At 37.6% G+C, this 140,478-nt stretch overlaps 17 protein-coding genes, 1 long non-coding RNA gene and 3 pseudogenes across 22 annotated transcripts; 12 read left to right on the forward strand and 9 right to left on the reverse strand.

Moving 5' to 3' along the window:
* The first annotated feature begins 7,367 nt into the window (after window positions 1-7,367).
* Window positions 7,368-7,467, forward strand: LOC120008319 (annotated as a pseudogene).
* Window positions 7,468-14,676: 7,209 nt separating this feature from the next.
* LOC120008320 lies at window positions 14,677-14,776 on the forward strand (annotated as a pseudogene).
* A 19,263-nt stretch (window positions 14,777-34,039) lies between these two features.
* Window positions 34,040-36,863, forward strand: LOC120007050 (vesicle-associated protein 4-1-like). The gene is made up of 7 exons (XM_038857215.1): window positions 34,040-34,568; window positions 35,219-35,289; window positions 35,616-35,697; window positions 35,781-35,899; window positions 35,997-36,074; window positions 36,197-36,316; window positions 36,430-36,863. Exons 1-7 carry the CDS (start codon window positions 34,298-34,300, stop codon window positions 36,493-36,495), a joined length of 807 nt encoding a protein of 268 aa, XP_038713143.1. The 5' UTR covers window positions 34,040-34,297; the 3' UTR covers window positions 36,496-36,863.
* A 5,060-nt stretch (window positions 36,864-41,923) lies between these two features.
* Window positions 41,924-43,297, forward strand: LOC120007241. The gene has a single exon (XM_038857447.1). It carries the CDS (start codon window positions 41,924-41,926, stop codon window positions 43,295-43,297), a length of 1,374 nt encoding a protein of 457 aa, XP_038713375.1.
* A 335-nt stretch (window positions 43,298-43,632) lies between these two features.
* Window positions 43,633-49,714, reverse strand: LOC120007692 (external alternative NAD(P)H-ubiquinone oxidoreductase B4, mitochondrial-like). The gene is made up of 10 exons (XM_038858085.1): window positions 49,471-49,714; window positions 47,708-47,981; window positions 46,890-47,093; window positions 46,510-46,760; window positions 45,712-45,931; window positions 45,506-45,610; window positions 45,009-45,278; window positions 44,785-44,906; window positions 44,151-44,267; window positions 43,633-44,040 (listed from the first exon to the last, which is right to left on the reverse strand). The coding sequence occupies exons 1-10, from the start codon at window positions 49,557-49,559 to the stop codon at window positions 43,953-43,955; spliced, it is 1,740 nt and encodes a 579-aa protein (XP_038714013.1). The 5' UTR covers window positions 49,560-49,714; the 3' UTR covers window positions 43,633-43,952.
* A 332-nt stretch (window positions 49,715-50,046) lies between these two features.
* On the reverse strand, window positions 50,047-53,065 carry LOC120007043 (putative pentatricopeptide repeat-containing protein At1g03510). The gene has a single exon (XM_038857208.1). It carries the CDS (start codon window positions 53,010-53,012, stop codon window positions 51,732-51,734), a length of 1,281 nt encoding a protein of 426 aa, XP_038713136.1. The 5' UTR covers window positions 53,013-53,065; the 3' UTR covers window positions 50,047-51,731.
* Window positions 53,066-54,173: 1,108 nt separating this feature from the next.
* On the reverse strand, window positions 54,174-55,482 carry LOC120006956 (60S acidic ribosomal protein P3-2-like). The gene is made up of 2 exons (XM_038857081.1): window positions 55,222-55,482; window positions 54,174-54,567 (listed from the first exon to the last, which is right to left on the reverse strand). Exons 1-2 carry the CDS (start codon window positions 55,417-55,419, stop codon window positions 54,409-54,411), a joined length of 357 nt encoding a protein of 118 aa, XP_038713009.1. The 5' UTR covers window positions 55,420-55,482; the 3' UTR covers window positions 54,174-54,408.
* A 161-nt stretch (window positions 55,483-55,643) lies between these two features.
* Window positions 55,644-57,011, forward strand: LOC120007770 (dihydroneopterin aldolase 1-like). Its single transcript, XM_038858201.1, has 3 exons — window positions 55,644-55,770; window positions 56,115-56,319; window positions 56,700-57,011. The coding sequence occupies exons 2-3, from the start codon at window positions 56,123-56,125 to the stop codon at window positions 56,902-56,904; spliced, it is 402 nt and encodes a 133-aa protein (XP_038714129.1). The 5' UTR covers window positions 55,644-55,770; window positions 56,115-56,122; the 3' UTR covers window positions 56,905-57,011.
* Window positions 57,012-61,883: 4,872 nt separating this feature from the next.
* On the forward strand, window positions 61,884-66,859 carry LOC120008123 (probable galacturonosyltransferase 10). 2 transcript variants are annotated; one of them, XM_038858647.1, is made up of 3 exons: window positions 61,884-62,255; window positions 65,106-65,625; window positions 65,764-66,859. In XM_038858647.1, exons 1-3 carry the CDS (start codon window positions 62,106-62,108, stop codon window positions 66,555-66,557), a joined length of 1,464 nt encoding a protein of 487 aa, XP_038714575.1. In that variant the 5' UTR covers window positions 61,884-62,105; the 3' UTR covers window positions 66,558-66,859. The 2 variants fall into 2 exon arrangements, with proteins under 2 accessions (XP_038714575.1, XP_038714574.1); XM_038858646.1 differs by having other exon boundaries at window positions 65,106-66,859.
* Window positions 66,860-73,138: 6,279 nt separating this feature from the next.
* On the forward strand, window positions 73,139-76,462 carry LOC120006828. The gene is made up of 4 exons (XM_038856926.1): window positions 73,139-73,324; window positions 73,716-73,786; window positions 75,007-75,093; window positions 76,164-76,462. Exons 1-4 carry the CDS (start codon window positions 73,204-73,206, stop codon window positions 76,185-76,187), a joined length of 303 nt encoding a protein of 100 aa, XP_038712854.1. The 5' UTR covers window positions 73,139-73,203; the 3' UTR covers window positions 76,188-76,462.
* Window positions 76,234-79,252, reverse strand: LOC120006827. The gene is made up of 2 exons (XM_038856925.1): window positions 78,776-79,252; window positions 76,234-78,416 (listed from the first exon to the last, which is right to left on the reverse strand). Exons 1-2 carry the CDS (start codon window positions 78,965-78,967, stop codon window positions 76,767-76,769), a joined length of 1,842 nt encoding a protein of 613 aa, XP_038712853.1. The 5' UTR covers window positions 78,968-79,252; the 3' UTR covers window positions 76,234-76,766.
* An 864-nt stretch (window positions 79,253-80,116) lies between these two features.
* On the forward strand, window positions 80,117-80,881 carry LOC120007048 (protein LTO1 homolog). Its single transcript, XM_038857213.1, has one exon. The coding sequence runs from the start codon at window positions 80,201-80,203 to the stop codon at window positions 80,645-80,647; it is 447 nt and encodes a 148-aa protein (XP_038713141.1). The 5' UTR covers window positions 80,117-80,200; the 3' UTR covers window positions 80,648-80,881.
* Window positions 80,882-81,021: 140 nt separating this feature from the next.
* Window positions 81,022-83,441, forward strand: LOC120007047 (annotated as a pseudogene).
* Window positions 83,442-84,213: 772 nt separating this feature from the next.
* On the forward strand, window positions 84,214-86,771 carry LOC120007046 (glutamate formimidoyltransferase-like). Of its 2 annotated transcripts, XM_038857211.1 has the most exons (4): window positions 84,214-84,232; window positions 84,577-84,696; window positions 85,438-85,849; window positions 86,121-86,771. In XM_038857211.1, exons 2-4 carry the CDS (start codon window positions 84,673-84,675, stop codon window positions 86,636-86,638), a joined length of 954 nt encoding a protein of 317 aa, XP_038713139.1. In that variant the 5' UTR covers window positions 84,214-84,232; window positions 84,577-84,672; the 3' UTR covers window positions 86,639-86,771. The 2 variants fall into 2 exon arrangements, with proteins under 2 accessions (XP_038713139.1, XP_038713138.1); XM_038857210.1 differs by lacking the exon at window positions 84,214-84,232 and having other exon boundaries at window positions 84,480-84,696.
* Window positions 86,772-87,018: 247 nt separating this feature from the next.
* LOC120007045 (beta-glucuronosyltransferase GlcAT14B-like) lies at window positions 87,019-91,301 on the reverse strand. Its single transcript, XM_038857209.1, has 4 exons — window positions 89,992-91,301; window positions 88,673-88,748; window positions 88,454-88,569; window positions 87,019-87,699 (listed from the first exon to the last, which is right to left on the reverse strand). The coding sequence occupies exons 1-4, from the start codon at window positions 90,626-90,628 to the stop codon at window positions 87,191-87,193; spliced, it is 1,338 nt and encodes a 445-aa protein (XP_038713137.1). The 5' UTR covers window positions 90,629-91,301; the 3' UTR covers window positions 87,019-87,190.
* Window positions 91,302-92,431: 1,130 nt separating this feature from the next.
* Window positions 92,432-94,514, forward strand: LOC120007938. Of its 2 annotated transcripts, none has more exons than XR_005470268.1 (6): window positions 92,432-92,595; window positions 92,761-92,980; window positions 93,071-93,107; window positions 93,189-93,332; window positions 93,791-93,859; window positions 94,185-94,514. It is a non-coding gene; the product is annotated as an uncharacterized LOC120007938 (long non-coding RNA). The 2 variants fall into 2 exon arrangements; XR_005470267.1 differs by having other exon boundaries at window positions 92,761-92,838; window positions 93,023-93,107.
* Window positions 94,515-99,181: 4,667 nt separating this feature from the next.
* On the forward strand, window positions 99,182-103,132 carry LOC120007867 (protein ULTRAPETALA 1-like). The gene is made up of 3 exons (XM_038858337.1): window positions 99,182-99,874; window positions 101,307-101,631; window positions 102,701-103,132. Exons 1-3 carry the CDS (start codon window positions 99,664-99,666, stop codon window positions 102,873-102,875), a joined length of 711 nt encoding a protein of 236 aa, XP_038714265.1. The 5' UTR covers window positions 99,182-99,663; the 3' UTR covers window positions 102,876-103,132.
* Window positions 103,133-103,856: 724 nt separating this feature from the next.
* On the reverse strand, window positions 103,857-107,494 carry LOC120007855 (H/ACA ribonucleoprotein complex non-core subunit NAF1-like). Its single transcript, XM_038858321.1, has 3 exons — window positions 106,447-107,494; window positions 105,551-105,628; window positions 103,857-105,437 (listed from the first exon to the last, which is right to left on the reverse strand). The coding sequence occupies exons 1-3, from the start codon at window positions 107,305-107,307 to the stop codon at window positions 104,085-104,087; spliced, it is 2,292 nt and encodes a 763-aa protein (XP_038714249.1). The 5' UTR covers window positions 107,308-107,494; the 3' UTR covers window positions 103,857-104,084.
* Window positions 107,495-110,195: 2,701 nt separating this feature from the next.
* Window positions 110,196-111,495, reverse strand: LOC120006792. Its single transcript, XM_038856880.1, has one exon. It carries the CDS (start codon window positions 111,316-111,318, stop codon window positions 111,112-111,114), a length of 207 nt encoding a protein of 68 aa, XP_038712808.1. The 5' UTR covers window positions 111,319-111,495; the 3' UTR covers window positions 110,196-111,111.
* Window positions 111,496-124,553: 13,058 nt separating this feature from the next.
* LOC120007923 (secretory carrier-associated membrane protein 1-like) lies at window positions 124,554-130,330 on the reverse strand. 2 transcript variants are annotated; one of them, XM_038858410.1, is made up of 13 exons: window positions 130,016-130,330; window positions 129,194-129,259; window positions 128,116-128,217; window positions 127,951-128,013; window positions 126,719-126,752; window positions 126,506-126,628; window positions 126,162-126,224; window positions 125,979-126,072; window positions 125,793-125,838; window positions 125,645-125,712; window positions 125,365-125,413; window positions 125,143-125,208; window positions 124,554-125,056 (listed from the first exon to the last, which is right to left on the reverse strand). In XM_038858410.1, the coding sequence occupies exons 1-13, from the start codon at window positions 130,067-130,069 to the stop codon at window positions 124,970-124,972; spliced, it is 915 nt and encodes a 304-aa protein (XP_038714338.1). In that variant the 5' UTR covers window positions 130,070-130,330; the 3' UTR covers window positions 124,554-124,969. The 2 variants fall into 2 exon arrangements, with proteins under 2 accessions (XP_038714338.1, XP_038714340.1); XM_038858412.1 differs by lacking the exon at window positions 129,194-129,259.
* A 714-nt stretch (window positions 130,331-131,044) lies between these two features.
* On the reverse strand, window positions 131,045-137,461 carry LOC120007747 (protein STRUBBELIG-RECEPTOR FAMILY 3-like). Its single transcript, XM_038858160.1, has 17 exons — window positions 137,179-137,461; window positions 136,865-137,058; window positions 136,519-136,648; window positions 136,352-136,423; window positions 136,029-136,094; window positions 135,873-135,944; window positions 135,702-135,773; window positions 135,539-135,610; window positions 135,301-135,366; window positions 135,091-135,156; window positions 134,361-134,770; window positions 133,859-134,280; window positions 133,218-133,489; window positions 132,794-132,932; window positions 132,140-132,276; window positions 131,899-132,055; window positions 131,045-131,536 (listed from the first exon to the last, which is right to left on the reverse strand). Exons 2-17 carry the CDS (start codon window positions 137,004-137,006, stop codon window positions 131,441-131,443), a joined length of 2,391 nt encoding a protein of 796 aa, XP_038714088.1. The 5' UTR covers window positions 137,007-137,058; window positions 137,179-137,461; the 3' UTR covers window positions 131,045-131,440.
* Between the last annotated feature and the right edge of the window lie 3,017 nt (window positions 137,462-140,478).

Genomic DNA, 140,478 nt, shown 5'->3' on the forward strand with positions numbered 1-140,478 from the left:
TGTAGTATAAAATTAATGAAACAAATACATATTGAACAGAAATTAATCAATTAATAATGCGGCCTTTTGTTTTTAAGCTATTTTTAGTATATTTTAAAGTTTGGATAATTCTATTTTCTTTTTTGAGCACAATATATTTTCTGCTATGACATCTGATGTGTACCGCTTGTCACTATTTGGACACATTATTGATATCATAAGATCGGTAACCGTTACTATGACAATAGTGTGGTTTTAGTGTGGTTTAACATCCTGCTAGGCATTCAAAGAAATTCAATATCTTTTGCGTTTGATTGGAGGCTATTGATAGTCTTTCATGTGTTGCATCCTTAAATATGGAGGAAATTATTTCTCCTCATTTAATTTAATGAAATACTTTGCTTATAAAAAAAGAATGTTATTTTTTCTTTATTTCACCAATAATTTTTATTTCAAATATAAACATAAACAGATGAAAATAAGCATGTAAAGTTAAACCCATGTGATGATGAAGTCCTGGTGCATCAATTCTCAATAATTAGTAAACAAAAAAGTATATTTATTTGCATTCTAATATATATATAACACCTACGTAACGAACAGCTCGATTTTTAGTTAGATATTGGTTCACCCGAGATGGTTGCCTTCCAATCTAATGAGAAAACTTGTACGAAGAGTCATTTTTGTTTAAACACAAAAACACCTGGACAAACAAACAATTGTTCTCTGGGTACATTTTTTTGTACTTAGAACGATTGGTCGGTAAGGTAGTTAGGTTCCTCTATCAATATGAAGAAATTGTGTTCACTGTTTTATTTTTATTTTTCTCTCATAACTTTGAAATTGTTTGTCCATCAAAAATAGCCATGTACGTATTAGCTCTCATAAGCAGTTAGCAATTTTGAAATATTTCGAATAAAAAATTAAATTAATTAAAAATGCGTACCCAAGGGGTTTTGAACCGTTGGATGCAAAGTATGTAACATACCATGTCTTTTTTTAAAAGATTTAATAATTGAATATAATATTCAATGGTTAAAATCTTACATATTTTCTATTTTTATTTTTTGAAAATTTTTTAAAAATATTTTATACTTAAAAATGAAGAAGCCTAGGCGCTGCTATTATTTTACAATAATAGCCTAACCCAATCGGATTTGGGACTCCGTAATTCAGTTAAGATTGTAGAGTATACAATTTGAATCCAATCGTTTGAAAGGAGTGCCACATCACACTACATTTTTTATTTTCTTTTTTTATTTTTAAAATTTTTTTGATTTTTTCTTCACCGTTGAATATGAATTATTGAATTGTACTCTAGGAAGTTGCCGAGTCTCAAATCCAAATCCAACCCAATCCAGAGTGGTTTGTCTCTAACCTCACACGTGGTTACTCGCAGACGCTGTCTTTCCAAAGCTGGATTGGTTTTTAACTCAAACCATTAGATAACCACCGCGTATCAAAATGCCAGGTTGACCGACACCTAAGTGTGTGTGTGTACTTACCCCAAGTGTAGGGTATCGTCAAGTAATAAACCGGTGAGTCCGGTATCGATCCACGAGGAAGCAATGCAAATTTGAAGTGAATGATATGCAAATGACTAGCTAACACTAATAAACACAATGAATATCAAATAAAAGCAAGTAAAAGAAATGGGCCGAATGACTCGGTAGCATAAGCGATTTTGTAATCAAAGTGAGCACAAAGTGGATTTAAAACAATTAATTAAAAAAACCTAGTCTCTAGTCCGTCCCGGTGGCTACTCGGTTCTCATACTCAAGGTATCATTGCAAACACACACAACCATACACAATGCATTGTGTGATACTATCAATCATGCATATGCAAAGAGAATTGGGATATAAGACTTCAATTCATGCATGTAGGCCATCGGGTCTCTTAATCTACGATGAACGCAAAGGGATAAGCACCTAATATTATGGATTAATGTTCCCCCTTGGGGCTCGGCTTGGCTAACACCCTAGTTTCACACTCAAAGATCAATTAACCATAACTCTCCCATGCACATTCCTAAATTAACCCAAAACCCCATCATCAATACACATAATTAATAGCTATGCAATGAAAAACTCAATTAATTAAGGAAATCATGCAATGGGTTTAACAATTCTCAATCGAACACATTAGATGCAATCCCTAGACTATACAATCCAAGAATACAATCAAATATGTCATTCCCATAGATCCAATCACACAACTATCACGAAATTAAAAGAGAGAAATCGAAGCTACGATTCTTTGAGCATACCTTGAGTAATCGAAACCTTGCACCCACCGTTCGGGACTAGAAACTAGAAAGAGAACTTAGCCACTCATTATAATGAGAATAAACATCAATTTTATAGATGAAAACCAATGTTTACAAACAAGATCACAAGAACTAAGTAAAATCCTAGAGAGAGAAAGAGAGAGAAAAACAATGGAGGCAAGAAGTTGGAGGAGATCAATTGTGTGAAGGAAGACCCAATTTTAGGGTTTTCTTCTCTTTTTACAATAGAAAATACCTAACTACCCTTATAAAATCGTTTCCCATTGGTTACATACATGATTTACCCTAAGTGCCCTTAAAATTTCGGTGCAGAAAATTGCAGATTCGCCGTAGGTGTCCGGACGGGTGTCCGGACACTTCATGCGTCCATCAACTTTGAAGCCTCTGCCTCAATTTGTGAAGAAAGCGTCCGGACGGGTGTCCGGACAGGTGTCCGGACAGGTGTCCGGACACCTTGGGAAGTGTCCCGACACCTCACAGCAAAAAGTGCCCAAAAAGTGCTCCAACTTGCCCGAACAAGGTCCGATTCCTACAAAACCAAGGGGAAACATTTGTAAGTGTAAAATTAAGCTAAAATGCAATCAAATACATTAACTAAGTGCTAAAACATCCTAATTAAAGGACATTAGAACCTCAAAATAGAGGTCCAATCACACCCCCCAACTTAGACGTTGCTAGTCCCTAGCAATGAAACCACTACCTAAAACTAAAATCTACTAAATAAAATCCTAACTCACTGACGTAGGCATCACGGTTGCATTTAGCGCATGCAACAAGCCTTTAAACCCCTAGGTCACCCCAGTGGACGAGTTGTAGTCTCGTGAGGGCTTATCAGAGCGATACCCACAAACACTTGCCAAGGGATCCACTATTACTTTGAAAGTACCATAAATGATTCTTAAATTCTCACATGCAAGAAATAGAGCTAATCCCCTAATTCCCCCGCTAGTCGAAAACATGCAAAATCTTTGGACAATCAATCTCAATCTCCTCAAAGATGACTAAGAACATTTTATATTATGTAAAATATATGTGCAATCACGCAAGGCAACTCAACACATTTGCACAAGTAAAACCTTGTTATGGAACCTTTTGGTGTTCATAAATCCCCAATCCCGAATGTACACAAAAACATAAAAGCATTGTGCTAAGTGAATGACTTACACAATTGAATTAAATGTATGTGCTTATAAAAGATAATTTGGATGGGCATAGCTTTGAGAAAGAAATCACCTACAAGAGCAATTAATGCATTCACCAACTCACTTGCTTACCTTGGATCAAATTCATCAAAAGGTTAAATGGGTTGTAATGTGGTCATGGGACAAGGTAGGAAGAATTTGGATCTAGGTAACAAGTTGTAAGGTTAAGTACAAACATGTGAGCTAAATTCTCATTTTTGTCACCCCTTCCATTGTACCACAATTTCAAACACTTCTCATCCTTTACACACAAAGGATTAACTTTATTGCATACACCTTCTTTTTCTTTTTTCTTTTTTTTTCTTTTTTTTTTTTTGATATTTTTCTTCTCTTTTCTATGCATTTTTTTTCCTTTTGTTTTGTTTTTTGTTTTTTGTTTTTTTTTTTTTTTGAATATAACATCATTTATACAACAACCCTCATAATTTTTTCTCATAATAAGGAGGGGTAATATCACTACCGATTTATTTTTCAAGCTCCTACTCAACCTTGCAACCAAAGGTGGGAAATATTTGGGAAAATAGCTCACACAAGGCTTGTAAGTGAAATCAAGAAGCTTAAAGAGATTTTGGCTTATAATCACTCACAAATGAATAGGTTAGGCTCAAATCTCTCAACCTAATGAATCCTTCAATCCTAAGTTCACAAGCAAGTGGCAAAATACAAAAATCACACTTCTCAGTAATCAAATGTAATGGATGCAAAGCTATTGAAGAACACGCGCATAAGATGTCAAATGAATATCAATGAAATACATCACCCGAAACCCAATGTGTATCAATGAAGAATGGCTCAAAAGAATGAGAAGGGTAAAAAGGTAATTTTTCAGACAAAAGGATCCAAAAACACAGTCATACAAATGCTTTAATGCCAAGATGTCTGCTCAACTACACAATTTTGATATCAAGCTTGGTCCCAATCATCCCAAGAAAGATTGATCATAGTCATCCCACTCAATCACATGCATCGATTTAGCAAAAGAAACCAAGGAACCTACTCTACACTTGCACGTGTGAACAAGAATAAGAAATTAACAGTCAAATTGGTAGTGAATCCCCAAAAGCACCTACCCGTCCCCTCCTAAAGTCCATCTAGCATGTATGAACAACAAAGCACAACACAATAGGATAGAGGGTAGGAAGTCATACCATACTCTTCAAAAGTGGTCAGAATCATGAGAAACGAAGCATGTCCTGAAAAAGTTAATACCAACCACACTATCCAAGCATGACACAACAAGACTTTTTTTTCTTCCAAATTTTCAAATTTTTGATATTCAGAAAAGCACACCAAAATAAAGCAAGTTTCACAATGGATTCACAATTCCCTCACCCCCCAACTTAAATGAGACATTGTCCCCAATGTCAAGAATGGAAAACAAGGCAAGAACAAATTGTGAAATGCATTGTGAACATACAAAAACACACCAAAATTAAGGGTAAGAAAATCACAACATAACACACAACCATTGCACAATTCTCACCCCCCAACTTCAATGAGTGCACAAGGTGCGGAAATTGTGAAATAGATTGTGAGCATACAAAACACACACAAAAATTGAAATTAAACCAAAACTAATCACAACCATACTATGATACAAGGGTGGAGTCTCCCACAACTAGGTGGGGGTGGGATCCTTTAGATCCCGGGGAACAACCAAAGCATCAAAGTTCTCCATGAATGGTAGCAAACATTGGTCATTCACCTTAAACACTTTTCCTCCACTAGTGTCCTCAAAATCACTACTTCCATGTTGAGGAACATGACGAACATCTAAAGGTCCATTCTCATTGGTCCTCAAATCTTCGGGAAAAAATTGTACCCGAGATTTGGGCCGCCACACCCTCCTAACTTTTTCAAGGACTTTTGGAACAAAGTGGCGTTTTGGAGACTTTTTCACTCCACTTACTAAAGGTTTTCTTTCCGGTCTTGGTGGATACACTTGGGATGATTCAACTCTAAGTGTATGAGGCTCTAATTCCTCAATGTCATCTTTCTCACACAAAGGTTGACTAAGTTTCGCACCCAATGCTAGCACACCTTCAACCGAATCCTTTGCAAGGGTTAACTCCAAATTATCCTCAACATGGGCATGGATAAAATCGACATCCCTTATATCCTCACACTCACCCATAACCTTTGTCACACTAAAGATATTCATTTCCATGGTCATATTCCCAAAAGAAAGTTGTAGCACCCCACTCCTACAATTGATTAAGGCATTGGAAGTTGCTAGGAATGGGCGACCTAAAATGACCGGAATGGAAGTGCTAAAGCTAGTGGGAGGTTGAGTATCTAACACAATGAAATCCACGGGATAGTAAAAATTGTCCACTTGTACTAACACATCTTCAACAATACCTCTAGGAACCCTAACGGATCTATCGGCTAATTGTAGGGTAATCCTAGTGGGTTTCAATTCTCCTAACCCCAATTTTTGATAGATTGTGTACGGAAGGAGATTCACACTTGCCCCCAAGTCTAACAATGCTTGCTCTACCCTATGGTTCCCTATGACACATGAGATAGTAGGGCAACCGGGGTCTTTGTACTTAGGGAGGGTGTTGGTTTGAATAATAGAGCTTGCTTGCTCTGCTAGAAAAGCTTTCTCCTTAACATTTAATTTCCTCTTCACCGTACACAAATCCTTAAGAAACTTGGCATAAGAGGGTATTTGCTTAATGGCATCTAAGAGAGGTATATTGATCTTAACTTGTTTAAATAGCTCAAACATCTCCTTATGCAATGCCTCATTGGTGGTATTTCTTAGCCTTTGGGGAAAGGGTATCTTGGGGATGTACTCACTCTCCTTGGTAGGCTCTACTTTATCCTCGCGGTCTCTTTGTTGCTTAACTCTTTTTTCACCAAACAAAATTTTCTCAGTTTCACTTTTCTCTTCCTCTTTCTCTTTCACACCATCACCAAAGTCTTGCACCACATCATTTTTGTCACTATTCTCAAAGGGTATAGGTCTATCCACAACTCGTCCACCCCTTAAAGTAAGAATGGATTGCACTTGCTCATGTCCACTAACCTCCCTACTCCCACTAGGTGAATTTATCAAATTGGCTTGCTTTGAAGGATTGGGGTAAGGTTGAGCCGGAAATTTTCCCTTTTCATAGGTTGTGAGAGCTTGCGTAACCTTAGTGATTTGACTCTTAATATCCTCAATGGCCCTATTGGTTTGTTCTTGAAATTTGTTGGCCTTTTGATTCTCCCCTATTTGGGCTTGCATGAAAATGTTAAGAGTGTCTTCAAGAGACCTCTTAGGAGGTGGAATATAAGGTTGTTGAGTTGGTTGTGCAACACTTGGAGGAGGCAATTGTTGTTGGGGTGGAGTGGGGAGTGATTGAGATTGAGCATTCCCATTATTCCTCCACCCAAAGTTTGGATGATTCCTCCAAGGGTAATTCTCATTGTAAGAATTGTTGCCTTGGTTATTAGTAGGGTAGGGCTTTCTAAAGTTTTGAGAATTGTTCCCATTGTAACCTTGCCCAAATAGGACTTCCTTACAAGCCGGTAGAGCATTACACTCATCCGTCCTATGATCCCTACTTTCACACAAAGTACAAGCAACTTGTTCATCAACACCAACCACATTTATAGGGGCCTTTTGTGACTCTAAGGACTCCAATTTCTTGGACAACAAAGCAAGTTTAGCATGCACATCCTCATTTTCATTCAAAACAAACTTGCCACTAGAGTTTGGCACAACATCATGTCGGGTTAGTGGAGGAGCTTCCCAAGATCGAGATTCCTCCGCCAACCCATCAAAGAAAGTGAATGCTTCATTGGCATCCCTATTCAAAAAATCACCTTGAGTCATGGTGGAGACCAATTTCTTCAAAGATGGAGTCAATGATTTGTGGAAAAAATTCACAATTTGAAATTTTTGAAATCCATGGTGAGGGCACATAAACAACAAATCTTTAAACCTCTCCCAAGCTTGGAAGAAGGTTTCATGTTCTTTGCAATGAAAGTTCATGATTTGTGTTTGGTAAGAGATGGTACGGTGGGAAGGAAAATATTTGTTGAGAAATTCTTCTTGCATTGCCACCCAAGTCGCAATGGATTGGGGGCGTAAGTTCTCAAACCATTGTTTTGCATGATCCTTCAAAGAGAATGGAAAAAGTTTGAGTCTCAAAATTTCTTGTGAGCATGTGACATCACCAAAAGTAGTACACACCGATTCAAAATCACGCACATGTGAATATGGTCGTTCCGATTCCATTCCATGGAATTTGGGAATCATTTGGAACATGGATGGTTTAAGGCTCACATTTTGTTGGTTCGGTGGCATGATGATGCAAGAAGGTTGGGTTTGCCTTGCAGGATGTGTAAGCTCCCTCAAAGTGCGATGCTCTTGGGCTTGGGCATGAAGGTACTCCATAGGAGGAGGTGCATGAAAGTTTTGCCCAAAAGGAGCATATTGTGGCACTTGTGGCATTTGAGGCATATTGTAATACATGGGATGCACATAGTTATATGGGGGAGGCATATGGTATGCGGGAGGCATATTGGGAGGTTGGTAGACATTTTGTGGGGCAAATTGCACCGCATTGTCGTGTTGAAGTGGTTGAGGTGCATTTTGCAAAGCATGCTCAACTGGAACATTTGGCAAATTTTGGGCATCTTGCCCTTGCACAGGATTCATTAATTCATCAATGTTCACATGTTGCAAAAGACGACGCAATGCATCAAGATTCATATCACCCCCACGTACACTCCCCGCATCACTCACATTTATATCACCACCTATCCCATCTCTATTAGACCCATGCCCACTAACATTATCCCTAGGTTGAGACATGATGGCAAGGAACAATAGCAAGTAGCACACAAAAGTAGCAATCAACCACGTCAAGTAACACAAGATTTTCAATCAAGGAACTACCAAGAACGAGAGCAAAAAATAGGAATAGAACAACGATCAACCTTAGGAACAATAACACACCAAGATGTAGCAAGTAGTGATAGAAAGTAAAATGCGCAAAGCTCTCTCAAACAACGTATCACTACCAATCAGCAAACAAGGTGGCATCCATCGCCCACAGGAATCTAAGTTAGCCCCATCCGCCAAGTTCTCCTCACAAAGGTTTTTCCGCTCTTTTCAACAACTACACTAAATCAACTACACTAGAAAGCAAGTAAAAAGGGAGGAACGAAGTTACCCTTGAAGCGTGACCGTGCTCCTTCCTTATTTGATGGTGTTTAATAGCATAAAGCTAGCGTCTACAAGCCACCCAGCTCCTTCTTTGACACTCGCTTCCCCGGCAACGGCGCCAAAAACTTGACCGACACCTAAGTGTGTGTGTGTACTTACCCCAAGTGTAGGGTATCGTCAAGTAATAAACCGGTGAGTCCGGTATCGATCCACGAGGAAGCAATGCAAATTTGAAGTGAATGATATGCAAATGACTAGCTAACACTAATAAACACAATGAATATCAAATAAAAGCAAGTAAAAGAAATGGGCCGAATGACTCGGTAGCATAAGCGATTTTGTAATCAAAGTGAGCACAAAGTGGATTTAAAACAATTAATTAAAAAAACCTAGTCTCTAGTCCGTCCCGGTGGCTACTCGGTTCTCATACTCAAGGTATCATTGCAAACACACACAACCATACACAATGCATTGTGTGATACTATCAATCATGCATATGCAAAGAGAATTGGGATATAAGACTTCAATTCATGCATGTAGGCCATCGGGTCTCTTAATCTACGATGAACGCAAAGGGATAAGCACCTAATATTATGGATTAATGTTCCCCCTTGGGGCTCGGCTTGGCTAACACCCTAGTTTCACACTCAAAGATCAATTAACCATAACTCTCCCATGCACATTCCTAAATTAACCCAAAACCCCATCATCAATACACATAATTAATAGCTATGCAATGAAAAACTCAATTAATTAAGGAAATCATGCAATGGGTTTAACAATTCTCAATCGAACACATTAGATGCAATCCCTAGACTATACAATCCAAGAATACAATCAAATATGTCATTCCCATAGATCCAATCACACAACTATCACGAAATTAAAAGAGAGAAATCGAAGCTACGATTCTTTGAGCATACCTTGAGTAATCGAAACCTTGCACCCACCGTTCGGGACTAGAAACTAGAAAGAGAACTTAGCCACTCATTATAATGAGAATAAACATCAATTTTATAGATGAAAACCAATGTTTACAAACAAGATCACAAGAACTAAGTAAAATCCTAGAGAGAGAAAGAGAGAGAAAAACAATGGAGACAAGAAGTTGGAGGAGATCAATTGTGTGAAGGAAGACCCAATTTTAGGGTTTTCTTCTCTTTTTACAATAGAAAATACCTAACTACCCTTATAAAATCGTTTCCCATTGGTTACATACATGATTTACCCTAAGTGCCCTTAAAATTTCGGTGCAGAAAATTGCAGATTCGCCGTAGGTGTCCGGACGGGTGTCCGGACACTTCATGCGTCCATCAACTTTGAAGCCTCTGCCTCAATTTGTGAAGAAAGCGTCCGGACGGGTGTCCGGACAGGTGTCCGGACAGGTGTCCGGACACCTTGGGAAGTGTCCCGACACCTCACAGCAAAAAGTGCCCAAAAAGTGCTCCAACTTGCCCGAACAAGGTCCGATTCCTACAAAACCAAGGGGAAACATTTGTAAGTGTAAAATTAAGCTAAAATGCAATCAAATACATTAACTAAGTGCTAAAACATCCTAATTAAAGGACATTAGAACCTCAAAATAGAGGTCCAATCACACCCCCCAACTTAGACGTTGCTAGTCCCTAGCAATGAAACCACTACCTAAAACTAAAATCTACTAAATAAAATCCTAACTCACTGACGTAGGCATCACGGTTGCATTTAGCGCATGCAACAAGCCTTTAAACCCCTAGGTCACCCCAGTGGACGAGTTGTAGTCTCGTGAGGGCTTATCAGAGCGATACCCACAAACACTTGCCAAGGGATCCACTATTACTTTGAAAGTACCATAAATGATTCTTAAATTCTCACATGCAAGAAATAGAGCTAATCCCCTAATTCCCCCGCTAGTCGAAAACATGCAAAATCTTTGGACAACCAATCTCAATCTCCTCAAAGATGACTAAGAACATTTTATATTATGTAAAATATATGTGCAATCACGCAAGGCAACTCAACACATTTGCACAAGTAAAACCTTGTTATGGAACCTTTTGGTGTTCATAAATCCCCAATCCCGAATGTACACAAAAACATAAAAGCATTGTGCTAAGTGAATGACTTACACAATTGAATTAAATGTATGTGCTTATAAAAGATAATTTGGATGGGCATAGCTTTGAGAAAGAAATCACCTACAAGAGCAATTAATGCATTCACCAACTCACTTGCTTACCTTGGATCAAATTCATCAAAAGGTTAAATGGGTTGTAATGTGGTCATGGGACAAGGTAGGAAGAATTTGGATCTAGGTAACAAGTTGTAAGGTTAAGTACAAACATGTGAGCTAAATTCTCATTTTTGTCACCCCTTCCATTGTACCACAATTTCAAACACTTCTCATCCTTTACACACAAAGGATTAACTTTATTGCATACACCTTCTTTTTCTTTTTTCTTTTTTTTTCTTTTTTTTTTTTTGATATTTTTCTTCTCTTTTCTATGCATTTTTTTTCCTTTTGTTTTGTTTTTTGTTTTTTGTTTTTTTTTTTTTTGAATATAACATCATTTATACAACAACCCTCATAATTTTTTCTCATAATAAGGAGGGGTAATATCACTACCGATTTATTTTTCAAGCTCCTACTCAACCTTGCAACCAAAGGTGGGAAATATTTGGGAAAATAGCTCACACAAGGCTTGTAAGTGAAATCAAGAAGCTTAAAGAGATTTTGGCTTATAATCACTCACAAATGAATAGGTTAGGCTCAAATCTCTCAACCTAATGAATCCTTCAATCCTAAGTTCACAAGCAAGTGGCAAAATACAAAAATCACACTTCTCAGTAATCAAATGTAATGGATGCAAAGCTATTGAAGAACACGCGCATAAGATGTCAAATGAATATCAATGAAATACATCACCCGAAACCCAATGTGTATCAATGAAGAATGGCTCAAAAGAATGAGAAGGGTAAAAAGGTAATTTTTCAGACAAAAGGATCCAAAAACACAGTCATACAAATGCTTTAATGCCAAGATGTCTGCTCAACTACACAATTTTGATATCAAGCTTGGTCCCAATCATCCCAAGAAAGATTGATCATAGTCATCCCACTCAATCACATGCATCGATTTAGCAAAAGAAACCAAGGAACCTACTCTACACTTGCACGTGTGAACAAGAATAAGAAATTAACAGTCAAATTGGTAGTGAATCCCCAAAAGCACCTACCCGTCCCCTCCTAAAGTCCATCTAGCATGTATGAACAACAAAGCACAACACAATAGGATAGAGGGTAGGAAGTCATACCATACTCTTCAAAAGTGGTCAGAATCATGAGAAACGAAGCATGTCCTGAAAAAGTTAATACCAACCACACTATCCAAGCATGACACAACAAGACTTTTTTTTCTTCCAAATTTTCAAATTTTTGATATTCAGAAAAGCACACCAAAATAAAGCAAGTTTCACAATGGATTCACAATTCCCTCACCCCCCAACTTAAATGAGACATTGTCCCCAATGTCAAGAATGGAAAACAAGGCAAGAACAAATTGTGAAATGCATTGTGAACATACAAAAACACACCAAAATTAAGGGTAAGAAAATCACAACATAACACACAACCATTGCACAATTCTCACCCCCCAACTTCAATGAGTGCACAAGGTGCGGAAATTGTGAAATAGATTGTGAGCATACAAAACACACACAAAAATTGAAATTAAACCAAAACTAATCACAACCATACTATGATACAAGGGTGGAGTCTCCCACAACTAGGTGGGGGTGGGATCCTTTAGATCCCGGGGAACAACCAAAGCATCAAAGTTCTCCATGAATGGTAGCAAACATTGGTCATTCACCTTAAACACTTTTCCTCCACTAGTGTCCTCAAAATCACTACTTCCATGTTGAGGAACATGACGAACATCTAAAGGTCCATTCTCATTGGTCCTCAAATCTTCGGGAAAAAATTGTACCCGAGATTTGGGCCGCCACACCCTCCTAACTTTTTCAAGGACTTTTGGAACAAAGTGGCGTTTTGGAGACTTTTTCACTCCACTTACTAAAGGTTTTCTTTCCGGTCTTGGTGGATACACTTGGGATGATTCAACTCTAAGTGTATGAGGCTCTAATTCCTCAATGTCATCTTTCTCACACAAAGGTTGACTAAGTTTCGCACCCAATGCTAGCACACCTTCAACCGAATCCTTTGCAAGGGTTAACTCCAAATTATCCTCAACATGGGCATGGATAAAATCGACATCCCTTATATCCTCACACTCACCCATAACCTTTGTCACACTAAAGATATTCATTTCCATGGTCATATTCCCAAAAGAAAGTTGTAGCACCCCACTCCTACAATTGATTAAGGCATTGGAAGTTGCTAGGAATGGGCGACCTAAAATGACCGGAATGGAAGTGCTAAAGCTAGTGGGAGGTTGAGTATCTAACACAATGAAATCCACGGGATAGTAAAAATTGTCCACTTGTACTAACACATCTTCAACAATACCTCTAGGAACCCTAACGGATCTATCGGCTAATTGTAGGGTAATCCTAGTGGGTTTCAATTCTCCTAACCCCAATTTTTGATAGATTGTGTACGGAAGGAGATTCACACTTGCCCCCAAGTCTAACAATGCTTGCTCTACCCTATGGTTCCCTATGACACATGAGATAGTAGGGCAACCGGGGTCTTTGTACTTAGGGAGGGTGTTGGTTTGAATAATAGAGCTTGCTTGCTCTGCTAGAAAAGCTTTCTCCTTAACATTTAATTTCCTCTTCACCGTACACAAATCCTTAAGAAACTTGGCATAAGAGGGTATTTGCTTAATGGCATCTAAGAGAGGTATATTGATCTTAACTTGTTTAAATAGCTCAAACATCTCCTTATGCAATGCCTCATTGGTGGTATTTCTTAGCCTTTGGGGAAAGGGTATCTTGGGGATGTACTCACTCTCCTTGGTAGGCTCTACTTTATCCTCGCGGTCTCTTTGTTGCTTAACTCTTTTTTCACCAAACAAAATTTTCTCAGTTTCACTTTTCTCTTCCTCTTTCTCTTTCACACCATCACCAAAGTCTTGCACCACATCATTTTTGTCACTATTCTCAAAGGGTATAGGTCTATCCACAACTCGTCCACCCCTTAAAGTAAGAATGGATTGCACTTGCTCATGTCCACTAACCTCCCTACTCCCACTAGGTGAATTTATCAAATTGGCTTGCTTTGAAGGATTGGGGTAAGGTTGAGCCGGAAATTTTCCCTTTTCATAGGTTGTGAGAGCTTGCGTAACCTTAGTGATTTGACTCTTAATATCCTCAATGGCCCTATTGGTTTGTTCTTGAAATTTGTTGGCCTTTTGATTCTCCCCTATTTGGGCTTGCATGAAAATGTTAAGAGTGTCTTCAAGAGACCTCTTAGGAGGTGGAATATAAGGTTGTTGAGTTGGTTGTGCAACACTTGGAGGAGGCAATTGTTGTTGGGGTGGAGTGGGGAGTGATTGAGATTGAGCATTCCCATTATTCCTCCACCCAAAGTTTGGATGATTCCTCCAAGGGTAATTCTCATTGTAAGAATTGTTGCCTTGGTTATTAGTAGGGTAGGGCTTTCTAAAGTTTTGAGAATTGTTCCCATTGTAACCTTGCCCAAATAGGACTTCCTTACAAGCCGGTAGAGCATTACACTCATCCGTCCTATGATCCCTACTTTCACACAAAGTACAAGCAACTTGTTCATCAACACCAACCACATTTATAGGGGCCTTTTGTGACTCTAAGGACTCCAATTTCTTGGACAACAAAGCAAGTTTAGCATGCACATCCTCATTTTCATTCAAAACAAACTTGCCACTAGAGTTTGGCACAACATCATGTCGGGTTAGTGGAGGAGCTTCCCAAGATCGAGATTCCTCCGCCAACCCATCAAAGAAAGTGAATGCTTCATTGGCATCCCTATTCAAAAAATCACCTTGAGTCATGGTGGAGACCAATTTCTTCAAAGATGGAGTCAATGATTTGTGGAAAAAATTCACAATTTGAAATTTTTGAAATCCATGGTGAGGGCACATAAACAACAAATCTTTAAACCTCTCCCAAGCTTGGAAGAAGGTTTCATGTTCTTTGCAATGAAAGTTCATGATTTGTGTTTGGTAAGAGATGGTACGGTGGGAAGGAAAATATTTGTTGAGAAATTCTTCTTGCATTGCCACCCAAGTCGCAATGGATTGGGGGCGTAAGTTCTCAAACCATTGTTTTGCATGATCCTTCAAAGAGAATGGAAAAAGTTTGAGTCTCAAAATTTCTTGTGAGCATGTGACATCACCAAAAGTAGTACACACCGATTCAAAATCACGCACATGTGAATATGGTCGTTCCGATTCCATTCCATGGAATTTGGGAATCATTTGGAACATGGATGGTTTAAGGCTCACATTTTGTTGGTTCGGTGGCATGATGATGCAAGAAGGTTGGGTTTGCCTTGCAGGATGTGTAAGCTCCCTCAAAGTGCGATGCTCTTGGGCTTGGGCATGAAGGTACTCCATAGGAGGAGGTGCATGAAAGTTTTGCCCAAAAGGAGCATATTGTGGCACTTGTGGCATTTGAGGCATATTGTAATACATGGGATGCACATAGTTATATGGGGGAGGCATATGGTATGCGGGAGGCATATTGGGAGGTTGGTAGACATTTTGTGGGGCAAATTGCACCGCATTGTCGTGTTGAAGTGGTTGAGGTGCATTTTGCAAAGCATGCTCAACTGGAACATTTGGCAAATTTTGGGCATCTTGCCCTTGCACAGGATTCATTAATTCATCAATGTTCACATGTTGCAAAAGACGACGCAATGCATCAAGATTCATATCACCCCCACGTACACTCCCCGCATCACTCACATTTATATCACCACCTATCCCATCTCTATTAGACCCATGCCCACTAACATTATCCCTAGGTTGAGACATGATGGCAAGGAACAATAGCAAGTAGCACACAAAAGTAGCAATCAATCACGTCAAGTAACACAAGATTTTCAATCAAGGAACTACCAAGAACGAGAGCAAAAAATAGGAATAGAACAACGATCAACCTTAGGAACAATAACACACCAAGATGTAGCAAGTAGTGATAGAAAGTAAAATGCGCAAAGCTCTCTCAAACAACGTATCACTACCAATCAGCAAACAAGGTGGCATCCATCGCCCACAGGAATCTAAGTTAGCCCCATCCGCCAAGTTCTCCTCACAAAGGTTTTTCCGCTCTTTTCAACAACTACACTAAATCAACTACACTAGAAAGCAAGTAAAAAGGGAGGAACGAAGTTACCCTTGAAGCGTGACCGTGCTCCTTCCTTATTTGATGGTGTTTAATAGCATAAAGCTAGCGTCTACAAGCCACCCAGCTCCTTCTTTGACACTCGCTTCCCCGGCAACGGCGCCAAAAACTTGACCGACACCTAAGTGTGTGTGTGTACTTACCCCAAGTGTAGGGTATCGTCAAGTAATAAACCGGTGAGTCCGGTATCGATCCACGAGGAAGCAATGCAAATTTGAAGTGAATGATATGCAAATGACTAGCTAACACTAATAAACACAATGAATATCAAATAAAAGCAAGTAAAAGAAATGGGCCGAATGACTCGGTAGCATAAGCGATTTTGTAATCAAAGTGAGCACAAAGTGGATTTAAAACAATTAATTAAAAAAACCTAGTCTCTAGTCCGTCCCGGTGGCTACTCGGTTCTCATACTCAAGGTATCATTGCAAACACACACAACCATACACAATGCATTGTGTGATACTATCAATCATGCATATGCAAAGAGAATTGGGATATAAGACTTCAATTCATGCATGTAGGCCATCGGGTCTCTTAATCTACGATGAACGCAAAGGGATAAGCACCTAATATTATGGATTAATGTTCCCCCTTGGGGCTCGGCTTGGCTAACACCCTAGTTTCACACTCAAAGATCAATTAACCATAACTCTCCCATGCACATTCCTAAATTAACCCAAAACCCCATCATCAATACACATAATTAATAGCTATGCAATGAAAAACTCAATTAATTAAGGAAATCATGCAATGGGTTTAACAATTCTCAATCGAACACATTAGATGCAATCCCTAGACTATACAATCCAAGAATACAATCAAATATGTCATTCCCATAGATCCAATCACACAACTATCACGAAATTAAAAGAGAGAAATCGAAGCTACGATTCTTTGAGCATACCTTGAGTAATCGAAACCTTGCACCCACCGTTCGGGACTAGAAACTAGAAAGAGAACTTAGCCACTCATTATAATGAGAATAAACATCAATTTTATAGATGAAAACCAATGTTTACAAACAAGATCACAAGAACTAAGTAAAATCCTAGAGAGAGAAAGAGAGAGAAAAACAATGGAGGCAAGAAGTTGGAGGAGATCAATTGTGTGAAGGAAGACCCAATTTTAGGGTTTTCTTCTCTTTTTACAATAGAAAATACCTAACTACCCTTATAAAATCGTTTCCCATTGGTTACATACATGATTTACCCTAAGTGCCCTTAAAATTTCGGTGCAGAAAATTGCAGATTCGCCGTAGGTGTCCGGACGGGTGTCCGGACACTTCATGCGTCCATCAACTTTGAAGCCTCTGCCTCAATTTGTGAAGAAAGCGTCCGGACGGGTGTCCGGACAGGTGTCCGGACAGGTGTCCGGACACCTTGGGAAGTGTCCCGACACCTCACAGCAAAAAGTGCCCAAAAAGTGCTCCAACTTGCCCGAACAAGGTCCGATTCCTACAAAACCAAGGGGAAACATTTGTAAGTGTAAAATTAAGCTAAAATGCAATCAAATACATTAACTAAGTGCTAAAACATCCTAATTAAAGGACATTAGAACCTCAAAATAGAGGTCCAATCACAGGTGTACCGTCTTCTTTCCAAAATTTGAAGTCAACTGTCCCATCTCAACCTTACTTGCAGTCTCTTCCTTTGACAATTGTCCTAACCCAAGTTGCTTCATCTGCACTAGATTGTTTAGCTTGCACTTGATCAGTATAATGTGAGAAATCAAAGTTTCAAAAAGTCATTGACAATCAGGTGTTAGATCCATCAACCTTCCATCTAACAGCAGAGGGTTTGGTCAAATATTATTTTATTATGGTCAATATATTGTTGCCTTGCTTGCTTGTCTGTCTTACAATTTCACATTCTTTTACTTAAAAACTCTAGAAGAATATGTACGTTAATCTGTTCTAATCCACATTCGATTCGATCGTATTATTTGATGTTAAAAAATGTTTTACTTAAAAACGTAACAATGCATGATCTTACTGCGTGTTCCCCTGTTTGGTGTCTAGATGACATTTCATCAAGAGATTACGATAATGGTTTGCGAGATTATGCCATGACGACACTTGCCTTAGTTTGATCAAAATAAAATATGATTTGAATGTGATGATCACACGTTATGTTGTTTACGTGTAGCTGCGAGACCATTGTTTTCAAAAGTATATGTAATAGTTCGTCACCTTTTGTTTTTTTAAAGGTTTGGTTATATATAGTTATATAATCTTTTAAAGATTTGGTTAATTAATTTTTTGATTTTAATAGATTTGCTTCCATAACTATACTGGTTGAGGTAATTACTTGTCGCAACTCTAGGGTTTGCTTGTGCATCGCATAGCCTATATAGTCATATATATATATATATGTCTTCAAAGTTGACTTCGATAGGGTTATATATATACACATATATACATACATGCATATATATATATATATATATAAAGAATTAATTTAGAAATGTTGTTACGTTTTTGTTGGAAGGTGTTCAAAATTTCCAACAAACTTTGAATATTCGTGGGTTTTATTTTTTTTATTTTTTTGTGTTCTTGTATTTTCCATAAGTTATTTATGAGTTCACATATATTATATGTACGGGATCTAAGTTTATGTGGATGGTGAGTAACGATTCTAATTAAGAATTTTATGTACTTCATGCACTTTTTTTTAAAATTCTACGTAAACAAATTCTTGAATCTAGAAATATGATCTCCAAATTCTATGGGGTAGAACATGTGTTGATTATTATATGAGATGTGAATTGTGATCAACACCCTCGACCCTGTTAGTTGTTAGTTTGCAATATACAATTGTTCATACAAACATGATCAACGATGACCAGGACACGTGGGGGAGCTGCTTGTTGCAATAATTATAATATACACTATGTATATACTACGCGAATGGAGGAACTCTGTAATTTGACTAGAGTTTGAAATTCGTATCTAACGGAGTAGGAATAATATGACAGAATGATGTGGTGTAAAAAAAATACGGTTGGCAGGTTGAGTGATGTGATAAACCTCTAAGTTGTTGGATGTGAATTTCAAATTTTGAACAATTGCAAAGCCCCGGATCCCTGCATAGCAATGTTAGGCGTACAGAATGTTGTTAAATTGTTTTGTTGAGTTATTTTAAATCATTGCGGATGATGGACGTTGGATTATATTCTAAACCAAACCTTTAAAAAAGGATTTGGGGTTCTGCAATTCATTTAAGAAGCCCATCCTTTAGCCCACATTTTAAGGATGTCGGGTACCTGCTGTAATAAAATTACAATAGGTCTCGTTGTAATCCCTTTTTTAGGCATCAACAATTTTTTTTTTATTTTTAAAATCATAAATTTCTTTTTCATCGCGATCAAACACATAGAACTCAAATCCGACGATCTAAAATTGTCACGTCTTTTTCATATTGAATTTGATTTTTGTTTCACACAAAGATTATATCTTGGATACGTTAGAATAAATACTACATATTTATCTTTTTTAAAATAAAGTAAACATTTTTTATACCTAAAAATTGGCTTACAGCAAGTCCCATTGTAATCCATTTTTTAGGCATCAACAATTTTTATTTTCATTTTTAAAAATCATAAATTTCTTGTATTCGTCGTAACGAACCCAACAATACATTTTTTGTTCAAAACAAAAATCAAATTCATCTCGATCAAACACATAGAATATTTTGAATTTATATCTGATGGTCTAAAATTGTCACATCTTTATCATATTGAATTTTATTTTTGTTCCACACAAAGATTATATCGTTGGATTCGTTAGAATAAATACTACACATTTGTCTTTTTTAAAATAAAAATAAAAATTTTTGATACTTAAAAATTGGTTTACAGTGGGACATGTTGTAACTTTACTAAATTTTTTACGAAGCCAGAGCCCACCTTTTAAGAAGCCCATCCTTTAACCCTCTAAAAAAATCGATACTACTAAATGGCCTAATAAAATTGGTCTCAATTCAACCCAATCCCATGTGGCATGCCACACCATCAATCCACATCAGCATTTCACTCTTATTTAAACAATACCTATCACTTTCTCTTTCTTCTACCTTCCACATTCTCTCTCCTCTCTTTGTTCTCTCACTCTCACGGAGACAACCCACCACCACTAACCACCAATCAGAGCTGTCAATCCACCGAACAAAAGCGTCTGACCACAACGATCATTCTTCGACCCTCTATCCCACTCATTTCCGCTCGTATCGTTAGAAAAAATAACCCAAAGAACGGAGGTCACCGCGGCACAAATCGCGTTGACCCGGTCACCTCCAACGATGTCTTCGGCAACTGACCCCATATTTGGACTCCACACATCGACGCGCACCTTACCCACACATTTTTCGGCTGAAAAGCTATCGAAATCTGACAACCCAAGCAAAATACATTGTTTATGTAATTGTCGTGCATGAGCTTCCAACCACCTCCAACTTCATCTCCGGTCACCTCCACCTCCAGCAATGTCTCTAGCCACCTCCAACAACAACGTAATTTTTTTTCTTGCTTTTTTTTTTTGCATATTTTGGAAGATACACTGTATAGAAAACAATGTAGCACTATGTTTGACAACTATTTGAATGAATAGGCACAATGTATCTACCTTGTTATTCTTTGCTGGTTTATCACTACATTTTTTTCGATCTTATATTTGTCTATTCTGGAAATGACATTGTTTTGAAAATAATGTAAAAGCAAGTATGTGTGGAAAAAAACAATGTTATAACAATGTAAATTACTGATGTAGCCCACATGGCCCACGCATTCATGGAGAGATATGACAGGCACATGAATTAAGGACGGGATTATCTATTTCTTCAATTCAACATACTGCAAGGCTATTACTGCAATCACAGGATCAAGAATATTTACATCATGTCTCTTCCGTTAATTTAGCATTTTATTATTCCTTTATTGTTGGCCATTATTAGCTCATTATTATCTTGTTTCCAAAAAGGTTGTTTAAACCTCATATGCTCGAGTATTTATGCATGTAGCCTCCAGAAGGCAGAGTCAGTTTTTGAATGAAATATTAAGACTTGATATACAAGTTTTTCTTTCCAATTCTTGGGCATTCCTAGAATTCAACGAGAATTGAGGGCTTGATTTCGGCATCCATTGGATCAACGGAATTGAGTGGGTTTACCCTGGTATTCACTTGCGGATCAACGGGTTTACTAACACCATCACGCTGTAATTGCATCAGTTGGTATCAGAGGTTTAGGAGCGGTTCTTGCTGAAGGCACTTAGGAGACGTGCTGGAGCTGAGGTACCTGTGGTGGATATCTATCACCGTGATGACATTGCTCGGATGCAACAACAGATCGAGGAGTTGTCAAGGCAGCTGGCAGCCGCACTGGTTCTATAGAATGAGGGTCCTCGTCTGCTAGCACCACGTGGTGACGATGTACCATCATCCGATGACGAAGCGTTAGAGGAAGATGGTGGCTGGCACAATCCGCTTGTTCCACCCCGATCTCGAGACCATCGTCCTGTCAATCAGTATAAATCACAGAGGTGGGCGAATGGGTTGAAGATTGATATCCCTAAATTCGATCAATGCGGTGGAAGAAGTCCTGGACTTTAAGGAGGTCCCAGAATATAAGAAGGTGGCATTGATAGGAACTCGGTTCCGGGGCCGCGCCTCTGCTTGGTGGCAGCAGCTCAAATTGAGTAGGAAGAGGCAGGGCAAGGGCAAAATCGTATCGTGGGAGAAGCTTAAGAAATATATGCGTGGCACTTTCTTGCAGCACAATTATACCCGGACCCTTTATCAACAATTGCAAAATCTAACGATGGAGTCTCGCTCAGTGGATGACTATACCAAAGAATTCTATCAGTTGGTGGCTCGTAATGATCTTGCCGAGACGGAAGAACAATTGGTCTCTCGTTATATTGGTGGATTGCCTATTCAACTCCAGGATGTGGTTAATTTGTTTGATCTATATACAGTCTCCGAAGCTTTCCAATGAGCCAAACAATTAGAGAAGCAGCTGAGTCGTATAAAGGCACAAGAAATGCTTGGGGAGCAGGCAATAGTAGCGGACACGGCTTCACAACTACGCCAAACCCTTGTCCAGTGGGAAATGCGCCAGTTCTTATTGGTCCGCAACCTCAACCACTTGCGGGACGTACTGGTAGTATAAGGTGTTTCAAGTGTGGGGAAGTGGGTCATCGCATGGCGGACTGTCCGAAAAGAACTGGAAAAGGATTGCTTCTGGAGTTGGAGGAGTTTTTGGAATCTCAAGAACCACGGTATGATCCCGACTTAGAGGATTACAATGGTCCAGTTGAGGAGATGGTCAAAGGAGATCAGGGACCATTGCTGGTCATTAAACGGGCGTACTACACACCTCGTGCTTCGGAAGGAACTGAGTGGTTACGCAATAATGTTTTCCAATCCACATGCACCATTGGAGGCAATATTTGCAGCTTTATCGTTGACTCTGGCAGCTGCGAGAATGTCATCTCAGAGGTGGCAGTACAAAAGCTAAATTTACAAGTGGAGGAACACCCAAAGCCATACAAACTCACTTGGTTGAAGAAGGGGAGTGAAGTTACGGTTACGAAGCGCTGTCGCGTCTCATTTTCTGTTGGAACAAAATATCGAGACAGAGTGTGGTGTGATCTAATCATTATGGATGCGTGCCACTTACTCCTTGGTAGACCGTGACAGTTCGATCGCTGTGTTGTACATGATGGGAGGAGGAATACTTACTCTTTTATGTTTGAAGCTACAAAGATTGTGTTAATTCCCAGTAATGAAGATGCACTACAAACGACATCCACAACCATGGAAGGACCTAATTTACTATCTATGGCCCAGTTCGAAAGTGAGTTTCAAGAAAATAATGTGCTATATATGCTGATTACAAAAGAAATGGTTCACACTACACAAGATCCACCTGAACCAGTACAAAAATTATTAGCCGAGTTCCGTGATGTGTTTCCAAACACTCAACCTGATACTCTGCCTCCATTAGGGAGTGTTCAGCACCACATTGACCTTATTCCAGGGGCATCTTTACCGAATCGACCTCGCTATCGGATGAGTCCAACGAAGCATGAGGAGTTACGGGGCCAAGTGGAAGAGCTATTGGAGAAAGGACATATCAAAGAGAGTCTTAGTCCTTGTTCTGTACCAGCACTACTCACTCCAAAAAAAGATGGAACATGGAGAATGTGTGTAGACAGCAGGGTCATCAACAAAATCACGGTCAGGTATCGATTTCCTATTCCTCGACTTGATAACCTATTAGATCAATTGAGTGGCGCTGTTTTTTTTAGCAAACTTGATCTGCAGAGTGGATAACACCAAATCCGTATTCGCCCGGGGGATGAGTGGAAGACGGCCTTCAAAACCCGTGAGGGGCTGTATGAATGGTTAGTCATGCCTTTTGGGCTTTCCAATGCGCCCAGCACATTCATGCGCTTTATGAATCATATTCTACGGTCATACATCGGTAAATCAGTTGTGGTTTATTTTGATGACATCTTGGTTTATAGTGCTACACCTAACTTGCATGTTCAACACCTCCGTGAAATCCTAACTGTTATGCGCAAAGAAAAGTTATATACTGCAGCTAATAAGTGTGCTTTCATGGTTCCCCGAGTTTGTTCAAGGGCGTTCACTACCTTGTTATTCTTTGCTGGTTTATCACTACATTTTTTTCGATCTTATATTTGTCTATTCTGGAAATGACATTGTTTTGAAAACAATGTAAAAGCAAGTATGTGTGGAAAAAAACAATGTTATAACAATGTAAGTTACTGATGTAGCCCACATGGCCCACGCATTCATGGAGAGCTATGACAGGCACATGAATTAAGGAGGGGATTATCTATTTCTTCAATTCAACAGACTGCAAGGCTATTACTGCAATCACAGGATCAAGAATATTTACATCATGTCTCTTCCGTTAATTTAGCATTTTATTATTCCTTTATTGTTGGCCATTATTAGCTCATTATTATCTTGTTTCCAAAAAGGTTGTTTAAACCTCATATGCTCGAGTATTTATGCATGTAGCCTCTAGAAGGCAAAGTTAGTTTTTGAATGAAATATTAAGACTTGATATACAAGTTTTTCTTTCCAATTCTTGGGCATTCCTAGAATTCAACGAGAATTGAGGGCTTGATTTCGGCATCCATTGGATCAACGGAATTGAGTGGGTTTACCCTGGTATTCACTTACGGATCAACGGGTTTACTAACACCATCATTGCATCAATTACATTGTTTTGATAAATTTGGCAATTTACATTTGTTCTGAAAATTACATTGTTTTGATGAATTTGATAATTTACATTGTTTTGAAAATTTGATAAAAAAACAATGTAATCGCATGCCTGTGTGCAAAAAAGCAATGTAATCATATATTTGTATGGCAAAAAACCAATGTAATATCATTCATTCTTAGCAAAAAAAAAAACGATATAATATCATTCTTTTCAATGTAATTCGTGAATATGAATGATTTACTTGTCTATTTGTGATTAAATGAGATGTAATGAAATAATGGAAGTGTGAGAGAAAAGGAAAGTGAGAAATAAAAGAGGGAATGTTTTATTTTCAAATTTTAAACAAAAGAGAATAGAGAGAAGAAAGGGAAATTTGATTTTCAAAAAAGTTATCATGTTAGCACATATGTCATAACAACATTATTATGTGACAATGACACATAGACTTGGGACAATTTGGATTAAAGAAAAAATTGGGTCATTTAGCATTTTCGAAAAAAAAAATACGACAAAATAGTCGAAGAATAATGTGAAAAGAACCCAACTTATGTTTTTCAATCCTGCTGCTGCAAAGTCTCTCCCTATCTGGCTGTTCGGCAATTTCGATTCTGATTTCTATTCCTTTTCCAAACCTGCCGCTTCGTAAGGTTCTCTCCTTCTTCTCTTCAAATCAGTTTTATTTTCCTTACTAGATTTTTTGTTTATTCCATTTAATATATTAGTGTTGGATTTGATCAGAAAATTGTAAAGTTTGAGCTCTAAGACACGGACAGAATTGTTCTAAGTCCCCATGGTTGAAGAGAACACATGAGACCACGTGGGACCCACTTGAAGAGAAGAGTTGATAGAAGTTTTTTTTTTACAATGCTAGAGACCTCAAAAGTCCCCCAAATTGATGTGACATTAAAATGATCATTAATTAAAAACACACATGTAGGGCCCAATTCACATTCAATATTCCACATTAAATGGGCATATTTTGGGATCACTTTTGGGGATCTCAAGCATTATTTCTTTTTTTTTTTAAACAGGGGTTTGGAGAGGGGATAGTCTTCAAATCCACGTCCTAATGGATGGGTGATATCTTTACATGCAAGATGATTGTCATTTAACTAACGGCTTACTTGCGAGTTAATGAAAGTTACAACTTTCAGTATTGTATTTCAATACAAAGTGTAATGATTGGTTGAGTTTCTCTTACGTGGGATAGGTGGATTGGGAGTGTTTTTCTCTTTATATGCGAGATGAGAACCGTGTGTGAAGGAAGCACAGGTTTTGTTGTAGTATCGAGTGGGCAGAGGGGAGAGCCGTGTGGGCAGTGCAGCGGAGGCGAGCTATGCTGCCATGGGGGCTATGCGATTGTCAGGTATGACTTTGTGGTGGGGTTTGTGCATGAGTAGTGAAAGCTCATGGTAGAGAGAAATCAAAGGTTTGACAGAAGAGCAAAGAGTGATAACTTTGTGGTGTATCTCTCGAGTTTAACCTAGGTTTCTGTCGGTTAGAGATTCAAGAAATAGGGTGTTAGAGATATAGGCTAAATTGGGGCTTATGTAATCTCTTGGGCTCTTGGGTATTGTTGGGTTTCTTGGTGAGAGGAAATTATTGGTGTATGATTGTACAAATTTTCTATATAGTGAAGTTTTTTCTTGGTTGTCTTTCAACAATAGCCGTGGTTTTTCCTCCAAGCTTGGAGGTTTTTCACGCAAATCTTGTGTTGTGATTGTTGCTTTTCTTAGTTTCAATTTCTCTATTATCGTGTTGATTAATATGTCAAGGAGGAGAGTGAGTCTAATTTCCCAACAATTAGGAATATTGTGCTTGTTTTAGTTGTTTTTGTTCCCTTCCGTTGATCTTGCTATTGATGAATTCTTGTTCAGTCATCACGCTGGAGGAAATTTGCTTCTTCTTTTTTTTTGTTAGTTGAATTGTTCAGTGATTTGTGGGGCGTCCGTGTGAATTATTGTAGGAGCAATTTCCACAATCGTTTAAAAATCAGCTGTTGCCTTGTTGGTGACGTGGGGATTGTATGTAACCTTGATTCCTACAAATCTTCACGAGAGAAAGAGCCATGAAATGCTCTAAGACGAACTGGGGGTATCGATTGTAGGGCTCCGACGATCAAGTCAGTGATGTAGATGAAGAAAATGATTGTGGGTTGGAAATCAGCGAGTGGAGGTGTTTGGGCTGAATCTTCAGTCGGAGGTAGGCTAAGTGTTTCTCATCTGTAAAATAAGCATCCCCTTTCTCAGAGGTGGGAGAGGGTTATTTAGAGTATCTATCTTGAAAATTGAGTCAACAATTTGTGTTCTTTTGGACAATTGGTAGGGTAAAAGTCTTTATCGAAAAGAGTGTGTCAGAGGATGAAAAGTAAACGAAAATATGGGTAATATCAGGCTAGGTATGTAGTTAGAGCATCCACAGTGATGCTTGAAATATTAAGCACTTCAAAATTATTCTCTCTCTCCTCCTTTATCCTACGTGGCACAATTTAATTGGATGATTAAATCTCACAATATACACTATTCATCAACACTTCATACATTCCAACACTCCATACTCACTTTCTCTATTTTCTCTCTCTTCCTTTTTATCATCTCTTTCTTCCTTTTCATATCTCTCTCTTCCTTTTTCATCTTCTCTTTCTTCCTTTTTATCATCTCTCTCTTCCTTTTCATCACCTCTTTCTTCCTTTTTATCATCTCTCTCTTCACTATTCATCAACTATATACATACTCCAACTCTCAAGTATCATTTTTCCACAACTAAATTTTCAAGCGTCATTTTTCACCCATTGTGTGCATGTAGCGCTATACTTATCAAAAAAGTAACATTTCAAGTACTTAAAATACACTCCATTATATCCATTGTGAACATCTAGCACTTAACTTATCAAGAAAGTATCATATCAAGTACTTCAAAATCATCCCATTGTGGATGCTCTTAGATGGCGGGTTACATGGAGAGTGGAAGATAGGACTTTTATGGGGAATGAATATGCTTGCTTTATCTGACATTGTACAGTAAAGCAATCATACCTAACAACTTATTACCTTTCAAGTAAAGTAAATGACGTCACTAATTGTACCATTCAGATCTCGAGCCTACTTATAACTGGTTTATAAGAGCAATTGCAATGGTCTCATTTTGTTGAGCCATTAAAAATTAATATTGGGTCCTACCTGTATTACATAAAAAATCAAGCCAAACACGTCTCTCAATACAATCATATCAACAAAACACATTTCTCAATATAACCACATCAACAAAACACACAATTCCTATATATTTTTCCTTCCCACCCAACATGAAGGCCAACAAATTCTTATTCCCTCCATATTGTCCACAATAAAACTATAGCAAAACACATCTCTCAGTACAGCCACATCAACAAAACACATCTCCCAATACAACCACATTAACAATACACAAAACCCCATACATATTTGTTGACCCAGACAAAATAATGCCATTGTAAGTGCTCTAAGTGGAGACATACCGTGGGCAAGGGAGGTGCCCGACGGCTAGTATAGTATTGGTGGTTGTCAGGTGATAGTTGGACTATGTTAGACAATAGCATCCTATCGTCAATGCGCAGAAAGTGTGACATCTAATTGATGTCCCATTGTGGGCATCAAAGAATACATATTGGATGATGTCTATTACTGGAGCTTGTTGGACCACGGGCTTGGCGCCATATAGGCCATGGGCCAGATGCTTTGCAAACATGTAGATCATAAGAATAAAAGGGCTCGAGCCTATGCTTAAATGTTAGTGGGCCTATACCAATTTTGGCCACTAAAATGGAAGAATCTTCTATTTCCGCTGCAACTTACCAAATACCAAATATTGCTCAACTCTTAACACTTAAATAGAATACTTGATGATATTAACTATTTAGATTTGGGGCTCACAATTTCTTCCTATCTTTTGCATTTATGGTCGTCTAGTTATTGTAGAGGCTCTAAGCCATGTCCCCGGTAATATGTAGATGAATCTTCTATTGGAAGTCCCACTTATGCTTGAGAGAAGACTCGAACTATCAATCCATACTATGCTTAGTAAGATATTGTCTCCTTTAGGCAAGTACATACTTGGTTGCACGGTTTTGCTTCCCAAGTCCCATCTTTGAGCCCTGAAAATCGATCTCATACTTCTATAGCATCGAAACATGAAAAACATTTTGAACCTCCGATAATTGGAGGGCTTAGTGCCAAGCAATACGCCACATATCCACACGATTATGGATGGAGAAAAAGCTAATGTGGCATTACAAAAAATATATTTTAAATTAATTTCAGATAAAGATAAGTTAGTTTACATCAGCAAGAAACATTATTTTATTTTTATACCTCACGTAGGCAAGTTGACTGTCCGAGAGGTCGGAAATATGCTCGATTTATGATTTGGGAACAATTTTGAATTTTGGGTTACCAAATTGAAATGTTCGAATTTTGGATGACCGAGTTAGAATCTGACAAATCTTTCGATTACTAAAAATTACATTAACCCATATCAAAACTGTGGATGAGAAAATTAAGCCATCCCATGTCAGCATGCCAAATGTCACAAGAATGTACTGCAGCAGCTTTCAGAAAGGGAACGTCGTACTAAGAATAAAATCAGGGTGATGATAACTCTCAGGAAATAATATCTCAAGCTAACAAATGTTCAAATGCAAAAGAGATCAAGGATCAGGAAAGATATGATCATACCTACCATGATTCTCTATATCAAACACTCGCATCAATTGATCATCCCATATAAAGGAGACTTGAGATATGTCAAGGTACGCTACACGATTCTCAAATATGCTCTCACAACTGAGACATTATCACTTCCACTTTGATTCTCTGAATAAGATTATTGACTTGAGCGTCGGAGTGTCCCCGGGTCATGAAAGACCATCATCTCCCTTGTTCTTGCAAGATTCATAGAGGTTTGCTGCTGCGTCAGCTCTCTCAGTAGCTGACGTGTGAATCGTCCAAATTTTTGCATCCACAAAAAACCAAGCGGACAAAATGTCCGCAAGCTAGCTTGCCTACATATAGCATAGAATAGAAAGATAAAGAAAAAGAGAGATTTACTGATGAATAGAATTGCAAGAGGGCCACATGGTAGTATCAGTGAGTAGTCCTGTATTGTTAATTTTGTTTGGCACTTCGAAGAAACATGCCCAGCTAGCATAAGAGCCTATCATGGATTCATGCTGTCCTACTTGCTTTCTCAATAATGCTATAACCAAAAGTTAAAATTGATTCATCAAAGAAAACGAAAGGAATAAAAAGAATGACTAAAAGGTATCAAAAGTGATATCCAAGATTCACTTTCTGGTCTCTCCAAATTAGTCTTTCTTGATGGTCTTGTTACTTTCTACTTTGAAAATTTTTGGGCATAAAGGAATAACAATGTCATTCAGTTAGTTTAAAATTTGGATGCCATTTGCATATTTCTGCTTCTTCTTTTGAAAACACAGAATTAGTGCCCTTTTTTTACCCAATATATTTGTAGAGGTAATGTCTGCTTTAAACTTAAGGTCTACACGGTTATGTATTTAAAACACCCTCTACAATTGAAAGGAGTTGGGCTCAAACTTACAAACCACATGAATGACTCTCACATATATTTGTAGAGGTAATGTCTGCTTTAAACTGATGTGAGTCATTTTATATTTCTAAGACATAACACATAACTCACCTAAGAACTCAAAAGTATCTAAATAATAAATTTATATTTAATTGAAATAAAATTAACAGTAGGTGTCTATAAAAAAATAGTAATGTTATATCTCCCAAAATGTGACCCCTAAAAGATTCTCAAATCTATGTAATATTAAAATAATCATTACTATAAACACACATCTAAAGCCCAATTAACAGCCAACACTCTACATTAATTGGGGTTTTTGAGGTTCGAAAGTGCTAAGGATCCCTAATGAATACATCCATGAGGGTCAATAACTGATGTGACATGTTAAATATGTATGATGACATGGAAAACAAAGACCATTATGATAATTTGAAATAAGTGGGAACAATTTTCAAGTCTTTATTATTTTTTTCTTAAACGAAACTTTAAAACGTAAGAATGTGTTTCATTACAATTTCTAAAACAGTTTTATGTTTTTAAAAATTAAGATGTGGGTCAAAATTCATTTGGGTTGCCAATTTTTAAAAATTGTTTTGTAAAATTATGGTGTTCAAAAACCAAAAAATCAAAATAGAATAGGATGTTTTGTTAAATTCTGGAAATGGACCGGTGACAATTTTGTCAATAACATGAAATTCCTTCCCTGCAATTGCTTCCCTCTTTCCTCTCTCTCTCCCCCCTCCAGCCCTCTCCCCCACACCAGATCACAACTTCCGTTCTGAACAACAATAGCTTCCGATCTTCTCCCTACTTCGACTCCGACTCTTCCTTCTTCTTGAATCTCATCGTCTTAAACGACTGGGTTCTGATTCCATCCAACCGACTGGGTTTCGACTGGTGATGCAAACGAGGGCCAGATCGGAGCGAACGATGACGATGCAGAGAGACATTGAGGTTAAGAGGCGATGCCGGTTCTGATCAGTGGCAGGAACAGTAAGAGAGGAGGCGATGGAAACTATAAAAGAAAAATTCCATTCCAAATGATTTTTTAACACATTTATTCTTAAATCTGTTTTCAAATTCCTTGCTCAAAATCAATTTCTGGAAACCAAAAAAGAACAGAATTTCCAAACACACTCTTTTATCTTTCAAAATACGTGTTAGATTTCAAAACAAATTACATATTTGGATTTAATATGTAAAATTCTTTTCAACAAAACTCATGATTGATATGTTTTGTCTGACCGTTCTTAATTACATTATTTTTGAGATTGTGTATAAAAATATGCAACACTTAAAATAGTATTTTATTACATTGTGGCAATCCTTTGATTTTTACAATGTAATAACCTCATAATCACATTCTTCTTACTTCATATTGATAAGGATTGGAATACATTGTTTTAATTGGTTTTTAAAAACAATATAATTATTTATATAGTATGAGAAATCCTATTATTTATTTTTTAAATATTGAATTATTTGTATAATATGAGAAATTACATTATTTCATATTCTTATTACATTTTTTTTATCAACACAAATTTTTATTACATTGAAATTTGATAGTCAATAGAGAATTAACATTGTTTCCTGTAACAAAATTGAAATTAAATATCATGACTTTTTTTATTGAGAAAATCAATAGAATTAACTAATCTGCTCAAAAAATAGAATTACTTTATGAGATTACATCCAAATACAATGAAATTCTTGTCTGGTATACAAAAATTAATGAAATTACATCTAAAATTATGTTGATCTCAACCCCATCTTCAACCTACCTCAACTGTGTATCTTGATCTCCATCAACATATCACAAACGTCCACCTCGCATCACCACTGCAGCCCATTATCTCAAATCATGACATGCTACATCGTGTTAATTGAAAACAATATAATAAAAATATACATTAATCAAGTATAATGTAATAAGAGACTGTGTTGATCAAAAACAATGTTTGAACACATTTTTATATTCAAGTCACCTACTTTCAGAACACAATATGAAAAGGAAGTAACTGATTTCATATAAATAGGAACCCAAGACCAAATCCATTGAAAATGGTTAAAATGACTAGAAAACAAAGCCCAAAGTAAGTATTTACCTTTTCCTTTCCTTTAGGACGACCAAACACTACCTCCCTAGAAACAAACGAGAACCACAAAAGACACCCAAAAATTTATTGATTATAAAGTGAAACCAAACCTCATCTTCGAGGACCCTCCGCCACAATCTTGGAGTCCTAAAAATATGCTATAAACATCCCGCCATCATCTCTCTAGATCTACACGGTATCTCTCTCGATCTGCTCTCTCTCTTGATCTTAGTCTCCACCCCCGACAACCCAGATCTAGGGAGGGAACGAAGACAATAAACTAGATCGACAACCCAAATCTAGAGAGAGAACCGAGGAGGAGGGGGATGGATGGAGAGGATCAGGGGCCAAGCTACATGCAAGTGAGGGAGCCAGCTGACCCCTCTCAAAAAATTTTAGTTAGTGTTAAGTATATAGTAATTTTAAAAAAGATCTTCTTGAATTTTCAATTTAAACCCCTTTTTGTAAAAAATTATGCTCAAATGGTTGAAACAACAACACATGTGGCAATTATTACTTATTCTATTTTATAAACTTTGGATTTTTAGTGTTATTTTTCATATTTTTAATGATATAATTAATAGATAATCCCAAAAAAATTCCAAGTGCGTTGCTCCCGGACCCCCATTTAGTTTTACCGCCTCGACATAAAATTTAGTATCCACTCCAACGACCTCCTCCTAGTACGTCCTAGCTTCGCCCCTGGAGAGGATAGAGAGAATGATGGTGTCTATAATTTGAGAGAGAATGTTGGAGAAAGAGTAGGATTGATGAATGATGAAAGAGACGATTGAAAAAAAAAAATAAACAATTTCAAATTTGAAATAAGAAAGATGGGAGAGGTGTGGGAAATTATAATGTTAAAACTTAAATTTTTACAAAATTATGATGGTATGTCACGTTGGTTATGGACGTTTGTGAACGGAAAATATTAGAGAAATCAAACATTCTTGTTTGAGGTCACATTTTAAAGAAATTATTAAGATCCATCCTAATAAGAAGAGTGGCTCATCCATCATTTCTAAATAAATCTATAAAGATCATCATAATATTTTCATAAGTGAGCATTTAGAATGTATTTTTTAGATTTGACGATATTTGATGGTGGTGGATAGAAGAATGGAGTTAAATGTAGGGCTGTTATTGGTACGATTACTGTTACCAAACACGGAATACCGTTACCATACCAATTCTTTCGGTAACTCAAAAAATGTTACCGTTATCGTTATCGGAAGAGTCGGTATACCGATCGATCGGTAATGGTAAGTCGGTAATTGGTAAATTTATCAATTCTTAAAACCTATTTAAAAAAGAGAAGAAAAAAAATGCATCAAGTAGCATTGTGCTTAATAGTCAATTGCATGAGACTACAACACTTTCATCTTACCTACAAATATCAATAATAAAAATGATAGATTAATGAGAATGATCATTGTGCTACATGTGAATAAGAGAAAATACCTATCAATCGAAGAAAAAAAGAAAAGAGAATTCACATAACATTATTCCAACAATCTATAACGGAAAATCTTTCATTTCATTAATTTCTAATATTTTTAGTATCCGAAGTGTTTTAAACTCCATAGCAGGAAAGCTAGAAGAAACAAGATAAATAAAGATAAAAGACCATAATAGAAAGAGAGAAGAAAAGCATGTAATCAATACCAACAAAGCATTTTGTTATGTAACAAACGCTGCTTTAAAGTTAATGAAACTGCTACGAGTGATATATAAATGATAACCCTAAAAATAATCAATGGTCTAGATTAAATTAGATCAATCTAATGGTCATAATTAAATAAAACTAAAACTAAAAATAATATTAATATATATTTAATATCTATGTCGGTAATCGGAAAATTTACTGGTTTTGAACTTTGCTTACCGTTACCGTTACCGAAATCATCGGTAAATTTACCGTACCTAACAATTGGTAAGGTATACCAATCTTCTGCTATTTTTGGTAACCAATTCGTCAGTAACTAGTTAAATGAAGGTGAATCTAAGAATGTCACATCTTTTAGAGGTTTCTTAAATTAATAATTTCGGTACTGGATATAAACGGTTAACCCACCCGGGAAACATCAAAAGTCGGACCTCAAATACGCAAATCAATTTCACTAAGATAGCAAATTTTTAGATCCAAACTACTAAGCTTTACCCAAGATCCACTTTCAATATCCACTCAAGTAGGTAAATACCGCCATTGCCAACAATCTGTATTATAGGGCAACCGCACCTGCAGACAATGTGTGGATAACTTCAACAGTCGCTGCCTGTTTGAGAAAAAGATATCACAACAAACGGTAAACAAGAATATCGAACCCAAACCCATATCTCCATTTTTGGGTAAAACAGGCGACGTTGTCGTAGACACGATTTCTCCGGCCACAAATGGGTGTTGACGAGAATAAAGCAGAGACTGAATTGAAAATTTGGAGTCTATGTAGACGGCCGTTTTGGCTATCGAGAAGTGGTGGTACTTCTTCTACTACAATTTCTTCTGGTTCTGCGAGTCGGAATGTGTATCAACAAACCCAAAGTCAGCAGCTTGGAGAGACATCCAGTGTGAATTCTGTTAATACGGTGTCGCTGGTTGCGAAGTCTCTGCTGCCTACTAGAAGGAGACTCAAGCTTGATCCCCCTCAGAAGCTCTACTTTCCCTGTAAGGCCAATCTGTTAGTGGGTCATCCGTTTCTTGTCTTGTGGTGATTCGATTTATTCCTACTGACGTTGTTATCTGATTTTTCTGATTTATGTTCTGAGATGGTTCTGTGTATTATCTACATTACGAGATGCCTTGCTCAATTTTCAATTTTGAATCCAGATCCCTTCACCACTTTTTTTGAAAATTGATCGAGTTCTTACATTCAATGCTCATAATTAGAGGAGTTTGAATTTTCTTTTTTGACCAGTGTTGCATACTTGTTTTCATTTTGGTGATAGTTTGTTTGGATCTTCTTCGTACATCTCCGAAACGAGAAATAATTATTAATTATTCTTTTGGTTTCCATCTCTGGATTTGATTAATTATGATGGCTAAATGGTATCTTCGATGAACTGTGTCGTTGTAGGCTGGGTGTAGCTGTACATCTGTTAATAGCTTTTCTGGATTTCTTAATACCATAATCTTACTTGGAAAGTTGACATTTCATGAAGAAATCTCAAGGAAGAAACTTTCACCATGTTGACAAATGCGGTTAATTCTATATGGTTTTGCAATATTTACCATATAAGGATTTCTTAGCTGATTATTATTTGCAAGCTAGGTATGTGTTTTCCCGCAATCTGATCTGTATTCTTGTTGTTTTGAAGATGAACCTGGTAAACAGGCCAGGAGCGCAATTGGCATTAAAAACACTTCTAAGTCTCATGTAGCTTTCAAGGTGTGTAGCTTTCAATCTTGTAAACGGAAAATTTGCATATGTCTTGAATCTATAGTCAATTGAGATGACAATAATGAGCATTTATTTGTTGCTTTCTCAGCTTGAATCTTTTGAGAAACATTGTTGAAGATGTATTAATGTTACTCTATATGATTTCCATAGCAGAGGAAGTTCTTCTCAGTCAATATCAAATATATCGTGTTAAGAACTTTAGGGTTTTTTTTTATTATATTGCATGACTGAAAAAGGAAAGTTACTAGCTAATGTATCTTGCTTGTGTTAATAGCCAAAACTAATCTCTAACTGGTGACTTATCGTTGCTACAGTTTCAAACAACTGCACCAAAGAGTTGTTACATGCGTCCTCCAGGAGGTATACTTGCTCCTGGAGAAAGTATTGTTGCTACAGGTAATACATTCTGTCAGTTCGAAAAGTGCGTGATAGAAAATTTTATTTTAATTTCTTTTCTTAATCGATGGCTTGTTGAACAGTATTCAAGTTTGTGGAGCCTCCAGAGAGTGATGAGAAACCAGTAGAACAAAAGAGCAAGGTTAAATTCAAGATCATGAGCTTAAAAGTGAAAGGCGAAATGGAATATGTTCCAGAACTGGTATTTTGTTTGGAACCTATACTTGAGATTTGCGGTTGATTCTAATGTGCCATTCACATGCTAAAGAAAAATTCGTTTGTATGACTTTTTTGCACAGTTTGATGAGCAAAAAGATCAAGTTGCGGTGGAACAGATATTACGGGTTGTTTTTCTTGATCCAGAACGTCCTAGCCCCGTAAGTAGAGAAGAACTCTCATGTGTACTGGTTATGTATTTGTGTGGTTGACTAGTCATGCCATTTATGAAGTCATTCCTAATGTTCAAATGATCTTTGATATTGTTTATGTTTCTGTCTAGGCATTGGAGAAACTTAAACACCAGCTGGCAGAGGCTGAGGCTGCTCTTGGGTCGAAGAAGAAGCCTCCTGAAGACACAGGGCCACGGATTGTTGGGGAAGGCCTTGTTATTGATGAATGGGTAATGCATTTAAGATTTATGGATTCCAATATCTTGCTCCTAATGTGGCCAGCTCTTGTTGAATTCTCTATATATTTTCCAATCTCTTAATGTTCCCATAATTTCCTTTGCAGAAAGAACGGAGAGAAAGGTACCTGGCTCGGCAGCAGGTTGAAGGTCTCATTGTCGATTCTGTGTAAACCGATACCTTCTGCTGAAAAAATGCTCTTTAATTCGTTGTCTTCAGCCAAAAGCTTCCTCCATGTGAGGTCAAAGAGGAGGGTGTGTTTCCGAGAACAGCACTTGGAAAGGTAAAATGGAAGCATGTTGCTGTGATTTGAGTATATTTGGTTTTAAAAACTGGCATTTGATTCAAGACTCGAGCCTAATTGCTTGTAGATAGAGGGATTTGATTAGCCAGGAAATTCAGTTTTGGCATGCGAGTTGTTTCATTTGTGTTGATGTTGTATGCTGTAACTACCCATTTGTTATGCGGAAATCGCCTAATTTCAGAAATATATTCATGGTGGAATACTTATTTATGGAAAAGGAATGGATTTTATGATCAGTTTATGTTGGTGGTTAGAAGAAATCCTTTTTTTGGCTACTCTTTGGTTGTGCTGGAGCATGTGCTTGCTGGACCATTATACGTTTCCGGTCCATATTTAAATTTGGGGGCTAATCCGTTACATTATGTAGACTTTGTTTAGAAGAGGGCTTTATTTGCACTTCATTATTTTCTAATTACATCACAGTTTTGGTCAACACCGCTGTTGAGCATGTCATCCCTACCCTATCACAATGGTGAATTTTTAGGATATTTGTTTTTGAATTTATGGTTTGCATCAATTTAGGGACAGTCGGATTCTTGATTTACTAAATGTGAATTAGTTCAGGGTTTAAGTCTTTCTCAATTGCATTATGATAGATTGACGAATCGGTTCGAGCGAGCAGATGCAAAAAATGAGCATCATGAAGCTAAGGCAAACAGTGACACAACTGTAGAAAATTTTCAATTTCTATCGGTTGTAAATATACTTGGGAGTAGTTTGAAAATAGTGAGGTGCAAATAAAACCAACATGTTTGGAATCAACTAACACAAGCTAGAAAGGCCCTACTTCCATCAACTTGTAAGTGCTGAACCACCTTCCAAAACTTGCGCTGGCTATATTATGGATGAGCACGTGAGGCCCATAAGCAAGCCTTGGAATTAGTCAGCTTAGAGCCACTCACCCGGTCTCAATCCACTACACCAGGGGCCGATCCATGTGGTTTAACCGAATAACCGGGCACCTGGCGCTAGTAAAATTATGTAGTACCCATTATATGAATAGGGTAAAAGTATCAGGCCCCATTAAAAATATACCAAACCCCAATAAAAAAAAAATACAAACCTCCAATAAAAATAAAAAATTTAGGCTTAAGTTATACACACACATCGATAAGATGAAAATTCTGATAAGCCCAAAGAAACCCTTTGGATTACAAAAGAAAAATAACTCAGTCAACAAGGCCAATTGAATTGAATTAGTCGATGAGTTTGATGAAGAGGATCGAGAGGAAACAAAAGAAAGCAATCGATCTCTATGACTCGACGAATGACTCGCCAGAAATAGGAGGAAAATTAGCTGAAAGAAAGGACCTTAACAAGGGAAGATTGTAATTATTTTTATTGAGTACATCTATGGAAACTCGTAGAAAACTCATAATATGAAAATTAGTAGCGAAAAATTATGATAAATAAATATGTGATGTTTTATTATTTGAAATTATTAATTATCTTGGTATTACATAAATACTTAAAAAATTTTTTGGAGTATTTGTCTCCGGATCCTCAATATTTAGTGGACTACACATGTCCTATTCAAATATTCATGCAGGGGTCCGCGTACCCTAAGAGTGTGTTTGGATTGAGGGATTTGGGGGGAAGGGAAGAGAAGGGAGGGGAGGGGGAGAGAAGGGAAGGGAGGGGAAGGAGAACTATTTTTCCCTCTCCCATGTTTGGATAGATAAAAAAAAGAAGGAAAGAAAATTTGTTTAATTTACTAATTTATCCTTATTTTTATGTTAAAATATTATGTATAAGTGTAAAATAGATATTTAACTTATAAATAACTTAATTGATAATATCTTCCCTCCAAATGACTCCGTTTTGGAGAGAAAAAATTTTGACAAAAATTTAAAGAAATCTTCCTCTCAAATCCCCTCAAATCCCTCCCCTTAATTTTTAATAAACTATCCAAATAAGGGAATTGGAAGGAAACTCTATTTCCCTTCCTTTTCCTTTTCTTCCCTCCAAATCTTTTAATCCAAACACACTCTAAAGAGACGGAGCTGTACTGGAACGACAAAATTAAAATCACACATGAAGTCCCGTCAAGTTAGGCCCATAGCATTGTAATAAATAATGCAAAATGTGGGACATAACATAACCTCACAGAGAAATGTAATTGTAATGTTGTTGTTATTGGTGGCAATAAGATAGCGACGCAGGATCCTCTGGATAAGCTCGCCAATCTGTCCACTTAACCTGCTACACCCACTTGCACATAAGCCAAGTCAAAAAGTTGTCCAATCAAATCCAACCTATTTAGTCTTTCGCCACTCTTTTTCGATTAAATAATTGCTACTTGCTGTAGACAATGATGTCTTATTGAAAAAAAAAAAAATTATTTTTCGACTTTTTGTTTGGAGAACCACAGTGGAGTAATGATTGAGCCTGTTCTATTAATACACTTGAATAAATGTTAACTAGCTAGCTGCTATCCATAGCAGAAAAATTAGTAAAACAGATCGAAATAAGATGAGTCAGTTGAACCGTATGTGCATGGCTGCGACTGTGGCTGTTTTTCAGGACCGGAAAGATCACGGGGATAAATGGAAGTCCGGATTGAATTCTTTCCGGCTGAGCAAGAGGAGGTTCTTCTCAGGCAGCGACAACCCGGATCTCCGTCCACTGTATGGTGTGATTGGGTTGGATCTTACTGGGATTATGGAGATTCGTGGTGGATACGAGAGGCAGGGGCAGACCGAGGAGTCTCTCCAGCGAGTTATGTACTTGAATTGCTGGGGACAAGGCTGAGGTATGCCGTGGAAGTAGCCGGAGAGTCGAAATTCCTGGTGAGAACAAAAGTTGTGCATGCGACTTGGTGGTGATCATGTGCATCCCGATCCGGTATGCGAAGGTAGACTCGGGGTTGACCGAGTCACCGCGAATTGAGGTTACACATGCAGACTGTGATCACCATTGATGCGGGCTGGGCTGATGTCGAATTGTAAATTGTAGTATATTGATGCATGGTTATGCATTTAAAGATTTCATTGCAGTTTTCCTTCTTGCTTATTTGATGCAATTATGTGAATTTTCAGTTTGCCAATCTAATCTGAATCATGCAGTAAGATCGAGGAAGCCTTTTGGGTTTCTACTTGGGAGTTTGTTTTAGAACCAGGAGACTAGTTCTCACTTCTCAATAAGGTGTCAAACCGAATCAATCAATCGTCAAATCGACTATTTGATCGGTTATGTTAGTGAAGATTGGTTTGAAAAACCAATCAAATTGTCAATAATCGATCGAACAATCAATTAAATTTATGTCAAAAAATCAACAAAAACTGATCATGACCACCTCTACTTCTCAGTAATCTCCGTCATTATGTTTTGTTATGATCTGAATTGGATAGGTAGACCGAGTGAGCCTCACACTTTGATTTTACTTTTTCACTAGTTTGACATGGCGAAGACGAAACAAACTCAAATGCACTACCAGCTATAATTTCAAGACTCAACCCTCAGCTCATTTAATCCATCCTTAACCTTCCGAACTTTGAACTTGATTACGTCGACAGTTATTGGAAGGTGGCGGAGCGTAGAATCGCCGAAGTTCGTTGAGAAGTTTCTGACTTTGGGTTTTCCATGGTTTAACACAAGCCCGACCCACGCAAGATGCGCTGCTCATGGGCCCATCATTATCCTAATTCCTAAGAGCAATTGCAACAATATACTTTTGTTGGCCCATGGATCATAGATTTATTGGCCTATAGACAAACTTTACTCTCCAACAATACACTTATATTGGCTTAAATTTGATGGGCAAGCATGGGGGAAGGGTGTTTGGATTTCCCCCATGCTGACTTGCTTTTCCTGAAACCTGGCCCACACCAACGACTTCTCCTCCAGAGTAAAGTTAAAACGCGAAAGAGAGTTAATCGCGAAAGTGAAATCGCATTCGACGCCATTGCTATCCATGTATGATTGATATGGCATCACCGATCGAACGACCGTCGTCCACCATTCCGGTCACTTCATACACGGACTCGCCTAATAGGGTTTTTATATATTTTCTGGATCTTCAACCACAACACGCAGCGCTTCCATTTTGTCAGTTTTGTTGTCTTACTTCTTTCATCAGGTTTCTTCCTTGTCTTTTTCTCTCTGCGTGTTGTACATATGCTTGAATTTGGTCATCAGGCTTGATTCGTGCAATTTTGATTCACGATTTGTGATTTGAACATATTTTGGCAGTTTATTTATAATTTTCCCTCCACGAAATGACACAAGTGAAGCCATTAGACTCTAATCATTGTAGAGAAAACTTATTCATGTCTTGCCACATCACATATGCACATGTCCCAATGTGTTTTGTTGTCCCAAGCAATGGTAAACCATTGCAATTGTTCTATACACAATTCAACTTTAGAATTTTCATACTTCACTTGTCTAAGAAAAGAAAAGGAGAGTACATATTGACATAGGATGGCAAAACTCTATCCAATTCGAATTATTGAATTTATTCGATCCAGATTAAATTAAGTTTGGACGTTAAGTTACATGTTCGAAATATGGATAAAACACAAAATTCTTGTCCAGACCCTAGCTCATATTAGATTATTGTCCGGTTTACTTGTCTGAATTTAAACTAATTCAGAATTGGTCAATTAAATACGTCTAAAATCTTAGAGTCCGGACATGTAAATATTTTATAAACACGTGATGTTATATAACCCAGAACTGACCTGTAACCAATTTTTTTTCCACCCCAAGTACAGTTTGTGATAAAATCCTGAAATGCAGAAGCACATCACGAATGTATTCTTATCGAGTTCCAATATATAAATATAAATCTTGTATACATACATGACAATTCTATATTTTGATGTATGTAGCAAGAATATACGAAGTGGAGAAGTAACCTGGTCGAAGGATCAACGAGTAACCAAAACCAGAGTATATCGACGATGATTGAACGCTGCCGGAACGAAGAATTCCACAAAATGTTTATGGGATATCCTGTCTTTGACTTTTAGAGTTGAGCCCGGCCCACGGACCTAGGTCGGATGACCTCCTGACTCCTCATGGGAGCGTCTGTCGGGGAGCCGTTTCGCATCGGAGGGCCATGATTTGACCAAATTTGCACCGTCTACTTTTTCTCCAACGGTCCAAAACCTCACAAAACCTATACAGACTTCCCCGATGATCAAGATATTCCCTAAATTGTTTCCTTCTTGAGTTCTTTCTCAAAGAAAACCTTCCCACAAATAAAAAAACACGATTTTATAACACTTCCAAGAGTGTTGTATCCCCAGAACACCATCGATTCCTAAAATTTTCTTATACCCAGTGAACGAAAATGAGTATTCTTCAATACCCAGATGCAGTAAGTCCATCAAAGCTCCAGGTATGGAACAATGCTGCATTCGACGATGGAGATTCAGAAGACCTGACCGCAACTCAATCTTCTTGGTCGAATTTGAAATCTTCTTGTGTGAATCGGTCGCTCGAATCTGATTGCAGCAAGGAGAATCAGAGTCCTGTCTTGGTAAAATCTCATCTTCTTCTCAAATCTTCAACACCCGTAATGCCCCTTCACTCAAACAATGTTATAGGCAATTCGCTAGAGAAGATAGTCAAGGTTTCTCTCAAGCAGGGTTTTCTTGAACCCTTATCAGAATCGAGGAGTGGGATTATTGAAGAAGAGAAAAATCGCGAAGAACAGAAGATTGACATGGAGATCGAGGAAATTCAGAACGAAATCAATCGGTTGTCATCAAAACTTGAAGCGCTTCGACTTGAAAAGGCTGAGAGCAAATTGAACATGATTGAGAAACTGGGAAGGATAGTCCCGGTGAAATTCCAGCTTCAAGATTCAGCGAAAAAGATTGACGATTCTCTCGTATCAAGTACAAGAACAAAGCTTCACCGCAGAGGGGTTAGTTTGGGGCCAGCAGAGATAGCCGCTGGAGCAAGATCTCGGTTACTGGGTAAGCACGAAATCACCCCTGTTCAGCCAATACAGAGTAGGCGCAAATCTTGTTTCTGGAAGCCTCAAGAAATCAACGAAACAAAGGTTGCAAAAGAGAGAGGAAAGAGCTTGACTTTAAGTCCAAAATCACGAAAAACTGCATCCAAGATTCTGGCACAAAAACAAGCTGCTAATACAGTTGGGTCTAAGAAGGCTGTGAAGAAAGAGGATGGGATTCTCGCAACAATTCAGCCAAAGAATCTATTTCGAGATGGAGATAAAACAGCATCAACCAAGAAACCCTTGAAATACGGAAGGGTTGTGGCGAGCCGGTATAGTCAGATATCAAATCAGCTTAATGGGAGTGTAACTGTGAGTGATGAGAGAAAGAGGTCTTTGCCTGAGAATGACAAGGAAGATGTGCAAAGGTGTGACAGGAGACGTATTTCTCACGGGAATGCAGTGATGCAGAAAACTGATACCAGAGTGAAGAAGAGGTGGGAGATTCCAAATGAGTTGGTGGTGTACAAGAGTGTTGCAGAGGATGAGGAACCTCCACAATCATTTTCGGCTATGCGGCAGGAGCTGCCAAGCATCAGGATAGCCCGGTGTGTCAATGAGAGTCCAAGAGATTCAGGGCCAGCAAAAAGGGTTGCTGAATTGGCTGGGAAGAGATCGTACTTTGCACCTGATGAGGAGGTGGCAGACGATTCTGTTTGTCAGGCATTGAAATTTGAATACCCAGATGAAGAAGTCCCTTAAATTTGTGACAAAACTGAGTTCTGAATCTGCTGAGCTTTGTAGTTATAATCCATAATTCTTGTTATGGAGTAAGGATGGATTTGTAAGTTTCTGGTTAAGCAATTTGGGTTCTAATATGCAATAATGGGATAAGCTTGTATCTTTCTGTACGTTAATGAACCTGTTATTCTTCATAAACTTGTACATCCATCCCTTTTGCTTGTGGTTACAAGTTTCAATACCAACTATCCATCCATTTTGCTTTCATAAACTTGCGTCCTTCGCAAATGTCGATAGAGATTTGTCCCTTGGACATCCAATATGGATCTAAAATCTCGATATGGGTCGTTTGGACATCCCAAATACAATGACTTTATTATAAACTTGTCCACAACCAATCTCAAAAAGCCAATGACAGTACCAACTTCAGTTGCAGTCTCTACATGGCGGTTGAGAATTAGTGTAAGCTTAATGAGAAAAACTCAAGTTTACAAGCTTGTTATGAAGTAGTGACGTGCTTAATCACACATTAAAACCATTCAACAGTAAGATTGGAACAAAACCAAAACCATTCGAACAAAACCTCGATGCTGAGCTGAAAATTTTGACAAAAGCAATGGCTATTAATTTTCTCCTTTATTTCTTCTTATGTCACGTACTGTGCTGCCTTCCCATCTCAAATGCGACTGGAGTCCCTTCCAAAGATGAATCTTCTGATCCAATCAGAGACAACCAGCACCCTTGTGCGCCAGCTGATTAGCTTGCTGTGAATTGACACAAGCATTAGAAAATTACATTAAAAAATAAAGAAGTACTAGAGGATGAGAGTATGCTAACAAGAAGAAGAAGAAAACAGATTAGTGTAATAAGTTACCTTGCATAGACTGAATACCATAACCACTGAGAACTATAACCATAAAAAACCCAATCATATAGTTCAGCTGCGGTTTGTTCTCCTCCCAGGGGAGCAAACTGCCCCAAATGCCTATACCTTAAAAAATCATCAGAATTCAGGTGTCAGTCGCGCAGAAAAAGAAGTAAATTCTGAACTAGCATTTTTAATGCATGCAGTGAATTGTTAATAGTTGTTAAATGGATTTTCGATCATGCATGACGACTGTCGATTGACTACCCAGAAAACACAATGTATAAACTAAAAACACTAGTCTGGTATAGCAGCCAGCTTTCCTCGACATACTTCAAAAAGATAATCGTTTCTTGACATTGATCACAATATACTAGCAGGTAATTGTTCCAAAATAAATGATTTGTGCTGTCTGCTATCATATCAACGAAACATGAGCAAAAACAGTGGTACTAACTTGCCAGCCCTATTAGCTTTCTGGAAATGCACTTTCCAGATGACGTGGTATGACTATTGAGCAAACACAACTGCCCATCTCTACCCCTTTTCCCTTTCTATTCTATCATGTTGAAGAATTTTTATCTATGCTTTCTGGGTATGGGGGAATATAGAAAAAAGATAGCTTAAGGACATCATTTCATACCTAAAGGGATGAAACCGGTGGCGGCCTTCTCCTCTCATTCTAAGAGGACCTTCTGGAAACATCTCACACTGCTCCATACGGTTGAAACATTTTGCAAGGTATTCACCTTGTTGAGCAGCGACCTTTAACATTGGAGGAAAAAATAAAGGTCAACAGCCGAATGGAATAAAAACAGGTTGTAGGAAAATGTCACTTGTAGATAGGTGTTTAAGTTCACGGTTCACCTGAGCTGTTGCAGGAAGATTTTTCATCTGAGAATCCACTTCAGCAAGAGCCTTTTTGAACTTTTCAATGTCTATCTCAATGGATTGACTATTAGGATCTTGAGCCTTCTTCAGCAAATCAGCTATACTCTTCATCTTATTTTTCTTCAAATAAATATCCACTTGAGGGTACCTCTCGCAGATGTCACCCATAACTTCATGAAATTCTTTGAGATTTAATTTGCCAGTATCATTCTTGTCAGCTTTCCTGAATATTGCCGATATATCTGCCTGGTGATCGATTGATACCGTACAAAGATAAATACATATTAGCCAAGTGATTATGATAAAATTATCAATAAAATGAGCATGTTTATGTCTCCTACACCTGTTCTCAGAAAATTCAGATTATAGTTTTACAGAAAGTGAAGGACACTGAGCTTACATGCTATGGCAGAGAATAACAACAGCCTAAACTAGAAACAGATAAAGAAAGCTTGAATGTGCAAATAGCATACCATAACTTTGCGTTGATTTATTGTGGCACAATCACCAAGAGCATATACATTATCGCAATTTTCAACCCTTAGCCATTCATCAGTTGCTAAGACACGCCTGTTAGCCTAGCACAAGAGGAAAGATAACAACTAAATGGCTTAATGAAACTTGAACTAGTGAACTTAAACTGAGAATATAATAGGTTTTGAACTTCAGAGCTACAAACCTGGCCAATTTGCTTCATGAAATTCATAATTACAGGTCGAGTACCAATACCAGTTGACCACAAAACCATTCCATATGGAATAGTTGAAACTTCACCGGTTGTTCTTTCCTTGGTGGATATTCCTGTATCGGACAATTTAACGACCATTGAACCAGTTTTCACATTAATACCATCTCTTTGGAACTTTTCTTCAGCAAATGCTGTTATTCTCTTGTCAAACCTGCAAGTATTAGCCCATTTAAGGTGTAATAACACAAAAAGAAAGAGCAATAACTAGCACAAAGGTAATTCTAATATGAAACTACCATTGGCCATAACATACTCTGCATATTATTACTTTTCATTTGCTGATATGTGTAACAAAAGAAGCATTCCATTGTTACAAAAAATTAGCATAAAGCCCAGAATGGCAAGTATCTATAATCTGAAATTGAGGATTGCATTGAAGAAGCTGGCATTCCTTTTGGTTATTTCAATCACTTGCAAAGCAAAATCGTAGTTGAATGCATAATAAAATATATTTGGGTCTTTTCTTAACTGCTTGTTTCAACAAAATTGTTGGCTTTTAACATAAAAAGAAGCAATGTCTGGGGTACTTAACCCAACATCAACATGATTAGGCAAATACTAGATTCCTGGTAAATTGATAGGCATTCGTCATCTATCCTCTGCTACTTCAAGACCAGTGTCAGCACAGTAGGAAATATGACCAAATGAGACAGCATGATACTTAACGGACAAATTAGCACCACAACACCAAATAGAAAAAAAGAAAGGAAAAAAAAATCAATGACTTACATGTTCAAAATATGATCTCCTGCCTCAAGAAGTGTAATTTGTACGAAGTCCTTTACTGTAGGATATAATTTAGCTATATCCTCGGTTGCAAAGTCATGAATCTCAGCAGCAAACTCCACACCAGTTGGACCCCCACCAACAACTACAAAATGCAAAATCTTTTTCTTCTCCTCTTCACTTACACTAGGAAGGCTTGCTCTTTCGAAGCAATCAATTACTGACCTTCGAAGTTTCTGAGCATCCTCGACTTCCTGCAAAACGACATTGTAACTTAAAGAATGTCGCAGTGTGTTGCTGATGCATTGTTACATTAGGAAGCCAGCATTTTTCTTACAAGCAAATCAAACAAATAAAAATTGGGGCAAGGTAACAATACATACCTTCAAGAAGTGAGCATGTTCCTCCACACCAGGAGTGTTGAATGTATTTGGACGAGCTCCAATTGCCACCACCAAGATATCATAATCTAAAGTAAATTCTTCTTGTCCTGCCAAATTTGTGTCTTGGCTAGATCGACAATATACTTTCTTGGCTTTCTCATCAATCTTATAGCATTCGGCCTCCTCAAATTTAACATAAGGTTTCTGCAAGATAAAAGAATAGCATTCTTAAAGAATCTGGCGGTTGTTCAATAAAATGTAAAAACAACTGAAATAACATATGATTCTCAATAGAAGGTAAATCACTTAAGAATAAGGCTTCACTGAGAATAGGCCATGTCATAAGCATTCAGTAATTCATTTGCAAGTGATATCAACCAATACAGTATGTTTAATAATCAAAAGTAAAGGAGGTAAGAAGAAGTGTTTGTTTCAGCCATTCAATCTCATGCCTAACATGGCTCCTAAGGCTGAACCTTTGACGGAGAAACTAGTAGGTCAGAGCCCGACAATTGCAGATCAAGAACGAGCAAGACTGTGCATGCAAATTTCAGCCAACAAATCAACAAAATTCCACAAAGAGACATTGAATTATATTCTTGTAACATGCACTGTATAGAGAAAGGAAATTAGAAACACAAGGTCAAAACACATATGCTACACTAGTATGCAAAAAATTGAAAGATCTTATTCTACCTGAGAGTGAAATGATAGATAGACTAGGCTAGCAGAAATAAATTACAGGACTTCGGACTCTAAAACTGCAGAAATCAAAGAAACAAAATTCTGTATCATGACTTTCATTCATTTATATGTACCTTCCTCACAATCGTGCGTATTGGTTCAACAATGCTGCGTGCCTCCACTGTTCCATTTGTCACACTAGGTAACAAAGGAGTGAATGCAAAATAATTGCGAGGCGACACAACCTGAACATCATAGTTGGGATTATTCAAGTTCTTCAAGAAACTGGTGGTAGCCCACCCAGTTCCAAGTACCACCACTTTCTTTTTCTTGCAATCACCTTGACCAGCATCAGCATGTGCAATTTGGAACGGTTTGGAATCAGAAAAGGCTGCAAGACCCCCTCCACTGCAATAAGGATCATGTCAAACTGAAGATACATATAAGTTACAAAATAATGTCGACAGCATTTGTATTCTCTTGTCTATGTCTGAGTGACATTAAAAGATTTGGAAACATACAGCGTAGGTACAGGAATCCCACATTTTAAATATGCGAATTGGAGGATTAACAAAATATCCACCAAACAACAAGTTAATATGGATTCAATTTTCAAAGCTTCTATCAAGATCAAGAAAGGGAACAAGTGCAGAAACAATAACTAAGGGACATAAGTCAAATCGATTCATCTACCAAAAGATTATGAATCCACTGCTACGCCTTGTTAACAACTCTAGCTGGTAAAGTAAAAGTCTATATATCCACACACATGGAAGGGGAATTTTGTACTCAAAGACACAATTACAAAGAAATTTAGATAACATTAGCTAGAAGGGAAAACTGAGAATTTATTGCTATGGGAATTTGAGCACACAAGTTCATAATCTACAATCCTGAATTTCTATTCCCTGCTTTCCCTGTCAATGAGGAATACACACATACAGACATGGCACGTACGGAATGAGCAAAATGGAAGTAACTTTGTATCATTTTTTCAGTATAAACACACCCTAAATCAGTTAAGGTAAGAGCCAATCTCAATTTGTTTGCTTCAATTTATTACCATAACCTTCAGCAGTTCTAATCATGTAGAAATCTATGACACGATCTGAGACGACAATGAAATGCACTATAATTGTTGAATTCGTGATGTAAAGGTGGAAACTTTCCCAGTCTTTCTTTATGACACAAAATGCATCATACTTACTGGACATACACGATCAATAAGCATTTATTGTTCAAAAATAGCTGAGTTGAAGGGACATCCATCATTCAATTAAGACAGATAAGTTAGATCTCATGACGTAGGAGTTATATTTTCAATTGAAAACTGAAATATAGATACATACATACATACATACATATCTACGTATATATATATATATATATAGATATATATATATATATATAGATATATATATATAATGTTTAGATCTCACAATAGTTAATGCATTCATAGAACTTTTCAAAAATAATATCCTATATAACCACAATGATGAACCAGATAGTAAAAATGCAATTATGTTCTGTTCTCTCATTTTTTTCAGTGATACTTTTGATTCTACTAGCTAGACTGAATCGTTAAAATAAATGAAATTTTCCATATTCAAGAAACGAACCAAAGCAGCCAACTTCTTGCCTAGAAAATACATTATTGGAATAGAACCATGCAAGCGCAAAGCAGATGAATATAAAGGAGATCAAAACAAATCTTTCGATTAATAACAAAATCTAAAAAAATTATTTCTGACTCAAAGATGATTTGAATTTTTTTTATTTAAAAAAAGAGAGAGAAACTCTCAATAAAACCAGACACCAACAACTGAAAGAAAAAAAAAACACAGAGGGAAGAAACAGCATATATGTAGACGGCGGTGTAGGAGAAAGTGTATGAGACCTGACAGTGCAGACGACAAGAACCTTAGACAACGAAGGGTGGTCCCGAAAAGCCCTGGCGGCTCTTTCGTAAAACGAAAAAACCCGCATTGTGCTAACCCTAGTTTTTTTTTTCTTTCCCTTACTCTCCACAACTCGAATCAAAGAAAGAATATATAGGGAGACAAAATTAAGGAAATAAATGGAAGCATCAGTTTTATTAGCAAACGAGCGAGCGCGAGGTATACAAAAGGAAGGAAGGAAGGAAGCGAGGGCGGAGGAGTAACTGTCACGTAATCGGACACTGCGATTCTGTTGACTTTGTCAAACCAATTAAATAGGACACGTGTCCCCTTGAATAGACATAGATCTCCTTCTTACCTGGAGTTTCTAGCGCATCTTGCAATTGCTTGACCATTTTGTCTGGGACTGGTTCACAGCAGATCCGATCATCAATCTTGATGGATTATGGCGGTTAGTGGTCAATCCGCTATATACACGAGATTTGAAATATTTTACTTAAATTGATACACGTATCAGTTGCAGTTTAACGGGTTCCGTCCAAAAATTATGATAAGTAGGATCACGACCATTATACTAAAGGGTTGAACTATTGTATATTCATTCATTAACAAGAACAGGTTACAGACCTAGCTTATAAGAGATGTGAGACTGTCTAATGACAAGACAAGTCTGTGTTTACACTACAGGCTGTAGCATACAGAGATTGAAAGTTACGGATAGATAATATGGGATTGGATCAATGGGCTTTATCGTTTGTGTCAACTGCATGGGCCTTCCCTTCATTATCCGCGTCCATTAGTGACGCCAATCTTGGAACGTAGGAGAGAACCAAGTATTGAGAAGAGACTTGGTGAGCAAATCTGCTAATTGATCAACAATGGATATTTTGCGCACACGAATGATGTCTTGATGAACAAGAGACCTGATGAAGTGAAGATCAACGGTTATGTGTTTCTTCCGAAAATGCAGGACGGGATTGAGACTGAGGCTTGTGGCACCTTTATTGTCACAATAGATACGAGGAGTTGTACGAAGAGGCCATCAAAGATCACGAAGCATATAGGTCATGCAAACCACTTTGGAGGCAAGAGCCGCGATACTCAACTTCAATGGAAGACCTGGCAACCGCCCTTTGTTTTTGAGATCGCCAGGAAATAGGAGTGGAGCTAAGGAATACTAAATACGCAGAAGTGGATGATCTGTCGTCAAGATTTCCAGCCCAGTCGAAATCCGTGAATGCATGAAGATTGAGAGAGGGAGATTTGTGAATTGTGATTCCATGCGTGAGAGTACCTTTGAGATAACGAAGAACACGCTTGAGGAGGGTCCAATGAACATCACTCAAGTAGGGGTGGCCATGAATTGAGCCAACCGATACACAGCAAAACACAAGTCACAATGTGTAATATTGAGATATTGAAGGCTCCCAATAAGCTGACGATAGAGTGTAGGATTAGAGAGAGGAGTGTCATCACTAAGTTTGGTGGAGAAATGAGATGGCAGTGGAGTGTGAACTGCCTTGGCACCCGCAATGTCTACCTCCTCAAGTAAATCACGGATATATTTCTGTTGAGACAAGAACAAGCCATGTGGAGTGGACTGAACCTCGACACCAAAAAAATAGTACAAGTCCCAAGATCTCTGAGAGAGAATTTTCCAGCTATGGTTGAAAATGAGGTCCTCAATAGCTCACTTTGAGACGAGATTTTAACTGCATTCACCACCACTAGCACATCACCTTCAAAATTCACCAATGAACAAAAAGCTACATCGATCCAGGCATAATAACAAAGCCTTCCAACAAATAGATCAATTTTGGGAAATGAACAGACCTCCTCAAAAACAATCTCTCAGATTGAAGATCGGCCAATTGCAGCTGCAGATGAAATTTATCCAAAACTTGCAGTATCGAAGTTCACCTTGGTACAGTCTTGGATTAACAACCACTTTGGTACAGTGTTGAGAGGGGAGGAGGGCGGTTGCCAATCCGGAGCTGGAGCTCCAGAGCTCTCTCTGAGAGTTTCGCCTTTCGACATAAGAGATAAAACAAAAACCAAATCATCAACGACAACTTAACTTACGTTTAGCCAAAACAAGAAATTCTCCAAACCTACTCTCTCAGATTTTGAATCATTCACTTGTCCAGAACTAAATGGAGAAATCAGCTAGAATTCTCATTAATGTTGGCTATAACAAGAGTAATATGCCTCCATTTAGCCTTCTATTATGCATTTTTAGGCTAAATCCCTTCGTCAGCCACTATTCTTGATACATGACCCAGCTGCTGCCAGGGGCGGCCTTAACTCCTCTCTCCTTCATTTCCCTTCTCATTTTCTGAGCTTCCTCGTGTCTCCCTACATTAGCATAAATTCTAGCCAACAAAACAAAATTGGCAGGATTATCAGGCTCAATATCATATAAAGCTCTTGCGGCGATCTCTGCAAGCTCCACCTCTCCATATGTTCGACACCCCCCAAGAATAGCCCCCCAAGCTTTTGCAGTTGCTTTCATTGGCATTTGTCGTATGACCTCATATGCCTCATACAATCTTCCTGCTCTACTCAAAACATCCACTAAACAAGAATAATGATCAGTACTTGCTTGCACACCATAATCTTTATTCATCCTACCAAAGTAAACCAATGCCTCATCGGCCAATCCTGCATGACTACAAGCTTTGAGAACCCCAAGAAAAGTTATATCATCAGGCCGTACTTTCGCTAATTCCATCTGCCGAAAAATTTCTAGAGCAGTTCTTGCTTCACCATGAAGAGCGTATGCTGACATCAAACTGCTCCAAGCCACCACATCCTTTTCCTTCATACACTGAAACACAGTACTTGCATCGACAAGACACCCACTTCGACCATATGCCTCCACAAGGCCACTCCTCAACTGCGGATGTGGATCAATATGATTCCTAATTGAGTAACCATGAATTTCTTTTACCAAACACAAGGACCCAACGCCTAAACAAGCGGGTAACAGAGCAAGAAGTGTAATAAGATCAGGTTTCAATCCCAATTCTTGCATTCGCCTATAGAATCCAATTGCCTTATATGATCCATCCTCCAACCCTGACAAACCAGCTATTATGGAATTGAATGGTGACACACTAGGTGCAACATCCATTACTTCAAACAACTCCAATGCACCCTGCACATGATTAGAGTGAACATATAGTGATATCATTGCATTCCAAACAACCGAATTTCTTTGGGGACTTTCGTCGAACAATTTCCGGGCTGAGGTAATCGAGATGCATTTGCCATACATGTCGGCTAGTGCGCATGCTATGAACGGATTTGAGAGGAAACCTGATTTGGATGCGTGGGAGTGGATGGCCGTACCAAGTTGTGGGCGGTTGATGGCGGCACAGGTCTTGAGCACAAGAGAGAAGACAAAGGAGTCGAGAGGAAGGGAGGATTGCATTCGGTGGAACAGAGAAAGAGCTGTCTCATGGCGGCCTCGGTTCACGTGTGAGGTCAAAAGCTTGGTGTTAGAAAGCAACCGCGAGTAGTTTGATGCATAGGAGGCCATATGTCTGTCTGTTCATAACTTATGAATTTATGATGGAGTAGTTTGATCATATCATAACTTATGGATTCCTAATCTCGCCTCGCGTTTGTGCCACTGCCGACCGTAGCGACCTGGGTCTGGACCCGATTGCCTTTGCGGGGCCAACTTCACCTGTGTTTAAACCGGGCCCAGCCCAAGGTTCATTCGTTGATTCCCTTTCATTTTTGGAACCCTTTAGTTACATCCCGCATCCATTTTTAAAAGTAACCTTGAAAATTTAAGATTTTTATAAATACATCAAAAGTACATAAAAATTCAGGCATTTTAGAAATACATCCCAAGGCATAAATCAGAGCAACCCCATCATCCGATTTGATTTTCTGTCTCTCCTTGAATCCAAAGCTGATTTTAAAACATTTTTCTTCAATTCAAATGTTGAAATTGACGGAAAGGAAGATGATGAAGACAATCCAGAATCCGATTTGATTTCTCGAGGACTATCAAATACCTCGTTCGACGAAGCATCATCATCCTCGTTTACAGTACTGTTTTGAAGAAGTAATCACTTACCACACAAGTAATCACTTACTAGTCTGAACTCGAACACACAACAACTTTGATCAACGAGAAAATTCTCTTTCGGAGACGAACAGCCATCGGATTCTCCGAGTTCTTACTCTCCAAAGTGGAAGAATTGATTATCACTGTGTATCAATCCATTGGAGTTTTGCTTTTGCAGATTTCTCCAAGATTTCTCAATGGACTACCAAGATTATAATCATATAATTTGAACAAGGTTAAAACTTAAAAGTAGCAGCAGCGGGTACAATCAGTGGGTGTAAGAGGCCACAACTTCCATATAAGAACATGTTATGAGAACACAACATATATAGCAGGTACAATCCTATTAGCACAAAAGAGACTGTAACAACTCAACCAAAGTTTCACTTCTCGAAATCCTGTTCTCAGCAAATGTGCTGGATCATAAAGGGTTAAGAATATTGGATCATGCTAAAAACTGAACTCTAGCCAAAAAATATAAAAACCATTGGAATTTCAATTTCTCTTCTAGCCAGTATCAGTGGCGCAAAAGAACTAAACACAAAGATCCCACCCTCCATGGCGGAGGAGTGTGGCTCACACTTCTTGCACTTACAGAAACAAACATTAAAGAGGCATAAGTAAGCAAAACCCAACCAAAACAATTCCCCTTCAGCAGGAAAACATTGTGCACAACAGAGGAATGCAAAAGTGGTTGTCCATATACGTGACTAAAAAACATTAAACCAAACTGTAAACAAATCTTTCTGATTCAGAAAAAAAAAAAAACACTTCACATGATCTAATTTGACAGTTCTGTTAAAATTTCAACCAATAATAGCCAACTCACAAAGCAACAAAGATGGGCTCTAAGCCTCTAATCAAACAAAGAGAATCCCATATCTTCGTCCTCGCTCTCCTCCTTTTCAGGCTTCTTCTCCTCTTCCTTCTTCTCTTCAGCAGCAGGAGCTGAGCCACCTCCTGGAGCCGCTGCTGCAGCCACTGCACCACCAACAGCACCGCCGCCAACAACAACCTGTGAGAAACAAGGTGAACTTCAGATGGCATACCAAACAACTCAATACATGTAACTTTCATTATCATTGATAAGCAAGGAATAAGCAACAATGATGCTTCCTGCAGCATTGTGAAATATAAAATGATACAAAAACACACGCGCTTACACCAATTTTATTTCACTGGTCAATTATTGATGGGTAAGTCCCTAAAGCAAAGCCCCAGCATTTCCAAAGGAAAATTTATTGAATAAATTGATGTCAAATATAATTTAATAACGTAATAAATTAACAATTGTTTAGATTCCGAGATGTTACATAAATTGAAATACTATCTGATCTACCATGCCGCCCGCAACATCTTGCATTAAGACCTTAGCTCCCAACAGGTCAACGTGAATCAGAACCTCCAGAACCATAAGACCAGAAGTTGCAGCGTAAAAGAAAGCAAATTCAAAAACACAAGATCCTCATTATTCACTGATACAGCGGATACATCAAGTAAATCCCCAAATTAGATACGATCAGATAAAGAAACCAATTCAAGTCCAAAATCTTAACATGGCAAAAAATTATCGACGAAATATATAGATTATAGTATAAAAAGAAAATTGGAGATTATCGCAAACTACTAATAAGTGGAGAAAGTAAGTAATCAAGAAGAGATGACAGACCTGGAAGACGCCAGAGGAAGGAGTGATTATTGAGAAAGAGGTACTGACACCGCCGGAGGAGTCAACGGAAAGGGCAGTCTGGACGAGCTTCCTTTGTAGATCGTAGGTGGAGGGAGCCGAGGCCTCGAGGTCCCCAGAGAGCTGCTTCCCCGTCCACTCGTCCCCTGAACTTCTGCACACAAACGTGAACACTCCCATTCTCTCTTTTTGTTTCTCTGCTGAAAACCCTAAGCCCAACTTCGATATGACGAGAAAATAACAGAAATTTCGTCGTTCGAGTGTTCTTATACGGAGAGAATTCGACAGGGAAAACCCTAGTTGTCGATCAAAAAGACCGTATTCGCCACGTATGATATTTTAATTCCATCTGTACCCTGATAAATTGGGCCTTGGGCTTTTAATTTCAATTGATTCCCTATACATTTGGGCCTAGCCCTTTGTTCCTTCTTCTTCTTCCGCTCCACGATACATTCTCCTTCCTCACCTACCATTTCCAAGCCTGCAAAATCCTCTACTCTGGTTCTTCTCCATAGATTTACTTCGCAACAGGTAATCCAATCGTTCTACTTTTGAGCCAATTTCGGATGAAAGATATAGAAATTTGGATTTTTTTGGTTTTGTGATTTGGTTTCGGTATTTGATTTGATTTGTACGGCCAAATGGAGTTTCCTCTGCTAGGGTTACGACATGACGAGTTAAAGCATTTGAAATCTATGCATAAGGAGAAGAACCTTATTTAGGCCTTCTGTACTATAACTCTTCAGTTTCAGTCAAGTGAGACTATTTAGGTTTCCTAGGATTTGGGTTTTTTGTTTCACTTTTTGCAGTGCTCTTTGTATTTGGATGAATTGATAAATGTGTGCATAGATAATGTGAATTATGCTTTTCATCAGGAGTGTTAATGGAAGATGTGGAGACATTGAGGGGAGACAAACTCATATTGAGGGGATTGCAGTTCCATGGCTATCATGGAGTTAAGGTTGAGGAAAGAAAGCTGGGTCAGAAGTTCTTAATAGATATTGATGCTTGGATGGATCTTCGTGCTGCTGGAAAATCTGACAACTTGTCAGATACTATTAGTTACACTGATATATACCGGTGAGGTTATTTATCAGTGCAGTTTCATACTTGAAACTTGCTTGGCCATCTTTACTGGTTGGGATTATATTGATTGCCATGTTGTCTGGTGCTTGGCTGCAATGTTCCAATGGCTGTTTTGAGAAATCTTCATTGTGATTCCTCCTCTGAATGAACATTTTCGATATTTTTTTTGAATCTTTCAACTTGTTCTAGCTGTACCTTTTGGTGGGTGTGGGTGAAATATAAATTTGTTATATTTCAATAACAGCCATTCAGCCTTCTGTAGATAAATATAATCTTTATTTGACTCGATGTTTTTGTAATTGTTTGTTACCGGCTAGTATTCTTGGTTTGAAGAGTGATGTTGTTTTCTGCTGGTTTTTTGGGTGTGTGAGCAGCATCGCGAAAGATGTGGTCGAAGGACCGGCTCAGAATCTTCTCGAGTCAGTGGCTGAACTCATTGCATCTAACACTCTGGCGAAGCATTCCCAGATATCTGCTGTTCGTGTGAAAGTCGGGAAGCCTCATGTTGCCGTTCATGGTCCTGTGGACTACCTGGGAGTCGAAATACTCAGACACAGGAGTATAGATGCTCAAAACTGACCATTTACAGTTTTATTTGTCGGCCTTGGGCTCTGTTTAGTTGTATTTGCTTTCATTTTTTGTGACACTTCTATTAATTTTATTATATTTAGTTTCTTCAACTCTAAGCATAGTTGCTTCCATTCCATCAAGGTTTGTTGTTGCTGCGGAGTAGCACATAACAAGTAGCAATTCTTTTTTGAGGAGAAATGAAACTTTCATTAAGCAACTAAACCATTACAGTCCATTGCATGAAGTGGAATAGTAGAAGTCGGTAAACTGTGTAGCAGAACACATTTAGAAGGGGAAGAACGCCCCAAATGAGCAAGGGCATCAGCAACCCTGTTACCATCCCGGTCTATATGTGTCACAACACAAGATATGGGATCAATAATAAGATGGATTACCATAAACGTGAAGGGAGGTATGTGACTTCTGGATACTAGTTACCATCTCCAAGGCATCCCCTTCCAAAATAGTGTTGTTGTAACCCAATCCCTAGACAGTTGAGCTCCAAACAAAAGGTTCACCCCTTCAATGGTAGCCGGGCCTCCTGTTGAAAACACACGCATAAAACCATATCCAAGCACAGTCCCTACATGGTCACGAATAACAACCCCGACACCCCCGTAAGGGTCACCCAAGTACCAATTGCCAGCCACATTTACTTTGACCTTGCCCGGTGGGGAAGATTGCCACTTGGCCACGAGAGTGGTAACAAGCTGCAATTCTACTAGAGTATATAGCGGCAATATGGAAGGAACTCAATTGGGGATTACTGGATTAATGGAGAACAGCTGATTCGAAGTCGGTTCCTTAGTCAATTGCATGAAGTTAGCCTAACATTTAACCCCCTTGAGTCATTTCCTGAAGCTAAAGCACACAAGGATTTGATGATAGTTTTGTATACAACCCTGACAAATTGCCTATTGTTAGAGAAGTGAAAGGATATGTTAGAGAAGTAAAAGATCTGTATTTCACTATATGTTGATTGTGTACAACATGCCTTTATATAGGCGTTAGAAAGGAAAAGTAAGAAAAATAATGTCAATAAAGTAAATCAAAGATGTTGATATCTTTGACAAATTCAAAGATTTTGTTGATTTGTCAAAGATATCATTGATATTTTGTAGATATCTTTGACAAATTCAAAGATTTTGTTGATATCTTTGACACCTATAATACTAGCAGACAACTTATTCTCTTAGCAAAACAGTATGAGAAATAAACAGTCGTTGTTCAAGACTGCAAAAAACCCGTCAATTTTATCACTTAGGCATGCACAATTCTAAAAAAACCTCTATGAAGATGTTAAAACAGGGCCAGATAGCCACTTCATGCAGCCATACGACTTGTTTGACGGTTGTCAGCTTTGGTTTTGCGGTTCCAGATAGGAGTGGTCTCAATGAGGTTATGAGGTACAAGCCGGTTATCCCCCTTAATCAGCCTTTTGAAGTTGCTTACTTTTAGCCGTGCAATCTCAGCCTCCTCTTCTCCCTTGAGCTAACACTCCATACTCTTTTTCTCCCTCTCCTATCACTTCATTTTCATCATCTCTCTCTTATTTTTCATCATCTCTCTCTTCATTATTCATGAACTAAGAAACATTTCAAATATGGAGTAGCTACAAATTTTTCATATGTTTTGGAGTGTCAAAATGTACCCATTGTAGACATATAGCACTAAATTTATCATGAAAGTATCATTTCAAGCACTCTAAGAAGTACCCATTATGGATGCTCTCACTGTGAAACAACACTTGAGAATTGAGAATTTACACAAATATCAAGGGATTTGGAGTGGTGGCTCTTGGAGATGCTCTAAAGGTTGGGTGTGCTTGTGGGATAGAAGAATAGTTTAGTTGACTGAGCGAATGTCATTGGGGAACCTTTTTTTTTTTGGCTAGGGCCTCCACATCCGCTTAGGTTAATGGAAATTTGTTTAGGTCACTGGGGGTAGGTTCGTTCGCCTCTGTAGTTGAGTGGGTCTAAATCTCAAGTCGCTAGAAGTTTAGAACAACCCACACCACACTGCTAGTGACATATAAGACTGAGTCGACGTTCAGATGCAAGGACAGGTTTGGAAGTAGGACATGCCTATGGAACTAATATTTCACAATAAAAAATTCTTAGCAGGTTGGTTCGAATTCCCGACCTCAGGTGCCATGTGTCGTAAGTCCAGAAAGATAACCAACTAAACTATCGTCAACTAGTTTGCGTATATAGACTATAATTGCCTTTGTTGAGATAGAGCTAATAAAGAAATTGTGCATCTAGGTATTGATTGTATTGTGTTACTCTTGTATGCACTATGCAACACTATTGAGAAAGGGTGTGCACAATCGAGTTTTTGACATAAATTTAACCGATCATTCGGACGGTTTGATCTATTTTTTTTTTTATTTTTCAGTCGATTCTTGTTAAAATATATTTGACAATAATCGATCAAGCAATTGATTTGGTTTAGTGGTCAATTTTTTTGATGAACCTTATGAAAGGAATCGAACAACGATCAAGCAGCGGAAGAATAAAAATTTTCGATTCCTAATCCGAGGATTTGTTTAAAAACAACATTCGATTATGGGTTTAGAATAGTTACCCTTGTAGCGCGCCTTTCGTACTGTCGAAGCATACAACGAACACGAACTTTCTGATCGTGCCTCTACGGTATCCACACGAACGATGCAATCTTCGTGTACGTCTCACGTCCACGAACGAAACTCACGAGCCCTCCGGTTGTTAGACCGAAACGAACCCGCTGTCTTCAAATCCGATTCAACACCTTGAATCAGTATAGTGAGCAAAATAGGATAACACCTTTCGAAAGACTCTCAGTCTTACTCGTAGAAAAACTCACGTATAATTATATGTTTTCACAAAACATATATTCCACTTTTTTTTTTTTGTCGAATATATATATATATATATATATATATAGTAATAATTGAAACCGGAATCCTCCACACTTCAATTATATTATTTGTTAACATATATATATATATATACATATATATATATATGTATATACACGTTCAAAACAAATGTGGTTTTTCTATATATATCTATATATATATAACGTGTGTATATATATATATCTTTATATATATAAAGAAAACGAGATAAAATAGAATTCCAAAAATGTTTGAGTCCTACTCAAATACTTCTCTTGGTTTCTAGAAATTTATCAATACCAAGGTCAAAATATCCTAGTCCAACTAGGACCGAAAAAATGCTCACATTAAATATGAAATTCATCTCATGAATTTTACGTTCCGTATTGCTTATTTTTCTTAGTGTGCGACCCTGTAGGTTCCCATAATATTGGTAGTAATTATAAAATCCTATTTTAGAATTACAAGCAGTGAGTGATGTCTAGCAACATATCACTGCTACCCAAATTACGAGAAAGTCAATGTTTCGACTCAACCTTTACCGGGACTAATGTTACCGTGTTGTAAATTCCTTTTATCCTCAATATCTTGATTGAACACGAGACATGGATATGTCACCCTCGTATAGCTCAATCAATGTTTCCTGATTCCCGAATAAGCTAATCAAAACAAATAACATTGATATCATTATATCAACTCATTTGAGCATAGCCAAGCATTTATCAGCTCTATTCAATCAAGAGGCCTTCAATATCAATCCCGTGTTATGAGAATGACAAATTCCATCTTGATCACTCATATCCCTCTACATAATTTATTATTCCATCTTGATCACTCATATCCCTCTACATAATTTATTATACACCTGATCACCACCTTTATAGTCACCTTGTTAAGGGCAACGTTTGACAGTGTCAAAATGAACAATTTCTTATATCGGGAACAATGGTGATCTCAGGTCGAAGGACTACAAAACACCATTACCACTATGAAATTATTTATGATATCCATAACACGATCCATGTAATGATTTCATGGTGGGTCGATCCAGTACATAAATTCTCCAATTTATGTACCTACGTGTTGACTTAATATCATATATTAATCAAGCACATATTAGCCTCTATACATTATTGTCGTCCCCGTTAACAATAATATTTGGCTAAGGACATTTAAGAATATACATTATATTCTAGGGACATTATTACAATAATTCATACTACACAGATATAAATAATTGCAATAACTAAAAATAACTTTATTAATAAAATATCCATGATAATATAATGTGCTAAAGAATCATCATATGATTGACTTTAGTGCACACTCTCCAACACCTTATTTGCACCCCACACTTTATTAAGGACACCCTATTAACGTGATAAAAAACACACTTGACTTTAGTGCACACTCTCCAACACCTTATTTGCACCCCACACTTTATTAAGGACATCCCATTAACGTGATAAAAAACACACTTTTTTAACACCCCATTGACCCCTACAACTTTCAGTCCCAAATCCTTCCATCTTCTACTTCCCCACCACTTTCGATTCCAAATCCTTCCATCTTCTTCTTCCCTACCACTTTCAATCTCAAATCCTTCCATCTTTTTCTTCCCCATCACTTTCAACCCCAAATCCTTCCATCTTCTTCTTCCCCACCACTTTCAACCCTAAATCCTTTCATCTTCTTCTTCCCCACCACTTTGAAACCCAAATCCTTCCATCTTCTTTTGACAATGACTTGCTCCAAACCTTCGATGGAGACCCACCGACATCCTCGCCATCATCAATGAGAACTTCGAAGGCAAGGTGCAAGAAATCGTTGTGGAACTTGGGAGGAGAGCAAGAGAGGCTTTGCACCAAGATGAGGGGGGGAGAGAGAGGAATTAGGGTTCTAAGAGTGTAGATTGTATTTTTTAGAAAAAACATAAAATGTGGTAAACACATAATTCTTATATTTTTAACTGATATTTATTTAGAGAGTGTGCCCTCAATAAATAATGGGTTGCAAACAATGTTGATTATTTTTTTTGACAGCAATATTTTCACGGCCCAGTAAAAGTGACCCACTAAACTAGATCGAGTAGCGCTCTGCCCATTACCAATTTCCCACTCTTTTTGGTACAAATTTACGACTTTACCAATTTCTAGACCAGTCGCTAATAGTTAATGCATGTTCGAGGATTGTACTTACCTTTTGCTTTCACTTCCTACAACTCATGATTTGAAAGATTCCGAATTGTGTCCCTGAAAATTTGTCGGTACAAAAGTCACCGGAAAATTTTTCATTGTGAGCGGAAGAGGTCATAAATTGGTGACTGCTTAGAATGAGGCGAAGGCCGGTGGATTTTCGCAGGCCGGTGAGGAGGCGGTTCCCGAATTTGATTTGGTGGACGCTGTTAGGCATTGTGGTTCTGCTGTTTATTGTGATTTTGAGCAAAGAGGGACAAATAGAATCTAGACCGGCAACAGTTAAGGTAAGGATCTGTTAATTTATTATCTTTTATGAAGAAGGTTTGTTGTGTATGGCTGCAGAACTATTTGTGATTATGAGTGATAGGAAATTTAGGTTTTGAGCTTCCATGAATTGGTTTTGTGGGGGGATTATTGCAATAAAAACAGCATTGTGATTGTGAAATAAATTGATCTTTTTCTTTGGTTAATTTCAATGTCAAAAATTGTTCCTTGATCTGGCATTTTATGCAAGCCAGTTGCTTGTTTCTTGCTGGATCTCTGGTAATGCATGATAACGCGTTATATGAAGATTAACATGAATTTCTCTCTTCGTTGGGATTTCTATCAGAGAGAATTTTATTAACAACTTGCACTATTTTGACATGGTAAAGGTAAATTTTTAAGCAAACGATTCCTTCCCTCAATGAAATATGTGGATAGGCCGTCTTCCCTGACTTCAAGGTTGCACCCTCCTGCAACTACCAGTGGGCCACTACTTTAACATGATGCTGCAAAATTTTACTTATGCGAATATTGATGGCATATGTTGGGGCCTTGGCAGTTTTTGACTGCTGCCTAGTATCATTGTTGAATAGCCACTGGCTGGATCAGTCTCTGTGACTCTCTGTTGCTGATATGGAATCTCTTTGAAATGATTATTGTTCTCATTATGTTGACGGAGCGGAATTATTACATTCAAGGTCTTGAGAGATTATTCAATGCTTTAAATTGGGCTTGTCATTGTTGAGATTTGGAATATATATGGTCCACAATCTAACCCCAATGGGTACAACACAATTTCAAGATTCAAAATTTTGAACACTCTATGGGTGACCCTAGACTACATTGATCTGAGAAGAAAATAACTTATTTAGTGTATTCTGTAAGTGGAAATAAACTTGATACTATTGTTGACTATGCTGCATGTGTTGAATCAAAGTTTTGGGAGTGTTTACATCTCTCTACATGGACCCAGTAGTGGTTGCCCAAGAATTTTGTGTATTATTGGGCTCCCTTCATTTAGGTTGGATTAATTCATGGAATATTTGGATGTGGGATAGTTTGTTTATCTATTGAGGCCCATGATAATCTCTGAAGGCTGAAGCTTATAGGCATTTTGAGATACTGCAGTTGAAGGTCATATTCCGCCCTTAAAACTACGACGGGAGATGAATCATGAATAATCAATGGTTGTAAGGAGTGAACGTAGTATCGCCTTTTAGAGAGGGATTAATTTCTCCTAGCTCTAGCCTCTGTGGTTGTGCGAAATTGCCAATAGGATAAGGGAGAGAAGACAGGTGATTTAAGAATTGTTATTGTGAAGTGGCGAAAGTTGTACCATGGTTCCTCCCTTGGTAACAAATGTGCCGGAGGGTATAAGTTTACCCACTATGTAAGCTCTTCTTCCACCAGCTTGGTTCCTCGATAAAATTTTTCTATTAAAAAAGAAAAGAACGGAAAATTATGCCATAGGAAAAAATCGAATATAATTTGTAATGAATCTTTTCAGTTAGTTTAATTGTATTGTCATTTGACATTGTTTTTTCCCGTCTTGGGTGATGGTTGAGCTACAGGGGCCTATACCAAAAGATAACTGAAGCAATGGGAACTATTGTGAAATCTAATCATTGGTTAGAAGGGGAGTGAAGAAAGTTACACGGGGAGTTTTAGGCTCATTGCCGTATGTAACGCAAGATAGGGAACATGGGGAAAGAGAAGTGTAGATCTTGTTGGTTCATGTGCAAGTAATGTTTTATTGTGATAACTCCTTGTAATCGTCAAAGTTAAAATGAATTTGTAAATTGGAATTTAAACCGTGCCCGGTCATGAGGCATGACTAGTTTGGGGTCTAGAGTTAAACAACTTACTCATCATTGAGCATAAATATTCGAGGTATAGCACAATGGAGTATAACTATGAAAGGGAGCGCTTTTTATATACTGACATCTATGGAAATGTCAACTTTATTTCGTAATTTTTCTTGATGAGGGGACAAGTGAGCAAGTGCATGGCCATGAAAACTGGAAATTTCAGTACCACGGCGAGAATTGGATATCAGTTTTGAAGCTCATAACATTTTTGAAATCTTCCCAATGTGTCCAACTATTGATAAGAAATCTCGTTTTTCTTTCGGTTACATTTTTTGTCATTATCCATTACTTAAACTGTGAAATTGATATCTTTTCAGACTCGGAAAAATTTTGATATGACAGTTGAGTGAAGTCTTAAGATAGAGCCAGCAGGCATATGTAATCTTAAGTACATCATGTGCATGGAATAGTGTTACTAGCGAGTTTGTAAACATTAAACAATAAGGTCAAGTATTCAGGTTTCCTGTTTGGAGTTTTGATAATTGTTGGCTTTAGAATGTGTGGAACAAGGTAGCTTTTTTATATTTGGTGCAAGAATCTCCAAGTGTACATAATTTCCGGTTTCAGGATAACCAAGCTATTGTAGTTCAGTACCTTTCGATATTACCCTTTAGAGAAAAAGTTGTAAGTGAAAATGAAACATTAATGGTTGCTGAATCTTTCAATGGTGTGGTAAATATGTAACTATGTGACCTAGAGTAAGAATATAACATATTAATGTTGTATGTAACTATGTGAAAACCAAACACTGAAGGGTTCTGAATCTTGTAGCTAGAGTAAGAATATAGCATGGTACAAGTGATCTGGTCCAAGCAGTATGTAATATAGAATGTTTAAAACCTCCTACTTATTGGGATATATCTATCATCACAAGTATCATTGGAAAATAACATTCGACTTTCTTGCATATTTCCTGATATATGGTGGCTTGTGTTTCCACTTATTCATGCCAACTTATATCATCGCCGAACTGAAAGTTGTTGCTTACGTATTGTCCTGCAGAGATCTTACAAGCACAACAGAATCATTGAAGGGCTAAACATTACTGATGAAATGTTGAGTGCCGACTCAGTCACCAGACAAATTAGTGATCAAATTTCTCTTGCTAAAGCTTTTGTTGTGATTGCAAAAGAAAGCAATAACCTTCAATTTGCTTGGGAATTGAGTGCTCAGATCCGCAATTCTCAGGTCCTCCTTTCAAGTGCTGCAACAAGACGAACTCCTTTGACGACTTCCGAATCAGACACTGTGATACGCGATATGGCATATTTGCTTTACCAAGCCCAGCAACTTCATTATGACAGTGCAACAATGATCATGCGACTAAAAGCCAAGATCCAAGCTCTTGAAGAGCAGATGGGCTCTGTGAGTGAGAAGAGTTCAAAGTACGGACAAATAGCTGCTGAAGAAGTCCCAAAAAGTCTTTACTGCCTTGGGGTTCGGTTAACATCTAAATGGTTTGGAAACCTCACTCTACAGAGCAAACTCAATGAAAGAAAGAAAATCAGCACAAAGCTTAAAGGTAACAGTCTCTCTCATTTCTGTGTCTTCTCTGACAACATCCTCGCAACTTCAGTTGTGGTCAATTCAACTGCATTGAATTCCAAAAATCCTGATAGGGTTGTTTTTCATCTTGTGACTGATGAAATAAACTATGAAGCTATGAAGGCCTGGTTTTCCATGAATGATTTTCAAGGAGTGACTGTTGATGTGCAAAAGTTCGAGGACTTCAAATGGCTAAATGCTTCTTATGTGCCAGTTCTTAAGCAACTCCAAGACTCTGAAACCCAGAGTTATTACTTTTCTGGAAATAATGATGGCAGTCGGACTCCAATCAAATTCCGGAACCCTAAGTATCTGTCGATGCTTAATCACTTGAGGTTTTACATTCCTGAAGTGTTTCCTGCGTTAAAGAAGGTGGTATTTCTTGATGATGATGTCGTTGTTCAGAAGGACCTGTCTGGTCTATTTTCCATTGATTTGAATGGCAATGTCAATGGAGCAGTGGAAACCTGCATGGAAACATTCCATAGATACCATAAGTACCTCAATTACTCCCACCCTCTTATACGAGAACATTTTGATCCTGATGCATGTGGTTGGGCATTTGGGATGAATGTTTTTGATTTGGTTGAGTGGCGGAAAAGAAATGTAACAGGCATCTACCATCATTGGCAGGAAAGGAATGTAGACCGGACATTGTGGAAACTTGGGACTCTACCACCGGGACTATTAACTTTCTATGGGTTGACAGAACCGTTGGACGCCTCATGGCATGTGTTGGGATTGGGCTATACAAACGTTAATCCTCAGTTGATAGAAAAAGGGGCTGTTTTGCATTTCAATGGGAACTCAAAACCGTGGTTGAAGATTGGTATTGAGAAGTACAAACCTCTTTGGGAAAAGTATGTTGATTTTTCTCTTCCTTTACTGCAACAGTGCAATTTTCATTGATTTGTATCACGCACTCTTTCAAGGGTGGCTGCTTCTACGCAAACCCCCTGGCCGTCTCTGCACCCAATAGAAGTACCATTTCTTCCACGTATCTAGGTGCAGGGGAGTTCATGCTTGATGATGATTATGCTTGTACAATTTTGTGAGATCAAGCGGGGCTATTGGTTGTAAAACTGGTATTTATTGATGTGTCTGTTGTAGTATAGAATATTGACTTTCACATGAATTATTGGAGGAGGATGGCACAGGTTTTTAGTCTGTACTCTGTTTAACCTACTTATACAACTATTCCCTTGAGCTTACTGGGTTGTATCCATTTTTTGTTCCTTGTTTGACATTAAAAAAAAAACCCCTCTTTTACTTGTTTTACCGCTCCATGAAATGACCCCATTTTTTGTCTTTTTTTGGCTGACACATCAGTTTTGTTTTTGTCCATTTTTGTCTAAAATTAAAAAAAAAGTGAGTACATTTTTTATCTTTTTAATTTCAAAAATAAAATGATTATTGATGTGACAAAATAAGAGAGGGAAGAACGTTTTTGTCTTAATTTCTAAAAAATAGATTATTCATGTGATGGCTTAGATATTCAATGTAATCTCTCACCACTCTTATAATTATGTAAATTATAATACAATGGTTTCAGAAGGAAATATAGAACGTCTACATTGAATGTATGTTGTAAGTTGTTCCGTTTACGGTGTAACCCATGTAGCTGTGCAATCATACCTGTAGGACTGTATGTAAACCATTGAATCATAATGGGAGGCATCGGGTAACCCTCTGTCAAGGCAAGACAAAGCGATTATTATTAACGAAGTCGATAGTGATAGTAACATGTTCATGCAGCGGTGGAGGCATTGATCGCAGTGGTAAAAATATCAAGCACTGTTCAAAACTAATGAGATGTAATATGACATTGTACCTTGAAGCAATTAACAGTGAATTGTAAATGAAATATGTTCGATCATAACCACCAAATAGATCAACAATTATCTCTGCAATTCCAATTGTTAGTTTTTTGGGGTGACTTACTTCTTAAGATTTTAAGGAAACGATACTGAAGCAAATGCTTACACTGGTCATGAGAAAGACGAAATAATCCAAACCACACAGGCAATTAATTGTTGTAAATCCACACCCTCATACACACCAACAATATTGTCCCTTTTTGGTTATTCTGTTATGTTCCGGTGGATATATAGGGCCCGCACGACTTTGTTTCTCCTTAGGCCCAAACAAGTGGACTAGACCCAACTCACTCAAGCCTAGAAAAAGGCATTGTTGTTGTGTTAGGGGTGGGCTTGTCCTTATAAATAAGGAATCAATCCCTATATCTTTCAATGTGAGATACTTACATTAATTCATCGAAAACCTCCTCCTACAACGAGTCAATTGAAGATTTCCTTCACAACCAAGGAAAGGAAGGAACATGTACATGCCAATAACTTGGATGTCTTGAACCACAACGAGGACCATAATCACTCTCACTCACTCTTCAAATTTTTGGATCTCTCTATCTATCTATATATCTTCTGCCCCTCTTTCTCGCTTCATCCATCTATATATTTTCTGCCCCTCTTTCTCGCTCCATCTCTACTAGTAGATTTTTCGAACGAAGAATCCTAATTACAAATATAAGCAAAATTGTCGCCGAGTTTAATGGTATCAAATTCCATAACGTGCCCAAATTTGGAGATTAGGTTAAGAGAAGATTAGGTGTTTAGGGGTTAACCTTATCGGCTAATAAGGAGTGGAATTAAAAACCTCATATTTGATTCATCTTTGAATCCGATTTATTAGTGGATGAACCAAGATTGGCCATGATTGAAGCTCATTTTTAATGCATGAAAGATGACAAATATTTACTCTCACTAAATTACAAGCAACGTCCAATAATCAAGGGTTTAGAGTCTTTAGACTAAAGAGGTCAATTATCACTCATTTAAAACATGCCAATTCTCAGCTTATTTATTTGGTGATATATTTGGTGGTTATGATCGGGCATATTCTATTTACAATTCATTGAACTTCTGAGAATTCGATAGATCAGTACCGCTTCAGAACTGGATGATAATGTCAGACATGGGTCACTTGATTGCTTCAAGGTATAATGTCATATTACATCTCCTTAGTTCTGAATAGTGCTTGACATTTTTGCCACTGCGATCAATGCCTCCACCACCGCATGAACATGTTACTATCACTATCGGGTTCGTTTATAATAATCACTTTGTCCAGATTGCCTTGAAAGAGGGTTTCCCGATGGCTCTCATTATGATTCAATGGTTTACATACAGGTATAATTGCGCAGCTACATAGGTTACATCATATACGGAACAACTTGCAGCATACATTCAATATATACATTCTATATTTCTTTCTGAAATCATTGTATTATAATTTACATAATTATAAGAGTGGTGGGAGATTACATTAAATATCTAAGTCATCACATGAATCATCAATTTTTTTAGAAATTAATACAAAAAGTCTCTCCCTCTCTTATTTTGTCACATCAATAATTATTTTATTTTTGAAATTAAAAAGATAAAAAAGAAACCTCCTCATTTTTTTATTTCAGACAAAAAAGGACAAAAACAAAACTGATGTGTCGCCCAAAAAAGATAAAAAAGATGGGGTAAAAAAAGGACAAAAACAAACCTGATGTGTCAGACAAAAAAAGACAAAAACAAATGGGGTCATTTCATGGAGGGGTAAAACAAGTAAAAGAGGGGGTTTTGAATGTCAGACGAGGGTCAAACAAGGAGGACAATCGTCATTTCATGGAGGGGGTGAAACAAGTAAAAAAAATGGTGGGAAAAGTCCCGCCGTTAAATCTTAGAACCACGGCCTCTCTCATCTCCTTTTCTTTCCTCTCTCTTTCTCTTGTCAATTAAATCTCAGGCAGCCACCATCAAAGGATGATATGAAGCCGAACGATCATTATGCCCACATCGACCTCAAAGTTTTTTTTAAGCACATCGACCTCAAAGTCAAGGGTCAAATCTATTTCTGTACGAAAATGAAATGTTATGCAAGAGATCATGGACTTTTTTAGTTTTCTTTTGTGTGTGCTTTCATCTTACCCATAATAACTGATATATAGTTCTAGATCTAGTTCCCAAAAGATTGAAACCGAGTAGCGTCGATAAACCCGATTAACCTTTATGGAGAATCAGAGCATTAATAATCTATTGATTCTAATTTTATCCCACATTTGTTCGTTTTAATTTGACTTCAAAGACCCAACAAGAACTATGAATATGATCTTGTGACATGAATATTGAGAGAGATTGGAGATTGGGTCGAACAAGAAGCCAAAAGAGGAGGAGATGATTCAAGGAAGAAAAATATTTTGTTGACTGGGATATGAGAGCCACATGTCTTTTATTTGCATGGTGGACTAAAAGAAAGCATTGACAGTATGTGTTCACTGCCACTCTATCTGTGGCACGTATATCAAAAAGGGACAAGACAAGACAAGACATGTGAATAATAGAGGGGAGTTTATAAAATAAAAAAGGGAATGTTAATAGTAGCACCATTTTTTGTAAGAAACTAGTGTTAGAGTTGTTCTGATGTTCCTAAAATGTCATTGTAGATTCTTTATCACTAACGTAACCTTTTGAGTTGTTCTGATTTTTTTTTATCTTCGCATGTTTTTTGGTTGAAATCATCATCATCAATTTAATAAGGAAATTCTCTTTTGAGATGCTTTGTCCCAAATGGAAACGATGCTTTGTCCCAAATGGATATAGTTATTTATTACGTTGTCTTAATGTACAGTATAACTAATTTTATTGACAGTGTAATTGTTGGTTCTTAATTTAACCTTACTAGCAAGTGTACTAGTCGGTGACTACAGCACAATGATAAGCAAGGGTCGAATCCACAGGGACGGTGTTATGTCTAATCCAAATGTATACTTGTATGTATGTATGGACAATGCAAACAAAAGTAAAGTTCAACTCAAGATTGTTTGGTTTGGTAATTAACTAAGACAAGCAAATAGTAAAGTGTTTTTGGTATTTTCTTGGAATAAGGATGCAAATTACACTAATGCAACTAATACGAATGAAATGAGTTAATGAATATGAGATAAACACCAAGGCTTTGGAATCCCCCTTGGGAAATGACTTGCAAAGAGACAAATTCACACACATATTTGCTAATTCGGGCATAACGAATCCTTACCTAAGTCGGTTTTAGCGCACTTAAGCCAAACCTCCCTAAAATCGATTACTAGCCATCTTATTGGTCTAGGTCGGATATTCCTAAATACATTCTAGTCATCTTATTGGTCTAAACATGCATAGGAATTCATGAAGTTCTATGGAGCTTAGGATTCATACAAATTTTCACCTAATTAAAGGGAGACACATTCATAATCAAGAGTGTCAAGAAGCATAATCTACTTGACATATTATTGTCTAAGCAAATTCTCCAAACAATTTCATCCAAAAACCTAAAGTGTTGGCCAAACACAACAAGCATGAAGAAATTGAAATCAAACATAGAAACCCAAGATTTATACCCATATCAACTCATATATACGTAAATCAAGTCATACACAAAGTCATTAAACCCAAGGCTTCATCCTAGCCTTGGTAAAAGTGGTTTAGTTACACATAAAGAGAGAAAAACACAAGAAGATAGATGAGAAAAGCATGAATAAACCCAATGAGTTGAGTAGATCCAAGTTGAGCTGAAGAATCTCTCCTCCTAGCTCCAAGAATCACCTTCCCCCTCTATTTTCGCTCTCCAGAAAATCTGTTCGAAGTCCAAAAGTTGTGTGCGGCTAGGGCAAATCGCGAATTAAAACTTGCCCAAAAGCTGTTTTGTGCGCCTAGGCGTGTTGAATTCACGCCTAGGCACACGCCTAGGCGCAATCCTAGGCGTGGTAGATACTTTCAATCATCTTCACGTCAAATGCTGTCTGGACTGGGCGTGCAGAAGTGATTCTGGGCGTGCACAAATGTTGCGCCTAGGCGCACTTCACCAAAATTTCCAGCTCTGCCCTAGGAATCTTCAAATGACCATAACGTCTCCATATGACCTCCGATTTGCATGATTTTAGAGTCTACGAAAAGCTTGAGATGTCTAGTTTCCAATGCCTTTTATTTCGCTCGATTCCAATAATGTGACAGAAAGTTATGACTATTTGAACACACGAAGGTCAGTGGACATTTTCTTCAATTCAGCCCCTTTTCCGTCGCTTTTCATCCAAACCGCAATCAACCTATCAAAATACAAATCAACACATAAATACACTCATTATTTATCAAAAAGAAGCTTGAGAGGGGGAGATTTCTACCAAAAACAATAGGTATTATCATACCTATCAGTAATAAGCGACTGTAAGGTTTGATTGTGTCGTCCAAAATAGAGAAAGTGTTTTAGTGCGAGGTTTCTTTTGGAAAATGATTATTAGCCACGCTATTTGCAATTAGACAATATAGTAATACAATATCCTATTAAGATGTTTTGGCTCAAATGGATACAGTTTCTTATTATGCTGTCCTAATGGACAGTGTAACTAATTATATTGATAGCGTAATTAATTAAATTCAATTTGTAATAAGAAGTCAGAGCATAAAATCTCATAAAAATTCCATCTAAAATAATTTCAATTCATTTTCTATGAAAACTAGAACACAAACAAATGGACTCAGTACCTTTTTTACATTGTTCATATTGGATCGTGTAATAAGGCATTGTACCTTTTAATTATTAAAATAAGCCTAGATTGACAACATGAATGGATGAAACAACAAGAAACGGTAAGCGATTATGTAGATCTTGGAAGTTGAAGATGAAGATGTTGAACAAGAAACATCATGCGCTTTTTCTTCTTCTTGTATGTCTCCAGATCTCCTTAGACGACACCGTTGGAGGCTCAGATTTACTAGTGGATACCATTAATGGAGAAAAATAGATGCAAACCCAAATCGCAAGGAAGAGCTTGAGAAGGAGGTCGTCGATGAAAACCCGAGTCACAACGTTGATGCCATGGATCTTGAGTAGAAGGCCGTCAATGTCATTGATCTTGAGAAGCATGGAGAGAGGTGGAGAGACTAGAGAGAATGAGGGGATGGGTGGAGGATGGAGAGAGATAAGAGAGAGAAACGCAGAGAGATAAATGGATTTTGAAATTTTTTTTTTGCTTTTATTTTTCTTTTTGTCTTTTCTTTTCTAGGTAACCTATTCAATTTTTTTTTAATTGCTTTACTGTCATGTCTAGGTGGCATGTCACCTAGTTATGTAAGATTAGAGATTTATATTTTAGGGACATGTAGTAATACCGATTTTCCAATTAGTTGTCTGGTGTAACAAAAAAAAGTTTTGCCTGTGGATCGCATAGTAAAAACAAGAACAAACTGATATACACCAAAACGCGGCGTTTCATGCCGTTTCTACTACCTAGTTTGCTTTCTTTTGGGCCCACAAGGTACGTTAGTCCATTCACAGTTCACCGTTACATTCACTTTAACAGTTAAACCATGACCATTGGGACATGGTTAATCTAAAGCGGTGTCGTTTAACATTATTGGATTTTGGTATCATAACGTCTTTGATCTTCCTCCCGGACTCCAGTCCCATTTTTCACCCGACTATTAGATCAATTCGCCGAAAACCCTCAAGAGCCATGGCTACCATTGCGGCCACTGCAGCCCGTCGAGCTGCATCTCTGGCTCGGATTTCATCCTCTGCAACACCGGCTCAACCTGCCAATCTCATTCCCCGGCGTGGCCTTTCCGGCGCAGCAGGTAATCAGCAACAACAGCCTTCATATATATCAGTACATCGATACAGAATGAAACAGATTCATAGATGTGTAATTTTTCTTGCTTTTTCTCTAGAATCCCGATCACTTATTGGGGATCAAGGTTCTCGATCAATTGTATATTAAGTTTACTACTAACATTGTATGTTGTATATGGTCGCTTGTGAGATTTTATTTGTATACACTTTGTGATCGTTCCCGATACAGTGTATAATGATATTAATGATATTGTCACGTACTATAGTTTTCTTTTCTTCTGTTGGTGGTTGGTAAAGACGTTTGTCAGTGAACTATCAAGGTTATTGTTCCTATGAATTTGCCAGAATTCTGTATCGCCTGTTTAATGTCTCATTCTATTTTGCTTTAATTTTCAGATCATCATGGACCACCAAAGGTCAATTGTTGGACAGACCCAATGAGTCCATCAAAATGGAAGGAAGAGCATGTGAGTCAGCATTTGGTGTTTTTTAATTTTACATATTGGAAACATTACTGATTCTTGTGGGATCTATGGCATAAATTGTTACACATCCTTGAAGTTTGATATAGTCCAAGGAAAATGCTTTTGTTCTTTAGGATATGAAAGGAGATGTTTTTTTGTTTTAAGCACCATCTTGAAATTCTTATGAAATGTTTTAGGGTTGTCTACTTCCCTCAGCAAGTAAATATTGATGCTTTGAAAAGCGATAGAAAAAATTGATTATTTCTTCCCTTGCTTGGGGAGTTCTCTATAAAAATCATTGGTGGATAAGGGCATATAAAAAATTGGGATGTAAAATGTAGTATAGTTATAATTATTATATCCTTCATGATCATGTGGAAGGCTTATGAATATAATTAGCATAAATTTGAAAGTTCTGACAAGTTTCATAACTACAATACTTCTCCATTCCTATTTGTCCCAACCCTACCAATCCCTAAGAGAAGAAAAGTAATGAAAGTTTCTTCTGCTTGGATGCATTCAAAATTTTGTTTAACCTTTTAATCCGGAAGAGGAAATACGCCCACCCTAAATCCTCCATGTCCTTCTTGCTAGAAATACCAATAGTGGTGGTCACAGAAACCAGAAGGGTCTGGACATGTATGTATGCCGAGACCAATCTTGAGTCTAGAGAAGGTTATGCCTTCTTATTACATTTCATACCTTTATATAGGCAAAGATTTTACAAATAGTCAAAATATTAACTTTACATGATGTGTTGTAAAATTAATGAAAGAAGTATTAACTGTACATTTTACTTGAACCACGAGTACAGGCAAAATTAAAGATCAATAAAATCCAGCACGACTGCACAACCTAGCCAAAAGAATACAAACTGCTTTTGGAAGTGTATTCCAGTATTTATTGACACATGGCTACATCACCGTAAAAGGCGGGAGAGGTTGTCACTAGATAATTATATGTAATGTAAAAATATGATACATGTACATTAGGAAATTTTTAGCTATCTTCCTTTAGTACTTCTTTCATTAGTTTTACAACACATGTAAAGTTAATATTTTGTCTACTTGTAAAATCTTTGCCTATATAAAAGCATGGAAATGTAATAAGAATGTATAAGTGTATAACCTTCTTGACAAAATATTTCTCTACACTTTCTCTACACAATTCTCTCATTTGCTTCCATTCTCATTTGCTATTGACTGGACCCTATATTTTTGCAGTTTGTGATCGTCTCCTTGTCTGGTTGGGGTCTACTCTTCTATGGAGGATACAAGTTCTTCACTGGAGGCAAGGGCAAGAAGGAAGAGGTACTTTGACTTCCTTTGAAACTACAAGAGTCGCTTTTTTTTATCTTGGATAATCTGAAGTAGGTTTCAATTTTTAATTATCTTGATTGTTAGATGGGTTCTTGCATTCTCATGCATTACCTGAAACCCATAATTCCATGGTTGCTTCTCACATCTACATCTGCCTTGATCCATAGTATCGTTTAGAAGTAATTTGATGTATAGATATTTAGTATCTAAGATTGAAAGCATATGCGTAGCACTCTCAACAGTTGCACATCTAAGGGAAAGGAATTATCAAGCTGGTAATTATTTATAGCTTTTAGTCCACCTGTCGAAAGAATTTATCAGAAGAGCACAATACGTAGATTCCTCTTTTATTGCTACAATTAGGATGCCTCCTTTCCCCATTTGTGATCTCGGTCCTCATTTTTTAAGTAAAGTGCATTTTATAATAAAGGCCTCCCTATCGATGTTGGATAACATGTACAGTATAATTCTACGTGATGCTGGTCAAATTCAGTGAAGCTACATACACATTCTTCCATTGGTCAACCATGCATATGGGGGTAAGATTGGATACATTTGGCCTTCTTCAATTCCATTCCCACTACGGGAGCCTTTTGCACCGTAGCCAAATGGAATTGCATTTAAAGTAGTTGTTCTGTAAATACTCATTCTTTATGACTTACAAATATAGCACTACTTAGTCTGCTTTGCTCTTTGGAAAGAAGTTGCAGGTAGCTCTTGGTAGATTCCCAAATTGCCAAACTAGAGTGTCTGGAAACATTTGTAGAAAAGTAAGCCGTAGCTGGCCATTTTAGCTTGTATCAGGTCCTTTCCAGAGCTTGTACGTGTTATGAAGCTTAAATACGTCGCAGTTGTCCTTTCATTATGGCTTGGGTGGACAATTATAGTTAAAATTCAACTGACTAAACAAATAAGCTGTATATACTCCACTTATTCCCGTCTTGATGACCTGGTGCTTTCTTACCAATTTCAGTTCATATTTGCCTTGCCCATCAACTTCAATAAAAATCATTTGTATTGTTAGCTGTAAGATTTTCTGAGACGCTATTGTTTGTTTACAGAAACTGGTTGAAGCAGCACATTGAGCTCTGGAGGTCTTAATCTTGCTCAAATGTTCCGGTAATAATGTGCTTTACTGAAACTTCACTTGCTGTGGGATTTGATTTTTCTTGTAATATGAAACAGCAAGTTCTGCTGGCACCTTTAGAATTTCTTTAGCATGACCGATGATTAAGTGAGGAGGCTGATTGCTTTCTGAGGAGACGATCAAATCATTTTCTTACAATTTCTGTGGTTTCATTGTGCACTTGATTCTTTAATAACCATATTTAAGTAATGTGATGGCGTCGTTAAGGTCCAAGTTGATTGTTTCATCAGAAGGGATCAAATTATGGTTGTGTGAATTGTTGGCTTAAGCTGGGGACCTTCATCTGTAATAAGTGATGGTAAATTGAAGTTAATTGTTCACCTTTTTTCTGCTTGATAGCCTATATTTATACTTACGATTGCTTGTAATCATGCAACTAATAATAGCTAGGTGTAGCCAAGGGAGGTATAAACACATCAAACTACAGTAATTGTCATGCAGGTAATAAACACCTCTGCGACAGACTAGGTGGAAATGAAAAGGAAAAAAATGAAAACCACTTTAGTTTGGTAACAAACTAAAACTCGGATTCATCTGTTTCTTCCTTATATTCTTCATTGTCTTCCTCCAAACTGGAAGTGGAATTTCCGAAAATCTCATTGTTATCAGATTCTGAATCTCCTTGTGTATCTGCCACCTCCATATTTTTTGGCACTTTCAGTTTGGTAGCAGCTTTCTCCTGTTCAGCATTTAGATCTCTACTGCCTGTACTTTCTTGGGTTCCACCATCGTGGGCTTCCTTTTGTGTAGCTTCATCCAGGTTAGGCTTTTTTCCATCAGAGTTGACATTGTGAGATTCACCCTCAGTGCTTTCAGTCATTTTTGCTATCCTTTGATTGTCTTGAAATATCCTGGGTCTTTTCAGCAGCCCACCCACTTCATCATTTGTATCACCATTTGCAACTTTGTGTACCAAATTTCCAGTGTTTTCTGGGAGTTGATGCTTGAGCAATGTGGGGTTCGAAGAATCCAATGCCTTTCCAGCCCTTGTTGACTTTGTTTTGCCCTCTACTCTTTCTGCCTTTTCCACATTGGTAGTTGCTCCCCCTTCTCTAATGTTCCATCTGTCCTCTGCATACTTTAAAGAGTTTTGCTTTCTCACGTTTTCAAATTCACTTTCTTCGGACCTACCATTGCTTTCCAATGGTCTGCTTTTCACAAGCATTGTCCATCTCTTGCCCTTTCTTTTACTGAGATGGCCATGTTTTCCCCTCACCTTAGTACCTGCACTGCCAGACTCGGTTGCTTGTTCCAGTTTCATGCCCCCCTTAGCTGTTGATTGAGAGTTCCAATTCTGTCCTGCTGATACATTTTCTTGTTTTCCTGGTTGTTCATCTCTGGCAGCTTCATGTTGTTCATCATCCTTCGATATCATTTCAGTTTCTGCATCTTTAGTGTTAACCTCTTTCCCTCCTATGTGTATCTTTGTTTCACCTGAATTGGCGGTATTCATCTCCTGCGTGCCAGTTTCAACCCCATCTTTAAGATGCCCATTTTTCTCCTCTTCAATACTCCTTCCAGCTGCCTCTGCATCTGTATCTGTGAAATCTTGCTGGTGTGAATTTTGCAGTTCTTCTTCTCTCTTAATCCCCATGTTTTCAATGATCATCGTCCCATTATCATTCCTGTATTCGTCTTGTGATCTATTCTCACTTATTCTGGAATTGGAAAGCATGTGCTCACTTCCATCTTCTCCTCTCGTTGAATTTCCCCAATTCTTAGTACTCGTCACTTCATCTGGAAACCTTCCCTGTTGTTTACTCTCATCGATCACTGATGTTTGGCTCGCATCGTTGCTGGCGGTTAAATTTGGAGTTGGATTTGATGGGTCATCTGTACTCACTGACCAGACCTTAGCTGGGTGCTCGAGATGGTGCCTCAAGTCCTGAATTTCATCCTCTTTTTGCTTCAAACTGTCTGTTAGAGCAATCACTTCTGGATTTTCTTCTCCAAAAGTGCCTCGTGCCTCTCTTAGTATTTTTATCTCATTCTGCTTCTCCTCAAGTGCAGATTCCATGGCTTTTTGTTCATCTTTCAGAGACACTATTGTGGACTGCATCTCCAGGAGTCTACTGTCAAGCTCCATTTTTTGGTTTCTAAGAAAGTACATCTTCGCTCTCATCTCTTCTGTCCGTCTTTTTATTTCTTTGGTGTTCTCTCTTTCTTTCTGTGCATTTTAACATTGATTTGAAAAGGTGTCAGTCAGTATCTCAGAAATCTACCAAGAAAAACTCATAACACGCATATTTCTGTTCCAGAGCACTCGCAGGTTTGCAGATTTCTAAGCAGAGGACATAAACTGCTCACAAGATGAGTGGATTGTATATGCAAAGGGTAGATCTTTGCCACACTAATAAACCCAGAACAAAATCTATCTATCTTAAGTGATTTTTGATTGATCTATTTCTAAATTTACATAGCTTAATTACTGAATATGAAAACCATACATGCATGTTTCTTCTTATCTGTCAACAGAGGAGAGCGACACCTAAAAAGTAACATTGCGAGAGAGAGAGAGAGGGTAACCTGTAAGAGAAGCTGCAGGGAAAAGAGCTGACGGTCCTTCTCTATGACAAGGAGGTTGAAGATGCGTCTCTCCCTGAGCTTGTGGAGCACCATCACGCCAAGCAAAGCAGCCCCAAATGCCACCAGCAACATCAATCCATATGGCCTCCCTCTCTTTCCACCACCACCATTTCCTTTGTATGTTACGCCCATATTGCTCTCTCTCTCTCTCTCTCTCTCTCTCTCTCTCTCTCTCTCTCAACAGAGGTTCTTTGTTTTACATGTGATAAGAATCAGGCAACTAGTCTCTCTAATTGAGCGGAGTTAACAAGGTTGAAGAAGGCGGCATAGAAACCATCTCCTGGCATTGATTCTGGCGAGAGGAGGCTGATCACAGCTTTTTATTTTTTTCCAACCATCCAACTTCTGCCCATAATTACCATTGTACCCCTACTGTCCTTTTAACTTTTGCTCAGAATTTGACCATTTTTAGCATTGGTTGAGACTTACTGCCACAAAAGTTTGCAGTTTCTAGTTACTGCAATTGCTGCCACCAGGCATGCATGCATGCCGCATTCACCACTGCCGGTGAATCATCGAAAACAAGCCTTCCTTTTTAAAAGGTTTAAATGACACATAGAACCCTTTACTCTTACGGTGTCTCACGTGAGATGGGAGTCAACAAGTTACAAGTCCACAATAGTATATCATTAGTGGACTTTAGCATTGCTTAAGGCGTAAGAAAATTGAGAGTAAAGCAGTTGCTAGTAGACCATGTTGGGAAGGCGAGAGCACATGTTAAGGAAGATCCCAACCATAGTTGTGGATTTCCACAAATTAGCATCAACCTTTTTGGAGATTTATTGGAGTTTTCTTTGATACAATTCTAAGTTCTAAACGAAAATGTTGAGAATCACAGTTTTGTTTTCAACTATTCTAAATGATGAGATTGACACAATTATGGCCTTACATGATTCATATGAAATCGTATGTGTTCATCTCAACATTTGAGATAGTTAAGACAAAATATCACTAGGATGATACTACTGATTTTTTAAATACATTATTACGTAAAATATAACCGGAGAACAACGGAATGGGCTTAAAATATGACAAGGTGTAATCCTCGGCCAGCTCTCGGCCCATCTGATTAGAGGACACAAAACTGGGCTTTACAATTGTTAATGGGCTTTTTGATAAAAAGTGATTGAATTTAGCCGTTCGAATTAGTGGATTACTGTGATGCTACCATTCAGTGGGCTTTCGGTATTAGCCCATCTACGAATCCACGAAAAAGGCTGTGAGCCTGTGACTGATTGTTAGCGGGAGAGGAAGGCCAGCTTCGCGATTCCCAGGGTAAGTAAATGCAGCTCAGTTACTGTGCATCTCGCCCGACGGATTCACTGTTGTGTTTATCATCTTTTCGAATTATATTCTTCAGTGATTATGTCTCGTTCTCAATCTCAATCTCAATCTCTATCTAATTCGACTGAGGATATTTTCGATTCCTCGCTGAATCTAGAGGAGACTCACTTCAAGGAATGTTTTGATGATGGCTACAAACAGGGCCTAATCGTTGGCAAGGAGGAGGCCCTTGATGTTGGCTTGAAACAGGGGTTTGAAGTTGGCCAAGAAATCGGGTTCTACAGGGGATGCGTTGACGTATGGAACTCGGCGATTCGGATCGACCCATCCTCATTCTCAAAGCGCCTCCAGCAGAGCATAAAACGGATGGAGGAGTTGATTGAGAAATACCCACTGATGGAGCCTGAGGATGAGAGTGTTCAAGAGAGAGTGGACGAATTGAGGCTGAAATTTCGGGTTATTCGTTCGGGTTTGGGTGTGAAGTTGGAGTATGAGGGATACCCGAAACCCAAAGACGTTGAGTTTTGATTTCTGTTGTCGGTCTGTGTAAAGGGATGGCCTGAATGTTTTAGGATTAGCTTGGAAATTTGCTAATCAAATCAATCCGGTAGCTGAATTGTGGTTTAGAGCTGGTTTATTGTTAGAATAGTTTGTTCTCTCCTCTTTTATTCTGAAAATTTAGTTGAATGCTTCTGTAGTCATAATTAAGTATGTTTTCTTCGTGATTGAATTCAGATGTCTCGTTCTGAGCCTAAATTCCTTTACTTCGCTTCCGAATTTACTTGTTTGACAGGAAAGTGTTGGATGCCGGTATTGCTTTCCTTTTCAGGATATGTGTGCAAATCTATGGTAGAGAAACTCAAACTCGATTATTTTTTAAGCATTACAGGCTCTGATCATGCCTGAGGACCTGAGGTTATTATTAGTTGAATGATAATTCACTGTCAAACCACTTTGCATCTGTGTGGCCTTGGCTATCTATTATGTCACAAACCACTCAACCCTTGTAGATCTAAGATGAGGTATTTGAACTAGAAAAATGAGTGTTGGGCATTAAATGCCATTAGTTTGACGCTTGGGAAACTGAGAATTATGCCTAAATTGAGTCTGATGCAACTGCTTTTGGATCACTCACTATTCTTTTTCTTCTGGTCATCTGCCAACTTAACAGGAGTTAATGTTATGTACATGTGGATGAATTTCATTCATAGCCCAAAGATGCTATAAGTTGCAGTGTTTACTTGAGCCTTTGCATCTTGGATACTTCAGCTTTATAAGCCTGGTTCCATAGGGTCCTTCATTTGCGGCACTATTTTATTTCAGTGATTGTTGCTTCCAGTGTGATTCAAGCAGAGTTGAGTTTTTTCATGTGAAGAACTTGATATATCAAGTTTTTGCTTTTCGGTTGCGAGGTTTTTGCTAAGAGGACGTTTCTTATAAATTTTACTTTTATTATTTTGCTTACCCAGGTAGTATGGGACTATGTGGTCCCCAAGGGAAAAAACCATGTCCGCATAGTTGTTGCTGTCAATTCATAGCTCAATCTATCTTCTTGGTGCAGTTTGCGGAGGATTGTGTAGGGGAGAAAAGATGATGAAGTTGATGCTAGTTTGCTGCGAGGTATACATATCTGAAAGCCAAAACAGGACTGCATTGGAAGCAATTGAAAAAGCTGCGAGGCTACACCTAGAAGCTAGTATCATCAACAAATTTGAAGATGTGACTTACAGGAGAGTTGGATATACTCGTCTCACATTTTTCTGCAAAGCCATCTTCAGACTCATGTTGAAAAGAGTTGTACTTGCCATGGTTAAAGCTAATTTTGAATCTATTAACCGGGAGTTGCATTGTGGAAGTCATCCTAGGCTTGGAGTTGTCGACCTTATTTGCTTTCACCACTTGGCCTGTGCCTCTCTGGATCAGACAACTTTGGTTGCCAAGTCTTTAGCGGCAGATATTGGCTCGAGTCTTGAAGGTTTGTACCTTTAGAACTGCAAAAATTGCATCCCACAGTAGCATGTTGCTTGAACCAGTGGGTTAATTACTTTTAATTGACACGGGAAGAGTATTTGGGTTGTGGCCATCTATGAGGAGTTTCTGTTAAACGGAATTCTCTGACTGATGGTCTCATCTACAAACAGAAACTGGTCATAACTTCATTATTGATTTCATTTATTTTTTTTCATTTCTCTTTTCTTCCCCTTTTGTTTCTCTTAATGGTTAGATCATGTGATGTGAGTTAAAAAATGTATCATCAATTTGAGATCTGGGTTTGCATGATTATGCATTTTCATTCAATAACAGTTAGGTATGTAGGTTTTGCAGATGGCCAGATGTAAATGTATCGTTCCCTAGCACTAACTTTCTTCTCAGAATAAAAGTTTAGGGTACGCAGCACTTTTTATGATTTCTTTTTGTTGCCCCATTCCTCACAACACTAGATTTATATTAAGCAGAATCTGTTCTATCAGTGTTAATGCAGGGTTAAAAGGCTTAGTTATATGCAAATTTGGCTTGAGCCATGTGGATGTTTCGCTAATTATGTTTTCTCTAGCCTGCAGTTCCTACATTTCTGTATGGAGCTACCGTGATGAAGGGATAACGGTTGTTTCAATCCGAAGAGAGCTGGGTTATTTTAGGCCTAACTCAGATGGTAACCAGTAGATACGAGGGCTGCAATCAGAATCCTTGCCATTGAAGCCAGATGAAGGCTCTGCTCAAGTGACTCAGGCAAAAGGTGTTGTTGTAATTGGACTGACCCGTTGGGTTGATAACTATAATGTCCCCGTCTTCACCACCAATATATCTGTTGTTCATAAAATTGCGAAACGAGTAAGTGGGAGTGTTGGTGACCTTCCTTCAGTACAAGCTATGACACTTGTACATGGTGAACATGTGGCTGAGGTAGCTTGCAATCTGCTCGAACCAAGTAGAGTGGGAGTGGATAGAGTTCAACAAGAAATCAAGAGGCTTGCAAAGGAAACATGATTGTCCGTGGGAAAAGGATATTTCAGCGATTTTTCACAGGAGAAAATAATTAAAAGTTACTTGAGGCTGGGTTCCCTTGATGCAAGTGTTTGATGAAATGCAACAGACAAGGTAGGGCTTCATGTGTAAATAGATAACCTTGGAAATTCATAACATAATGCGATTTCTCTTTGACAGGATTTTTCTTCTGATTATGTGAATAGATTAATAGTTTATGTTAGTTCTGGAGATATCTCAAGATACTTTCATTTATGATGTTTAGACTGCCAATTTTATTTATGAATTTTCTTCTCTCTTCTCTGATGTGTTTTAAATTTTTGATCCTTGTACTTGGTTGCAAGTTTTCCTTTTGTAACTGCTTGGTACTATTTCAATTGTAGCTGCTGTAATGGTGATAAGTGCAGAAACATATTTCTCTCTACTTTTGAAAGTTTGAAGATGGTGCCGTGTTGAGAATAGAATGAATAAAAAAAAAAATTGCCATGCTTCACATATTCTGGTTATCAAATTAGCCCGGCGTATGTGGACTAGTCTATCTAATTAATTCAACTTTGTCTATTGCTGACTAAATGTAATTTGGTGTTCTGAATTGTTGATTCTTCCTTCAACTAATTATGTTTCTTTTTCAACCAAACTTGGCAATTTAACCAATGACTTAATGAAAATTTTGATTAATTTCTCATTGTTTATGTAGTTGATGTTTAAATCCTTTTCAGCATTCTCTGTTGACAAACTGAAGATGACTGTTTTTCTAAACTGTGGGGCGAAACTGTGGATTATTGTGGCAAAATAATCAACATCTAAACACAAGGCTTTAACTATTACTAGTGAGGATTTTATTATCTATCTTTGTTGGACTTTCTCTGTTGTTCTTATCAATATTCCAAGAACTCTCTGTTTGTTTTGTCAATTCTATTCCATATGATTGTGCACTAGTTTTAGACCAAGCCCCTTTTTAAGATTACTCAGCATGATCCCTACCTAATTTGGATATGACATCTCATTCATTTTTATTTCATGTCAGATTGCATAAATAAGTAACCACTCAAGTAGGTATATGCCTTTAGATCTAGTGGTTGAATATGATTTCAGCACTTGAAATGAGGTAGAAGAGCATTCAAATAAGTATGTACTCGACCTCTCTGTTTCATTCATAATCTTTTCCTCATCAATAATTGAGTCTTTTTACATTTGTGGGGTCAGCTCATTACCTTTGTAGTGTACAATTTTTATTTTTTTGATTTATGTACATGTGGCCCAGTGTTAGAATTGTCGCGTGCAACTTAGAGGTCACAAGTTAAATAGTCTCTCCACATATTATGTGGGGATAAGATCTACGCACATTCTGCATGTTCTCGACCCCACCCACTGTGGGAGCGTTATGCATGGAAGTTGTTTCTTTCTTCTGGTCAATATGTGTCTGCCTGACAAATGGAATTAATTAATCTATTTTTTATTTTGTTCTCTAGAGAGTTCTTTAGCCAAGCACCTGGATAGGGGGGCTCCATCTTACAAATAAGTATCGGATCTAATCAACAGAGGGGTCAAAGCAGAGGAATACAAAAATGGATTTGAGCCCAACCAGCAAGGTATAGTCTCAACATTTACTCCTTCACAACTTGGTTTTGATCTTCCTCTGTCTCTTATTAGTTTTTGTAGATCATTTTTCTTGAGATTTTATGTGCTCTTCTTGCATTGAGGTTTCGAAATTTCTCTTTCAAATGACCAGATGGGTTTCAAGTCTTTGGTTTTCTTCATTTACCCATTCCAGGGAAATCCGCTAATGATCAATTGGTTCTATGTGCTCTTGAGCATTCGACTTCTGATGAATTTCTGAGCCACCTGGTTCATCTTTTCCACTGAAGAAAATGATCATAAACTGCTTATGCATTTTTTGAGTTTCTAACTTATGTGATAATCAATCTTCCTGCCTGAAATGTTTTCCATTCTCACCTGATCTTTTAACCTTTTTCCTGTTAGATAGCACCTGGACACATCTGGTTTTCTTTACAATATTGAATTAGCTTGTAACTGAGCATCAGAAGCAATCTTTAAGAGAAGAAAGAGCTTTCGTGTCTTTGTGTGTGATGGGGGAGGGAGGAGTAAACACAAAGTGATAATGTTTGCTATATTTACTATTATTATTATTATTGTTGACTGAGAAAGCTAAAACATGAACATCTGATGCATGTGTAGATTGATCTAGAAAAAAGGTTACTGCTTTCTCACGATTCAGGTCCAAGCGAAGAGTACATTTGCTCATGTCACCTGAGTGTTTGGACATTCACCATCTATCTCATTCACTTGTTTGATTTTTGTCCATATAATAGAAGAACAAGAAGGCTGCAAACCAGTCCATGCTACTGTGCTGTAAATTCTTCGTCTCTGAGTCGCGTAACCGTGCAGCTCTTGATTCGATCGAACAAGCTGCCAGGCTTCATCCTGAAACTGTCATTATTAGCAAATTCGATGACCGAGCTTACAATAGGGCTCGCTTTACTCTTGTATCATACGTTGTTCTTGACAGCACAGGGAGTGCCATATATAGCCCTTTGCAGCAAACAGTGGTGGATATGGTTGAGGCAGCTTATGCAGCTATTAACCTTGAGTCACACTCAGGGGCGCACCCTCGACTTGGCGTTGTCGACGACATTCTTTTCCATCCCCTCGCTCGAGCTTCGCTGGATGAGGCAGCTTGGCTAGCTAAGGCTGTGGCGGCAGACATTGGCAGCAGATTCCAAGGTATGGTCCAAATTTTATGAACTATATAATTTAATCTTCATAATTGTCTATTATGCTGGTTATGATTGTCAAGATTAAAAATCCCACAACACATCGTGTTTTTCGTGCCTAAGAACCAAACCAATAATAACAGTCCATGAAGAAAAAATCTGTACGGGTCTGTGGGACCCCACAATGGACAATATCCTCAAGTTTGATGTGAAATTTTTTAAAATTATTTTTTCGTAAGGACCAGCTATGCAATTGATTAGTCTTTGTCAATATGCTGCAGTGCCAGTATTTCTATATTCTGCGGCACACCGTACAGGCAAGGCTCTGGACACAATAAGACGAGAGCTTGGTTATTACCGGCCCAATTTGATGGGAAATCAGTGGGCTGGATGGGCCATGCCTGAGATTCTTCCTGAAAAGCCCGATGAAGGCCCAACCCAAGTGTCTCGGGCTAGAGGCATTTCGATGATTGGGGCACGTCCATGGGTCGCATTGTACAACATACCCATCTTGTCCACAGATGTCTCGGTGGCCCGGAGGATTGCACGAATGGTTAGTGCTCGTGGGGGTGGGCTTCCCACGGTCCAGACACTGGGCCTGGTACACGGTGAGGACTCGACTGAGATAGCTTGCATGCTTTTGGAGCCCAACCAGATTGGGGCTGATAGGGTCCAGAACCGGGTCGAGCTTCTGGCGGCCCAAGAGGGGTTTGATGTAGAAAAGGGCTATTTTACTGATTTGTCACCAGAGATGATTGTTGACAAGTATATGAATTTAACTACTCAAGTTAGGGACTAATCCAAAACACTTGTATGAAGCATTCAGTCATATCTGAGACTGCTAGCATTCTTCATATCCCGAGCCTGATGTTGATACAGAAAATAAAGTTTGGTGTTTCTAGTATTTGGAGAATACCGTATCACCTTCTCCATGTATCCAAAATTGAACCACTTGACAATAGTTTAATTGATTATCTCTCCAAACTTAGAGTATAAAGAATCTCACCCGACATCGAGAGTTTGGTTCTAAATTAGTGTCAAAAATAGTGGTTTGCGCTAGATGTCAGACCAACTAACCTGTCATACGAATTTAAGCATGCCTAGCTCAACACAAGTTTAAACTTAGTGGGCCGTCCAAAAAGGACAGGTCTACTAAGTTGTTCTCCGTTACAAAAAAAAAAAAAAAAAGTACTTTCCTTTATAACTTGTAAATTCTGTGAAACATCATGTGAATGGTAAATTCAACTGTACTGAAATGAAAAGCTTCATCGTTTTACATCAAGAACTATACCCTATAGGCACACCAATTCACACTTGTGGTTGTGTATACCTGATTACCTTTCACCTTTCGTCATGAACATTGCTTTCTCCGAGATTCTTCAGATAACAATTTCTGAAGCAATTCTTGAAACCTCTCAGCACCAGGACCTGGATTGAACGCGGAATCATTACCACGGATAGAGCATGGATCTGCCCCACCATCGGTGCTCCCTATACACCATGCCCCGACTGGGAAACGATGAGTACGGCCTAGAAGCTCTTTATCAATTTTGTCTAAAACAGGATCATCCTTTGCAAACTTCCGGGCAAACGGGGCATTGCTTTGTACCATTTTGTCATAGTCTTTCATTGTCAACGAGATGGGATGCTGCTTTGGAGGATTATTCCAAGCAATGTAGTGAAGATCATGGCTTATTGCAGTGGTCCGGTATTCTTCATTGTTGCATATAACAGTGTGGAAATACCCTTCTGGAGAAGATACAAAATTTGTGTAATACATTAGAATAGTACGGGGAAGGTTATCCCATCCCATTATACAGTACTCAACGAAGGATCGAGTTAGCATTACCCACGCTGAACCTGTAAAACAGAGGAGAACATGGATCAAGTTTGAAATGTGTTCAGAGATAATAGAGAAGAGGCATGTTAAATGAATCAAATGTTGGCGTAAGAAATATATGACTGGTATGGAGGCAAATTTGAGCAACACAACAAGAGAGAGTTCTCTGCCTATGACTAATCAAAGTAAATGACCAATCTTTCCTCTCCCATCCAGGTTCTTTAACAATACAATCATATTAGCAAGTTCTTCATCATTTAACAGTTGACAATTTAGGCTAAATTGAGAGATTATGATATGCAGGGGGTTACAATAGGCACAACTAATGAGATGGTGGTGTGATAATGTTAAGCAGAAGGGAAAAATACCTACCTAAGCCACACAATCATTACAGAAGATGCAAGCCATCTTTCACCATTTTCCCCAAGGGTGACAAGAAATTAGATGATGGCACAATGACATTCACCGATATTGATGAAAGTCGGGGTGAGTGCTATACTAGAGATTTCCAACCACCATTAGAAACATAGAGTACAATGGGGAACATAATGGAAGAAGGCACCCTTGGGGCTTGTTTGCAGTAGGTTAACATGGAATGAAGTCACTATATGGAAAGATAATCATACTTGCGAAGAGTGCTCTCTTTGAAAGAAAGAAAACGTCTAATATCACTGATGTAATTGCATAGACACAAACCAACTAGAACTTTTAACTTTGATTTTAAACTGGAACTACGTATTTTATAATACTTGAAGGCCGGAAAGATAGAGTTACCTGTAAACAACTTGAAAGACGTGGGAAGTGATCGGCGTTGAGTAGTCCACGAAAGGTCAGATTTTTTAGACAAGTAAAGGCCAGGATCAATAATGATCGGTTTTGCCCTTTGGTTCCTGATCAATAGGCAGAGCATTATAACAACAGTAAACCACATTATCAAAGAGAGGAGAAGGATCCTCACAAAGAAAGCCTGCAAATTTTTATTTACTCACTTACAATTTCCACCCAGTAAAGTGAATATGTTCAATGAAGTTCAGCTTTCTAGACAAATTTGAGAAAACATGAAGCAAATCTGCACAATTAAAAATAGATTAGAGATTTCTTTCTTTAGTACAATTTAACACAAATGTATTGATACTAGCTTATGCCTCTAAATTCTTTCTTACAATGCAGATTATTAGAGAAAATATGTCATATGACACAAAGACAATTGAAACGTATGCAGATTCACAATCTTTCTTTCTGTTATTTCGGATGAACGTTCACATGAAAAGAGTAAATCCAACTCAACATAAATAGCAAAAATTTACACCAAAACATGAAAGCAGAGATCATCAATAGACTGCCACCTATGAACAACTGGTAATTTATAAAAATAAAACTATTCATTCACATTATGGACAACCTTTCTCGTAAGTAATCATCCATGTGAGAGCTTTGACCCTAAGCCTGCAACTTGAATTGTATTTCATAATGCAATGACAAGGGCTCCTCAAAAGGATTTCATACCAGGATGCAACCATAAACTGCATCAGTAAAACAGTTGAATCCATGTGCCACACTCATCAATGCAAAGAGAGAACGGAAATTGAATTTCTTTTATCAACTCAAGCCAAAATCCACTTCTACGTCCTAGTACAGATTTTAGAAGCAATATAATAGTCCCCATACAGCTTCGCCCATCTTTGACCAAATATCAAAAGCCTAGGTACCTCTAACTCATTAGTCTATTAAAACAATGTTAGCAAGAGCACACAAATCGTTCAAACGTCTCTTCTGAAAAAAAAAAACAACAGTTATTAGAAGTTAAGTGACTCCCATTATGGATTGCTAAAGGCTAATGTCAAAATCTAGCCATGCTAATGCCCATCAGCAACAGAAAGTTTTTAATATCTCCAGCCAAGGAGTTCACACAAGGCCAACAGAAATGTTTTGGTAAATCTACAATCTAGCCTCTCTCTTATTGTTTGAGTTTATCTGATATGTGGGTATACGACTCTCATACAAAAGGCTCCCCCAGTGAGCGAAGTTGGGTACAGGCATGCGACCTCTAAGTTGCACCACTACAACTCTACCACTAAGCCACAAAGTTCAAGTTTATCCGATATGATGCGAAGGAAAACCATTATGCAAGATGTTTGGGCCGTTTTGAAACATATCAGTTAAAATTAACTCATACATGTCATTGTTTTTTTAATGTCACAGTCTTACAGAAATAAACTCAAACAAAGGAAACCAAAAAAATCATGCAAAAACATAATCGCAATGAAAGAAACAGCATCGAATATGAAACAAGTAAATAGTTCAGCACTAACCATCTTGTGTCATAAGAGGATAATCTGAAGCACTGAGATTAATGAACCAGTCCCACTCCATGTTCTCCCTCAACATAATTGCAATCGCTTGTAGCGTACAAGCAATCATTGTGGGGCCCTTATACGTTACCAAATTGGATTGTGCCATAACGCGCACATTATTCACTTCGTCGAATGTTGTATCACTTTTCACAAATTGGGCCATTTCCAACCTTTCACGAGGTGGAGCCTCAAGATCCAGATGCAGAATATACTGATTTCTAGGATGATAAATTGTCTGCAAGGTCCTCATCATTCTCTGACTATCGCCCTTTGTACCTGATATAAGATAAGCTATTCTAGGTGCTTCTAATTTGGAATACCTACTCGTGTTCAAAGATTTCTTTATATCCATTTCTACAAAGTACTCACTAGAATCATCTGTTCTCCCAAATGGAATTCTGTCCAATGATAACTGATCTCCGCCATAAGGAGAGGTAAATAGGCCAAAAAAGGCTGACAACAACAGAGTAATAGATATGAGCAAACTTGTTAAGAATGGAATCATCCATCTTCTATCACTGAACAACCTTGCTGTGTGGGAATTGGCATATTTTCTCATACTCATTAATGGGTGTTTCATGGACATAAGTTTCATATACCTTCCTTTCAAGGCTACAAGAGCTTGAAATTCCCTAAATCAGCTGCTAGTCCCAGTCCCAGAGATGGTGAGACACAAAACAAAAGACAAAGAAGCAAGGAGGTCCGATAACAGAACGCTTCAAATATATGAATATCATCTACAATGAGACCTGATAAAACATGGGTTTCGAACAAAAGTGCATAAAAATAAAATGATTATATACCAATGCCAATACAACCCAGAATTCCTAAACGAATAGTAGAAAATAGCAAAAGCAGTGAATGGAACAAGCTTGATATTTGGGGCAAAGCCTTGAGAGGCACTCAATTCAGCTACTGAAAGCAGACTTCAATGCAGAAAAAGGAAAGACATTTAAAGTTCATTAAAGAACAGCACCTGTTACGTATCAACAACAACCAAAAAGGAAATAACGCGAACTCAGATTTCCACAAGCGTTTAAGTAGAAAGCGGCTACTACTCTAAACTGCCACAGATCTAATCAATTCAAGTGAACCCAATTCGAACCTAAAACAGGTAACAGAAATGCTTACTGAATAAACACTTGCAACGAATAGTCGGAGAGAAAGAGGAGCCTTTAGGAAGACTCAAAGGTTAAGCTTGATGGGAGCGCTAGGGCACCAAGAAGGTCGACACAGAAAATGGGACAATGTTGGCAAAAAAAATAACAAAAACATGATTTTAATGGTGCTTTTCGTTGTTCAAGTTAAGATAATGGCTCAACCAAGGAATGGTAGTTCCCACTTCCCAAGCGCTTACCTGGCGCGTGTGTAACACTTTAATTGAGGACATAGATTTTTGTTTCCTCTAAAGGTTAAATACAATTTGTGGTCATTCAAAATTTTGGATTTTCTATTTTGTTTACTGAATGTTCAAATGTTTCAACATGATCATCAAAAGTGACTAAAATGAAACATATTACTATCTTTGGTGATCATTTTTAAACATTTGAACATTCAATGACCAAAATAAAAAATCTAAAATCTTTCAGTGACAAAAAATTGTATTAGTCTTTTGTCTAAATGTTACAAACCACCACACTATTATGATTTGCATAATTTCTAGGTACATCCGTATGGTTTTAGAAGTTTGAGAAGTACTCCTCATACTTAATTTTATCTTTTGTAAGGTTCTTTCATCCATTCTTTTGATAGTTGATCTGATTTTTTCGTCAAAAGATACGCTTAAATATTATATATACTCTACAAAGAAACTAAATTTTCACTTCTAATCATACCTCCCTCTCCAACCATCTTCTTTGGACAATGCATAAACAACAATGTTATCAAATATTACATCAATTAGTTTAACTATAAATGGACAAAAAGAACTCACAAGAGATAAATTTAAGTATATATCAAAATTTTATACTATAGATAATGCATCTAACAATGACCTAAAAACTAAGAGGTGTTTGTAAGATTTAGCCTTTTTTTATATAAGAGAGAATAGATAACACTCATGTGTGTGATATCTCATAAAAATCTTGAACTCGAACCTTCCTTCCCCTCCTCTGCATTCGAAAAATAAGATTTAACCTTTTTATATAAGAGAGACTATCGATTCATGTTATTCATATTAGATTGTCACATGAAGAATGCAAGAAATTCTTACAATCACAGCATAGTGGTCATATAAATCTATCTATACTTTACTATAAAGTTGCTAGAATTGGGCGCGAGTCCGGCGTTTTTTCCTACTCTCGCGTATGGGCTTCGTCCGTGATGAAGATATGTTTAACTACAGACCGTTTGATTATTTTAATGGTCTTTCATCCTGGGCGATCAACTGATGCATGCACCTACTCCAGTCTTATCTCTTCCTGCATGCATCTCTCCTTTTTCATCCTCTTTATGTGCTGGTTTTGCACGGGAGATTGGGGTCTATTTTCAGCTTCGTCTTCTGCTGATATTTTCATTTCTCTCTCTCATCACAGGGATCTTCTCTTTTCAGACCATGACGAGGTATGGCTTTCCAAGTTTTTGTTTTGATTGCTTTTGTCAATCGACCTGATTGGGTCTTTGTTTCTCTCTCTTCTTTCATCTCTTCTGATTTTCATTTTTGTTTTGTTTCTGCGACTGCTTCGATCTCAATCTTCCCTATCCCTGTGTGTCTGTGATTTTGTACAGGTTGTTGGCCTCAGCTTCGATTTGCAACGGTGGGCTGGCGTGGGAACCTATTATGTAACTTTCTATTGCTATTCCTAAGTATATACTCTTTCTTTGCTATTGATTCTTGCATATAATTGAAAGAAAAAACGGCATAGGCGAGATAACAGAGTCAGTGAGAGCCTCCTCCAAGACCAAAATTTGATATAACAAGGGAGATTGGGGACTTTAGCGAATGATTGTAAGTTATGTTTGTAGTTATTTACTCCTGCTCCTTTTACAGATTGCTGAGCTGAGGCAGATTTTTTTTTTCATTTTATATCTCCACAAGGACTCGCTGGTGATAGACAAGGGTTATGATAGACCTTGTGAGTTCTTTGAATTGAGTCTTCTAATTCTCGCTAATCACGCCTTGTGAAGGATTATGTCAAAGCAATTATTTTTGACAGGTAAAGTCGACAAGATTTCAATATCAAACAGAGAATCACAAATCAAAGACATGGAGAGTGAGTAAGTGAGAACTATCTAGAGAGTATGATGATCCATGTTTTTGAATGGAAGGACCAAATCTACAACTCCCCAATGAATTACTTGTAAGAGAGCTTCCGTTTCTCTTTGAATTAATAGGTTTCTGTATGGATCAACTATTATTCTACCTGCTTTATTCGCTGTAAATGTTTTCATCATATAGTATAGACATTGTAGTTTTAGTAGGAAAGCTGTTAGTTCTAATCAAAGAGATTTCTTTCCACTTTCTATGTTTGAGTTATTTCCCCTCATCTTTGAGTGGTTAGGTATGGTGGATTGTGATGACGTGGCTATTATTATGATGCCTTTTGATCTTCATTGGAATTGTTGAAACTTGGATAAGCTCATTAGGTATTAATTGTCACTGTACTTGAGATCCTCGGTTCTGTTTTGAAACAAGTTGTTCTCTGAGAAAATCTGACAAAAAAAATCAAGGATGTGTAGGAGACCACCAAGTTGTCATTTGCATTTAAATATGTATTCCTTTCCTCAAGATAATAATGGTTGCTTCACTATGCTTCAGGTATGAAAATTTAATACGAGGAAACCCATGTGGAAGACGAAGAAGGATATGTTGAGAAGTCCCTAAATGGTATGTATTGTGTGTGCTATGATCAGATCAAAACTTGAAGCTACGATCGGATCAAAACTTGACAACTTTCAACATCTTCTTTTTCTTCATTAATTGTAGACCTCATATCCTTTGTCTCTCTAGCAGAACATTGCTTATGAACTATTTCAAAAAATATGCGTAGTTTTTTCCAAAGCTATGAAGACCACACGTTTAAGGGATAGTTAGCTTATCCTTAACAAACAAATACTTTGCTGCTTATCCTAATCATGTTAATAGTTTTTTTTTTTTTTGATAAGGTAATAGTTTCTTAAGTATAAAAATGTGCTTTCTTATGTGGTAACAGGACATCTTGCATACAACAGTCAGTTTTGTGAGGCTTTATATTGGTTCGCAGAGAGAATGAAGTCATGCTCTTCTCAACTTCCAATGCACTCTCTTTGCTGTGGGCAAGGGCACATTAGGCTTCAACCGTTGGGGAAAATAATGATGGGTCTTCACTTCATGATCCCGACTGGATTTGATAATATTTACCTATTTCGTGCCATGTTAGAACCATACTTGGATTTCTTAATATTTACCTATTTCACTTTTTGAATGAAGGTAGAATCCATTCTACATCTTAGTTGATGTTTATGTCTATCCATCAAAGGGTTCGAAGAAGTTGACATATTAAGTCATGCCTATCACACACATTAAGTCATGCCTATCACACCTGATGAGGATAGAATCATGAACCTTAAGGTTTTGAGCAAACAATCTGATCAACCAGACTATCTCCCATTCTCCTTAAATTGACGTCGTTTGAAAGAGCATTATTAGTGTTTTTTTAATTTCAAGTCAATGACCCCATTTCAAACAACGTCATTAGTGAATTTTTTATTTTCTAAAGACACTGTTAAATATCATTTTGATAAAAAAAATAAAAGGAGTGCTATTTTGATATTTAAAATGTGTCAGAGTGTTAGTACAGAAAAAAAATTATTGATACAAAATTGTGGACCGTTGATCTTAACAACATTAGGGATTTTTTTTTTATAATATTGAATTTTCATTAGGGACGGCAATTTTCGTCCTTGTCAAAAAAACGTGACATCCATTTTCAGTAAAAGCATATATCATAAACTATTGTTTTTATACTGTGGGAATCGGCAGCAACAATATTTTAGGTTCCCATTCTGTATGTTATTCTTTGTAACAAAAGTGACCTCCACCCATCAGAAAACACATGACAGTATGAGGTCCACCAATGAAAACTCTCATCCAATCGCCAGGTCACACATGGAGAGGCAAGGAGAATCTATGGCTAATCGTTTATTCATTTAGTAGGGATTGTAATTTTATTTAAGTTAAAATCTAGGATTCTATTGTTTGAAATTAGGACGTCTGGAGAGTTATGTCCGAAATAGCTAAAACTCATAGATTCGTTGACAAAAATGTTTTCTTCTATTTAAATGTTGTTTGTTATTGAAAATGTGAGATTTAGCTGAATTAGCTCAGTGATGTTTAGAAGATTACGGAGTTTGATACCCTCACACTCTTAAATTGTCTCAAACTCATTCTCAGCTATTGCACAACGACCGAAGTCCAGTATTGATTTCCTCCTATACTTTGAGAGTCCACCTACCTTCCCACGTTCATCAATCAATAGCGGCCAAGAATGACAATTGTTAGCCTCTTTTCGTCCAGAACAAGCATGAAGCCTATATCCTAGGGAGTCTTCAATAACCTCCATAAAGAAGAACCACGATACGAGTTCACCATTGTGATCCACACAACTTAAAGATGTTGCGATTATAGTGGAATTTGGTCTAGTAACGCAAGCAACAAGTAAGCAAGTAGTTTTCCATGATTTATCACGATAAGATGTATCAAGATCATGCCTAGGAACCAGGAGATGATGACCACCATTGAAGACTATGAAGACTATAAGAAGCAGAAGAAGCAGAATTCATAAGCATCTTGTGTCAAACATAGACTTCGCGTCTCTAAACTTTATCCTTTACATTATCATGACTTTGGTAAACTAGTTTTTAACCCATTTATTTTCTTTTCAAGCCTTCGTGGTTGTAGGCTCTGCGGCTACTATGATGATTTAGCTTGTAAAGCACATTCTTTCATGCATTCCAGGATGTGCTCCCAATGAAAACTCTCATGCATTCCAGCGATGTGTTATTTTCATTCTTTCTCATTGAAGTAATCTCATTTCAGTATTTGTCTTATATCTCTTACTTTTCTCACTTTATAATTAGATAAATTTTAAGTTCTTTTCAAGAAGGCATCCCGAATTAGTAGTTTTGTGTTCTCTAACTGCATACAACTTGTTTGGTGACAGATCGAATTGGTGCGCAAATCCCATATCAAAATTCTTTGGATTGACAAGTCTTGGCATGTTCGAAGTACACATCATGACATCAAAAACTCAAACACTCCTATCCCCAGTGGCCATAATCGACATATCTTCTGTCCCATATAGAAAAGCTCCAACAACTATGCATGTCAGACAAATCTATGAAAAATCCATGTATGAGCTCATGTCTAGGCTGAGGATTAAATCATGATAGAGAGAGCATGACTAGCATGCACCTAACCACCAGGCCAACACTATCATTCACATATCATAAAATATTTGAAAAAGAAAAAAAAAACAAAGGAAATAGTAAAATAAAGGGCATTTAGGACGTAGGCCTAAGAATGGCCCAAAAAAAGGGGAAAAGTAGAATAAAGGAAGGGTCGTTAGGATGTAGGCCCAATAATGGCCCATTTTGACTTAAGAAGCCCAACTGGCTGCCAGCCAATGCTAGTCTTTCACATGGGTGGCAGATAATGATGTTTGGAAGTCTACTGCGAGGATTTCAATATGGTGCCATCATTGAGACTTGGAACAATCTTTCTTCTATCTCTTCATCAGATCCTACTATATATAAAGACAGACTTTCACACTCACTGCAAGACGAAAGATCAATATATAAGTCGGTGGTGGCCAACAAACAAATTTATGTTAGGAGAAGTAGCAAACGAAAATGTCCAAAGATCACGTATTGCACAAGCTAGAACTTTATATATATATAAAACTTTGTAGGCCAACTATGAAATTGGAATTCCACCAAGAATCCAACGAGAATAATGACTGTTCTTACAGCCAATGCCACACCCCAACGTGGAAAAAGTCAAAGAAACAAATCATTGAGAAAGGGGAAGAAAATAAGGTAAGAAAACAATTTTCAAAAAAGGGACGAGTCGCACAATTAGCTTAGCTAGCTAGGGTGAATCAGTAAATCATAGGGTATCTTTGGCACTCAAGTGTGAATTAGCTGCTGCCTGCTATGCATGCTTTAAGCTAGCTACTGCTCTCATGCAGTCTGACTATTTGGGAGATAAAAGTACCTAATCATTTCTGCAAGTGATTTTGTAGTAAGAAAAATGCAAAAAGGACTGCTTCAAAAGATATTCATAATGTTTTATGTTCCATTTATTGGGGCAATAGTGATTCGGTCATTACAACTCTTATGACCACTCCATTGTTTATTTCACCAAAGCTTTGATAAGAATCACAGAATGTTTGCTATTGTATAGCAAAAGATGAGACAACTAAATCTTATGATCACTCCTGAATCTGATTCCCAAGCAATACCCTTGTGGCAATATGTTGGGTTTGACCCAATTTATCATGTTGTCAGATGTGAAATTTCTATGCGCGCAGATTTGACGGCTTAATTTAGGTTGATCATATTGAATGTTCAAAGGATAAACTTGTATACCGCCATTCTTTGTTAAAAAATGGTATAATTGCTTCTTGTTTTCTTCCAATCAAACCTTAATTAATATAGCTATTCTTAGCCAAAGACAATGTAGCACAGCTGGTTCCCAATGGCTCTTGCAACTGGTATATGGTAATGATGCTTATTAACGTTTGACCCACCCCCAAAAGAAGAAAACAAAAAGGCTGAACTGGGAAATCGATATATACAAATATATTTCACAAACTACAGCAACCAAGTCGCTTTTGTTGTCTGCCTATTGCAACAACGTAACAGGACATGCCCTGCTTGCATAAATCAGGCTTGTTAATTTGTGTTTGGATTTGTAGACTGCGAAATGGCAGACATGCATGAATTAAGTCTCTCAAGTACAATGCACAGCTTAATATTAATTTCATGCGTGCTAGAAGATGTAATCATCATTTGTTTCACAATGCAAGATAAACCATAGTCCCATGCATACACTTTGGAAAAGTGAAATCAACAAGAGATCTGGCTTGATGTCTCAAAACATATATATGTCTTGGTTCTCAGTTCTCACTTCACTTGCCACCAATTTGGGACTCTTGTACTAAATGATAATACTTAATTGAGATTGCCTTTAATCAGGGGAACAAAAACAACTTAATTGGTCGTCATATGTTGCTTGTGTTCCATGGCGACCATGGCAAACAAATTATGCATGTCTGTGACCACTAGAAGCTGGATATGTTAAGAGATAACAGTACAGTATGTGGTTGTGTTTTTATGATTCTTTCATCAAGTGCAATTCCATAGAGGCTCACTTTTTATCAGCTCTCTGAACCCACATTATGCACCGATCAAGTATATATATATATATATATATATATATATGTCAAGTTATAACAGTATGTGGTTGTGTTTTTTCATGTGAGTTTTGTACGTTTGACTATTCTTATGTTACAACCTTGGTCACTTCTGACACTTCAAACACTAAAATAACAGCACTAACAAGTGAAACAACTGCAACTTACGTATATATCTTTTATATATATATATATATACACACACACACCTACCAAGTGAAAAATTCACAATTATCTCGTAAAAAATTCACAAGCAGCTAACTTTTACTTTGTATGACCTTATTTTTTGTATGGGAAAAGGTCAAATTCAATGCACAAGGCCATTGACGTATACGGCACTAATCAACCTTTGACGCCTTCATTACAAAAGGAATCAGTCAATATCTGTATAAATGTCCATCCAACAGTAATCGAATTGGCTGGAATCGCATCATTCACATTTAGTGCACCAGAAGAAGCTTTAACGTTAGATTACGGCATTACGCACAAATAAGGTAGTGTCCACTTCCCACAGCCTATCGCGCGATTAGCCTGCTTGGCAGATACAGAGTAGGTGGGTTTTCACTGCCCATGGTGGAAATGGCAGACGCATAGGACTGCCTTTCGCCGAAAACTGTGCAAATCCAAGATTAAAGTACGAGTCTTTCTAATAAAATAATAAGTCCGGGGGGTCGAACAGTTTTCAATGTAAGTAAATCCTCGTTTGCTTCCCATGGGAGCGATTTTCCCATAAAACCCAAAAGCCCCAATCTTGTTTTGGTTTTAGTTTTGTTGGGTTCCTCTCTCTCTCTCTCTCTCTCTTCAATTTCCTTCTCTCATGTCATGTCATGCAGCAAAGCAAAGGCATAGTATTATAGAGCACACAAAGAGGCCTTTTTTAACCCAATAACACGCCTCCCTCTCGTCACCCCTCACCCCACGACATTTGTTTCGCTTCGCCAGCTCATTCATTCATTCACTATCTCTCAAAACAAACCCCATCGACCAACACCAACTCCTCCTTCTCTCTTCCTCTCTCTATACTTTCAAGTTTCAACGTCTTCTCCAGCAGATCTATCTGAGATGCGCACTTCTTTTGCCTCTCTATACTCCTATTATATCCCTTTTGACTTTCTTGGTAATACCCAGAAATCAAAATCCTTCCTTTCTTTTCTTGATCTGCTTGAGTTTTAAGTTTTTTGGGTTTTTTCCGGCGATATCAGAGTGAGTGGGATTTTTTGTTAAGGAGAAGATAGGGATGGCGAATGGGGTAGAGAGCGAGAGGGGTATGGCGATGTTTAGCGATGACGAGGTGAGCGAGATAAGCGAGGTTAAGAGAGGGGGAGATTATATTGAAGTGACGTGTGGGTGTACCAGCCACAGGTACGGCGATGCTGTTGGCAGGCTTAGGGTTTTTGTCAATGGTGATCTCGAAATCACCTGCGAATGCACGCCTGGTTGCAATGAAGGTCGCTCTCGTTCTTTCTTTCTCCCTCGTCGTCTTGACTCTTGGAGAGATGCGTTCATAACTTAATTTATTTTTTGCATGTGCAATGTGTTTGTTGACGTTGATGGCTGTCATTGTCAGGTTTTTTCAGTCCGTGCTATGGATAGCATTGGCAAGTTGCGCGCTGTTTGTTTGGTTCTTTTGTTACACAGTTAACGTGTATGTTGTTTTGTCTCAGTGAGTCGGCTTTTCTTGATATCTCGCAGCCACAAAATGCAGCTATGTTTTGGGTTATTCCTAGCTCGATAGGGTCTGGTTCAGATTGAACCATCCTTTGTCTGTGGTTGAGGAGATCATATGAGTGAAGTTTCGTGAAAGATATCTGCATCGTTTTCGTTAGTTATGTTTTACTTTTGGTATTAACATTTGGTAGATTCTGCTCTTTTTATAAGACAGAGTAAGGTTGATTTATAATCTGATTGTTTGTCTAATTGTTGGGTGTTATTTATGGATGTGTGTCATAGGTTTGGTTTCAGAAAGTTTGCTTTGAATTTCCCATTATGAACATTCATGGAATCACGGTTGACATTACAAGAGAACTATGCTTTTAGGCGGAGGATATTTACTCACTGGGATCAAGCTCCAACCTTCCATGCTAATGGACAAGCTGGACATTGTTTGTTTATATAGCTTGATGTGCTTCATTATTTCTTTCTGTGGACTTCAGTGCATGTGTTTTTAATTTTTTATTTACATGATGCATCATTTAAGTGTCACCAGTTGTCTAGGATGTGAGTGATCATGTAACAACTGGCGACCAATCCTTCTTTGCAGGATTATGTATTCTTCTGCGTAGCACAATGCAACTTAAGGCCTGCATAAATGGGTGAAACCTTAAGGTCTCAATGCTCCCCAGCTAGGCATTGGTGGAGGGAATATATTCTGTTCATGATATGAATAATTGTGTCAGATTGAAAAGACAAGATGTTCATGCCCACGATCTTTAAACCTTAAATGTGAAACACAATCTACTGGACCCTCCTGTACTCTTTAATACCTAGATTTTTGCAGTGATTCTACTTTGTACCACTGGTCCTTTTTGTGGCTGTTTCAAAAATATTTGGAGAATTATACTGTCAGAATTATCTGCTTAGATTCCATGTTGTTGGTATCAAGTTTACAGTGATGTTGAGCAAACGTCTGTTCCTGCTGTATGACTATGAATGTGTTCAGTTGACTTTAGAATGGTTGTGTTTTCTCTCCTCCTACTCTGTCTGAGATTATTTTATGAACAATTATCTTGTGCATGTGATTACGGCATATTGCTGAACTGTTCAGATCCTTTTTATATTATTGCATGTTTCTTATCACATCATTGTAGTTCTTTAATAATATTATGGATACATTTGTTAGATTTCTTTACATCATCTCACTCATGATTTTTCAATGACCAGGCAAGCTTACCCCTGCCGCATTTGAGAAGCATTCTGGAAGAGAGACAGCTAGAAAGTGGAAGAACAATGTCTGGGTCATAGTTAACGGAGAGAAGGTTGCATTGTCAAAGACTGTGTTGCTCAAGTACTACAATCAAGCATCAAAAAGTGCCAATGGGTCACACAGATCTCAGAACGGACGGGCTTCTCATCGTGATGAATTTGTCCGTTGTTCAAAATGCAACAAGGAGCGCAGGTTTCGATTGAGGACTAAAGAGGAATGTCGGATTCACCATGATGCTTTAGCAGATGAAAACTGGAAATGTTCCAATTCACCATATGACAAGTATGTCCTCTCCTTCCTTTGAATACATTTTTGATTTTATGAGTTCAGAGTCCATTTTAAATGTGATTCTTTATGATATTTTATGCCTTAGTTATCTAATTTGACCCTCTACCTTTCATTATACAATTTAATAAATCATACTATATAGTTATTCATGTGACGGAGAAATTTTAGAAACAAGGACTGTTGCTCTCTTGTGCTGGATGAACTTTGAAGGAACATGCAAATTCTCTTAGACATCCTCTTACATGGTTTGGATGGCTAAAGTGAATGGAGTTCTTTTTTGCATATTTGTTTTTTTAGTCGCAAGCACTTCTAAGAGGAGCTTCTACCAAAAGTGAAAAAGGCATTAAACAGACAGTAAACTAAGCAGAGTTTTGTGTATAGTTGCTAGTCCAGTGTTCTTTATATGGTCTTCCCTGTCACTAGTTGCTGAGTGAAAGGTCTGCAAAGACCATTGTGAGTCTTATGCAGTTGTTTTTTACTTTGATATATTGTATGGAATTTTTTTAATGCTTCATTGGTCTTCTTAGTGAACAAGAATGAAAAAGACTCCTACTAAATGCTCTCTGCTCATGAAACTGTCTTTAAAGTTATTCGAAGATGTGGTTGTGTGCATGCTCCTTTTCGAAATTGCAACCATCTATTGGTTACAACACTGGATTATTTCATAAATTTTTTCTTCGATGATCAACATATACATGTAAAAATTTGGCATTGGACAACTCCAGGAATCATCATCATCATCATGAAAGCCTTCATCCCAAACAGTTTGTTTAACAGCGCCTGATTCTGCCTGCTACTGTTGGGGCTTACGGGATTCTTTCATTTTTAGAGGACACTGGGAAATCTAATTTATGAAGTTTTTTCTGTCATCAGTTTAATATATGCATGGAGTTTTTACTGTGATCGGTTTGCATTTCATTTACGAACATGGATAGAAACTTTGAGGGTTTAAGTTGGCATGGTTCTTTTTGAAACTTAAGAGGACACTGGATATCTTTTAAAATTGTAAATTAAAAGTTTTAATGGAGTTGGATAATGTGACTGCTTGATTTCCGTGATTCAGGATTACTTGTGATGATGAAGAAGAGCGAGCAAGTCGAAGGGTGTACAGAGGCTGCACCCGTGCACCTACCTGCAAGGGTTGCACTTCCTGTGTATGCTTTGGGTGTGAAATCTGTCGTTTTTCAGATTGCAGCTGTCAGACATGTGTGGATTTTACAAGGAATGCGAAAGCTTAAGTGTCTGAGGCCATCGATTTGATCCTGATTCTCCCCTCTCCACCTTAACAGCACCTGACGACAGGAAAAGAAAAGACAACATAGCTTCATTTATCCGCCTCCCGGCCCTCCCCACATCTTATATAAGCCTTCCAGTATATTTATTTCATTTATGCAAGACTTGAATTTACAGTCTGAGAGTTGAGCATTGGCTATACTTAAGTTGACTGATTTCATATTTCAAATGCAGTTATTTATTGCCTTAATGACTTTTTATCTGTCCGATGTTTCCCAGTTTTTACATTTTAGTGTGATTCAAATTTCATGTCATGCTAGTTTGATGGTCAAGTTGGGTAGCACAGAGAGTTTTTCAATTGAGCTTCTCAAGAATAGTAAAATGTGGAATGAAACGTCCATGGTCTAATAGTGTTCGTCCTTTAAACATGTTTCACCAGACCTCATATCTCATCTTCTGAACTTTTTTGAAGAACCGGTGATATGATTCTGCAATTCAGTCCGAGGCTTAAGGAACTGTAAAAAACTTCCTACACAGCCTCCTTGTAAAGGTAAAACATCTGTGGCAAAGATAATTTTACTCTCAATCAAATCAATTGGCTATTATAACGAGTCTTGAAAGTCCCCATTGAATTGAATATTACACCAAGTTGACTTCCAGCCTGCCCCACTAACGACATTCCAAGTCTCAGCAATGTTAAAAATACCTTGAAAAAACTTCGATGCTGTTCAACAGAATACATTATCATGTCCATTTTGATGCTGTAAAGCTTCAAGTCTTCTTTCCATAGCACTGGTATACAGATAGATACCTTATCGGCTTTCTCCAAGACAGACACTGAAGAATTTGTTGAGAGAACTAAGTAGTCCAGCGAGCTGCCATTACATCATCTTATATCAAGGATATAACATGGGCTCTGAAACAATTTGAGACACTGGACTTTTAAGAAAGGACTCATAGTTTAAGCATCATAGACTATTCTCAGATTCACCTGGTCATGGAACGCAATGAGCATAAAAGCTAGAATTTATACTACAAATCTTACAGATACAACCACCTCAAGTAGGGCAATACAAACCACCTTCCTTCAGGAGTCGACGCATATTTGAAGCAATGCAGATAAACAAATAGTTTTAGAATACTAACCAAATTCAGGTTGTCTTTTTACAACAAAAACAAGGCTAAATACAAACAAATAACACCTAACGAACCCATCATCTTGATTGCCACCAGCCTCTCCCTCTACCAAACCGACCACCCCCTCGATATCCTTTCCTTCCACGACTTGAATTTGCACCCATATTGAATTGCTGGGTTTGAGTACTGGCTGGAGGAATAGCTGATGGCTGCGAAGTTGAGTTTTGTTCTACATTTAATACATTGGACGAACTTGCTTGGTCTCCTACATGGGTGCCTGACCCAGTAGCAGTAAGTTGGCCCTGGAAAGACATGCCTGATCCAGTTTGGCTGCTCCCGTTTTGCCCTACATTGGTGCCTGGGCCAGTAAATTGGCCCTGGAAAGACATGCCTGGTCCAGTTTGGCTGAAGCCGTTTTGCCCCACAAGCCCAGGATTTGCATTGCGTAATGGCCCTGGATACATATTCAGCTGCCCACCTGGTAATCCGAAGTTAGGAAGAGACCCAGGAATTGGATTAAATGGCTGCTGAAATGGCATCTGCATTGGAAAAGGCATCTGATGAGGGTGCTGCAGATTATTTTGTGCAGGCCATGGCATAAAATGAGGCGTAAACCCCCCAGGTACAACAGCACTTTGCGGCTGCTGAAACGGCACCCCATTTATCCACATCCCATTTGAAGGCGGGAAAACAGTTGTAGTCTGTGCCATCTGTTGAAATGGAGGAGCCCAGCTCATCGAGTTAGGAAAATCTTGTCGGATGGCTGATGTTGACGAACAATTACCTTGATTTGTTGATGCGGCAACAAGTAATGTTTGATGCTGGTTTTGATTGGGTGGCAAGTGATCCTTACCCATCGGTGTATTCTGCAGTGCAGCCATATTAGGTTTCCAGGTCCCTTCTCTGTTTTCAAGCTTCCTTTTATCATTTTGATTGGGTGGCAAGTGATCCTTACCCATCGGTGTATTCTGCAGTGCAGCCATATTAGGTTTCCAGGCCCCTTCTTTGTTTTTAAGCTTCCTTTTATCATTTTTCTTGTTTCCAAATTTCTGGTCATCCATGCCCCTCTTGCTCATTTTTAGCCTTCTTCGGTACTCAGCTTCTTTTTCATCATCTGAAAACTCCGCATCTTCGGACAACGCTTCATCATTCTCACCAGATGCATCATACCCTTTCTTGTAGAGATTCTTGTCATTAAGAACATAGTTGGCGAAATCCTGAACAACTGAAATCGAAGAGCCTTCATGGATCCCCACAGGGACTTCACTTTCAGAATTGTATCTTACGACGTAGTAAGGATTTTTGACAGGTCCAAATATTTCATCAACTAGTCCCAGTGGGGATCTGCTTTCAGTCACCCAGAGGATAGAGCCCTCATCAAGAGGGTTGTGTTTTTCCACTCCTTCAACGATAACTTTGGCACCCATCATCTGTATATGCACATAATATCAGCAAGCCAACTTCAAAATTAACATATAGCTGGTGAATCAAAGCACTCTATGTTTTTCTTTCTCAAATGGAATCAAAAATTGGAGAGGCTTACCGACAAAACAACACCGACAGTCTGTAGTTGATGATGTGGTTGCAGGGAAACTTCCACTGCAGGAACCATAGGTAGATCCTGTGAATTTGGGAACCATTTCGCACTCAGCAATCAAATGAAGTAGAATTTTCACCCAAAAGTAAGCAAATTACAAGTCCATAAACAACAGCAAAGTAAATATGCTAATATTAAGCAACAAAAATCAGTTAAGAGGTCCATATGATTCAGAAGACATAATATGATACAAATATTTCAGATCGATCAGGTGACATGTTTTAGAAGCTAAGATTACAGAGATATGTGCATCGATACATAATCTAAAACTACCGCCACCAGCCAGACCTACTCATTTACTTGAGAAGTACCAAGGCTTTAAATAAAAAGAAAAAAAAAACTGAATATAAGAGAGTCAGCACCACCTCATCAAAATATGAAATGGCCAAACAAGTCTCGGTAAACTTGAGTACTTGACCATGAGAAAATCAAAGTTTCAACTCGATTAGATACTACATCATTTGAATTTCGCCCCATTGCATGCCATCAAGATTTAGAAACTCGAATTGGGTGAATTCAAATGAAGTAATTCAAATTTCCCTGGTTCAATATCATATGGAATCCACCATATACCCCTTTCACAATTAACAAACTCCACTACTTGTATAAGTGTGCATTCATAGTTAATCACGAAGAAATTACCAAAAATTTCAATCTTTCTTACCATCTCAAACTGGCTCGTCAAGACTACATCGCGAATGAAGCATGGAAAACTAAGTATTTCAGAACAGAGATTTTCTTAGCAAGTAATAGGTTCACATTCATCAAAAATCAACATATGTATCAATAACAAGCACCAAGCATCTATGACCCCGTTATACATCACAGCCACATCAATTTACCTGAAGCTCATTCTTTGACCTGATGGGTCCCAAAGCAGCTCCGCCATCCTCATTATCAGCATCATCGAATTCAACATCACTCCAAGTAACCAAATCCTTTCCATCTTTATCAGCATTTACCAACTTCTCTTCCTCCTCATCAGTGCCACCAAATGTCATCTCTCCATCATCATCCCTTATCTCACCTTCTTCAAACTCCCTGACATTCGTTTCCTTTTTCTCCCCTTCCTCTTCATCACCTTTGGTGTCAACGTCCTCATCATCACTACTACTAGAAGCTGAAGAACTTTCTTCATCGTCCTCATCATCACCATCTTCGCTACTACTACTAGTAGAAGGTGAAGAACTTTCACTCTCCGTTTCAGAACCACTTTCACCCTCGTCATCACCCTTGCTCTTGCCCACATCACTCGCTGCATCACTTTTATCACAAGGAGCCAAAACAGACCTCGATCCCTCAACCAAATTAACTTTGCTCATCTCATCCGCGATACAATAACTCGAAGTCCGCTCGGTTGCAAACTCCTCCGGTTCCGATTTCACTGCAAGACCAGATACATCCACCTCATTTTGCTTAGACCCACCCAAATTTGGTTGAGGCCCAGTTTCCCCACAAGGCCCAACTTCAACCATCGGTATTATCTTCTCTTCAACCGCTACTTCAGCATCCCCTGAATTAGCCCAATCTGGGGTTGGGCAATCTTGAAACCAATCCTCCATTGAATCAAAATCGAGAAAAGTATCCACGAACGATAAATCGATGAGTTTGGGATCAACGTATCCAAGTGGGTCCTTCAAAGTGTTGAGCTTTGAGGGTTGATTAGAATCTTCTTCAATCTGTTCATCTATAAACCCAACCATCTCCAAGAGGAGAAAGATTGAGGACCTGGAGAGCTAACAAAAGGTTTTTGAGAAAAAATTGAAATTTCATCTCTTTGTATTGAAAAGGAAGTAATCTTATATACGATGCTGAAGGCGATTCGTGTGGGCGTGGTTTGGTTCTTAAACCCTAATGGAAAAGGTTCTTTCTAGGGTTTTTGCATGTTTATCTGTTGCCGTTGCCGTTGCCGTTGCTACTTTATACATATTTTAGTTATTAACATTTTTTTTTAAATTACAAGTATTTCAAATTACACTTATGTGTATGATATGATATTCCATAGAGATATTGAGTTTGTGTCTCTCCTCCCCTTCCCGTGTAAAAAGTCATTTTTTTGAAAACCTTGAGTAACTCAGATGACAGAAATTTCAGTTTGTCTACCCTCCCCTTCTTCTGTGCAAAAAAGTAATGATTTTTTAAAAATTCTAATACTTATTTAGTAACGTAGGTGAGTTGCACATGGTAAAGCCCATAACCATATGTAGACCCATAAGGCCATAAGTAACCATGTTATTAGAATGGTAAATTTTAGTCACATCCTTAAGTTTACTAAGGACAACCCGTTAACTAATATTTACAAGGTGTGGTAAATCAAAATTGGGGTGTTTTTAATAAATTTAAAGGTGTGACTAAAGTTTACCTACTAGAATACGACAAAAGACTAATCCAGTATTGATAGTCCATACATCCGAAAAGAGCAAGACACCAGATTCTCTCTTCTTAAAAAAAGTTCCACCCGTTAGCTTAGCTTATTTATTTGTTCCCAAAGATTCGAGGAAAGCATTAAATTGAGATTTTTCATTAAGATTATGGGTATTTACACCCACTAAATTGGGTTGTGCACCCATTTCAACCTCAAATTTTGTGCCATCTAAATTTTTATTAATAAATTTTATAATTTTAATTTATAAATAATTCATACATGTACGTTACCCATTTTACCCTTCATAAAATGGCATATGCACCCGCTTTTTTAGTTTGTGCAGTCACTTCCCTCAAATTTTGTGACATACAATTTTTTATTTTTAAATTTTATAATTTAAATATATAAATAATTTACACATTAATCTTATTCATTTTACACTTTATAAATTTTCTAATTACTTTCAATTTATAATATAATTGACAATTCTATTCTCCATAGATAATTCTCTCTACCTGTGGAAGGTTTTCCTTCTAAAGTTTTTTCACTTTTTTTTTTTTGCATGATAGATCGCACATCTTACAATTGAAAAATAATCCCAACTTCTAAGATCAGTTCACACTCAAACCAGTCGTGTACTCTAATTGATAATGTATACACATATATACATATTTGAAAGAATATACCAATAGAGGGTCCGAAGAAGCTTGACGTCAAAATGTTTGAACTTTTTGCGAGCATTGGTATATTCTTAAAGAATATGGTGAAGCCACGAAACATTTTGACGTCCTGGAAAAAGCTTCAATTTGGAGCTTTTTCTAGGAGGGCATTATCACCTCGTTTTATAGGCGGTAACAACTAACGCTATCCCCATGTTTGGTGGGACGTTTGGGAAAAGCGGTACCTCTTTGCCCAACGCCCCACCAAATAGGCTACTTATAATAGAACTAGAATATCATATAGTTTTTCATAAGAAAAAAGGTCTAACTTGGGCCCATTTTTCATAAGAAAAGAGGTCCAACTTGGGCTAACCGACGGGTTGGGCCGATTTAATAACAATTAAGTAAACTTTAGTCACACCCCTAAGTTTACTAAAGACACCCAGACTTACATTGACTTCGCGTTGACAACATTTTTTTTTTTTTCAATTCTCGGCTCATAACACCCCATCCCTAGCATCTTCAAAGAACAAAGTATGAAAGAGGTCTGCCTAGACCACGAGAGCCAAATAGGGATTTGTGTGTCTATGATCTCGTTGCAGATCACGAAAGAGAGTTTCTTCAACCCCTACGCACACCTCCATTGCTTGGATCACCGCCGCATCACAATGGTAAGTTGTTAGGTTTTGTTTTTGTTTATTTCAGTTATTGGGTTTTGTCGATCTGTGGGTTAGGAATCAGTCGGAGATGAGGTTAAGAGCTTGAGAAATCTACAGAACCCCTCTCAAATCTTTGTGGTCGTTGGTTCTTTAGCTTCTTACGTCTTCTCTCTCATCGCCCTCACCTTTAATTTCCGATTGGTCTCGTGCCTGTTCTAGTTGTGCAAGTTTGAGACTTCGATTTCTTGGTTTTTGAGTTAAGGTTGATGGATTATATAATGCAATTGTTCATTCCTTTATTCAGGTAGAAGTTACATGTTACGCAACCAGGTAACTAACAGCAACAAAGGGATAAATAGCCAAACAAGATAGGACTGTATATTAGTTACATAACCAAATGTCACTGAACAGAGTACAATCCAAGACAGTCAAGCGAAGAACAACATAAGACAAGATAAGGACGCCTTTTCTAGAGAGGCGACGACTCCCCAGGGTTCAACACACATCCAAAATATTCAACAACCAACCCTAAAGACAACAAAACTATATAAAGCAGCTACTAAGAAGATCTAAGCCTTCCACACTGTAATAATCTAACGGCTCACAAAATAGAATAGAGTAGATATTGTGGCACGTGACATTACAAAGATGGACATAATTATCCTGAGCCACCACTAGCTAATCTTACAGCAGATGCAACAAGTTTTGCTGAGCAAGCCAAGATTATTGTTGTAGAAATCTTTGTGTTTTGGCTGGTAGATTTTTGTACATTTGACATGCCCTCTATCCCCTGTCTTTTCCTCTGTTTTTATGCCTTGGGGTGCATTTATAAAATGTTTATGATTTTATGTATTTTTGGTGTGTTCATAAAAATCTAACATTCTCAGGGGCGCGCTTAACAAGGGATGTCTTTCGTAAACATTGGGGTGTGACTACGGTTTATCTAACACTTATCAGAGCGACTCATCTGTGCTTGTGTGGGCATGCATTCCTATGTCCACTTGTGGGACTTGGTCAAGCTGCTTAACGAGAAGGTTTACCTAGACAAAGATGACAAAGTCCTTAGGTATGGAGTGAAATTCCCTAACTAACAATAACCGACTTTTCTAAGGCTGAGTCACGGGCCTAGGCTTGTAGGGGATCGATTGTTGGATCAAGTCTCTTGGGCCCTAGTATGGGCTGGGCTTGAGAGTACAAATCCATGCTAGTCACGTGCCCAAAACGGACAAAATAGTGTGAACTTTCTCTATCACATCCATATTATATGCCTTCTCATTTAAGTAATCCCTCACATTTGACTGAAAATTAAAGTGGAAATGGTTGGTCACAACAAGATCTGAATCACACACTCTTTCTCACTTGGTATTAATTAGGCAAAGCATCAAGGAATTCCACATGCCTTGTTATGTTTCGAGAGCGAAGTGTCACTTGCACCATTATATGCATGGTCTATGCCAGCCAATTCTTTCCTGTTATGATCAAAAGGCTGCACCTTCTGCAAGTGCTTTCAACTGCGCGCATTCACTGAGTCACAGAGACTCACAGTGCCCTTTAAAAGGATTTGATGACAGCTACACTGTCTCAACAGTACAGAGATAGATAAGGTAGCCGTTTGACATAAATTTAAAGGAGAAGAGGGTTTAAACTTATGTCTAGACTAGACTTGACACCTTCTTCTTTATCCTTAAATGCCAATTAATTTCTGCTGATTCTTTTTTCTTCTCACTTAATTACAAAGCTCAACATGAACATTGAGATGATCAAAACATATTTGAAGTAGATTGATTAATCATAAAACCAACCGAATATGGCTTCCTTCCACGTTTAGCTGTAAGATCGAAGAACAGCTCCACATAAAGTACAAACAATAGCTCTCCAAGACTTCCAATAAAAAGGGACATGGCAAAACCTCGTAGCTGTTTTCATGTCCGCCACGCTTGCTCCGCCGCCACACCTCGTGCACGTCCCCGCCGCCGGCTTGCTCCTCTGCACCTTCTTTGTCTGATCAACCAGAAAACAAAAGCACACCATTTTAACTGTTTCGGACTTCTTATACCCACACAATTTCAATGTCGAGTAGCTCGTCCAATTTAGAACTGCGGCAGCAACCACAGTTTGGACAGAAGGCAGTGACTGGTTTTTTTATATATATATATATATAAACGTTGGAAGGTCGAGCAACTTTGAGTGTGGAAGAGGCAAGTGGGCGGTGGGAGATTGTTGGGGGTTTGTGAAGTTGTGGTGTTGATAAATGATGTGAAGCGGTCCTGCGATTTTATGAGACCTGTCAAATACAGAATACAGTTGGGGGGTGCGAGCGATACATGGGAAGAAAGCGATGGAGATAAAATCTGGAGCGTACACGTGGAAATGGATATAACGTTTACCTAGTTATTATTTATTGTAATCACTAAAGGTAGCCAGACATGAGGAGGACTAGGAGTCTAGGATTGCTTCAAACGAGGACGGCTGGTGGTAGTTGTTAGGTCGAAAATCTCAGTGTTTTATTCAAAATGTTGTGATGACGCACGCGATCCATATGAAATTATGAACTCTTTCACTGACATATTTTACAAAATCCGTATAAAATTGTGTGCGCTCATTTCAATATTTAGAATAATCAAGGGTTTTCTAGGGTGGGGAGACATGGGCCGTTGCCTAGAGCCTCCGAATCTCCAAGACCTCATATTTTTTAAAAAATATCAATGTTATAGTAGTACTGTCCAAATCCATTTAAATAACATACGACATATAATATTTTTTAAGAGGGTTAGTTTTTTAGAGTTTACCTAAGGTCTCTGAAAACTAAAATACGTCATTGGAGATAATTAAGACAAAAAAAACACCGGAATCAATAAGACTGCTGTCTGCTGTGCTTAGGTTCCTGATGATCAATTCTAACATTCTCAGCCAATATAAAATATGGACGGATCCAATTTTGACCTATTTGAAACCCATGAATCTTAAGCATGGCGTAGTGGGTTGACATAACAATAACAGAGTGAGATACATTGTCAGTAGGCATCAACTTATAGATGTGCATGCACCGACATCTTAAGGACAAAGGTTTTACAGTCCAACAGGACTTTTATATATATATATATATATATATATGGGATACAAGAATTGTAAGATTTATAGGTAAGAGGGAGTCATTATATATAAGTTGCAAAAATAAATGCATGAGGAGTAGTTGTGTTTCGGCTTTCAGGAACAATAGTCTAGACACGACGGGACAGGGAAAGCAGAGATATATAGATGCATTACCATTAATTGCCGTCACTAATTTTGATTGGCGATAAATTGAACACCTAAAGTTCTTTGTATGGTCTAACATTTGCGAATCACCTGGGGAATTTAGTGATCAAACTTTTTGGGACTACACCACATGAACTAGAAGAGTTCTATGTGAGCCCAATTTATCATGTCATTAGATAAGAAATTTCTGTGCATATGAGGTTGACGGTCCGAGTTTAAGTGAATATCGAACATCCAAATGATAATATTATTAGAAAAAAGGGGATTAAAAGAGTCTTAACATTTTCATCACAGTAGTGCTAGGTAGTCTATGAGAGTTCAAGTCTCTTAAACGAAGTTTTAAAACATTTTAACTCTCAAAATACATATTAGATTTTTTTTTTTAAAAAAATACATATTCAGAATCAGCGCATAAAACTCTTTCTAACAAGATCTATTGTTGATAAGTTTTATCTGGTGGATCTTAATTCCATTGTTTTTTTCAATGGAATTGCAAAAACAAGGGACTCAGAACTAAAACAATGAATTCTAGACTGTGTTTTAAAAAACAATGAAATCTATATTAAAACAATAAATTTTGGGCAATGAATTCTATGATAAAAGAGTGGAATAAAACTATTACATTGATTAAATCAAATGAATAAACTTGTTAGTCTCCCATAGACTATCAATAGCTTGTAATAGCGGACGAGAGTCTCTGCATTAAAAGTTATTGCAGTGGTAATCACATGTCCATTATATCTACTTACAAAAAAATTATATTCCCTTGTCCGCCATTAGACTCCATACCACTGAAAGAAATTAGTGGCACATTTAAAAGATGGTCTAAAAATTAAAGTCGAGAGAATACTTGGATTATTGGTTTATATATATCATTTCCGGTTGAGACCCTGCAAAAAATGACATTGACATAAAATTAACAAGATAAAATTTTCTACTATATCATAAACCCAAATTCCAATCCTACTATATTATATATATATCAAAAGATGGGCCTTGGACACTTATAAATTTTTTCTCTCTTTAAATAACAATTTTTATTTTGGGCAAAATCATATTTTATATTCTTGAAGTTTCACCGAATTATCGATTGTATCCTAGAAGTTTAAAATTTGTCATTGACAATGTGCTTGTTGAACTCTATAAAAGATCTGGAAGGGTCGATGGAAGTGTGAAGCGCAAAACGTCATTCCAACCTACTATAAAAGCGGAAAGTGTAGCATCGCATAGGATTCAGAATTTCAATGGACAGTTACAAGGTTATACCAGTAAAAATCATGTGTTAAGACAAATCCAATCAAGATGAATCTCAGAGGGGTAGGGGAGACAGGTAAGTCTTGGATTTGAAGCTATCTCATTCACAGGCGGTCAAGCGACCGCTATACAGAGTCTCATTACTCTGGGTAAATGGGGCACCAGTCGGTGTGTGCAGCCACTTAATGAGGAGGAATATGTTACCAGAAAAGCGCTTTAGTCACCGATTCTTCAGTAAGTTCGCCCTTTTCATATTCGATTTATAGTTGAAGAAGAATCGCCCGTTTGTTATTGAGTATAATAACCCAGCAAGCAAAGGAAGAACTGCATTGGGGCTTGATTCCGGCTCAGTTAAGCTGAACCAGATATGTAGGCAAGCCCTTTTCAAAAGAATTAAAGAGTGCAAGAATCTGAAAGTGGAATGCCTTCAGCTGCTAATGGAGATTCAAGACAAAGCTCGTGTTGGCACATTGCTCATTTGAACGACAAAGTAGCTACTGAACCTATTTCACAACCTAAAGTGAAAAGGGGCTTATCAATTGCATGTCTCCAAAAATTATATCTTTGGGAGTGAAAATGGTTATATCCTTGTTGAACTTTGTATTCCTTGTGTACAAGGAATTTGTCAAGTAGGGAGTAGTTGATAGGAACCCATTGTTTAACAATAAGTACAGCCAATGTAGCCCTGCCAAGTGTACTATGGTTACACATGCACGTGTAGGTCACTCACTCATTTTGGGTATATTAGTAGCAAGTGTGTTTTGTGAGAGGCAGTTTTTGAATAGAAATGAAGTTTCTTCTTCGTATTTCCTCTGTAGTTCTTCTTTTCCTTGTGCTAGGTTAAGATTTGATATGTTAAATGAAAAGTATTTCCTCTGTAGTTCTTCTTTCCCTTGTGCTAGGTTAAGATTTGATATGTTGAATGAAAAGAAGATTCTTCTTCTCTTTGTATTTTTTCCTTTGTAAATCTTTCTTCCATTCTTGCTAGATCTAGGTTGAAAGGGCTTTATCAATTGGTATCGGAGCCTTTGATCCTTACATTTCCCTTCTTGTCAAAGGTTTGAGGTTTGAAAGAGTCTCTCATTTAATATATCTTTAATGTTTGAAAAAGCTATCGATTATGTCCAAACTTTCAGATTCTGATAAGATGGTGTCGGTTTTTTCTTACGTGGCAATCGGAGTGGTTGCGTGACATGTTCATGTCATTTTCACATTTATAAAATGTGTCACATCAAAAAATAAATTAAAAACCTTACTAATTAAGAAAGAAAAATCGTTATTTTTTTTTCTTCTTCCAGAGCTCTCACTTCCGCAATCTTCTTGCATCTGGATCAAATATTCTTCTTAGAAGCTTCCATTAATGGAGTCTTCTTTGAAGCTTTTGAGCTTGTAATGGCCATCGACACCACTATTAAGTCTTTTCGATGAAGACGAAGAAGATTTTGACCTAGATGCATCTTTACCATTCAAGACAACTGAGATCTGCAATAATAACCTGCAAGAAAGCTTGACGTTGAAGAAGAATCCTTCTTGACCACTTCCTTTACACCACCAGTTCCTCCACCACTACTACCCTCCTTGTTGGATGATCCAAAACAAGGAAAACACCCCTCCCATATCATATCCCAACAAATCAAAACCCCCCAACTTCACCGAATTAGAGCATGATCAAACCTGTGTACTTCACAAATTCGGCCTTATCCAAATTCACCCTCACCCGGGAAGCCCGTGTTGTCAGGTGGAAGCCATGCGGAAGAAGGCCATGTCGCAGAAGAAGGGATTTCCCTTGATTTTACCAAATTGGGTATTTGATGAATTGGGATTGAAATAATTGTTATGATATGAGTTTTAATGATGAAGTGTGCATTCTATATGTTGATCAAAATATGTGTTCTATGTTTGCTATGCATTCTTAATTATATTATGAACTTGTTTCTATCCTTTAATGCTTTAATTTGCAAGGCTAACAAAGATCAAGACATGAAGCTTTTAATCAAGCTTACAAGTCACTAAGTTTCAGGTTCCAGATTTCACTATGAATTGTCTTGTTGTTTTGGCTTTTGCTACTCTTACACAAGTTAACATCTCACAAGTTGTCACCCTATAAAGTCAAAGCTTGCTGAAATTCAATGAATGAGTCCAGAAAATAAAGATTAGCAGCTGATTTGAAATGACAGCTAGCAAAGCATGTTGAAAATTAAATTATGAAGACTTTCCTAGCACCTACAAACATCACATGTTCAAGTTACTGCAAAAAGTTAAAGATGGCTGCAATTGTTGAAAAGAAAAGCAATGAAGTAGGTGAAAGAGACAAGAAGTCAAAGGTGGATGTAAAAGAAATAAAAGAGATGACATAAGTTGTTGGAATTATTGAAGAGATAAGAAGAAGAAATAAATGGAGAAGACAAGAAGTAAAAGACAGCTGCAAAAGAAATAAAAGGGAGCTGAAATATTTCATATTACAAAGCTTTAGAGGTCAAAAAGGTATAGCTCAATGCAACGGACACATTTAGGAATTCTAGTGCATATAAATGCTCATACATACTTCATAGAAAGACACAGAACTTGATTCCAATTCTCTGAGAGTTTTACAAGCATTCAAGCCTTCATTCTTACTCAGAAAATACTCAAGCTTCATTGTACACTCCTTGATCATTATAAGGTCACTTTGTACACACAATTAAAAGTCTAAGTGTTTGTGGTCAGCTTACAAAATCACAAGAAAGTGAGGCTGGCACTTGGTAAGCCAAAACAACCATTGTAAAAGTGAAGTTGGCACTTTAAACAACAGCTGGTGTAAAGAGAGAGGCTTGGCTCTTCAACAAGCAAATCATAGTGGATTCAAAATATCAAGGAGGAGCCTTGAGGAGTGGATGTAGGACTTTACAAAGCCGAACCACTATAAATCTGTTTGCACTCTCTTACCCTACTCTTTACTAATTTATTTGTGTGTGTGCTTGTTGTATTTAATTCTAGTACTTGATTCCTACTTGAAGTAACCTAGACCTCGTGCTTATATTCACTAATATCAAGTTTCTATAAGATTTAAAGTAATCTGAAATCAGCAGGTTTAAACTCAAATTTGACATATTTTTAAAGGGTAAAACAATTCACCCCCCCTATTGTGTTACCTAGAGTCTTTCAATTGGTATCGGAGCAAGGTTTTAAATTCTCATAAGAACTAACATTCTAGAGAATTAGATGGCTGAAGAGTTTGGAATGTCAATTAATAAACCACCATTCTTTAAAGGAAAAGACTATGCTTTTTGGAAAAATAGAATGGAGATTTTTCTACAATCAAATGGCATTGAGTTATGGGAAATTGTAGCAAATGGACCATATAAACCAACAAAACAGATCAAGAAAGGTGAAGAAGAATCAGAGATTGCTAAACCTAGAAGTGAATGGAGTGAAAATGACAAGAAGTTAGTGTCCTATAATGCAAAAGCTAAAAACATATTACATTGTGGACTAAGTAGACAAGAATATAATCATATTTCTACATGTGTAACAGCTAGAGATATATGGAAGAAATTAGAAGTTAAGCATGAAGGGACAAGTCAAGTTAAGGACTCTAAAATAAATATTCTTGTTCATAAGTATGAGTTGTTCAAAATGGAACCTCATGAGTCAATATCTGATATGTATGGAAGGCTTACTGGTTTAGTAAATGATTTAACTGCTCTTGGTAAAGTGTTTTCAGATGCAGATCAAGTTCAAAAGATCCTAAGATCTCTACCTAAAAAGTGGGATGCCAAGGTGACAGCAATTCAAGAATCAAAGAACTTGAAGACATTACCTCTTGAGGAACTCATTGGTTCTCTAATGACTCATGAGCTAAAATTGAAGGATAGAGAAGTAGAGGAAGAAGAGGACAGCAAGAAAAGAACTACTGCACTTGCTGTACATAGTTCCCATGAAGATAGTGAAGATGATAGTGATGCTGATACAGCTTTGCTGGTTAAAAATTTCAAAAAATTTATGAAGTACAGGAAGAAGTTTCCTAACAGAAGCAAAAGAAATGAAAAAGGTAAAACAATTGATGAAGTTGTTTGCTTTAATTGTGGCAAAGCAGGACATGTTAAAAATGAATGTCCAAGGAAGAAAAGAGCACACTATAGAGATAAGAAGAAAGAAGATAAGAAAGCACTTAAATCTACTTGGGATCTAGATTCTTCAGAGTCGGACCAATCTGATAATGAAGATATCAGGGCAAACTTTTGCCTAGTTGCTAAGGAAGAAGCTCATTCTTCTGCAGAGGTTAGTGAATCTGATTTGGACTCTGATTATGATGATATTTCTATTGATGAATTATTTAAATCGTTCCAGGAAATGTGCAATCAAAATGAAAAACTTATCTTTGTAAACAAGAACTTGAAAAAGGAAAATACTAGCTTGAAAGATAAAGAGAAAGCATGTCTAGAAGAAATAAGTAAATTACAAAGCAAGCTTAACAACTTAAACATAGAACTAGAGGAGCTGAAAAATTTTAAGGACATTACTATGCCTGATAATTCAGATTTGCTAGAAGAACTTAGATGTCTAAAAGAAAAAAACAAATGCTTAGAAGAGTCTTTTAAAAAATTTTATGCTAGTTCAGACAAGCTTGATAACATCCTATCTATGCAAAAACCATATCTAGATAAAACAGGGATAGGATACAATCCTACTAAATTGAAGGAAACATTATTAGAAAGAAGCAAATTTGATTTTAATGCCTCTACCAGCTCAGTAATTAAAAATTCCAGATTCAGGTCAAGAACTACAAATAAAAAAATTGTCCAAATTTGGGTTCCTAAAGGAACATATGTTGTTGATACTAACCACCAAGGACCCCACAAAGTGTGGGTACCTAAATAAACACAAGTTTTCTGCAGGTTTGTCTAAAATCAAGCCTTAAAGCTTGTGAATGGTTTCTGGACAGCGGGTGTTCTAGACATATGACTGGAAATCCAAAATTGTTTTCGTCCTTCACAAAGAAAGAAGATGGAGGATATGTAACTTTTGGAGACAATGCAAAGGGTAAGATCCTAGGTATAGGGTCTATAGGTAATCTCTCTTCTTTTTGCATTGAAAATGTGCTCTTGGTAGATGGTTTATCTTACAATCTATTAAGTATTAGTCAATTAACAGATAGAGATCTTAATGTGTGTTTTTCTAAGAAAAAATGTCTTATAACAAGTGCTGAAAATGTCACAGCTTTAACTGGTTTCAGAAAAGGTAATGTTTATAAAATTGACTTGGAAATGTTACATGTAAGTTCTGTAAAATGCTTAGTTGCATCTGAATTAGTAATTGAAAATTGGCATAGAAGACTTGGACATATAAGTATGAGCACCTTAGCTAAATTGACTAAAAGAGGGCTAGTTAAAGGAGTTTCAAATCTGAATTTTGTCAATAATGGTGTCTGTGATACTTGCACAAGAGGCAAGCAAGTGAAAAGCTCTTTTAAACCTAAAGATGTAGTTTCTACTTCAAGGCCATTACAACTATTGCATTTGGACCTTTTTGGTCCTAGTAGAGTAAAAAGTCTTGGTGGAAAATCTTATGCTTTTGTTCTAGTTGATGACTATACAAGATTTACATGGGTTCTATTTTTAGCACATAAAAATGAGGCCTTAACTGAATTTTCAAAACTAGTAAAGAAATTGCAAAATGAAAAGAGTTGTTGCATATCTAGAATAAGAAGTGACCATGGAGGTGAGTTTGAGAACAATGAATTTGTAAAATATTGTGATGAACAAGGTATTTCACATAATTTTTCAGTTTCTAGAACACCACAGCAAAATGGTGTGGTGGAAAGGAAAAATAGAACTTTACAAGAAATTGGAAGAACTATGATGCTTGAAAACAATTCACCTAAGTATTTTTGGGCTGAAGCAATAAATACAGCTTGTTATGTCTCAAATAGATTAACAATAAGACATATTCTTAAGAAAACCCCTTATGAGTTGTGGAATGGAAGACCTCCTAGAGTTGATTATTTTAAAGTTTTTGGATGTAAATGTTTTATTCTAAATACCAAGGATAATCTAGACAAATTTGATTCCAAATCTGATTTAGGTATCTTTCTAGGCTACTCACTGGTTAGTAAAGCCTATAGGGTGTTTAATAAAAGAACTAAATGTGTTGAAGAAGCAATACATGTTAAATTTGATGAATTATCTACTCTAACACCTTCTTGTGAGAAAAATATGGATATAGTAACAGAAATTGCAGAATTAACAAACAAAGAAAAAGCTGGTACAATTTCTCCAGAGAAGGAAGATGACTCTGAAGAGGAAGTTGACATTTTTGGAACAAAGAAACAAGAAGAGAAAAATGAGTATAAAACTCATGAAAGCACAACTTCAATACCAACCATAGTAGTGGATCCAAAGAAACCAAGGTACACAACATATCATTCACCAAAAGAAATAATTGGTGATGTACATGAAGGAATTCAGACCAGAAATTCCAGGTTATCATCTCTTAATGTTTTCAATTTTGTTGCACTCATTTCTAAGATTGAACCTAGGAATATAAGTGAAGCTATAGATGACAATGATTGGGTTATTGCCATGCAGGAAGAATTAGATCAATTTCAAAAATGTAATGTATGGGAACTAGTTCCAAAACCAGAAAATAAATCAATGATAGGTACTAGATGGATTTATAGAAATAAAATGGATGAAAGTGGTGTAGTTACAAGGAATAAAGCCAGGTTAGTTGCACAAGGTTATAATCAACAAGAAGGCATTGATTTTGGTGAAACTTATGCACCCGTAGCTAGAATGGAAGCCATAAGACTATTAATTGCATTTGCATGTTACAAAGGAATAAAATTATTTCAAGTGGATGTTAAAAGTGCTTTCTTGAATGGAAAAATTAATGAAGAAGTGTATGTTAAACAACCACCAGGGTTTGAAGACTTGAAACATCCAGATTATGTTTTCAAATTAAATAAAGCTCTTTATGGATTAAAACAAGATCTTAGAGCCTGGTATGAGAAGCTGTCCAGCTTCTTAATTCAATGTGGTTTTAGCCGTGGGAAAATTGATAACACTTTGTTTATTAAGATTAAAGATCAAGATATACTACTAGTACAAATATATGTTGATGATGTGATTTTTGGAGCTACTAATGAGTGTATGTGCAAGGAATTTGCTGCAAGAATGCAGGGGGAGTTTGAGATGAGCATGATGGGTGAACTTACCTATTTTCTTGGCTTACAAGTGAAACAAACGCCTAAGGGAACACACATCAATCAAACCAAATACATAAAGGATCTTCAGATCAAATTTGGAATGGACAAAGATAAACCTTCTCCAACTCCTATGGCAACTACAACTAAACTTGACATAGACTCAGAAGGCAATGAGGTAAATTCAAAACTCTATAGATCCATGATTGGATCTTTGCTATATTTAACTGCCAGTAGACCAGATATCATGTTTAGTGTATGTTTGTGTGCTAGATTTCAATCAAATCCTAAGGAATCACATCTAAAAGCTGTCAAAAGAATTTTTAGATACTTAAAAGGTACCCCTACTTTAGGACTATGGTATTCTAGAGAATCAAACTTTGATTTGTTTGGTTTCTCTGATGCTGATTATGCAGGCAGCATAATTGATAGGAAAAGTACCTCTGGCACATGTCAATTTCTAGGAAGAATGTTAGTTTCCTGGTATTCTAAAAAGCAATACAGTGTGGCTCTATCAACCACAGAGGCAGAATATGTAGCTTTAGCGGGCTGTTGTAGTCAACTATTATGGATAAGACAACAACTAAGTGATTTTGGACTCACATATTCAAAAATCCCAATTATGTGTGATAACACAAGTTCAATCAATCTATCAAACAACCCTGTGCATCATTCCAAAGCCAAACACATAGATGTTAGGCACCATTTTATCAGGGACCATGTCATAAAGGGTAATGTTAGCATAGAATATATTGACACTACTCACAAACTTGCTGACATTTTTACAAAACCCTTGAATTTTGAGAGATTTAAATTCTTAAGACATGAACTAGGATTAACTCAAACATCTTAGTTTCTACCATGCATCATTTCAGGGGGAGCATTCAATATTATTCTTTTTGATTATTCCAAAAAGGGGGAGAAACATTGACAAACATCAAGACTTAAATCTGATTTAAGTCATACATATTTTGGCATCATCAAAAAGAGGGAGAATGTTATGATATGAGTTTTAATGATGAAGTGTGCATTCTATATGTTGATCAAAATATGTGTTCTATGTTTGCTATGCATTCTTAATTATATTATGAACTTGTTTCTATCCTTTAATGCTTTAATTTGCAAGGCTAACAAAGATCAAGACATGAAGCTTTTAATCAAGCTTACAAGTCACTAAGTTTCAGGTTCCAGATTTCACTATGAATTGTCTTGTTGTTTTGGCTTTTGCTACTCTTACACAAGTTAACATATCACAAGTTGTCACCCTATAAAGTCAAAGCTTGCTGAAATTCAATGAATGAGTGCAGAAAATAAAGATTAGCAGCTGATTTGAAATGACAGCTAGCAAAGCATGCTGAAAATTAAATTATGAAGACTTTCCTAGCACCTACAAACATCACATGTTCAAGTTACTGCAAAAAGTTAAAGATGGCTGCAATTGTTGAAAAGAAAAGCAATGAAGTAGGTGAAAGAGATAAGAAGTCAAAGGTGGATGTAAAAGAAATAAAAGAGATGACATAAGTTGTTGGAATTATTGAAGAGATAAGAAGAAGAAATAAATGGAGAAGACAAGAAGTAAAAGACAGCTGCAAAAGAAATAAAAGGGAGCTGAAATATTTCATATTACAAAGCTTTAGAGGTCAAAAAGGTATAGCTCAATGCAACGGACACATTTAGGAATTCTAGTGCATATAAATGCTCATACATACTTCATAGAAAGACACAGAACTTGATTCCAATTCTCTAGAGTTTTACAAGCATTCAAGCCTTCATTCTTACTCAGAAAATACTCAAGCTTCATTGTACACTCCTTGATCATTATAAGGTCACTTTGTACACACAATTAAAAGTCTAAGTGTTTGTGGTCAGCTTACAAAATCACAAGAAAGTGAGGCTGGCACTTGGTAAGCCAAAACAGCCATTGTAAAAGTGAAGTTGGCACTTTAAACAACAGCTGGTGTAAAGAGAGAGGCTTAGCTCTTCAACAAGCAAATCATAGTGGATTCAAAATATCAAGGAGGAGCCTTGAGGAGTGGATGTAGGACTTTATAAAGCCGAACCACTATAAATCTGTTTGCACTCTCTTACCCTACTCTTTACTAATTTATTTGTGTGTGTGCTTGTTGTATTTAATTCTAGTACTTGATTCCTACTTGAAGTAACCTAGACCTCATGCTTATATTCACTAATATCAAGTTTCTATAAGATTTAAAGTAATCTGAAATCAGCAGGTTTAAACTCAAATTTGACATATTTTTAAAGGGTAAAACAATTCACCCCCCTCTTGTGTTACCTAGAGTCTTTCAATAATGATGTGGCATTTCTTTAAAATTATGAATTATATATGTGGATATGCCACACTGTCATTCTGGTTGCCACATATGCAAAATCCGGCGCTCATTCGTCGGAACGTGAAAATCGGGACATAAATGAATGGTATTTTGAAACATTAAGGATATTTGGGATAAATTTTAAATGTTAAGGATAGAAATGAAAAAAACGTGAAACTTCAAGGATATAAAGTATAGTTTAGCCTTTTATTTTGTTAAAACTGTAAAACGTTTTAACCTGAATTTATTAAAACTAAACGTTATGTCGATTGAAGAGTCGTGTCGTTCTGATTTTTGGTGAAGAGACATATTTTTTCAAGTATTATAAGTAGAAGGACGAGTCTCCATGCAAGACACGATTTGAGAAAGACAGAAACAAGTATTGCAATTCTTAGTGTTCTCCTTATAGAGGTTCTAGACTATTTTATCTTGGAACCGGCGTTGTTGTCTACTGTTAGCACAAAATTCATAGACAGAGCCACAAAATCGTCTTAAACAAAGCGACCTAATTCATGACTTGATCATCATTTCATACTTTGTCCGATTTTTCTTATTTGCAGAATTTCTAGGCAATATTTAATCAGTTTTTGTGGTAGTGCTTCAACAGAAATGACATGACAAATGAGGATGTTCTTGTTGTCCAGATATATCGAAAGTGCGGGCCGAGCTTCTTGTGTCCTTGGCCCATGATCGTATATACTCCAACCAGGAAGCATTGTCACAAACAAATGGCAAGCAATAAACATCGGATTCTCAAGGTTCAAATTCGTTGATGAGGGTCTTCTTGCGCCATTACCGCTCTATTGCTACGCTGAATCTAAAAAAAGCCAATACCCAAATCAATCACAGAAATCCAAATTCTCCAGCTCTGCAAGTTCGGCTTGCTTTTCCATGCGATTCAAATCCTGAACTCACTAGACTGGACGAATATCTCCAACAATGCACTTGAGATTCGACCTTAAGGGGATACTTTTAGATTGAAGTTGCAAAGAGCAATTTTCATGTCACTGAATCTTTTGAAAATACAGAACTTGGAAGAGAAGATACCGATCTTCTTTTATGGTGGTTCCTCACAATCGGTACCTTAAGTTCATAGTTAAAATGGTTCACATTTGAGAAGTTACAGTTTGGGATCAAAGGAGAGAGCTACTTTAGCTTTTAGGCCCTGTTTGGATTGAAAAAAAAAAAGGAGTCGAAAGTAAAGTTGAGCAAGTGTACATCTAGGGTAGCAAGGAAAACAGTAACAGGATCAATTTATGGGGCGCATCAAACAAGAATATATATAACTATAATACAATATGACGATCTAAAGCAACATCTATAGGAGCAAAGGAAACAGTAAATCTCATCTAACTGGTTCTTCTGTTTACCAAAAGAGAAAAATGAAAAGAAAAAAGATAAACCTATGAGAAAAAAAATAATACTATAAACAGGAGCATCCTATGAAAGAAAACACACTCTCTTAACAGATCTATACCACTTTTTTCATTCATCAAGAATGATGGTTTCATATTAGTCAGTGAACACATCAACAATGCTGAAGATTAAAAACAAGCGATGTATGGAATCCTCGGGCGATTGAGATTCCTAATGCTCCAGGAGAAATCCAAGTAAAAGTCCATCCAAGTGTACATCTGTCCATTCCATATTAGACATGTCATAGTGCAGACATCATGGTCCTTGTAGCAGCCTCACGCTTAATCTCTGCAGCTTTGCCAGTGCCTCGGAAGTACATGTAAACTTGCTGCAAAATGAAATTCAATGAGACCAAGAAATCAGAAGCAACAATTACGAAGCAAATACCTTGAATCGATTATAAAAAATGTGGACCTGAATAACCCAAATACTGAGCAGGGATTCAACGCAAAACAGTCCAAATCCAATGAAGTAAAATATCTGCAAATAAAGATCAAGTTCTACGAGTTTCAGACATGGAAAGGGCCAATCAACATCAGATCATTTAAATAAATTGTATACGAGAAGTAGATTCGAAACTTAAGTTCCAGATGGAATAAGGAGGTCAATCTATGGCACCAAAAGGTTTGAACTTACCCCAACCAACGCATTATTGCCCAGAAGATCTATTGCAGGCAAAATACCCCTGTCGAAAAGATCAGGCCAAAAATAAGTAGAGTGAAAAAGGACTCCAACAATCAATGAATTCAATATCAAATTTCCCAAAAAAAGTCATGGTTATCAAACAACATAAGAGATGGGACATTCCATTCTTCGTGACATTACAGCTACTTTCTCTGAAACTTGGCAAAATAAATTTGCAAGAAAGTTGGTATTGAATAAAATTTTTGTGAATGCAGATGTCTATGAAACTTACGCGAGGGATTTCCCCTTGAATATAATTGGAGGAGCGACTGCGGCAAGGATGCAAAAGCCAATATGAACCTGCAAAAATACATTAGGGAGCAAAAGTGAATATCTACAAATTAATAAAAATTAAAATAATAAGAACAAAAAAAGATTACCAGGTAAATAAGGAAAAACCACCCAAATTTCAGAGCACTATCAGTCCTGTAGAAGAACATAGTTTTCATTAGTAAAGATATATCAGGTTTTGCAGAAAAGATAGAACCCCATATTGCAAATGAATTCTACTGCACAAGGGGTTGAGAATAAAATTAAGAGTCCATTTAGGAATGCCCAAATGATACCTCATGGCACGGTAGAGGGGGCGATACCACAATACGTAAGCCCCCGGAACCCCTGATATAAAGTAGATGATAGCAAGAAACCATATCGTTGGACCTACAAGAGAAGACAGTTCAGACCAAAAATGTAGCAAAAGGATGTATAGAACACACACTATGGGTCTATCTATAAACTTCAGTAACAACCTTCTCCTTTGATCCAGGCCGTCGTCACTGCCACAATATTCCACAACAGACACAAGCACAAACCTGCAGATCAGCAATTTCAGACATTCACGTTGGTATGATCATGACAAATCTGTGTTGTTCAACAAGAGACAGGATGCAGAGTTAACAAAATCAACCTCAGCCTGACTAGTACCCAACTACCAAAGATTCTATTTCGTAAATTAAACAGTGTTAACAACAATTTTCTAACTTATCAAATATTAAAAACTAAAAATTGAAGAGATTACTACAGTAAGTAAAAAGTAAGCAGCAATAAGTATTCAAAAGATGACTTTCAAAATATAAGGCCGCCATTACCATACCCAGCAAAGTAGTAAATGCAACGTACTGCAACCTCTGCAGATGGATTGGTATTTCATTTGCAATGTCATGATGGATAATGGGTAAAAATGGTGGCCAATTTTTCTCCTCTATGACAATTCCAGCTGTCGGAATAAAACAATTTATGAACAAAATGAGAATATATCCTTATAATTGATCAAAGACAATACACACATAACAATTGGCAAATATACCTCGCGATATTGCATCTTCTCTCCGTTTTAATTCCTGCACCAAGACATTAATAATTACTTGGTATAGGATAATTCGTCTAGAAGCAAAAAAGAAAAAGCAAATTTACTATCAACACATCTAATAATAGTTCAGATATAGATTTGAAGTTATAACTTTGTGATGACAACAGAAGTCCTCATCCTTAGTGATATGAATCCTCCAGAAGCATGTGCATTCCCTCTCAAGTCTCAACATATGCGCCAAGAAAAATCCCTTGTGACTGACCTTAAGAGTGTGTTTGGACTTTGGATTGAGGGATTTAAGGGCAAAGGGAAGAGAAGGGAAATGGAGTTTCCTTCCAATTCCTTTGTCCGGATAGTTTAGAAAAAATTAAGTGGAGGGATTTGGAGAGAATTGTGGGGGAAGATTTCATTAAATATTTGCCAAAATACTTCCAAAAATGAGGTCATTTGGAGGGAAGGGCGGGTTAATTAAGTTATTTATATGTTAAAAAACCTATTTTACCCTTGTACACAATAATTTAACATAAAAAGTAAGGATAAATTAGTAAATTAAGACAATTTTCTTTCCTTTCTTTATCTATCTATCCAAACATGAGAGAGGGAACTTCCACTCTCTTCCCCCCCTTCCCCCCAAATCCCTCAATCCAAACACCCTCTAAGAGCTTAGAATCTTTAGGATTGCCAAACTCACATATCAATTCTTCTATCCTATGGGGATTACATTTCCAATTTATACGACAACAAAATAAACAATAGAAACTTCTGACAAAATCCAATTATGTTTCCAATTCATACATCCACGACAAAATATACAACAGAAACTTCTGATAAATCCAACGAAATACTTCTAGCACTAATCTTCATCGTTTCATTGCTTAGCCAAATGTATGATCAAAGTAAAGTTAAACGAGTATCATCTTCCATAAGTTCAATTACAAATTACGTATCTATAAAAAAGAAAAAACTATGTAATCATTGACTATAAACCCTAACAGATTCTCAAATCATAAACCAGCCATTACTAGAACCTACAATAGCACAAGCAGCTCCATTCATCTTAAGTCCTAGAAAAATGACATGGATAAAAACAAAGAGAAACATGATATGAATCACAACTAGACAAAACACCTGATTCATACTCAACCATATCAATAATAACTTGAGTTTATAAGACGTAGATTTCAACATTATTAAGCATCCATGTTTGCAAGCTAGAATGCCACAATCACCTGCTCCCTCTTCTTCAGTTCAGCCTCTTTAGCTTGGAGTTCCCTCGCTTTTGATTTAAAATCCTGGAGATTGAAATAGAAAAGAGAAATCACATCAATCATTCATATAGGACATACAGATCATGAATAAGAAGAAAAAAACTACTCTAGAAAGTCCTGGAGCACCTTTCCGCTATCAAGAGGAATATCAATTGTTGAACCACGATCATAAGGTTCAGGAGGCAGAGGAGAAAGCCTTGAGTTTGCAGGAGGAACACTTCCAGGATTCTAAGAATTATGTGAAAACTCAATGTTTGAGACACAGAGTTAACAAACTAAGCATACGAAAAGAAAAACAAAACAGAAGATAAGGAACAAAATCATACCAGTAATCTTTCATAAAGCATATACATGAATGCAAACTATTGATAATAGGCAACTAAAAGTTTGAAGATAAATGTATCCATTAGATAATCTAAAACGCAAGCTAAGCAAGGGGAAAATATATACTCTGAGAAAAAGCCTGCAGCATCACTGGCATGTCATCCTACTCAGGTTCCACATAAACTAAATTTGTTTCCTATGTTCCAGAGCTATACATAAAATGCAGTTTGTAAAGCTATTGTCTATTTATATACAGAAGCTACTGACCAATAGTGGAAAGAGAGAAACTGAAATTTCTAGGCAAGATTGAGATTTTTCCCATATCTCCTCTGAGACATATTGCCAAAGGAGGTCTTGGATTGGGTTTCCAGGGGACACTACAAAGCCAAGTTGAATATATGAAGAACATGTATATATCCGAGAAAGAACACTGCTTTCATGTTGCATCATCATCTTAAGTTTCTGACCATGACATCCACTTCTCATACTCAAGAAAAAAAGATCACTACAAACATTAGAACTTCCAAGAAACAATCACCGCAAAGCCACAACTAACGACACAACCTGCAAAAACTGTAATAACACCAATCCCAACTACAAAGAACAAAAAGAGGTGGAAACACTGAAAGTAATCTACTACCTAAATAGTAAATAAAAGCCCGACATTTTCCAGTTCTACGCAGTAAGCACTAAGTAGTCCAAAAAAATTTCTTTTTTCAACGCATCCAAAAACCTTTCAAATAAAAACAACCCAAAAGAAACTGAAAACATCTATACATCCACATTTAACCAAAAGATAAAGATTAACAGCCTACTAAACAACTGCGATTCCACTTTACAAAGTACAAGGTGAAAAGAGAGAAGAGGGGGGCAAAATTACCGTCATATAAAAGGGACCTCCTCCATAACTAGGTTGCCCGGATCCTTTTCCTTTGCCTGCTTGGTCCTGTAATTAAGCAGGAAATTCCATTGAATAAATATGAAAAACTATTGCTAATCCTTGGGTATACAAAGTGCATGTCCGGTGCTTGTCTCGTGGCAAAATGATGCACAGTCAATAACCCAATACTCCATGAAAATTAAAACAAAAATTCCTCCATTTCCAAGATTACGTCCATCAAGTGCAACTAGGAATATGAAAGCACAAATTATTCGTTCATAATGTTCAAGCTGCGTGTTATTAATTCAAAAACAACAACTAGACCTTGCTTTCTCAAGTGATCATTGATATTCAGCAGCAAGCTGTTATCAAATATATTAACCTACGGTACATGAGTACAATCCAAACAGAAATACCTGGCCCAAACTTTATACCGTGTAGTACTGCCATTCTATTTTTCAAAGAAAAAAGAGGTCATGCATGGAATCCAATGCCACTTATCCTCTAGATTTCCCATATTTTTCAGCAATAATTGTAGAATTTAATTAAATGGATAAACAAAATTAAACACAAGTACCAACCACCAAAAACCTATTCAAAATCCCTCCACAAACGAGCCTCAATGTAACTTCTATAGTCAAATGCACAAAACAGATCTAACGATTCCGAGACACAAACATTCAACAACAGGGAAAAAAAAAATTCCATCACTCGAATCATATAAAAAATATTAACAACACAGTCAAATCACAAATATGATATCTACAAAAGGTGTAAGTAAACGGTTACGTGTTCCACAACATAAATAGGTGCACAACTTACCGCGAACGGATTCACTTCTTCTTCCTCGAAAGGGTTAGATTCGTAGCGAGTCATGGATGCAAATCAATAGATCTAAATTCTGATAATGAAAAATAAATGGCGTAGACAGAATATGCGGATTTGGGAGAAAATTTTGGATTCAAAATGACTGGATCGGGTGGAGAATTGAGAGCGTCGAAGACAAGAAAAGCAATGGTTAGGGCTTTGGGGAGGGGGAGAGAGAGACACAGGTTCTTAGAGTAATGGACGGCTTCTGTTTTCCTAGTCGTGGGAAAAACGGAATTAAGGAAAAAAATTATAGCATTCGCGCGTGAAGAATGAGAGAGGGAAAAAGTCACCGAAAAAGGAAACACTCAGATTATATAAACCGGCTCTGTCCGGTAAAAATAAGGTGGTTAATTTTTAACGAGTATCCTTAGGACATCTGTTATCAATAACTTGAAAAAAAATAGGAAGGGAAAAAAAGTTGCTTTTAATTTTGAGCGTATGTCCAACATGTTTAAATTATTTAGTGGAAATTTTAAATTAGTGTAATAGCTCCACCAAATGGAGCTAGTATTAACTATTAACTAGCTAAGGGAATTCTAAATATTAGAGAATGACATGTAAATTGGATCAAAGACCAAAGCTCAACACGTTGTTCTCCGTGAGAATCGAACTAACTCTCGATTTCATACGAGTTGGTGTTAAAAAGAATCACCAACTACACTATCACCAAAGTGATTTACTAAACTTAAACATGCTCAAATTATAATAATTTTTTTTGAGTAGCCAAATTATGATAGCCATTTGACAAAAATAGTGAATTTGCTGATAACAATGTAGTCATTGTTTTCAATTGAGATAAATGTGTCACTCTCGGTTCGGAGTCAACCTAGTTTTGCAGCACCTGCAACATTATTTTATTAGCCATTTCCAGTGGAGCAGTTGCGCAAATGACTACATTAAAAATTATATAATAATATCATTGCAAGTTCCTTCACCAGTTGCCAGATAAATCATGCCCAGAAGAGCCACAGATGACAGATAGAAACTGGGAAGAGGACCAAGTGCTTTTGTTACATTTAAAAGCATCCACAGATAATACAACAAACTTTCATTGGTAAGAGATGTGAAAGAATACATGAAACATTTTCTGGTAAACCCTATCCAAGCAGGTCTCAAGAAGCAAAAAAAATGTATGAAACAATTGGGTTAGGACATTTAACTGTGACAAAGGCTGTTGTACAATTAAGGAAACAATCGAATAACAAATAATCGACCAGAAGACTTGGAAGCAAATGCAATGGATGTGGAGCTTTTGGGTATGTTGGGGCCCTAGGGGCATATGTCGGCAGCTTTTTTACAGACAGTTGCACCACAATCTTGTGTTGAAAATTTGCAGATCAAATTTCTGCACTAAGTCAATATTGGTAAGCCATGAAATTAATTATCTGTCTCATTGCTCGAGCATTCCCTTCGCATCATGTCTCTCAGATCCTGGACGACTTCAGACATTGGTGGCCTGAATTCCGGTTCAGACTGCAACAACGTAGACACTGAGTGAGCAAACTTAATGATGCCAGTGCTTACCAAACACATGCATATGAATTCGACTGAATCATTCCCATGCTTGTTAATCTGCAGAACTCAGCTAAACAGGCAAGAGCTGAAGCATGCCATTAATGTCACGTCTCGTAGAAATTGACAAGCAATTTCCTTTTAGTTTCTCACACACGTAACAGAATTCCTAGTGTAATGCTCAAAAAAGCCAAAATCCAAACAAAACAATAGATGACTTTCCAGGCCTATAGACACAATTACTCCGTCAACCAATTGCAACTTACATGAAGCATCAAAGCAACAGTCTCAATACCAAATATGGTGAAGACTGAAATTCTCACCTGGACACACCGGGAAATAGTATCGGCAAAATGTGATAATGATTTAGCAGTGTATTCTCCATTAAGAGAGGGGTCAACCATCCTGGACAATGCATCAATGTCATGAAGCTGGGGGATGGCCCACCTCACCAGCAATTGCTCCCCTCGATTTCGTGTCCTAATTTTTTTTTTTTGGAAAAGCAGATGTCAGTTGAATTCAAATGAAATTCCGTTTGGAGACAATATGGTTTCACTTTATTACCTGTCATACGACTTTCGGCCAGTTAGAAGTTCTAACAGAACTACACCAAAGCTGTAAACATCACTCTGATAAGTATAAATTCCCGACTCAAATTCAGGAGCTCCATATCCATAAGTTGATAGCAGATGTCCTGACAACTGAAAGCAAGCAAAATAATTCAAATTACAGAGCTCAATGACAAGAAATATTCATATCACCTAGCCCAGTCTCATAATATCAGTGCATTATCAACTCTCTCAGTTTCAGAAAGAAGATATCTCTAGTGGAATTTTGAAGACTTTGTGTGAGTTTCCTGACATCGCAAGCCGGAAATCCGTCACAAGGATTCACTTGAGCCAAACAGAAAACCTAAGGAGTAAGGATGGTGTTTAAATTGAAAGGAAAATAACTTCCAAGCCTCGTATCAAAAAAGGAGTATAATCAGTCAAAGGGCCCGTATTCACATTTCATTATACAATAACTTCTTAACATACTATGGGTACATAAACAAGTTCTATAGATATTATGTCATTTCAAATATACTCATAAATAACTTTCCAGAGTTGCATCAAGCAACTCAGAGAAAAACTCTCTGCATTTTTTAAATTGCTCAACATTCGTCACAGCAACTACATATAGGAACAATAAAGCTGAAAGTACACACATACGACTTACCTGACTTACAGAGCCTTTTGATATTAATGGAGCCAAGCCACAGTCAGAAACACGAATAGAAAGGTCATCATCAAGAAGAACATTGGCAGACTTGAAATTTCGATGAACTACAGGCGGCTGACAGATCTCATGCAAGTATCTGGAAAGAAAAAATAGCAACAAAATCAGAACAGATATTGCAATGGTGGCTTGAGCTTCTATTCCTTCCAAACAATTTATTATCAATCATATTTCGTTTTCCTTTCATGTTATAACGATAAACTACAAATTAACTGTCTCAGCATTTCCTAATTAATTGGCTCTTGTTCTAGCAGATATGGGAGGCACTAACTGACCCCATCAACTTAAAGACCAGTAGCCAACTACTAGTTAAGAACTTAGAAATTGAGTGAGGCATTGACATTATATTAGTTGTTTGACTCACTCTAAGGCTCTAGCTGCTCCAAGCGCCATATGAATGCGGGTATTCCAAGAAAGTTTCTTTCTCAATTCATCATCCGAGTGTAGAGCATCCTGCAGTGTCCCGTTGCTACAATATTCATAGATCAGAAGTCTTTGACCATGCTCAGCACAGTAACCCACAAGCTCAACAACATTGGCATGCCTGATCAGGTCAATGTTGTTAACCAGCTCAAGAAATTCATCATCTTTCTGCTGATCTGAAACCCTCTTGTCAAGCTTTTTCACTGCAAGCAACTATGAAAAGCCCCAAAAAGGTCAAACAAGAGAGAATCTGCAGTAATCCTTTAACATATTAGAAAATGACTGCTCAATCAAAGAAGATAACACCATATGGAATGTCTGCAGCAACAAGACTACCCATCCCCCTAAGTACTAGTAATAAATAAATAACAAGAGTAAGAAAAATAATTTATGCAGAAAAAGAAAATGAAGCTGTTGAGAGATGCAATAGAATACTAATAAAACTGATGGAGACTATCAACCAAGCACAGCAATATAATAAAGAACAAAGGGGATGATAAGTCCAAAAGATTCTATGATGCTCAATCGCCACAAAAGAAACTTCCAATTAAAAACCAAAATAATTACAATCAATAATCACACCTTTCCATCAGGAAGCTGTGCCCTATAGACATTTCCCAGCATGCCTCCTCCAATAAGGTTTTCTTGTGAAAAGCTGTTCGTATATTGCTGAAGGGCAGCAATTGTGAAAGATTTTGCAGAAGTGATGATGTTGGGAGCTTTAGAGGAAGGCTTTGCTGTTGTTACTTCTGCAGGCACAATGGGCCTCACAATGACCTTCTCAGCATGGGGTGGTGGAGGAGGGGGAGGAGGTGGAGGAAGAGGAGGTGGCATCAAAAGCATATCATATTCGCTCATGTCTATCGAATGATCCTCCCGCTTTGGCACCGCACTCATCCGTCGAACATTTCTCTCTTGCTCATTCTGTTGCTTTGGAGCAGCTTCATTTCTTCTTTTTCCTATTTGATGATCCTCCTTTGGACGCATAACCGCCACATTTGAAACTGCCATAAATTTTCAAGTTAGTGATGAAAAGCTAGGTTTGCCACAGTCCATAGTGAATAACTAAGTGAGAACATTTTACCTTTTTCCATCTGATTGGTTGATTGGGCCACTGACCCACTATCCCTTGGATTCTCTCTACGGCCGCCATATGCCCCTACTCTATGTTGCTTAAAAGCTCCATCAGCCTCTTCCCTTCGCACACTACACCTTGGCATAAAGAGCACAAGTCCTAACGCTATGATTATGAACAAGATCACCCCAGCAATCGATACCCAAACTATCCTTTTTTTCGTCCAAAACTCTCTTGTTCCGCCATTTGATTCTTCTGAAGAAGATGGGCCATCGGCATCTCTCCAAGGAGTATGCCAAAAAGATGGTGCCCCAGGAGGTGTTGGTGCTTGTGGTGGAACTGTTGATGGAGACAGCAGTGTTGGAGATGGGGGGGAAGGTAATATAGCAACAGTGGTATTAAATGGGTTACCATCTTTTCTGCATAGCAGATATTACCATCAGCTAAAAAGTTGTTAGTCAGAGGGAGAAATCGTACTGAATTATGCTCTCCTCTCACAGGGTACAACATCTAAAAGAATTCCATGAAATCAGAAGCTACGTATGTCCATTATAATTAACATTTAGCTAGTCAATCCGTAGGTGATTTTCTTCGTAAAATCTACACTACTAATGATCTCCCATATTGTGGCATACACATATATATATGAATGCATGCTTTGACGGGCTTTATATAAAACCTACAAAACTGAGGATCTCTTCCTTGTGTGATATAAACCAAACCATTTCGCACTTCTTACCTGAAAACGGGGATGCTTAGTATTTTATCAGGTATGGGACCTGTGAAGAGATTATTCTCAATATTCCTGATTAAAATAAGACAAGAATCAATAAATTAAAAATCCAACAAAAACTACTGAAGATGCACAATGAGTTCCAACTTGTGAACTACAATAAAATTTGATAGTTCATTTAGAGAAGAAAATTAGAGAAATGAACAAGAAACATACAAATCTCTCAAGGGAAGGTCTTGCAAAACATCCAGGGTTCCAGACAACTGATTTTCCTGTAAATGTCTGCTAAGGTGAAGTTAGATTCCTTCATGGAGATACTACAGGGTACGTTATCTTCTGCTTCCATTTTTTTCGTTTTCTTTTTTGAGAAGGAATAGCGTACCCTTGTTCAAAGAGATAATCATAACAAAGAAAAAAATTCATCAGAAACACCTCAATGTGACAAGAAACTCACAGGGTTGTTAGACTTGATAAATTTTCCAGAGAGGGAGGTAGTTCCCCGCTCAAATTATTGCTGGATAAATCTCTGCAAAAGAATGAATGGATTTATCAAATATACTTAATATGTGAAAGTAAACCTACAAATAAAATGCTTGCCAGATTCGATGGAAACTAACAGATTGATCAATCCTGTAAGTATCTGAAAGGCATCTGGTATCTCTCCACTTAAAAGGTTGTCATTTAGAGACCTGAAAGGCTTTAAAAATTAAAAATTAGGGGTGAGTTCTATAAAGAACGAGAGTAGAGCTTGTTGAACATCTGTAAAATAATAGAAATTACAAACTTACATGTCTGTCAATAAAGTCAAGGAAGATAAAGAATCTGGGATGCTTCCAGAGAATTGATTTGCAGAAAGAAAGCTGCAGAGGTAAAAATAATCACATCAAGCTGGCATTAAACCAACATAGAATAAATCTTTTACTTCACATCAAGCTAAAACATACAAGTTTTGCATGGTAACCGGCAAATTGGATGGAATACTCCCTCCAATCTGGTTGTTGCTCAGATCTCTGAAACCAACCAGGGACACAAAGATAGTGATATATATGCATATATGGCGTCAAGTAAACATGTAATAAAAAAGTTTCTCTTGTTTTGCATGTGTATCGTTTTTCATTTTTTTCTTCAAATTAATTTCCATTGCCAAAAGCGAATCCATCAAGCCAATAAAAACTAAACTTCAAATTTCATATGCCTAACCAAACACATAAAGTTAACTAAAACACAAATGCGTCTGTGCACAGGGCTGACAGGGGTAAATACTTACATTGATTTAATTGAAGCAAAATTTCCTAAGTTATCACCGAGTTCTCCTCCCAAATTAGCCGCATTAAGAACTCTACAAAATCGAAACAAATGTCCGGTTAGAATACTAAATATTCGACAACTCTGGGAAGCAATGGAAGTATATAGTATGGGGAAGGAATACGATACATGCTCTGTATGTCAGAACCATTACACGCTACGCCTTGCCACTGTTCACCACACGGGTCGCCTCCGCTCCCAACCCAACCAGGAAGAACAGGAGATCCCATTGCAGTGTGCAGGCTATTAATTGCAGCAACTATTTTAATCAAAGTAATGCAGGTAACAAGAGTCAGAGCTCCAGCTTAGCATAAAAAACTAGGATAAAAAATAAATGCAGAAGAGACATCAAATAATTGACCAAATATATCACAACAAGCACTCAATTATACTTCAATTCTCTTCTTATTTCCTACATTTTCCCACAAACCAAACAGATCAAAGGAGACAGTAAACGCAAGAAGTAAGCCCTCACCATCACCGGGGTTAGTGACTCCAAGCGATAATCGTGCCGCGTATATCAACAAAAAGGACACGAATAACTTTGTACAGATCTCTAAATTCAAGTAAGTTGTACTAGATCTCTTCCCTCCCATTGATCTCAGACCCAACATCATTCTCCAACTCAGCTCTTCTGCCACAACATCGATCACACATACACTCTCCAATCTGAAAACACAACCCAAAAAGAACAAGAAAATGGATAATATAAAGTCAGTGTTCCACAGTTGGCGATCTTATCACAACCTCAACAATTCAACAAGGAAAAAAAATGCAAAAAGAAATTACCAAATAAAAACACTTGCGTATAAGGGGTGGGTGAATAGGTATTGCACAAAGCTAATGTTGACCGTAATTGAGGGGACTGAAGCCAATAACGAAAAAGGCGGACTAGACTTACAAGTAATTAACAGCAAAACTTCGGAGTTAAGATTCAGTGAATTTGGTCAGAGAGGGAATTGTATTACAGAGAAGCAAAAAAGGTTTACAAAACTTGTGGAAAGAGCAAGACGAAAGCAGAGAAGAGAAAAAGGCAATGCACAAAAGGTCCAGAGAGAGAAAGCGATAGAGATAGAGAGACGTTCTATTCAGACAGTGGAACTCTCTTTCCACTCTCTCTCTCTGAAAACGAGAAACAAAGACTGCGTGCGTGTGTTTGGGGTTCCTGGGGGCCCAGCTGTAGTTTAATCGTATGATGGGTATTGATCTTCACAATCGGATGACCAGCAATTAAACCATCTTTATATTCATTTTTTAATGAAATTAAATCACAAAAGACGTTGACTTTTCCCCAAAATCCCTCTTCGTCGTTCCCTGTTCTTTTGGAAAACTCGTTCCCTCTCTTCCGTTGTACGATTTTAGAGATGCAGAACTCGAGTCCCCCCTCCTCAATTGTACGATGTCGGAGATATCTCAAATGGAGTTCGGTGTCAATATGCCAATCGATATCAGACAATAGTTCTCTCAAAATAACGAGTCTGGTAATGATACTGGCCTTCCCACTAATACTGGATTATGATTACAGGGCAAAACCACTAAAAGACTGGTAATGGTTTTTTATATGTTTATTTTACACAAGACCTTGATTTTTGAAGATTTTCAAAAGGTTTATTGTGTAGATAAATAAGTAAATTATCCAGAAAAGATTATTGAGGAAGATGGGGATGGAAAGCCTAAAATTCGGATGGAGTTTGTCAATTTAGTAGAAGCTTGGGAATTTTGGAAGACGATTGTATATAACTAAATATAACAAGGTTTGTGGAGGTCAAGTGATGCGTCTTCAATGAGAGGTTCTTCATTCCTTGAATCCCAAGAACAGGATTTGGGAATCCTGTTCAACTCAAAATCAGAGAATCAAACAGAGAATTCCACTCAAAAGCAGTTCAACTCATGAGTAGAAAGAGGCAATGTTTGGCAATTTCCACTCTAAGCATCCAATTCAATTTAATGAAAAATTCTCTGAGACGGGGAATCATATTGAAAAAAATTAGATTGGGGAATCAGCCTGATGACTCTCAGGAGAAGTCTGGTAGGTCCACACTCTCATGGCTTGTGCAGAGGCGGTTCAACAGGAAAACTTGAAGCTCACGATGCATCGGTGAAACACGTCGGGATCCCAGTGGCTTCACAAGCCAACGCGATGAGGAAGGTCGGATCCTACTTTGTCGAATCCCTGGCTAGCCGGTGGGTGGCAGTTGGTGGTCGTGGGTCCGTCGCCTGAACCGTCCATGCGCTGCCGTGGCCTGAGATGATGGGGCGACAAGAGGAAATATGATTTAGGGATTTTCGCGAAAGTGAATTCCTTTAAGTGATTTAATTTGATCAAAAAAATATTATAAAAATAAATGAATTGTTGGCCATCCGATTGTGAAGATCAAAACCCCACCATACGATTAAACTACAGTTGGGGTTGTTGTAGCAGGAACCCGTGTGTATGAGTGTGCGCGGACGTCATACATAAACATACATATATCCTTATAGTTTCTGGGAACGTTAACGTACCGAATTCACGCTCTATAAGAGAGCATGTAGAGAAAAGGTAACTGTGAGCACGTGAGAGTGTTGTTTATTCGTGTAAAGTGCGCGTGATTTTGGTTAAATAAAACGAATATGCTAAACTTCCATATATTTAGAGAGAGTAAACCATACTTTCTATACTCAACGTTGCACGATTTTCTCGTTTCTGTCTTTAAAGTTTAAAATTTACCCCACATATCCTTAATGTTACAAAAAGCAAGTCGTTTATGTCCCGAAATCAATTTGTCGATGAATGGCAGTCGGAGTTTGCTTATCTGACAACCGGAGATCCACGTTGGTGTGTCCACGTCATTATTTTAATTAAATAATTTAACACGTCATTTTTTAATAATAAACAAATAAACAAATAAATTAGGCACGAAGCCCTAATTTCTTTACAAAACCAACAATTATCTTTGTCTTGTCTTATACCCACGATATAGAGATCAGCTTTGCACAAAAAATCGCTATAAGAGTTCAGAATTTATGAGGAATGGACGACGACAGCTTCAATGGAGTTTAGATTTGGTAAATAAATTCTACCCATCTTCGTTATTATTCTTCTACGTCACTTTCTATCATTGCCCGTTTCTTTGTTGGTTACGAAATGGTGAGAATTAGTGACATTGATGAGAATGAAGAAGGTGCTCTTGCTGATGAGGGTACTGTCATTTCTGGTGTTGGAGAAGACATTGTAGTGAGCATTCCGACTCTAGGTGATTCTGATTTTGAGCTTGGAGATGTTCCAACTGAAGAGGATGATGATGAAATTGAAGGTGACATGTTCATTGATGTTGGTATTGAGGCTGAGGTAGAGCCAATAGTTAATGGTGATTCGAGTGATGAAGATGGAGATGAGGATAGTTTCGAGCCCATCATTGACTTAGATATAGGACTGAGTGATGTGGACATTGATGAAGAAGAATTGGAAAGCTTACCTAGTGAGGAAGAGAATGATGTTGAAGTTATGGAGAAAGATGAACCTTTTCCTACTTACAAGCCTCTTAAAGACATGTCAAATTTTGAATGGGAAATTGGCATGGTGTTTACTTGTTGGGAACAATTTGTGGAAGTTGTGGGCACATATGCTGTTAAGAAATTAGGCCTTCGTTCCTAATTTATTTGTTTATTTGTTTATTATTTATTATTAAAAAATGACGTGTTAAATTATTTAATTAAAATAATGATGTGGACACGCCAGCATGGACCTTCGATTGCCAAATAAACAAACTCCGGCTACCATTCATCGAAAAATTGATTTCGGGACATAAACAACTTTTTTTATAACATTAAGAATATATGGGGTAAATTTTAAACTTAAAGGACATAAACGAGAAAAGCGTGCAACTTTGAGGACAGAAAGTATGGTTTAGCCGATTTAGAGAACTTGCGATGGTGTTAATCTAAATGGGCATGGGTAGGGTTTTGATGAGGCATGGATACAAAAGTGCACAACAATATAATTTTGTTGTCCCAATTTTATTGGGAACAACATGGGGCAAGGGAACCTTGGTGACTTCCTTGTTGGCTTCAACACATGAGGTCCACTTGTACCACACTCACAACTATACC

This window comes from Tripterygium wilfordii, chromosome 10 (assembly GCF_013401445.1).
Source record: "Tripterygium wilfordii isolate XIE 37 chromosome 10, ASM1340144v1, whole genome shotgun sequence".
In the NCBI taxonomy this organism is placed as follows: domain Eukaryota; kingdom Viridiplantae; phylum Streptophyta; class Magnoliopsida; order Celastrales; family Celastraceae; genus Tripterygium; species Tripterygium wilfordii.

Coding starts and splice junctions, on each gene's coding strand:
- LOC120006827 (XM_038856925.1), bottom strand. CDS start 78,967: ATGGGCGTAACATACAAAGGAAATGGTGGTGGTGGAAAGAGAGGGAGG. Junction 78,417..78,775: donor CCCTGCAGCTTCTCTTACAG/GTTACCCTCTCT, acceptor TAAAATGCACAG/AAAGAAAGAGAGAACACCAA.
- LOC120006956 (XM_038857081.1), bottom strand. CDS start 55,419: ATGGGAGTGTTCACGTTTGTGTGCAGAAGTTCAGGGGACGAGTGGACG. Junction 54,568..55,221: donor CTTCCTCTGGCGTCTTCCAG/GTCTGTCATCTC, acceptor TGTTTCTCACAG/GTTGTTGTTGGCGGCGGTGC.
- LOC120007050 (XM_038857215.1), top strand. CDS start 34,298: ATGGGTGTTGACGAGAATAAAGCAGAGACTGAATTGAAAATTTGGAGT. Junction 35,698..35,780: donor AGAAAGTATTGTTGCTACAG/GTAATACATTCT, acceptor CTTGTTGAACAG/TATTCAAGTTTGTGGAGCCT. Junction 35,900..35,996: donor TGGAATATGTTCCAGAACTG/GTATTTTGTTTG, acceptor TTTTTTGCACAG/TTTGATGAGCAAAAAGATCA.
- LOC120006828 (XM_038856926.1), top strand. CDS start 73,204: ATGGCTACCATTGCGGCCACTGCAGCCCGTCGAGCTGCATCTCTGGCT. Junction 73,787..75,006: donor CAAAATGGAAGGAAGAGCAT/GTGAGTCAGCAT, acceptor ATATTTTTGCAG/TTTGTGATCGTCTCCTTGTC. Junction 75,094..76,163: donor GCAAGGGCAAGAAGGAAGAG/GTACTTTGACTT, acceptor GTTTGTTTACAG/AAACTGGTTGAAGCAGCACA.
- LOC120007855 (XM_038858321.1), bottom strand. CDS start 107,307: ATGGTTGGGTTTATAGATGAACAGATTGAAGAAGATTCTAATCAACCC. Junction 105,629..106,446: donor GGTCAAAGAATGAGCTTCAG/GTAAATTGATGT, acceptor CCAAATTCACAG/GATCTACCTATGGTTCCTGC. Junction 105,438..105,550: donor CTGTCGGTGTTGTTTTGTCG/GTAAGCCTCTCC, acceptor GTGCATATACAG/ATGATGGGTGCCAAAGTTAT.
- LOC120007045 (XM_038857209.1), bottom strand. CDS start 90,628: ATGAAACTTATGTCCATGAAACACCCATTAATGAGTATGAGAAAATAT. Junction 88,749..89,991: donor TCCTCTTATGACACAAGATG/GTTAGTGCTGAA, acceptor TTAATTGTGCAG/ATTTGCTTCATGTTTTCTCA. Junction 87,700..88,453: donor GTCTTTCAAGTTGTTTACAG/GTAACTCTATCT, acceptor TCTGTTTTACAG/GTTCAGCGTGGGTAATGCTA.
- LOC120007770 (XM_038858201.1), top strand. CDS start 56,123: ATGGAAGATGTGGAGACATTGAGGGGAGACAAACTCATATTGAGGGGA. Junction 56,320..56,699: donor AGTTACACTGATATATACCG/GTGAGGTTATTT, acceptor GTGTGTGAGCAG/CATCGCGAAAGATGTGGTCG.
- LOC120007241 (XM_038857447.1), top strand. CDS start 41,924: ATGAGTATTCTTCAATACCCAGATGCAGTAAGTCCATCAAAGCTCCAG.
- LOC120007046 (XM_038857211.1), top strand. CDS start 84,673: ATGGATTTGAGCCCAACCAGCAAG. Junction 84,697..85,437: donor ATTTGAGCCCAACCAGCAAG/GTATAGTCTCAA, acceptor TCCATATAATAG/AAGAACAAGAAGGCTGCAAA. Junction 85,850..86,120: donor CATTGGCAGCAGATTCCAAG/GTATGGTCCAAA, acceptor AATATGCTGCAG/TGCCAGTATTTCTATATTCT.
- LOC120007043 (XM_038857208.1), bottom strand. CDS start 53,012: ATGGCCTCCTATGCATCAAACTACTCGCGGTTGCTTTCTAACACCAAG.
- LOC120007923 (XM_038858410.1), bottom strand. CDS start 130,069: ATGACTCGCTACGAATCTAACCCTTTCGAGGAAGAAGAAGTGAATCCG. Junction 128,014..128,115: donor TTCCTCTTGATAGCGGAAAG/GTGCTCCAGGAC, acceptor TTCAATCTCCAG/GATTTTAAATCAAAAGCGAG. Junction 126,629..126,718: donor AGAAGATGCAATATCGCGAG/GTATATTTGCCA, acceptor TTATTCCGACAG/CTGGAATTGTCATAGAGGAG.
- LOC120007747 (XM_038858160.1), bottom strand. CDS start 137,006: ATGATGTTGGGTCTGAGATCAATGGGAGGGAAGAGATCTAGTACAACT. Junction 135,611..135,701: donor CTTACAGGATTGATCAATCT/GTTAGTTTCCAT, acceptor ATTCTTTTGCAG/AGATTTATCCAGCAATAATT. Junction 134,771..135,090: donor CTAAGCATCCCCGTTTTCAG/GTAAGAAGTGCG, acceptor TCTGCTATGCAG/AAAAGATGGTAACCCATTTA.
- LOC120007692 (XM_038858085.1), bottom strand. CDS start 49,559: ATGCGGGTTTTTTCGTTTTACGAAAGAGCCGCCAGGGCTTTTCGGGAC. Junction 47,982..49,470: donor CTTGTCGTCTGCACTGTCAG/GTCTCATACACT, acceptor TCCTTATTGCAG/TGGAGGGGGTCTTGCAGCCT. Junction 44,907..45,008: donor ATCTTCCTGCAACAGCTCAG/GTGAACCGTGAA, acceptor CCAATGTTAAAG/GTCGCTGCTCAACAAGGTGA.
- LOC120006792 (XM_038856880.1), bottom strand. CDS start 111,318: ATGGTGTGCTTTTGTTTTCTGGTTGATCAGACAAAGAAGGTGCAGAGG.
- LOC120007048 (XM_038857213.1), top strand. CDS start 80,201: ATGTCTCGTTCTCAATCTCAATCTCAATCTCTATCTAATTCGACTGAG.
- LOC120008123 (XM_038858646.1), top strand. CDS start 62,106: ATGAGGCGAAGGCCGGTGGATTTTCGCAGGCCGGTGAGGAGGCGGTTC. Junction 62,256..65,105: donor CTAGACCGGCAACAGTTAAG/GTAAGGATCTGT, acceptor ATTGTCCTGCAG/AGATCTTACAAGCACAACAG.
- LOC120007867 (XM_038858337.1), top strand. CDS start 99,664: ATGGCGAATGGGGTAGAGAGCGAGAGGGGTATGGCGATGTTTAGCGAT. Junction 99,875..101,306: donor CACGCCTGGTTGCAATGAAG/GTCGCTCTCGTT, acceptor TTCAATGACCAG/GCAAGCTTACCCCTGCCGCA. Junction 101,632..102,700: donor TCCAATTCACCATATGACAA/GTATGTCCTCTC, acceptor TCCGTGATTCAG/GATTACTTGTGATGATGAAG.